At 39.5% G+C, this 144,179-nt stretch overlaps 3 protein-coding genes across 7 annotated transcripts; 2 read left to right on the top strand and 1 right to left on the bottom strand.

Moving 5' to 3' along the window:
- The first annotated feature begins 31,422 nt into the window (after window positions 1-31,422).
- VWC2 (von Willebrand factor C domain containing 2) lies at window positions 31,423-89,208 on the top strand. 5 transcript variants are annotated; one of them, XM_030505708.1, is made up of 4 exons: window positions 31,423-31,776; window positions 32,830-33,611; window positions 40,247-40,376; window positions 85,984-89,208. In XM_030505708.1, exons 2-4 carry the CDS (start codon window positions 32,898-32,900, stop codon window positions 86,133-86,135), a joined length of 996 nt encoding a protein of 331 aa, XP_030361568.1. In that variant the 5' UTR covers window positions 31,423-31,776; window positions 32,830-32,897; the 3' UTR covers window positions 86,136-89,208. The 5 variants fall into 5 exon arrangements, with proteins under 5 accessions (XP_030361568.1, XP_030361606.1, XP_030361587.1 ...); XM_030505746.1 differs by lacking the exon at window positions 31,423-31,776 and adding an exon at window positions 31,909-31,927; XM_030505727.1 differs by lacking the exon at window positions 31,423-31,776 and adding an exon at window positions 31,995-32,053.
- Window positions 89,209-93,903: 4,695 nt separating this feature from the next.
- On the bottom strand, window positions 93,904-120,550 carry ZPBP (zona pellucida binding protein). Its single transcript, XM_030489704.1, has 8 exons — window positions 120,270-120,550; window positions 114,061-114,141; window positions 110,807-110,932; window positions 104,187-104,330; window positions 102,162-102,380; window positions 101,788-101,861; window positions 99,955-100,135; window positions 93,904-94,064 (listed from the first exon to the last, which is right to left on the bottom strand). The coding sequence occupies exons 1-8, from the start codon at window positions 120,370-120,372 to the stop codon at window positions 93,973-93,975; spliced, it is 1,020 nt and encodes a 339-aa protein (XP_030345564.1). The 5' UTR covers window positions 120,373-120,550; the 3' UTR covers window positions 93,904-93,972.
- An 818-nt stretch (window positions 120,551-121,368) lies between these two features.
- Window positions 121,369-142,471, top strand: SPATA48 (spermatogenesis associated 48). The gene is given in 15 exon segments (XM_030477955.1): window positions 121,369-121,476; window positions 122,978-123,080; window positions 123,083-123,190; window positions 126,746-126,845; window positions 127,492-127,518; window positions 127,520-127,548; window positions 127,551-127,580; window positions 127,583-127,617; window positions 128,074-128,133; window positions 128,344-128,351; window positions 129,242-129,283; window positions 129,830-129,937; window positions 138,997-139,104; window positions 142,376-142,419; window positions 142,422-142,471. Coding segments are annotated over 15 exon segments (960 nt in total).
- The last annotated feature ends 1,708 nt before the right edge of the window (window positions 142,472-144,179 follow it).

The raw sequence follows: 144,179 nt of genomic DNA, 5'->3' as shown, positions 1-144,179 counted from the left end.
TTGTTAACAAGAGATTAATTGTATTCTAATTCCTTGAATAAGCCAGATGAAAAAAGATTTCAGCAAGTTTCCCTGTGTGTGTACATTGGTCTGCAAAGCCAGCACTGGCGCAAGAGAATGAGAAGACTCAGAGAGACCTGAGTCTGCTGCAGATCAGGCGCAGGCATTTACAGGCAGGTAGGCAACACAGGATTCTGGCTGCAGATTCAGCCATCACCTGAGAAGGAGGATGGGCTGGGTGGGATGACCAACTCTGGGGGGTCCTGTGGCAGCAGGCTGAAATTGCTCCGGACAGTCAGGTTTGGGGCAACTCCTGAGCAGCTGAGTCTGCTGCCTCTCTGGTCAACATGAGAATAGGAGACAGGTTGTGATTGCTGCTGGGTAGCACTGGAGGGAGGATGCTGTCTTATTTCCCAGCTCTGCTTCTGCCCCTTATCTGAGCAAAGCAGCGGTGGCTCTGGCTTTATAGGGTGCATGAGCAATGGGGAGAACAAGGTCTTAGACATTCAGCTGCTCCTGAGAGCTTGCTGCCAGTTCTGATTTTGGCTGGAAACAGCCCTGGTTGCAGGCAAGAAAAAGTAGATCAGTCTTTTGTAAATAAAGCAGTTTGATACAGCCAAGTCAGAGACTAAACATGGAACCAGAGCTTTGAGTTTCCATAGGTGCTCTTTAGAGTAGTGTGCTGCTTCTTTTGAGGCCCCACAAGGTATGTGGAAGAGCATAACAAATGTGCTTTGCACTGTGTAATCAAATATGTTGAATAGCAGAGAAATGGTTAAAGGCCATCGCAGAAGGATGCATAGTCCTATGTCGCTGCAGGTCTTCTGGCTGCTCACAAGTTACCCACTAAGTGTAGCACAAGGGAGCAAGCTATTAATAGTCCTGCTCATCATGGTTGCACAGTGAAACATCATAATCCTAGCACAAAGGAATATGTGAGCCATGAACTGTAAAGTTGTCCTGGGTTCAGCAATAGCAGTCATTTTTCTCCTTCTTAGTAGCTGACGCAGTGCTGTGTTTTTGACTTTCAGCCTGGGAACAATGCTCATAACACCAATGTTTTTAGTTCTTGCTAAGTAATGTTTACGCCGATCAAGGACTCTCTCAGTCTCATGCTCTGACAGGGAGGATAGGAAGCTGGGAGGAAGCAGAGACAGGACACCTGACCCAAACTAGCCAAAGGGGTATTCCATACCACAGCATGTCATACCCAGTATATAAAGTGAAGGGAGTGACCCAGAAGGCCCCAGTCGCTGCTCGGATCGAGCTGGGTGTTCGTCGGTGGGTGGTGAGCAATTTTGTTCTCTCCCCTTGTTATTTCCCTTATCACTATTATTATTGGTGGTGGTAGTAGTAGTGGTTTTGTATTATACCTTAGTTACTGGACTGTTATCTCAACCTGTGGGAGTTATATTCTTTAGATTCTCCTCCCTGTCCCTCCAGCAGCTGGGGGAAGAAGAAGAGGGGAAGTGAGCGAGCGGCTGCGTGGTTCTGAGTTACCAGCTGAGCTTAAACGACAACAAAAGCAAAAACTTTAGGGAAAGAAGACAGCCTCAAAACTATGTAATAATTAACAAAGGAGAGAAATAATATGTTTAATAGAGGCTACTCAGGAAGCTACAGAAAAAAAACCTCTGCATTAAAGCCTTGCACCTGAGCCAGGTTTCAGAGTGCCCCAGCTCACTCTCATAAACTCTATAAATATTTTTGTGAAGAGATCAGTTAAAGTGTTTGGCATACAGGTGCCTAATAAATACTATCAGTGCTGGAACATGTTAATCTCAATTTGTTACACATCCATGTGTTAGTTCATGTGTACTTCTACAGCTATGAACTACTTCTAAAGTCATGGTCTTAGAAATCGTTGGCAAAAGTGTACAGCCCTGAATTTCTATCAATCAATCAAAAGCATTGACAGAAAATGCATATACATTCAGTTTGACAGTGTACTCAGACAGTAATTTCCAATGAAGTCTGTGATAAAATAGTATGGTTTGGTTATTTGTACATGCCACTTACATAAATACGCATCTAATTTTAATGCATAAAGTGTATTCACAGTTTCTTGAAATTACCAATGCTATGATCTTGACTGTCAAACAACAAGAAGAAAATCCTACCAGCACATTCCCACAGAAAAAAAGTACATTTTGGAATAACAGTAGCTACTGAAGGCCTTGAAGATAATGTATGTAGGACATAATATTTGAGTAAATATCATAATACTTGGGAGTATTATGCAGTATATTTGTGAAGAAACCTTCTCTGTTAAATGCTTGTACCTTGATTAAATCCTGTAAAAAAATGCTAAGTGTATTTCCAGGCATATTTCTATTACCACTTTACAACATTTGGATCACTTGTATTCAGAAGGTATGCACAGGGTAGACAAAAGGTAGCTGGGTCATATTTTAGCTGGTATTTCTAACAAATATAATGCCATGGGAAATTCCTCTTGTCAGAACACATATACTTTATTATCTAGATGATTATGGCTGTATTTTTTCTTCACATATTCTGCCTTGTTGATATGCTGAATTCTCAGATTTTCAACAAATGCTTACATTACAATTACTTTAAATATAATATAGTATTTTATTCCCAGGTTTCACAGACCTTTAAAATTATTAAGTTTCTATCAAAACTGCCAAAGAGAACAAACTGGTTACGGCCCTTCTGCCTAAGTGGAACTAGAATCGATATTGGGCCAAAATATTGTCAAAAATGCTAAAAACGTGTACAATCAAGTATGCAAATGCTCACACACAGAGTTTACAAAAGACAGAGCTGTGACTACTTATTTCAGTATTTCCATTGCATTAAGAATAGCAATTCCAATTTATAGAAAATGTTACTATTAAAGAATTTGCTTTAGTTCAAGGGGTAAACAAAAAAAAAAAAAAAGATATTTTTACTTTAAAAATGGCAACTGAATGTGAGCTCTCACCCTGTCAGATGTCTTATTACTTGAGCCCTAGTGCCATTTCTATTACTACTTTAACATGAACAGTCACTGGGAAAACAAAATAAGAAGGTATTTGAAATCATGTCCCCCACAGCCTAGCTGACTGGCTTTTCAGCTGCTATGCTAATAACTCATTTCTAACGGCTCTCATTTGTTTCACATTCTCTCAGCTTTCTATTAAGGCTTTATCAGAATTGTTCCTTTTATTTTTTATTTTTTTTTAATTCACTCTCTCTCCAAATGCATAAACATTAGAGTTTGAAAAATAGCCTGGCTAGGAAAGAAATATATCTGTAGTGTAGAATGCAAACTGTCTTGTGTAAAGTCAGTAAATGTCAATATGGGAGATGCCCTACTTGGGCACCAAACAACCTCTACTTTAACAAAGCCCTTGACCTTAAAGCCAGATTGGGGTGGGTTTGGTCTATCTGGCAAATGTAGTACAGGCATATAATTAAACGTCGTCATTTTATGCCTATTATTTTATCAATTTGCTACAGGTAGTATGAAAATACTGGAAAAAGCAAAGCCTGCAATGATATTACAGCCAAATAAAAGTTTCAGAAATGGATCCTGAGTGTCTGGATCTCTATTTCCGTCTAACCATGATTGCAAAGCATAAAGGCTACACCAGTGATACTACAAGAAGTCTACATTTCTAGGCATTCCAGTCTCTGGTCTCTGCTAGCCATATAACATTTCCATGGGCAAGAAGTATTCTTTTGAATGTGCCATGGGGTTTTTCCATGTTAATAATACTGCAGGCCTTTAACTTCTTAAACACCTAGAGCCATGTGATTGAGAAGGAGCTCAGTGGAGGACAAATGAGGATGAGACTGTTTAGGGCAGCAGTTCTGCAGGTGGGAGATGATGCTTGTGTCTGCCAGCACCTGGCTTTGTGTGGCTGCCACCCTCCCTGAGTGCCATGGCACTGCCTCATGGGCATGGCTCGCCAAGGACCAACAGCAGGAGAGATGCTGGCACTGTTTGGAAGGGAGCAGGGCATCTGCCAAATCCATCCCATTTTCTTTCAATGCCATAGCATGTTTTCCAAAAGAAAGCATTCTCCAGAGGAGCACACAAGCATCAAATATTCACCTGTTAGCAAAAAAAAAAAAAGGTTTTCATTAATCCTTTCAGTAGTATTAATGTAGTAATATAGTAATGTATTAACGTATAGATGTATTACTCCCTATAGCTTAGACTGATATTAGTCCTTCCTACATAATATATACTATCTTATCTTATTAAAAAAAGAAGTATTGAAATAAAGAAAAAAAGTGATGTGCTATTGAGCTTGAGCCAATCCCTCTGAGCAGGGCTTTTTGCTATGTGATGTTAGTCAACAAGGGAAGAACAACCACAGAGCTGTTTTAATTACTTGAACTATTCACCTAAAACTCCAGATAAACTGACTCTCCAAAAAGAAAGAAATCGCTGTTTTATCTGCTACTGGAAAGGGAAATGATGAGTTAAAAAAAAATAACAAAAAAGCCTCATTTGCCTGAGGTTTCTACCCAGAATTCCTCCCACGATAGCTGGATAGAGAAAGTGAATATACAAGATACACAAAACCAGGATCCCATTTTTGGCAGGAAAGGTACTGCCAAAAGCACCTCCTGCGCTCCAGCCTTGGTCTTCTATCGCTAAGAGTGTAATGACATGAAGCTGGCACCTCTGTGTGAAAGCATGCAATAACACTGTCTTTTTGTCTCAGCATGCAGGGACACTTCCCTACTCAGATGATAAAGAAAGTTGAAATCATGAGGGCTGCAGTAGCCTTTTTCCAAGGGGCTGGAGACAGTTCTGACTACTGCGGTCTTGGAAAACTGATAGAGGCCAGTGGGATGCACTGCTTAGTTGCTTAGAGGTAAGAAGTCAGTCCAAATGTCTCTGCTCTGCCTCTTACCAGTAACCCCCTACAGACCTCTCTTTCTGTGCTTGAGTTCATACCTTTCCTACTCGCAGACACTGCCCACTTTTGCAACTCCTTTATACTAATGCAGTGAACTTTGTAGAACAAGTCTCCTATGAGCAGCTGAGCAGCAGTTATCTGTTGATGGAGACATGTCAGTGGACATCATCAGACAAGGCAAGAGAGAAATGATATGGCAAATGATACTTACCAAAATCCAAACTGCAAAGGAGAAAGGAGTTAATTGTTGCTAAAGTTGCTTCTCATACATCGTGCATTTTGTTTTTATTATATCTAGTTATTGTGTTTCTGCAGGTTGAGGCTACACCTTCAATAATACTTTCTTCCTGGGTACTTTGGAAACTAATCAAGAATTAATTTCAAGGAAATAACAAAATGTGGAAAGCTGAAGTCTGTTGTCATTGTGAAATCCTGTTTTTCAGCAACATTAATCAATATTGCTTAGCTTTTCAGTATAAGTATTTCAATTTGCTTTTTCCATCAGAAGATGCTAGAAAACACGCATCCCATTTTGGAAATATTTAAAGTATAACACACAAGAAAGACAAAGTCAAAATCAAATTGCAGTGAGTTCTGAAACTGGGGTTTAGTAGCTATGCAAAACAAACTACTGAAGCCTATGCAAGACCTTTTGGCCCAAAGAGGTTGCCAGATAGTCTCTTAGGCCATCAAATAAAGCTGGAGAGAAAGTTGTGTTGTTGACTTTTCAAGTTGATTGCTGTGAGAGTGGAGGTAATTTTCTTGCACTTAACAAAACACAAAAAGGAGAAAGAGGCAGCGTAGCAAAACCTAGGGAAGCATGTTGTTGTGTTCATGTTCTCAGGGTACGTGGCAGCTGGTCGGTCACAGATGGATGCTCTGGGCTGGCAGGTCAGCCATGACAGCTGTTGCTTTAAACCTTGGCTTGCTTCCCTGGTCCACAGCATCAGCAGGATGGGTTGAATAAATCTCTTTCCTTCCCTCATTCCTTGCAAGCTAGGCCCAAGTGAAGGGGCCGCTCTGTGCTATGGCACTGGTGTAGCTAACTTCCTGTTCAGAAGGAATGACAAGAGACAGGACAGGATAAAGTGGAAGTCTGTGAAGAAGGACATACAGTCACGGAATGATGGAGCAAGAGCTCACGTAGCTCAGAGCATTGCAGCTGGCTATCCCAAGACCTGAGGTTTGTGCATGAAGCTCAGAGTTGTTCAGCCCTGCTAGCCTTTTGCCAATGCATCCTGCAGCAACTCATCACCTCTTTGTTTTGGTCCATAGCATTGTGTTTCTTTGGGTGCGTACATATAAAGCTTCTCAGACTCTAAACTGATTACTGATATAAATAAAGTATAATATATTGGAGTCAGCAAATAAACCTAATTTTTCTCCTTCACTTAAAAGTCTTGATAATACACACCCCTTGAAAATTAATAGTTTATTGTGTTTGCATTATCCTATATTTGTCTCCTCTTTGTGTTCCTTCTGTCATTAGTCATGAGAGACTATCTAATGACTACTGACTGCTGCCATACGCAATGACATATAACATACGATGAATTTTCACCAGTTTCCTCCAGGTGAGCTAGCAGATTGCTGGCCTCAATTAATACCAGTATCTTTTTCTGTGACACGATTGCTACTCAGAATCAACCAAAATAAAATAAAAAAATAATGTTCATCGTCTCATGTTAGTTTGGAATTAGAACATATTTATGCATTCGTATTATTTAAAAATTTTGGTTTTTACACAAAAGGACTTATTAGAGAAAGAACATTCTGTATAGCTGAAGAAATAAAAGGATCTTAATAATTAATCTTAAAATTGGGATATATATGTATCTAAAGCATGTATGCATAATATTTATATGAGTAAATGTATATCACTATTATGTGGAGATTTTTAACATGGAAATTCAGGAATGACACAGTGTTTTCAGTTCAAATAGCATGAGGAAATTACATTTGAAAGCACAAACAAGAGCAATTATATCTTTTCATCTTCCAAAACTGAGAGAATATTCCAGTTAAGGGGAAATGGGGGCCAAAGCATTTCAGCACTTGGAGAATACAAATTATCATGTAGCTAATTTACCCTGGGCAAATCAGCTATATTTCTGAGAGGGCAGTGTTTCTCGCAGCACTCTTTGTTTACTGAATATAGGGATTTTCCTACGTGTAGAAAAGGATGTCTTCCGATTGCATTTTGCATGCTCTTTGCTGTGCTGGGAGTCAGGACCTAAGCAGTGGTTTTCTCCTCTGATAGAAGTGCGCCTCTATTCCCAGACCCCAAGAGACACAAAGAAATTCTTGGCACCCTTCAGCTCCCCGAGGGCCACAGCAGAGAGACTGGCCAGCCTGCTTGGTTCTGTAGCCTACCACAGAATAAAAATGTAATGACAACCTGGGATTCTTGGAAGAGCAGATTGGATAACCTGTCCATGGTGGCTGCAGAGGAGAGATTTGTGCCTCTGCCATACACTGCAGCCAGGCTGCCCTGCAAGCTCAGGAAGAGGGAGATGTACTCTGTACGAAAACCTGTGTGAACTACACCATGGAGCAGTCCCAATGAGGGAAGTACAGCTTCCTCTCTGCCCTCTGACCAGGAGAGCAAAAAGAGGAAAACCCAACTTCTCCTTCAGTGACTTCAGAGGCCTGCTGTCAGGGAAAGTAAGTTATAAGTACTTCAATTTAACAAACCTTTGGCTAGACAACAGGAGAATGATGTTTTTGATAAAGCAAGGCCTCCTTTGCACTCTTTCTGCAATCCTTGTATGGCAAATTTGGGGGTGGGGGTGGTTGTGAAAGTAAATCTAAATGAACTTTTCTGTAGAGAATGAGATTATATAGGGTTAATTTCTATTTCAGAGAGGAAGGTGGACTGAAAAATGCTGAAAGTGAATACATGTTCAAGAATTTCTTCAGGGTATATATTCCTCTGCAGCAGATTGTGCAGCCAGGCTGTGTGTAAGACTTTGCTTGCTGAGGCTGTGCTTTTTCTTTTTAGTTTTATTTTAAGTAGCATCCACAGAAATTTTGCCAAACAAGACTCTGGTGCCAATTTATATGCTGCATATGTCCTGAAGTGCTGGGCTGTTTGGGGTTTTATTTGGGCACAGGGAGGAGAACAACATTGTTTTGGTTCACACACACGATCCTTGAGTCCTCCCATTCCACTGAGTTTTCAGGAAATGAACATATGGCTTCAGAAGATCCAGCTCTTCGTCTTGGGCTGTGTCAGTTTTAATGAGAAGAGCAGAACAAAACAGAGGCAAGTCACTCACACATATGTGTCTAGCACAGGAAGAATACCTTCAAAGAAAGCTGAAGAAGTTCAGGCTATTCTATCCTGAACGGCTATTTCGTTCAGGAAGACGGCACTCAGATTTGGGTACTAAACACTGTCATCATCTCTTTGGAAGACACAGCTTTCAAAATGTGCTGCAGAAGGGGCTGCATTGATCTGTTGTACATCATTACTGAGCAATTCTCACAATCTCTTAATTCTCAAGTCAAAAGAATGGTCTCCAGAACAAAAACAAATGTTCACGTTTATGAAGGTTAGGATTCCAGCCACAATTTGTCCGTGACACTGCTCAAGAAAAGGCCACAATTTGGTTTTTTTACCATAAAGAAATACTTTCTTTTCTACCTCTCACCCACCAGTGGCTGAAATTGTGGTATTTTCAGACTTGAGAATGCAACAAGTATAGATAAACAATTGAAACTCCAGAGATTTTAAACTTGATAGCTGGAGATTTTAGCAAGTTAAGTAAAGAGTATTATTTAGTGTTTGTACACAGCAAAAGTAAAGGGAAGCTCTGCTGTCTGCTGCAACAGGTCCTGATCAAGCCATCCACTAAGTATCACTAGCCCTGCTCTTGCATGTTGTATTAAGAGAGTACAAGTTTGCAAACAATAAGAGAGAATAAAATTCTTGTCTACTTAAGTTAACTTCAGTAATTATTTTATTTCTGCTTTTCCTCTGCACTCCCTCACTGGGGACTCATATCAAAAATGGCAAGAAAAGAAGCGTTTCCCCAGGAATTTCTAAGACTATCAAAAATGGGAAGCGTTGTATTATGAAATTCATTGTCATTAAACTAAAGCTCAGTAACCGATAAATCCCACTATTATGCAAATTTCTGGCCCCAGTATAAGAGGAAAATCGTTAGTACTTTGCTAGTCTGCTTCGAGCCTTGTTGATTAAATGAACAGTTATAACTTCCTGTTACATGCATGGTATCTTCACAGTTTCTACCCAGTGAACTTTAAGGGTGGACACTTGAAATGAAAATGTAAATGAATGAAGCCAAGTTCTCAGTACCAGGTAGGCAGTAAAAGACAGCTGCAGTTCCAAGGACTACAAACCAAAATCAATGACATTTCAAAGTCCCCTGAAATTGTTTACTGCCATTAAAGCAGAAATGCCTTTGACTGGATGCGAAACTAGTGTTAGATGTCTGCTCTTGTTCCAATGTCTCTTAAATGAACAAGCTTTAAATACATTGTTTTTTATATGATGCATTTTTATTTCCTTTTATGTAGTGGATTATTCAGAGCACTTTCTTCGGGATAGAGTTCACCAGTCAGATGGAAGTTATTTGATTTCACAAACACATTCACATAGCAAGAAGTGTGCCTTTTATAATACTGAACATTAATGCAAATACACGCACTCTACCTTATTCAAGGAGACGCCATTCTGTTAGAGCTCCCATGCTAATCTGCAGCTTTGCTCTGGCCCCTTTACACAAAATCAAAGTGAAGAAAAGGTATGAAGATGTTCAAAAGTCCCTGGCAATACCAACAGGGGAACTCCTCTGACCACGCACAGCAGAAAGCAGCCATGAAATTGCCCTTTGAGTACTTCATGCAAATTTAAAAATGGAAATGAGAAGTGTAGGAACTGACAGATGGGTATCAAAAATTATACAGAGTTTTAAGGTGAGTCTGTATTACATGGGACAACCCAAGGGAGATGAGTGGAGTTCAGACATTCCCAGAGCTGTCTAAATTACATGGTCTCATGGGTAGACTGAAACACACAAGTATTTATTCCCTATTTTAATGACCTGATCTCACTTTCAGAGCCCTGTTGTTCTGCCTACCTGTGGACAGCAAGATGAAGCTCACTATAATTTCCATTTTTTTGTTTCTTTTTTCCCCATAGGAATTTTCTGGCAAGGAAGAGGAAAAAAATCAAAGCTGCTGGAGTGTGTTATGCAACTTCGTATTTTTTTTCTTCAGATGAAAAAGTGTTGATCCTATCCTTTTTTGCAGGCTGGTTTCCCAGCTGCTGGCTTCCTCACTTTTATTATAAAGCTCTACCACTTTAATCTGATCCCTTCTCTGTGCTACATCATTCTCTCACTTTAGCTTGTGAAATCTGTTCCAAGTGGGCTTCATTCATTTTCAACTAATCGACCGCTTTCAACTTTAACCAGACTGCAGTTGTGATTGTGTGTTGTTTACCCGTAGTATGAAGGGGGAGAACTCTTTTTGCTTGGGAGAGATCAGAGGAGATCATTTAGCGCGAACTGCCTCCATTCCCAGGACTGAGACTTCCTTAGGTAAGCTGGCTGACATGTGGAACATCACTTTCTTTACTCATCTGTGTTTTTTCCTCCTTCATTTTAATACTACTCCCCACCCCTAACTATCTATCAAGGTTATACATTATACACCACTATCCTGAGATATGGTTAATTTGCTGCTGCAAACAGTTAAAGATCTGCTCTTTTTTTTTTTTTTTTTAATTCATTGCAGGCACGAGGTGGTATATTTTCAGTTTCATGGGTTTTTAGCTGAGAGATTTCCATCAACACAGCTGCTTTCTGTGTAGCTAGATTTGAAAACTTAAGACTTATGCACAGCAGCCAGAGCCACTTGTAAGAGGTGCTTCATGGCCCATTAACAAAACTGTCATATGCGGCTTGCCTTTAATTAAATATTGATAGGGATTTAGTCTTGGTGCAACATTTCAGACTAATAAGGAAAAATCCTTTTAATCTGCATAACAGATCAACATGCTGCTACACTGCTCACTCCTGTACTTCTGGCTGGATGAAGCTGAAGCAGGCACATAGAATGAGAAGGTTGTTCAGCTCTTGGTGCCAGTTGAGTCCCTACTGTCTTTACTAGCACTATAATTAAGGATGCCAGTTTATATCAGTGATAGTTTATGTGAATGGTGTCTTATACACTATGGGATTTAAATTCCCATGAGGAGAATCACCAACCTGTTTCACAACAATTTATCAATAAGTTTTTTTCCTGGCTTTGAATCGACTCTTGACAAATTAAGAGCAAAAGCTTCCCAGTTCAGTATCAGCCTCATGCAATTCAATACATAGTTTCCCAATCAAATGTTTCTCATCCTGAAAAGAATTTCATTATATGCTTCCCAGTTCCTTGCACATGGCAGGTACCCCTGATGATCACACGTCTCTCTGGAACACTTGCCTGTAAGTTAATTATCTTTGTGTGCAATTGCCACAGCTGCTGAAGGCTCTCACGTGACTTAGATGGTCAATGCTGTCGTGCACAAGAAAGAAAGGTAACTCCTTTTGCTTTTAAGCTGTAGCCTGTGTATTTGGAGATTCTTTCACTTTTAGGCCTGCCTTTTTTCATTAGCCGTTTAATAAGTACTTGGAATTAGTGAGCTCTAATTTTTTTTTTTTACTGTCTGTAAAAAAAAAAACCCAAAAAAAGATCATGTGCTGTCAATCTGAGTGCAGCATTGAAGACTTCTTTTCATTTTTTTTAAGAACAAATTTCAGACTCTGGAGACATTCCACAGAATCAGCAAATTCTGACAAGTATGACTGATTCACTTATGCTGTATTTTTCTACTGTGTGGTGCTCATTTCTTCTGATGCTCAGTTTTACTGGCAAAATTGTCTTTGAAGAGTACAAATGAGATACCACCTGGATGTACAACATGCTTGTATTGCAGCTTTGCACAAATGGATCAGTCTACTTCTAACATTGGGTTCTTTTAAATTTGGTTTACTTCACTGTGTTCAATCTCACTCAAATATTTTCTTCTCTGAATGGATACAGAATTTAATGAAAGTTAATGTAAAACATTAACATGCTTTCTTCTGTCACTTACTGCATTTTATTCTCTTCATAACTTGTCCATAGGCATGGCATTGTTTTCTCACCCATGAGCTTATAAACATCAGCCATAGGATGTTGCACAACATAAGCATAAGGAAAATGCAGCTGTAGAAAATTTAACTTTAAGAACAAACAATTTCAAGTAAGTAAGTTACTTATTGGACTCTGGCCTGTAAAATCTGGTCCTGGCATTTTGCTCAGGAACCATTTCATGCCAGTGGTGCTTGATAGAGGTCTTGTTTGCTGATGTATTTCCAAGTGCTGTTATTACTAGATCGTGTAGCTCTATACCTGCCTTCCTCCAGTGAGGAAACTAGTCTTTTTTAAAGGAGCTATCTTTAATGCCATGGTCAATGGATTCTATTTCTTTGTGCACTTACCATGCGGTTTTGAGTTGTGCCAAAGGAATGAATCCTATAACACTGGGTCTTCTTTCAGGTCTTAAGCACTGGCTGGAGGCAAATCCAGATGTTTTCTTTTGGCAGGGCTCACATTGGCAGAAAGACCACTTTGATTATTGGGAATGCTTCTTCCAGCACTCAGTTCTTAGTTGTTAGTTTGTGGAAACCTGTCCTGAGATATAAAAGGTCCTTACTTTATTGCCAAATGCCTAAGAAATTGATAGTCTTTATAATAGTTTCAAAAACTCTTCACATTTGCATTCTTTTAGCCTGCTCTGCATTTGGATGCATCTGCATCATGTTACATAAAGGAAGAAAAATAATACACGCCAAAACTGAAATTAAACCAAAAAAGACCCAAAACAACAAAACAAACAAAAAAGCTTCAAAAACCCCAATATGCTCGAAGAGGTAAAGAAAATGAAGCAAACGAATAAATGCTAGTTAAGCATTACTTTGTATTGGGGAGTCACAGGAATGTTAGGCAAACAGGTACAACATGGGTATACCTAATAATTCGGCAAGGCATGATGATAATGTTGATCTATTTAACACCTATTACAGAGCAAGGAAGCTGGCAGAAACTCATAGAAAGCAAAATAAGTGGTAGCAACTTCTTTTCAAGAGCATTTAAGAATCCGTTTGTTCTGTAAACACAAATTTTATTGAGTATTGTCAAATAACACCTGTAAAGTAGAAGACTTTTCAGCAAGAGAGGATGAATATATGAATATTACAGCTTCAAGAATGTATTGATTACTGCAGTAATGAGGTTTGCCAGTGGAACTGTAATATGTTCATTCTTCTGAATCCAAATAATGGGATAGTGTGTTGTGCCTCTGTTAGAAGTATTTGAGCACATATGACATTCACTAATAGGTCTTAATCATCCTCAAACATATATGGGATAGATAAACAGTTTCCCTATTCTGTACACATAGAATTGAAGGGTAGGCTAGATTAAGAGACTTGCCCAAGGGCATAGGGGAAGACTGAATCCAACCATTGCTCTTGTCAACTGGTGCACCATTTATCAGGTTGCCGATTAAGTGCAGCGCCCTACATTCTATTATCAGTGATGCTGGTCTGACAAGGAGGATGCATTAATCCTCATAAGGTGGCATACAAATGAACCATGTTAATTTAAGTACCATTAGAAACACAAGACAGAAGGAAGAAAATCAATGTTTTGTTTTATAGTAAAGAAAAAATCAATAAGGAAAGAAATGGTATTTCCTAGGATCTCAGAAAATACGTTGGGCAATGGGGAATAGTTAGAGGGAATTAAAACTATTTAATATAGGATGCTGGTGTCCTTTTAAAGAACAATGGTCTAGAGCTATCATCTGTAATAAAAACCTGAGTAAAAGCCAAAAGTACAAAATCGCAAGAAGGAAATAATACCAAGCAGAGGCTGGTTGTCAGTTTTTATTTCAAATTAAACTGGCAGCTAGTTGCAGTGAATCTGTGAAAATTGCAGAAAAGATGTTAACAAATAAAATTAAAAAACAAACATGTACAGCAAATGAGAGACTACATGTAATCCCAAAAAACACAAGGCAGGTTTACATAAGAAAGCTGCCAGAGGTCCATTTCAACTCTTGTTTTTCTGTCTTTTACAGTACCCCATAGCAGATGGCTAGGGAAAAAATGTAAAAACAGGCCAAAAATGGAATAAAGTTTTCATGGTGTTGACTCTTGCTCTTGGCGGTCTGCAATTTAGAGATATCCTGAAACAGGTTGCATCTGGACCATCTTATTTAATAGTCTTTATCTTTTTTATGCTCTTTAAACTGCTCTTTAAAGACTATGCTCTGTAAAAACAAATCCCACCATTTATCTATTATATAAAAATCAGTGGTTTGGGTTTGCTTTCAATTTGTTTACTTATCCTTGGGTACTCCTGCTTCCTATAGCATGACAAAATGCTGAAAAATTGTTCCCTAAACTCTGTCCTCATATAGTTTCATAGTTATCCAACAGATTTCCATTTCCCCTTGCTTCCTGTGCCCAAAAGTAATTTCTTTGTTAAACTGCTATGATCTTTGATATTTATTTTCACTGAAATATAAATCATTCAATACCTCTAAATATAACTTTGCTTTTCTGTTTATCTTCATGGGTACCTTTGGGACCATACATAATGCTTGGATATGAATTTGTGCAGTGTCATAATGATGGTCTCCTATTTTCCTTTTCTTTCTAATAGTTGCTAAATTTTTTTCTTTTTGACTGCTAGTGAATTTTATACAGTAGATTTCATATACCTACTAACAGTGCCTCAGGAGTCTTTCCTAAGTGATACTATATCTGATATTGAGTCCATCAGCTTTGTTTCAATGTTTAGTGTCACATTATATGAAACTTTGCCACTCCTTTTTTCGCCCCGTCTCCACATCTCTCTTATTATGGTGAAAAAGGAATAAAAATAGCTGGCCACAGGGAATGCTGCCACTCCTGTCTGTCTGTGTTGCTTCCCGCCTTTTAGCTAGTTTTAGGTACACAAGCAGATCTTTGTACACAAGCAGATCTTTCTCCTGTGTCACACTACTTTAGTATTTTAGTACCTTTTGGTGAAGGACCTTGTGCAAAGTTTTACGGAAAACTGCAGTTTAGTCCACTTCACTAGTTGGATCATTCTTTTCCATATTTCTATGGGCTTTATTTCAGAGAATTTTAAGAATTTTGCAAGGCATGTTTTATATTTCATTATAACACATTTGCCATCTGTTTATACATTTCTGTATGTATTATGGCCTCACATATTTTGCATGTCAGACAAATCAGAATTGCTGATACATAAGCAGTTTTGGATGCCTTTTAAGAAATATGCAACTGGCATCATAAAAATATCTTCTATTTCTCTGACAGCAAGGCCAATATAAGTGGTATACTGCACAAAATAATTAACTGTGGACAATTTCATATTTAAATTTCTTTGGAATTCCTGGAATTCCATTAGAAATCTTAGAACTCTGTTCTGATGGTTTATTAGAATTTCATCTATTTCTCGTAAAGGGTCATTTTCTGAGTTTTGGCCATAGGTTCATACACTAGCATCCTGTAAATAAGGACTCTGGCACAGAAATCTACTTAAGGTTGTCTGTTTCATGGCAATAAAATAAGATTACTTTGATGTTTTCCCCCATAGTCTTATGGCCCCTGACTACTCCTATTGTATCTCATTTTCTATTTGGCATTTTACTAGTTTTCTCATTTCTAATGTTTTGGGAAAAGTTCTTAACAGATTTGAATTGTTTTACTAAGCGTTCCTTAAAAATTCTTTTTTTTTGGTCTATCATGTCCTGGGTTTACATTTAACTTGCTGGTTTTTCAGTGCAGTAAAGGACACAAAATCAGCTGTTGTCTGCTAGATTGAATCTCCAAGTTGGGTGTCTTCCCTCCAAAAGTAGACAGCAGTAAATGACAAGGGGACAGTAGAGCTAGCACACTGTATATTTCTATATCTGTATCTAAGTGAGTTTGTTTTCTGAACCCATTTCCATCCATAAGATCTTTTGGCAATCAGTTTTGCAGTTCAGTATGGAAAGTGTGGTCAAAATATGTCTTCATTTGCTTTCTTGAATTCTGATATTATGAAAAAGGGTGAATCATCATTCTCTATTCAACTTCTTCATGTCAGTCCTGACTATCATTTTTCATAACGTTATTTCTTTTATAGGTTGAGGAGTCTTGGTATATACAGTCTTTCCTTGCTGGCTGAGTTCTTTGTTCATGCTTGTCATATTTTTCTGTTCCTTTCCTCAGCCAACTGTATTCATTAGGAGATGATGGGAATCAAAAACTGCATGTATGGCAGTTCTCCATACTTTTCAAAATAATGCCTGACATCTTAATCCCTTTTTGATCAGCATCAAGCTGATATTTTCTTAGAGCTATCTATTATAACTGCAAAATCCTTTTCCTTAGTGGTAGTAGCTACTTAACAGTTTGTTATGGACTAGCTGGAATTATTTTTTCTTTTCTTTTTTTCCCCTTATACTTTGCTTTTCTGATGCAGAATTTCATCTGCCATTTTATTGCTGATTTTTTTTGGTATAAGACATCCTCCGCAATGGCTTCTGTCAGCTTCTTACCCCTCAGACTACTTACTTTCTTCCTATCCAATCACTTTTCTAGATCATTTATGAATACAGGAGATTGAATAGGCCCCAGAAGAGATGCCTATTTTCTTCCATTGTGAAATTTAATGCTCTATTCCTGCCCTTTCTTCCTATGCTTTTGTCCATTATTAGTTCGTGAGAATGCCTTCCCTTTTACAGATCTTAGTTAAAGTCTTTTGAGAAAGACTTTTAAAATCTTTCTTCCCTCCAGATTAATGTTATCAGCTGGATCACATTCATCTACACCCTTCTCTGTTTCCTCAAAGAATGCCAACAGGTATGCGAAACAAATATCCTGCTCGACTCTCCTATAGTATTTTGCTTTTATGCCTACTATTTTTATTCTTCAGTATAGTTTTAGCCAGAACATAAGTTAGATTTTCTTCTAAAGGTTTTCACATTGTGCCAGGCTTTTCTGGCAAGTACTACGTCTGGAACCCCACAAAACCCTTAAAGAAGTTCACATTACTTTCTTCTGATACGAAGGGTGATGTGAGAAGTTGCACATTGCTGTTATAGTTCAGTATTAGGCTAGAATTCTTGGCTGAATCCTCAGAAATGGTTGATGTACTTTATATCAACTTTGTTCTGGTATCTTCCCTTTGAGATATACTCTTTGATGCACCACTGTAAATAAAGAATCTCCCACAGTGAACAGATAAGAAAAATTAATTTAGCTTCTCTGTTATAGCATTGTTTCCTCCAAGAGCTCCCAATGTAGTTTGTTCAAAAAAGATGTCTAGGTTTGCAAAACTAAAATATTTTATTCTCCAGTGAGAGGAATCAAGAATAGAATATGCTGGCTCATCCTGTTATGATCAGTACCAAGAACATACATGCACTGACATACACATGCACTCTTGGGTTATACCTACATTTCGGATACTGTGGGGAAGCATGTATGGTACAAAGGCAAAAGGTGGGAAGATTCATTCTCTTCTTACTTTACATGCAAACAGGAGTAAATCTGTTGAAGCAGCTGAATAAAACCAATATTGCAACTAAGCACTGACAGAGGAGGAGAAAAGGTCTAGTCGGTGTATCTTGAGCTACAAGTGAAAGCAAGAAACAGAAATGATTCTTCTCTCCTGTAAATGAAAGTGGGAGAGAGCACAATAGAGTTTTGCGCTCTGCTGGAAGGAGGCTTTTTAATGAGGTATCATCTGTCGAACAGTCCTGATTGAATGTCAGACTGAATGCAGCCATGGAAGCGTAGCTGCTTCACTGGGATTTTCATCAGGAGGTATTTGGGTGGTAGTAGAATAACTGTTACTCAGGGGTTGGGGCAATTGCATAGGATGCAGGAAATCTTGATGTTTATGCTTTAAAAGGCCCTTGCAAATTGCGAGTCAGTTGGTCCCAGTTGGTGATCTTCGTTGCATATATATCTTTCTCCACAATTATGTAAATAATCCCTGATTTAGAGAGAGATGTTGAGGTCAATAAATCATAGGCGTAGGGCTGGACAATCTGAAGGTGCAGCACTGAGACTGTTAGTAACTGTGCCTTTTGAGAACGAAAAATAGATATTCTGGGGTGACATTCAGCCTTCACCACCCAATACAATTTAATATGAATTATTTCATTTGATCAAAATCAAACTTTCTACTTCATAAAAAAAATGGGAAATCGCATAATATATGCCAGTGATCTAGAAACACTGCAGAAGTCTCTCTCAGATGTATTCTCCTTCCTGAACACATCCTTTCATTTTCTACCTTTCATGGTGTGATGATTTCAGACAAAACTGTAAATAGAGACAGTAAACCAGAAGATTGGACTAGTTCAGTAAACTTTCTAACCATACTTTTTTATGAATTTACATACCCGTCAAAAATCAAAGGCTTTTGAAAACACACTGTGATGATGCTGAATTCCAGTCCAATCCTCCCTGTGAAACCTTATTACTGGCCCTGAGATATCTTTTTTTTTAGTTCCAGTGAAGTTTTATTGGGGAAGAGGGAAAAAACTGGAGGAAGGAAAAGGATTTTTTATTGCGGGGGAGGGATTATGGGCTTTGTGAGTCTTTTTGTTTGTTATAATGTTTAAAGTATGCAATTCTGGGATGACATTTTCAGGTCTATTTTCCAAATTCTTCTTAGATGACTAGAACTAAAATAATTCATTATTTCTTTATGCGAGTTCTATTCTGAGTATGAAAAATCCAAGCTATGATGCCCCAGCAAGTTGGACAAAGCACTCCAGTTTTGCCTGCATTACTACTTCTTTCTCTCCCTGATGCAGCATCAATACAGCTGACAAAATATTGCATGCATCTGTGCTGAGAGATTTGACCCGAGGCTTGTCATCAAGCTCCTACAGCCTTGATGTAATTGACTGTTTGGCTTTGACAGCCCTTTTCAGCAATTGTATCAATTAACCCTGGGGACTGAGGTCTGCTCACACCAGCACAACACTAAATTTCTCTCTTGTAGACAAGAACTTAATTGATCATCTAAAGCAGGTTTCTTCCTGAATCACCTACTGAAACGTCTCTTTAAGATGAAGAAGAATTGTGGGACTCATTTGCTGTAACTCAACAATCAAATAATAAAACATTTTTAATAACTGAAGAGCCCTTGATTGTCCAGCTGCCAACTGGCAAGCAAAAAGAGTAACATATCTATCCATGCAGCTTCTTTTATCCTGTGGTACGTCTGGCAGTCTTGAGTTGCCAAGAATAAGGGCAAAATGTTATTCTTTAATTTGAACGCAACTTCCTGGCAAATTAATGTCTGTCAGGTACACATCAAAACAGAGCAGCCTTTTCTTGTGTAATCTGAGCACTGCAGCACAAAAGAGCAGAGAAATTAAATTACAGCTGTGATCTGTGCAATGCAGACTCTAAACAGCAACGTGTAACACCAAACCTGGAAACCAAACATATGAACTAAGGCAGCAAAGGAAGCTGTGAACATATTCTCATTAAACCTTGCTTCTATCAAAAGCCTGAGTCAACCTATCAAAGAAATCCCATTAGTACCAAAGCAAGAGCCTAGATACAGACCTGGTGAACTACTACTGGATTTTTGCCTCTGCTTCAGGGATTTTTCTTCCATCTACAATTCACCATGGATTCGTTTAACAGCATGAACTGTTTGTTTAAAACCTCAGGTGTGCCTGATATTTTCTTTTTCCAAAAGCAGTTATAACCTCTATTTTTCTAAGTAAAAATTAATCACACTGAGAAAAAAGCATTGGAGAAAGTAGGGTTGTTTGGTTATGGGGTTTTTTTTCCTTTATCTCATTTCAATTCTGTTTAATTGAAAAAGTAGGAAAGTTCTGGGAACTTTTCCTACATATTTACTCCTTATTTAAGGCTTCACAATAGAAAAAAAAAAAAAAAAAGAAAAGAAAAAGTGTTTTAAAATAAACTCCAGGCAAAAACTTTTGACAAGGAGAGTTGGAAGTCTATGCCATAATCAACCATCTCACTTCTGTGAGCACAAAAGTGTTTTTCACTAGGCTTCTAGCCAATGAGAGCTAGCTCATATTAATAACATATTCGTACTCTGGGAGAAATCCAGCCTGGGGGGCTGAGCTACAGAGGCACCGGTCACCTGCAGCTCTGATCGACTTCAATGGGAAGTAGCTGTCTCTGTAGATCAGAATTTACTGGAACAGAAATTCAGCCTCAGGATAAAAGGAGACTTTTAAAAGAAATTTAATTTACAGAGAGAAATGTGACTCCTTAGGGTGGTTGCAAGCTGCTACGTAAGGATCTTTCCAAAGGCCCCAGACAGTGTTTGATTGAGTACTGGCAAGGGCATCTGCTATTGTGGCTACAACTCATACCAATTGTTAGTCTCCTTAATCAAATACAAAAACAAACCCACGATTGGAAGTGATTGATTTCCAACAGATACAGGAGGAAAATGAAACTCCAACAGAATATCAGGCATAGAAGAGTGAAGAGTATGATAGCTTTAGCACTAGGGAATAACTTAGGTTCTCAGTTCTTTGAATGATCCTTGTGAAGAAATTACTGGTGTAAAACAAAAATTAATTTCTTAAATAAAAGTTCTAGAATTCATCCCAATATTCTATGAAAATTGTAAATGTGCAAATACGAACCTGTTCTCAAATTTGTCAGGAAAAAGAAATTTAAGTGGAGCCTTGTCGTAAAGGGAGGGCAAAAGATGACATGAAGAAAAATAATCGTAATTGCCTAAGTTTCAAAAATCAAGCAGCTAGTGAAACAAAGCTCATTTCAATGTCAACACATAGATTGCTTTCTCAGCTGTTAGCTATTTTGCAGAAAATAGTGATGGGCACTGAACTGTGGTTGGGAACCAAGTAAAAGAACTGGGCAGTGGTTTAAGGGCATGCTAAGGGCTAAATTTTCAGGAGTCCTGGACATTCATCTGTTTCCACTATATTAATAGCCACATTTTTGAGAGCAGTTCAGTGCCCGGTAGGCTGAGGTAATTTGACAAACTGGTTCTTTGTTATTGCAGTTACTTGCTTGGCTAGCTAGGACTGTGGAAATGCTACCTGAGTCTGGAAGGTACCATATGCATCCATCTTCTTCTCTGCTGCTGCTGCTGTTCTTAGGCAGAAGCTGAGGTGTAGCTCTCTACGAAACTACCACACTGGTTCAGCAACCTGAATCTGCTTCCAGAGTCAGTAATCATGTTAAAGCACATTAATTTTAATTATGGGGGAAAGAGGGATGCATTTTGAAAACCTTTGAAGGCAAGAGTTTAACAGTGTGGTGATTACGCAGTTAGGGATGGTTGGTTCAGGGAAACCAATTTATGGCTGATTTGGTTTAATAGCCCTGTATGTCTTCAACAGCTGTTTTACCCCTAGAACAGGATGCAACTTTTTATTCTTGTTAGCCAGAGGTTTTGGCAGGTCTTGGCCTATGACCTCTGTTCTAGAAACAAGTTCAACAGGCTTTGCAGGAAGACTGACACCTTAGAGCATAGGACCCCGTCCACATGAAAATTTATTTGGGTCGAGTTTATGGAATGTTTTCTGGTTAGAGTCAGATTTCACAGAACTACTAGAAGAAAACACGTCTCAAATCCAATCTGTTTCTAAGCTCTGAGACGAGCTGTAGACCATTGTCAGATGAGATCTGCTACATTTTCCTGCTGGAGTTGTTCTGCCCTGACAGAGGTGATGACTGAGTCCTGGTTTCTTCTCACAACATGTTTGATATGTATAAAGCAAAACAGTATTAAGCGAGAATTCAATCAGCAGTTGCCTGGTGGTTAGGGAAGGTAGGACTATGGGGTGAAATGTCCTCAGGCAGAGGAGGGAGGAAACCTATAGCTCTGCATGGTGTTTGGTCCCTGACTGGTCACTTCTGTCACAGGGGAGTTTTTGTGAGCACCTAAACTGTCACTTTCTTTATTGATCTTGCAAGCACCTAATCTGAAAAGCCAATTCTTTACCAGGCTCTGCCTGTAATAATTCTCAAGCTATACTGTGGGTAGCCATGGGCATTGTTCCCTGTTACCTTCTTCCAACAAATAGTAAACTCAACCAGCATGACCAACTTGCATCCACTATCACAATTACAGAACAATTCTATTTCTTTCATGTTAGACCTTGTACCATGATGCTTGAGCACCCTTCTTGCTCCAGTGGTCCTAAGGACATCAGTACATCAAAGCCTGGTGGTAACAAGCAACAAGGCACCAAGTTTTTCGCATGAATGAGCACCTAAATTTTTATACACATGTAAGGGACATAGTATACCAGCTATTCAATGATGCACTCAGTATCTTACTAGGGAATAAAGTCAACATGGACTAGTAAATGGTGCACTGAAAAGGGAAGATGAGGGAGAACGAGGAACTTTACATTAACCTCCCAGCTCAGCTACTGATCTGCTGTATGACTTCAAGCCACTCATTTCTGCTTTCCTTTTCCTTCTTTCCTGGTAACTAGAGAATGTACAATTCTAGGGATACCGGTCAATTCATTAAACGTTTGTGCACTGCCTATGTATGGGGGACCCAGCTGCATTTGGGGTTTTCAGGTCCTGTGTGCAAACACAGAAAAATAATTGTTTATCTCTTTCCCAACTCAAGTTCTAGCCCAAAGATTGTTTACTCTGACTTTTTTGGCTTTTTTTTTTTTGCTCCGCTCTGACAGCTCGTAGCCTAAATCATGATTTCTGAGCCATGTAGCTTTCATTAGAGAGAAAACTGCATCACCAGCCACTGTGATTGCAGAAGGTCCTGAATGTAATAATCTCCAGTAATTAGATCTAAAGACAGAACACTTGGGAATCTGCAATTCATGAAACTTTCAATATGTTATAAATCATAATCTGCCCAGTTTTAAAAACGATGACATTATCAAATGTATATGAATTCATTTAAAAGCCTCACTGGGTTTTTAATTTAAAAAGAGCAACAAAATAATCCATTGCTTACCTGGTACTGTATCAGAGGCACTTGCTAAGGGACACAGGGACTTCTACAGCAATGTAGAAAGGGTAAGGCTTCCTGTAGACAGGAAAGCAATAAGATTTCAACACCAGAATTAGCAGAATTTTCTTATCGACTGGTGTATTTAAATCCGTTAACTCCAGCATTCAAGGTGTAACTTCTATGTGTCTGTGTAGTCTGGGCATTTATATGGGTACTGTCACATATGGGGTTGCTGGTTTATAACAAAGCATAAGGTCACAGCGCATCTTCAGCTACAAGCAGTATCAGGCTGCTCTTCTCCACCAATCCTCCTCTTTTTGTGAAGCTTTAAGAATTCAATCACTTCGTCAAGTTTATTTGAACTTAGTAGGTTTAAAAAGTAAGGAAAATAGCAGGGTAAGATGTGCATGCATTATGCACTGAGTGTCATTGCAAAAGCTTCAATTTTTACAAATTGGATAGTAACAATGAGAGAAAAGGAGGGTAAAGAACACGAAAAGTTCAAAGATGTATTCTGGAAAGTGTATCACTGAAGACCTCGTATCTAGAGATTTATGCTCTGCAAGTTTTGGAGAATATCTCCTAAGACACGTGATGGTTCTCGGAATCTGCAGTTATATTACAGGTGGTTAATTCTATAAACCATGGGAAGAACACAGACTTTTGCACACATACTGTGAATTCCTTAACTTTCAAAATCTTGACTTGGAAAACTTAATTTCAACATATATTTCATCAGCTTCTCCAACAAAAATGAAAAAAAAAATTAAAATGGTTCAGTTGTGATATATAGCACTTTACACATTTGATAATGCAGAAACTTTGGAAGGCATTTGAAAAAATATTTTTAATGGCTTGTCTTTGTGGAAGACAAGTTTGTAACTACCAACCATACAGTAAATGTTATGACTCTACGCTAATAATATTAGCAGGGTATTTGAATATGAACAATGTCTTTTAAACCAGTTTTCTTTCATATACATATACATCATCCAGAAAACAACCTATGTTGTTTTTCAAATAATTTAAAGAAAAAACAAATTCTCAACAGTACAATTCTTGTTATGGAAGTTTTAAAGCAAGTTAGAGAATGGAAGTAAATATTGGCATGAGTTACAGTGCTAAGTCATGACAATAATAGCTTTTATTTTTCCCTATCTTCCTGTAAGGTACATAAGACGTTTTTTTCTTCAATTCTATTTACTCATGAAGTTTAGTTCAGTGTTTAATACGATAAAAGTAAAGAAATCCTGTAAGAATTGAAGAGAGAGCAAAGCTGGGGTTTTGTTTTTGGGGGGGTGGGTTTTCCTCCAGTAATATTAAAGAGCAGTGAAAGGATGAGATCTATTAACTTAAAATGTGGAAAAGTACAGGAATAGATTTTTTTTTTCCTGTGAACCTTGTGATAGTTGATGTTGCCTTTATTGAAGAAATTTACTGGAAACACAAATGTACCTAAAGAAACTTAAATATTACAAATAAATAAAACAAGAATGAAATTATAAATAATAAAGGGAGAAATAATGCTGATACATACTTTCAACCAAATTTCAGATTCTATGTGAAGAGAGCTAAACACAAGCTTAAGAAATACTTTGTTCAGTTTTCCAACACAATGACAATGTAAAAAAGGAAAATGTTCCTAGTGGATCCTTTGGCTTTGCAAAAGGAAAAACCAAGGTATAGTATTAGGACTTGTTTACATGAAAGATGGTGTATTAAATGTTTTGTGTTATTCTCTGCATGTCCATGTGTATGTACATGCAAAAATGTTTTGTTACCTCTTTTCAAGCAAAAAGGCACAAATATCAAATAACATTGTGAGCTATGATTAACATCCAATTTCTCCAGGCTACTGAAATTGTGGTGAAAATAGGTGCATCAAAATCCATTTATAATCACTCTCGTGTCCTGTAATTACAAGCACAAAATACTGTGCTTTGAATAGACAATTATTTTTTCCTCAGAATGAGCCCACACACACAGGTCCTAAATTGAATCCTCCTCACTCTCCAAAGGTTTCACTATGCAGTATTTAATATTAGTCAATTATCGTGGTTAAGATCATAATAAGACTTTTCTGAAATTTATAATGGCAAAAACTCCATTAGAGATGCAACAGGCATGTAATAATAGAAAAGTGACTTAAAGCGGCAGAACTTGTAGACATCTTGTACACAAAAAGGCAGCATGCATTTCCCTGTCTCTTTCATGGACGTAGAAGAGAACCATGGACTGAGGTTGAATACCTGCATTAGAGTCTTCTCAGAGCTTACAGGGCAGAGAAATTGATCATGTCACAGAAAGAGAGCTTTTCTGAGTTCTTTTAAACAAAGCCAGTCTTCTTTCTCACATTTTGGAACAAGCCTCTTTATGAATACTTTTAATCAAGATATTTTAAATTAAAAAAAAAATTTATTATTTTATTTCTATTTGCTGTGATTTAACCCCTGCCAGCAACTAAGCACCACACAGCTGCTTGCTCACCACCCCTGGTGGGGTTGGGAAGAGTATCAGGAAAGACACTTTGAGATGTATCTGCTCTAGCACGGGCTTATCCAAAGCCACAGACACTTCAGGGTGTCCTGCTCCTGCGTGGACCCATCCACAGGTCACAGTCCCTTAGACTCAAGTTCACACTGGAGTTCCAGCCTGTCTAGTACAGCAGCACAGAACCAGCAGCGATGCCCTGGCCACTTGCCAGCCCAGGCGCATCGCCATTGCCGTTATCAAAATGTTCCCAGGCACAACACAGTAAGATGATCAGCAGTACAGCACTACAGCAGTACAGCAAGCAGCGAAAGCAAAAAGCAGCTGCTAATGAGCACTAGACTCTAACATACAGTAAGGCAAGCAAGCCCCACAGCAATCACAGGAACCTGTCAATTAGTAACTAAAAAGCAGTAACAGCTATAAATTCAATCTATCACATTCCAATCAAATCTGTTGTTCTCTCAAACCCTTCGAGCCCCATGTTGGGAGCCAAGAAGGACTGTCATGGTTTAACCCCACCCAGAAAATGAATACCACACAGCTGCTTGCTCACCCCTCCTGGTGGGGTGGGGAAGAGAATCAGAGAAGTGAGAGAACTCGTGGGTTGAAATAAAAGCAGTTTAATAGGTAAAGCAAGAGACACACACACAAGCAAAGCAAAACGAGAAATTCATTCACTTCTTCTCATGGGCAGGCAGGTGTTCAGCCATCTCCAGGAAAGCAGGGCTCCATCATGTATAATGGTTACTTGGGAAAACAAATACCATCACTCTGAATGTCTCCCCTTTCCTTCTTCTTCCCCCAGCTTTATATGCTAAGCACAACACGATATGTAATGGGATATGTTTTTTCTAAATAATTTAAAAACAATTAATGAAGACACAACTGTAACTACAGCTTGTGTAATATTTCAATAACTACTTATCAGTCAACTAAAGAGACATCAGACTTGTGAAAAAAGAACTGGAGCAGTACGTGTTCAGTATCCTTTGCTAAGTGGCATAAAGAAAATAGAAGAAATAAAAATGAAAAGATGAAAGCTAACCTAGTTTAAAAATAGTTATGGAAGCTTGTTTGTTTGTTTGGGGTTTTTTAAGAGTTGTTTAAACTGCTTATTTATAATCGAATTTTTCAAATACACATGATTTGTTAGAGTAATATGTACCTTGGCTTTGTCTCTCTCTTTCTGCCTTCAGACTGACTGCTATTTGAAGGCCTTATTTTATATGGCTGGACTAATATTGTTGCGCAAATTGCTACCTTTCGAAGGCTGCGATGTGAACCTGCCTGAACAACTGCCACTTTAGCACCACAATAAAAAATACCTTTCATATAACAACTCTCTTCCTTTCAAGGAGAAATAATGAAATGAAGCAAAATGAAAAGGCATGACTATCCATTTTCCCAGAGGAGTCCTGCCTTGGGAACGCCTTCTCCCCTCTCAGCTTCCAGAGTTTGTTTCAAAGCTTCTGAGCTGAGATGGGCACACACAGAGTACACCTCCTGCTGCACTCTTCCCCCCGAGCACACCCTATCCTCCCCAAGGGCTCAGCCAGCACCCTGTCACCAAAGCCAATCTCACTGTGTGGGGTTTTCTAAGCAAACACCACCCCTCTCACTCCCCACAACTGCACTGGGGCTCCTCATCTGCTGCCCTGCCCTGCCCAGCTCCACAGGCTCTTATGGAGTTCCCTCCTCTTTTCTCTCCCTGTCTTCTAGGTGAAGACAGGGGACAATTGTTAAATAGGAAAAATGGAGCACACTCCCTGCATGAGACCGTGTGAAGGGATGGATGTGCTGAGTGACCACCTGGTGTGTGTGGGTTGTGTGCCTACACTTCGGTGCGTATGCCCATATGCTGGGCCTTGCTTTACCCATGTATTAGGTTAAAATTAGGTCTTACTGTTCTTAGATGTCTAGATGAAATGTCTGCATAGCTATGAGGTTTTAGTTTTATATTGTTATTAACCAGGCAGACAACCATTTTTAATTTGGTATAAGATATATCCTACATTTGGGTTCCTGTCATTCATACTAAGGCCATTCTCAAAAAACACTTTTCAAAATTTCAATCCCCCTAATCTCATGGAGCAGTTGTTGACGTCATCTACCTGGACTTGTGCAAAGTGTTCGACTCTGTCCCGCATGACATCCTTGTCTCTAAATGGGAGAGACATCAATTTGACAGATGGACCACTCGGTGGATAAAGAACTGGCTCGATGGCTGCACACAAAGAGTTGTGGTAAATGGCTCGATGTCCAGTTGGAAACCTGTAACGAGTGGTGTCCCTCAGGGATCGGCGTTGGGACCGGTCCTGTTCAACATCTTTGTCGGCGACATGGACAGTGGGATTGAGTGCGCCCTCAGCAAGTTTGCCGACGACACCAAGCTGTGTGGTTTGGTTGATACGCTGGAGGGAAGGGATGCCATCCAGAGGCACCTTGACACACTTGAGAGGTGGGCCGATGCCAGCCTTATGAAGGTTAGCCAAGCCAAGTGTAAGGTCCTACACCTGGGTCAGGGCAATCCCAGGCACTACTACAGGTTGAGAGGCGAAGAGATTCAGAGCAGCCCTGCAGAGAAGGACTTGGGGGCGTTGGTTGATGAGAAGCTTAACATGAGCCGGCTTCAGTGTGCAGCCGCAACCCAGAAACCAACCATATCCTGGGCTGCATCAAAAGAAGCGTGACCAGCAGGTCGAAGGAGGTGATCCTGCCCCTCTGCTCTGCTCTTGTGAGACCTCACTTGGAGTACTGTGTACAGTTCTGGTGTCCTCAACATAAAAAAGACATGTTGGAGCAAGTCCACAGGAGGGCCACGAGGATGATAAGGGGGCTGCAGCACCTCCTGTATGAAGACAGGCTGAGAAAGTTGGGGCTGTTCAGCCTGGAGAAGAGAAGGCTGCGTGGAGACCTCATAGCAGCCTTCCAGTATCTGAAAGAGGGCCTATAAGGATGCTGGGGAGGGACTCTTCCTTAGGGACTGTAGTGGTAGGACAAGGGGTAATGGCTTCAAACTGAAACAGGGGAAGTTTAGATTAGATATAAAAAAGTTCTTTACAGTAAGGGTGGTGAAGCACTGGAATGGGTTGCCCAGGGAGGTTGTGGATGCTCCATCCCTGGCGGTGTTCAAGGCCAGGCTGGACAGAGCCTTGGGCGACATGGTTTAGTGCGAGGTGCCCCTGCCCATGGCAGGAGGGTTGGAACTAGATGATCTTAAGGTCCTTTCCAACCCTAACTATTCTATGATTCTATGATTCTATGTTTCATTAAGTTTTTCTAACTAAGAGCCAGCCTGTGTTCAGCTTGAATGTCCACACTCACTGTCTTGAGCCTGGTATAACGGAGATGGTCATCACACCAGTTTAACTTCAGCCATTCTTTGCCAAGCACCAGTTTTGTTTCAGCTATCGAGTTCCTTTCTGTTTTCTATTCATCTGCTTCCTAGTAAAAATAAACTAATTCCTAGTAAAATTAAGCTAAAACCATCATAGACAATTTTGTGCCCATGACAGTTCTAATGTGGCTAATGCAAAGTTCTCATCATACAGACAAGATCCAGCAGAAGGGAAAGCGTCTTGAACATGATTCAGAATTTGATTCTCATCCAGAGAACAGTTGTCTTTGTTACTGTTGCCTAGGGGGAGAGCAGAGTGGGGGAACTTGAACCTGTGTTTTCATGCCATGTCTATCCTGTACATAAACAGAAGTCCCAGAGCCTTGTATGTTATACCAGAAGTATAAAACTCACATTAAAGACATTGTTAAAAGTGGCCTTCAAACAACAGATTTTCATGTTTCTCTCTTCTTCTGGTTCAGAATTCACACTTAGATATCTGCTGTTTCACCATTTGGACTACAACATGTTGCTATAGTATATTGCAATTTGATACTGCAACACTAACAAAGCAGTTCTGCAACGGTCCTAGTGTCAGGTACAATCCGTTATTTAATGTATCTATGAATCTGGATAAACAGAGGCTGAAGTCCAATAAGAAATCTTTTAGGAAAAGAAACGAGGGTATTTACCTCTTTCTTTGCCAAGAAGGCTAGGATGTGCTGCAGTTGTCACTATGAAAGTTCTCTAAGGTTTTGCCCTTCTCTTTACATAGCAGCATCTTGAACCTCCAGCCCCAGCTGATCTGTCTGCCACGTAACTAGGTCTGGGAGAGGCAGAGCTCTTAGAGAGTCCTGGATGCTGGAGATCCCAGATTTTGCACCAAAGATTCACCTGGGAACGTGTGAAAATGTCAGAACCATAAATTGGCTTCTCTCTCCTTTGTATTACAGATGTAATATTGCCTTCCCAAGTCCCCCATTTCCTTCTGTCCTGCTTTAGCCACAACTAGCTGCTGCTTGACAGCAGAGCTTACAGGCTTGTGAACGCAAGGTAAAGATGGTTGTTCCAGTTGCTCTCCTAGAATTAGCAGCATAGGGTACTGATTGCTCACCCCACGGCAGGGTTTAAACTATATAAGGCATAAAATCACTGTTTTTAGAAAAGGCAAGGATTTAATTCTTTATTCAGAGGTAATGAGATGATAATTTGAAGGCAAATACTTCTTAGTGATTATCAGTCAGGTAATGAGAAAGGTCTAGCTTAACTCTGTAAGACTTTGTCTAGAAACCCCATAGGAATCTGTAATTCCCTTTTACTAGTGCAGCCTACAGAAACATCTGCCTTCTTTGTATCCTCCAAAACTTTAGTCTTGTTTTTTAAAGTTTCAGAAGACTAAACCACTATTTAGCTGGCGAATATCTGACTGGGAGACATGAGATGGTGTCAATAGAACTAATTTTGTAAACTAGGCAGGACTCGTAGATGTTTATAGTGAGAACCTAGCAGCCACAAGAGTTTAGCACCTGCATCCTCCCGTGGAGGAGTTTAAGTGTCTGGGTTTTCACAAATAACAGGCGCTCATGAAGTACTTAACAGTGAAACATTAGTATCCAGCAGATTTTCATTGTTCTCCTGAGTACTGATACTGCAGTGCTACCATCTTAATGAAAAATAATCTGAAAATTTTACCTAGCCTAAAAATTTCAGTTACAGTGCCAAGCACTTTGGGAAATCCAGCCCCAGCCACGAGCAGGGCACAGAAGGCTGCTAAAGAACTACAGGGGGAAGAGGGTTAGCACAGCTGGGACTGCTCTGGAACATCTGTAAAGCAAAGCTCATTAGAAGAAGATTACACTAGTATGTCATCTAATGCGGCTTAAAAATAAACAAATACATAAATAAATAACCTTTTGGGTTCCAAGCCCTTGCTCAGATCCGGAACAAAAGCATCTCTAGCATTTCATCTGCGTTCCTGTCCCAACAGTCTGTGTTTCAGCGATCACCCTTATAACAGACGGCTCTGTCCCTTTCACTGTATTAAGAAGGATAAAGGAGAAAAATGCAATTACATTTAAGTACATTTAAGTGTCCATCGACCATCCACGAGCATGGGTGAATATTTCAACTAGTAAATCGCGTACCGCTCCATCGCTAGCGAAGGCTAGCAGGAGAGAGCTAAAGCCGGCGGATCTGATGCTGCAACACAGTCACCAGCGGCGGGCACCGCCGACGCTACCCCGGCTAAACGCTGCCCGCGCCCCGAACCCAGCTGTACCGCGGGTTTGCTTCTGCAGTAGCCACCGCGCCGGCAGCCGGTACGCGCCCTACACTGCGGGGAGCGCGCCCAGCCCCGCCGCGCCGCAGGCTCCGCGAAGCTTCCGTCCCGAGTTGACACCTTTACACCGGCAAAAGTTTCACCCGTCGGTGTGCAGGGCCGACCCTGGACGAGCCCGCGCTGCCCCGCGTCCCTCTCCCCTGGGCACCTGCTTGATCTCCCACTGTGGGAGACCCCCCTGACCCCTTCGTCGCCCCAGCGGGGCTCGGACCACGGGGGCCTGCGGTACAACCGGGTCAGCCGCTCCGTGCCCCCCCCCACCTCCCCCACGGCCGGCGGGGCGGGGCGGGCAGGGGCGCTGTTCGGACGCACCAGGCGCTGCCGCCCCCCCGGCGAGCAGCGAGTCCCCGCCCTGCGCCCGGCCCGGCGGCGGAGGGAGGGCGGAAGGACGGACGGGCTGGCGGGCAGCGGGCAGCGTCCCGTCCTGCCCCGTTGCTGCCGCCCCCGGGGACGGGGGCGCACGGCCGCGATGTGAGAGGAACGGGTGCGCGGCGGAGCCCGCCCCTGGGGCGGCGGGGCCGGATCGGCTGTCCGCCGTGCCGTGCCGCGCTGCAGGCGCTGCAGGTCCGCGGCGGCGGGCGGGCTGCAACAAGCCGACGCCGGCCGCCCGCCGGCGGCCCCGCCATGGGAGCCGGGCGCGGGGTGAGGCTTGTAGCCCCGAGCCGCCGGCGGGGCTGAGCCGGGCTCCAGCGCAGGTAGGAAGGCGCCGGGCCGGGCACCGGGGGACGCTGCCGGGCTGGGGAAGGGGCTGGCCCCAGCTCCCCACCACCCCGCCGGGAGGGGGTCGGGATGTGCTGCCCGGCCCGACGGAAAGTTTGGGCAGCGGGCGGAGCGCGCTGCCCCGCGGTGAGGGTCGGGGGAGGCGGGCGGGCAGAGCGGGAGGCTTTACATGGCTTTGGGGAGCTGTACCTGGGAGGTGGGGCCGTGCCGGGAGGCTGGAGCGCGTTCGCTCATCGCGGCCGGAGGAGTAGTGTACGTATTTTGGGTTGGTTTTCTCGATTTCGTGTGCCGCGGTTTAAAGACGGGAGCCAGGAGCCGTGCCGAGCTCCTGGAGGTTGTGGGTTAAATGAGCCTATGCTGCGGAAACTCTCAAAGGCTCCGCTTTGCCTTTAAGACGCGAGAAGAAAGGGGTGGTGTGTGCTTGTTTGGGTAGTTCGGAGGAGAAATAGTCTGGATCTACGCGCTTTAATGTACTTCGTTTTGGTTGTCTTTAACAGAAATGTGATCATTGGTAGGTAAATAAAAAAAAAAAGAAAGAAGCTACCCCCAACCGACAGCAGACTTGAGACTGAGTAAGAGGTTAATGAAAACCGCCGTGCGTGCAGTCAGCGAATAGGACTCAGTTGGGTGATTTCTGTTCCGGACTCTGCTGTGTTTTGGGGGAGCTGTTTAATTCAGCGTGCGTCCTCTTCACGTGTTGTCATTTAGGAGGAAAAATAACCCTCAAATGTTCTGGGTTTTGCATGCACCTGGCTTTGCGAATCCGAACTCCCCAGAGTTCTGCGTGGTGCTCTCACGGAGCTGAAGGCACCCGGTCGGTATCAGAGCTCTGCTATTTATAAGACTTGGCAGAGTGGGGGGGGAGGAGGAGGAGGAGGAGGGATGCAGCACCAGGCTGTTGTTTGCCTTTTGCATAAACTACCGAGACAGGTTGCATATTGTTTGAGATGTTGAATCAGTGGCGGCGGGGGGGGGGGGGGAGAGAAGAAGTGCAGAAGCTGAAGTATTCCTAATCCTTCTCTTCCTAGGGACTGTGGATCTGTGAAGTGCTTCCCTCCGATGTGAATGCAGTGTCCCCTGTGGGATGCAGTAGGTGATGCCCAGCTCTACTGCAATGGCAATTGGAGCTCTCTCTAGTTCTCTTCTCGTAACCTGCTGCCTCATGGTTGCCCTCTGTAGCTCCACCATACCTGTACAAAAACTGGCCAAGGCTCAAGACAAACAGGAGATAAAGGCGAGCCAGGAAAAGAGGGATCATACGTCTACAAGGGACAGCCAGACAGGCCCAGGGAAAATGAATGAGATCAGCAGGAGCGGGAGGGAGGAGGGGAGCAGGGACTGGAAGAGCAAAGGAAACAGGAACTACTCGAACAAGGAGTCTTGGACTAAGCAAAAGCAGGCTTGGAACAGCCAGGGGACGGGCAGTAAATCCGGTAGTGTTGCAATGCAAGAGCAAAGGGACGCTGCTCCCGAGGAACCTCAGGTGGCTGAAGATTCGTCTCTCCCAGAAGCTGTTGCGAGTGTCACTCCTGAGCCCCCAGAGGAGTACGCCTACCCGGACTACCGTGGGAAAGGCTGTGTGGACGAGAGCGGCTTTGTCTATGCCATCGGGGAGAAGTTTGCGCCTGGCCCCTCTGCCTGCCCCTGCCTGTGCACTGAAGAGGGCCCGCTGTGCATACAGCCCGAGTGCCCCCGGCTGCACCCGCGCTGCATCCAGGTGGACACCACGCAGTGCTGCCCGCAGTGCAAGGAGAGGAAGAACTACTGCGAGTTCAGAGGGAAAACCTACCAGACGCTGGAGGAGTTCATGGTAAGGGCTGAAGCCAAAAGTAATTTTGTGGGTCCTTCTGTCGTTTAAAGTGGTGTTACGTTCCTCAGGTGCTTTCTTGGGGGTGTTCTGGCTCTCTCCCCCTCCCCTTTTCATTTCTGTGTTAATACTGCTTCTGCAGTGCTGCAAAATATTCCCCTTAAACATGACCTTTCTTGCTCTGTGGTAGTGTAACATTTTTAAATAAGGGGTTTGATCTTCGTTAATTCCTTTGGTATTTACAGTAAAAAGTACTATTTGAAAGGATGCTACTCAGTGGTGATGTGGATTTGATGAAAATTTTCAGCAAGACATTCGTTTCCTTATTTAACTGTTAATTGTGAAACTTCCGCCTTGCAGGGGTAGAACAGGGTTTTGTGAGCTGGCTTCTGTTCTGAGTAGTCAGGCTGTGATGGTACCTTTTTGGAAACAGACATTTCTCTTTTTCTTCTTAACCATTTAAACTGCTCTGCCAAGGTTGCATAATGTTTGCTTTCTGAGAATGACTGTGGGCCATCTTTCTTATACGAGCAATGGTTCGCAGTCTGGATTACAGAGATACCTAAGCAAAGGACTTGAAAAGCTTTATGTTTAAGGAAATCCTTTTAGACTAGGGCCTTTTTAGCATTGTTGTGCAAGGTCATTATCATTGAAAATGCAGGTTATTAAAGTGTGCTGAAAAGTTTTACGGGTTGCTCACCTTGCCCTTTTCCCTTTAGTATTTTATTGTGGCTGAGATCTGCGAGCAGGCTCTAAGAATTTGCTTGTAAATGACTGTTAGACACAGGGCTGGTCCAAATCCCATTTCTGAACACACCAGAGATTTTTGAGCTGAATATGTTGAGGAGAGTACAAAATCTAGTTCAGGGCTCTGGAAGCTTGAGCCCCTCTTGGGATAGAGAAAATGTGTTTGTGAAGGCTGTAAATAAGTTGCCACCTCTGCTCCCTGTGGTATTTGCCTGTTTTTGGAAACATAACTTTGATTCATAATGTCTTTTTATGTTCTTCAGCTTACTGAAAAATAAATAATTGAAGGACCAGAATTACCCTCTCTGGAAGAAAACGAGGTGTTTCCCTTGCTCTCTTTAGGCAGTAATGTATAGAGCACTGGTGGATTTGTAAGCATGGCAGAAGCCATCATACCATCCTCCCTTCTCCCATGTAACCCTCAAGGATTGCATTCACCTTCAGGGTGGCAGTTTTCTACTTTAGAAGGGAGAACGTACTTTTAACAGTGGCTAGTTGCTGTGACCTTTTCAGAGATGGAATGTGAGATCCTTCGTTTTCCAGCAAAGTTAATTCTGAGGGGTGGCCAAAACAGTGATGCTGCTGCACGCGTTCTCTTGTAGGTGAAAGTTTTAAAGGCTTCTCCCCACACTGCATTCACACTCTTCTAATGAGTTGCATTTCTTTGTCTTTTTCTATAGTGGTGACATATTAATGGCTGTAAAGCAAGCTTAAAATACTATGTTCTGTTAAGTGTCTAGTGAGAGAATAAAACCTTAGAGCTCCCTGTTACATTTGAACGTGGCTGGCAGCCTTGGTAGAGAGGGAGTGCTGAACACTGACATTTACAGAGATGTTCTGAAAAGACTTTGGCTTTCAGCTTTCTTTTTAACCTCATTCAGCCTTCAGCCCTTGTGTTGATACCTTCCTGTAATGAAACATCAATTCCCTTACCACTTTGTGTTAGGCAGCTTTGAAAACACAAGTGAGAAGGGATGCCTGCTTGGCATGCGCAAGGAAAGTTACCAATGCAGTTAGGCAGTGGAACTGCAGCCTGTTTATTTTGATGTGTGAGGACTTTGCATTTTACTTGAGTTTCAACACTGGTCCCAGTATTGTGAGCACAAAACTGTAAAGGTAGCTGTTTGCCCGTGCCACTGCAAGCAGTGGAGATGTCTGGTGAAGTAAGGTACAGATGTATAATCAGATTGCTGCTGCTAAGTGGAAGCCATTGTAAATGCAAGTAATTGCAGATGGTTTCAAAGGTCATTTTACGAGTTTAAAGTTGATGGTCTTGGAGAGGTTACTGATATTCTATCTCTTGATTAAGGTCAAGGAAGGAGCTATAAATGGACAGTGATCTGATTTTTCTCTGTCTGCACCTACTGTTTGTGGCAAAGAGTACCAGACATCAAAGAAAAAGGTGATCTCCTAACTTCTAAGTGATGCTATTTGCACAAACATTTATGTATAGATGTGTAAACATGCACGCAAGTTTGGGAGTTTGCTTATATAAAATTCCTACATGGCTTGGCATGGCGAAAGACTGCCCTGACCTGAGCCGGTGCTAACTCAGAAGCTAAGTGTGCCAGGAAATGGGGGGTTTCATGCGTTTCTTCTTTGATTCACACTTCATGCACACTTTGCTTGTGTGTGTATGTATGAACACATTTTTCTCTTTCCGAAAAGGACATGGATGTCGACACAAAAGACAACAGAGACATGGGGGAAGGAAGAGATCTCATAAAGCCGTTTCCATCAGCACCACTCTAGTCCCCTGTGGATATCATGAGGCACCATGGCAGAGGGACCACAGCATCCATATGAGTAGAACTGGGAGCGAAAGATTTAGCTGGTGAAATGCAATGAGGATAAAATTCTGCACTGGAGCTGGAGATTGCTGAACTCGTGTTCCACTAGACTCTTTTCAGTCTTACAGTGAGATTAGAAAATGTAGGCTGACTTACAAAGTCGTGGCCTTCAAGGACCATAAATTATCTTCAGAAGTGTAATGTTTGGGAAAGACCAATGTTTCTGAAAGTTGTTGCTTTGTGTGTCTTTTTTAGAATTTCTCCGCTACCCCAAATGGTGAATAAGTCTGGAAGTCCGCAAACCCAAATGGCTTTTGAAGTACCTGTGGTAATTTGAAGGTACAGAGAAGTAAAACCAAGGCTGGTGTGTTTATTCTTGTCAGCCTAACCCCATTCATGTTCTCCTAAGTTGTGTAACAAGGAAATATTAATAAGAATTCCAGCACAATAGCAAATAAGTTTGGGATTATGATTTATTTTAATTTTTACTTTTTTTTAAACTTAGGTGCTTTCAAAGCTCAAGGAACCAAATGTAGATTATATTAATTCATATGTTTTGTTAGCTTTGTTTTGGATTCTTTGTTTTTAATTAAAGTTTGGCATGTGGAGAGGGAGAGGAGAAAGCTCAAATTGCTTCAGACCAGAACTTCGATGAGTGCAAATGATTTGTCATTTCTTAATTACCACAATTTACACCAAGTTGCTGGATAAACGTACTACCCTTACTAAGCTCCAGTTTTCTTCATGCCCCACTAGTGGGAAATTTACCTGTTTACACAATGGTGTGTTTGCTTTTTTGCAACATCTGCAACCCCATTTATACATCTGCTCATAAACTTCCCTCTAAACAGTTCTAAGGAAGTGGGGGTTTTTTTGCCATCTGTACTCTATTTTCTACAGGGTTTACGGCTGCCTAGTGAATACGTAAAACTTCTGTGCCTCTTATTATCTTCCCATAGTTTTTGCGTAGGCAGAACTATTGATGCTATAGAGTTAATAGCTTAATCTGTAGACCACAGAGTTGTGGTATCATTAGTCCTCAGAGAGAAGTTGCTAGGTGGTATTATTTCCAGTCCAGCCTGGTTATGTCAGATGTGTTAAGCATGAATGCTGCTGGGCTGGTTGTTTCCCAGATGAACAAGTGGGATGCTCGTTGCATTGGCTGCCACTAGAAACTGTGCTGCAGGGAATGTGCTTATGTTATAAGAGTAGAAGAGAGGAAATGAAGAACCAAATGTGTCTTTTCATTCTGATTTATTCAGCTGTTGTTGCATATATATGCAGTCATTGTCTCTCTCTAGTGATGATTGTGTCTCCAAGTATCAATCTGCCATTAAGATGCAGAAAGTAGTGGGAGTTTTCTGCAGTTCCTGCTACATCCTGATGATATATAAAAAGCAATGTGCTACTGTTTAGTCCAAAGATGGACAGATAAAGGTTGACACTAATACCATTTTAGCAGCCACTGTGGTTCACCTCTGGTACATGCATGAAAAGAGCTTTGTGGAAATAGACACATGGAGATCTTCCTTAACTTTGCTACCATTACTTATATTGGTGGGTTGTATGGATGACAGTACTTACTAAAGGTGTGTATTGCCCTGAAATCCCATGATCTAGTACACAGGAAGGGTATTCATGACTGCAGTATCACATTAACAGTGCACCGCCTTCACAAAAGATGTAGTCTTCAAGTGTATGTGCTGTATGGGATGGAAGTGAGTTATTCTGAATCATCGTTATTAAAGATTAGATCAGTTTTGTTTCTTGTTCGGTAGTATTTTCAGTGCTTCGTGAAATGGCTTCTTGTTCTAAGAATTTTAGGCTTCTGTCAAATTTGGAATTCTAGTAAACAAGCTACTTAATTAAAATATGTTTAAATTTTACAGATGAGAGATTTTAGGAATAACATCTGTGCTGTCTTGTTTCCTGATTATCACCAGATACTCTGGTTTTCACGTCACTTCTAATATTGAATGGCACAGCTACTAAGTGGTGTCCTGGGAGAGGGAATATCTGTTGTTGTAGTTACTTGTCTTGTTGAACTCTGATTGGCAAATTTGCATCTTTTTCAAGTCATGGCAAAAAAAAATGTTAAAACTGATTGAAAGCTATAGGTTTGCCTTGTTGAGCCTGATCCTTGGAATTGAATTCTGCTAGCTCTGATCAAGTAGGATGACTTAAAAATAATAGTAATTATAAAATCAGTCCTCCTTAAGGCATGTTTTCGTAATTTAGGAAGTATTGTCTGGACATAACTCCAGAGGGAAAGTAGCCTTACTACTGGCTTGCTGATAGTTAGAAGCTCAGGTTTGACAACACTCAAATTGTCACGTGCAGTTCAGGTGACTACCTGGGATACCTGAGCTTCTTTACTCTGAACACTGCATCAGAAACCCCCTCATGCACTGACATTCCAGCTCTGCAAGCAAATGTGGCACTTTATAAACAATTACAGGACAAAGTTCTTGTCCCAAAGCCTACAATAAAAATCTGCAGTACTAGGCTGTCAGCCTCCTTGTAGCATTATATATGGTGTATGGTGTGCATGTGTATGTTTTGTATGATGTGGTGTTAACCTAGGTAGAGAAAAGAGAAAACTGGAAGTGAGTAGCTAGCAAAGGAAGCCTGAAATAAATAGTAATAAAAGCACAACACAGCAAAAGACCCTATTTAGGCTTTCTAAGCATAGGGGATGGCGTGAAAGATACGTGAGTGCGTAAGTAAAGAACAGTTCTGGCAGGTGGGAAGAGGATGGGCATTTAGTCCGAGATGATGCTGTGCAAGCATGTTTGAACTTTGGAAGTGAGAAGGATGGGAAAGAGACAAGCAAGCACGGGAGTGGATTTGACAAAAAAAAATGTGATGGGCTGCTACAGAAATAGGGAGAAACCCACATGATCTGCAAGTTGGACATCTAGATGATTTTTCACAGATAAATGTTTTTTTAGATCTGAGGTTACCCTGCTTTCGTTGGAGAACTGTGACAGGTGGTGGCTTGCATCAGCTGGAATCCGGATTGAAAAAGGGTCCATAAAAAACCAACCTCATCCTTAAGTAAACCAAGAATTTGCCCAGATTATAGAGGATCACTAATAACATTCAGCTGTGTTTTCATCCTGCACTCTGAGCATGGATGATGTGGGTTTTTTGGAGTACAGCAATGAGATTTAAACTATTCCATTTATTGTGCTTCAGCACCCTTGCTTCCCTCTACCACCAGTTCCTTGTGTGGTATGAGGACCTCAGTGTATACAGTGTACAGCACCTGGTCAGGAACACTGAAGAGGACAGCTAGAATTGTACATGTGGCAAGTGCAGACATTTGAAAGTCTGCTTTTTACTAAATAGGGCCTTGATGCTGTTTTGTTTGGAATTAATTTCATTGAAGTAGGTCATTCAAGTAATTATCTCACGGTACTCCTATTCTGTAGGGTTATTCAAAACCATAACATTTCAGTAGGTAAAAAGGATGACCTGTATGTTGCTTTACCCCTTTCTTAGAATTGCAGTTTCGCTTCAGAAAGCTGCAAGTATTACGAGAATGGTCCAAATACAATTAACCTAATGGAAATACCTGAATTCAGAGGGTGTTTTTTTCCTGATTTCTTTGGTAATTTTCAATAAAATGCAACTTCCTGCTACCAAAAAGCTTTAAAACCTGGAAAAATTGCAATAAGGATTTCCATCAAAAGAAGTTTCATATTTCATTTAGCAAAGTTTTTCTTGTTTAAATACAGTATTTTTTGCTAAATTACTTTTTGAACCTGTAATAGAATTAAACAAGAATTCATCTAAGTTATGGATTTAATTTCCTGGAGTTAGATTTTTTTTTTTTTTTTTTTTCCAATTATTTTGCTGGATTAGAAATTTGGTAGGGAAATTTTTGCTGTATTTGTGTTAAAAGTCTAAAGTTCTTGTTCCCAAGATCCCTTTGACTTTCCCATTTGGTGTGCAGGTTCAGAGCAGAACCTGTGTTTTCTTCTGCTGTGGTTCTGTAATTTTGCAGGAGCCCAAGAGCACACCTGGGAAGGTAGGCATTGCACACTGCAGAAGTACATTAAGTGAAAGAGGTAAAAGGTGTCTGGATTTGTGTTTCAGGTTTCTCCATGTGAGAAGTGTCGCTGTGAAGCCAATGGTGAAGTGCTGTGCACTGTCTCAGCTTGCCCCCAGACTGAGTGCGTGGATCCTGTGTATGAGCCCGATCAGTGCTGTCCTATCTGTAAAAATGGTAAGTGATGGCTGTACAATGACAAGGGGGCTTCTGTCAAAGCTATCCATATTGCGCTGTTCTGGTTTTGAAAATAATTCCAGTATTTTTATTTTTCCCCAAACGGAGATGGAGAAGAGTTGTGTGTGGATGGTATCTTCCTGGTATGAGGAGTCAGATCTTCCCTTGACTGGGATGGACTTGATTATGACCTACAGGGATTTTTGGATTTTTGTTACCCAGGGGACAATTAGGATATTAATAGCAGTCATTCATGTGGCTTCTGGGTATAAATTTTGCATGAACTCATTGTGACCATGTTTGAAATAGTCACACAAAGCAGAAATCAGGGCTCTTCGTGTTACCCACTTTTCAATGTGATCAGGAAAAGTTACTTTTGTTCTCCCTTCTTATTTGTTCCCCTTTCAGAGATTCTTCTCTTTTTTTTTTTTTTAAATTTTTTTTCCTGAGGCAAATAAAATGTACCTTACTGAGCTCATTTAATTTTCATAACTAAATGAATTAAACTCCCAAGTTTAATTGAATATTTTTTGTAACTAAATTAGACAGAAAGTCTCTCTACTCCCAGCAAGGGCTTGCATTAGATCAAAGTCTTGGTCTATTTAGAGGAAAAAATTACATGACACACTAGCTCATCGCTTATAAAGAAGAAATGATAATTTATTAATAGAAATGAAAGCTGCAAAATCTCAAACGAAATTATATTTAAAATGAAAAAAAGACGTTCAAAAATATTCAGATAATTTGCAGACATATTATTTCTCCAGAATAGGTAGGTTCTATTACATTAGCTAAACCAAACTGATGAAAATTGTGGAAAAGCTAGGGTAGGAGAGAGTGTACAGCATATGCTTTCCACAAATTCAACAGTAGATGATAAGGGATAGCTAATTGCATTGGAGGAGTTTCATTTGTATGGGCATAAAAGTAATTGCTTCACATCCCTTAATTGGTTGTTACAGCCCTGAAGGAATTTGTTCTTGGCTGTACAGCTTAAGGGCACTCTGCTTTTGGAGATGAGGACAGGCATTTTTTTGAGACATTCAGGGGCAGTTTCTGAGACAGGCTGAATTTAGGAGCTTGATGGTGTGATAGCTAGCCACTGCAGAGGATCAGAGCATCCTTTAGCACTTGTTTGATGGCAAGAGCTTTCCTGACGTGCTCACAGGCTTTTTGTGTGCGCCACGCTCTGCTGCAGTTTCCCAGGTCAGAGTGGCACTTGGCAGGCAAAAGGTCTGTTTTCAGTATTGGGGATGGAGTTGCAAACATAACGCGTTAAATCTGTGTAGTCTTTCCCACTTTTCCAGCAGTGTTAACACTGGAGCTTGGTTGACTTTCCATGGGTGTACGTTCTCCCACAAGCATCAACATAATGCGTTGTGGTGGCCATCTCCCAGCGGTGGCTTGCCTTTGGATTAAGGTTGTATGGCAGTGCGGGGCTTGGCTTGGCTGTTTGCATGGGTCCCCTGACATGTTTCCCAGAAATGGAACCCTTGTTAAAAAACTGTACGTAAAACATGCCTTAATTGTGAGGAGGCTATCTTCTCTGAGTGCTAATGCTGAATTATCCTAGTTCTGCCTGCAAGAAAAGACTGGTCTTGTCCTCAGTGTCTGAATTCCAAGCATTACTTGCATATTCCTTGGCTATAACCACAAGCTGGCATCCCTGACCCAGTTTCAGACCAAGGTGACCAGAGCTGTCTGTTTCCAGTGAGCTGTACTGTCACTTCTGTGCATGTCAGAGAACCAAGAGTGGCTTTCCTTGCTAGCTTTTAGACAAGGAAAAAAGCCATTAATAATAACAACAAAACCAATATAGCTCAGAAGCAGCTCAACTTTTCTGGTTCAGCAGCTTCAGTATGGTATCACAAAAAAATTTCTGAGGAATCCTCTCCATCTGGGGAGTGCATTAAAAAAAACAAACCAGGCTGTTTGCTTTCAGAGCTTGTTTTTAAGTATGACACACGTGCAGTTTGCAAGGAACTTCAGTGAATTGCTGAATGTTTTAATTAGGTTGGTGCAAAAACCTACTGAGCAGGAAAACCTAGCCAGCCTCATCCCCTCATTTTCAAGCCTGCTGGAACAAATGTGCTGTGAACGTGAGTTGGGGAAACAATCATCACATTGTGCTTCAGGGTTGATTGTCACAGCAATGACATCAACAACGTCGTGTTAGTGACCCAAAAGAGTTTGGGTGATGTATAGGGAGCTCAGCCGCATAACGTACACAGTGGGAAAGGTGGAGCCGTGAAGAGTGTGCAAGTGAGGTGGCTGCTATCGTGATTTGCATCCTGCCCTTGGTACAGCAGGAAGGGGTGGGAGGTGAAGTTTGGGTTCTTTACGTTTACTAACATTTGTGTGTTAAAAATGCACACAGTCCAACTCTGTTTTCCCTCCCTTTCCTGACACATTATAATATGTAACAGTTTCCCAACTTGCATGGCCTGTGGATTGGTGGCAGTGAACCAACAGAGTGAGAGCTAAGCAACTGCATCTGTCACTGATAATACCGCGTACAAATGCCTGATTAAGAATTACGGAAATCTAGTGAAAGCCTGTCGTTATTAGAAATTAAGGAATTCAGCCTCTTGGCAGGTGTGAGACACTGTGCCTTATCCCTTGTGGAAGGAGGGGGGTTAGTTGACTCTCCCAAATTGATTCCACAAACATACTGGCAACCTTTCAGATGAGGGACAGATAGGTAACTGCACATCGGGCCTATACAGCTGTGCGCTAGTGTAGGTACAGACTTACTTTGAATGTAAGAAGTAGTGAATGGAAAACGTGCAGAGCGAAGAACAGCCTTACATGTAGGATTTAATAATATTCTATATCACATCCCAACTTCTGAGGAGGAGCCCAGATACTTCTGTAGCTGCAGATGTTATTTTCTTCTTTGTGGGTGGGCACAGGGGGTACTTTGAGGAAGTATCTGTCTGAAAAGTAGCATATAGAAGGGTTAAAAGGTGACCTATCACTGAGAAAATCTTGTGGTGAGGTGAATTTTCCTGCTTTTTATGTCTTAAGTTACTACAGCTAAGAGAGCTGGTTTGTGTTTATCTTCTATACACGCCCACAGGGAAGCAGGCTGGAGACGGAGGGATTTCTTCTTGTGTGGGTTAACATGTTGAGCTTCATGTCCTGTTACCTTCATGGTAACCAACAGCAGCAGCAACAAGAAAAAACATCCACAAAGTTAAATCTGACTTTAGAGAGTTGCATTAAGTAACAGGTGCCCAATTCAGATCTCCATCCTACTTTATAGTATTAGCGGTGTAGTACTTCTGTGGAAGCTGTCCCTCTTAACAGCAGTATCAGTAAGCCTAGAATCGGTACAGACATTTCTACAGTTTGTATGGAGTGAAGGGTAAAGATAATAGTCATACAATTCCCTTTCCATTACACGGGGCTAAGGCTGGGCATTGCCACTGATTCATTTGGGGCTGTGGAAAGGGGATGGGGTTAATACTGGAAGTGAATTACCTTGCTAGATTAAATTCCCTTGGTTGTCTGTTCCACTTCTATTTCCAGTATTAGAGCCCTAATACGTGTACACAGCTGAATGCTGCTGTGCCTGAAGCATGGAGCCATAGAGCAGTCATCGGAGTCAGGGGTGGCCCTGCTTGTGATGGTGTCATTGCAGGAGGATGAGATTAAACCTGCAGCCCACATGGAGCCTGGAGGGGGGGGCATAGTTCTAGACCAAAAAACATTTTGTTCTAAGGTCTCTGAGAGATTTTAATTTCATTATATGGCTGAAAGATTGCCCTGGATAAGATGAAGCTGATCCTGGTGCCTTCTTAGCATTTATCTATCTGTGCATCAGGGTTGCTGTGTCTGCAGCAGGTAGAGCTGAGCTTCTCCTGTCAGCGAAGGCTCATAGCTGTGTATAGAAGTCCTGATGCCCAGGGAGTCATGTATTTTCTCCGGGCTGTAATGTTCACAGATGCCTTGTCTGTTCTCACTGGCCATGCACTAGGGAGACTTTACTCTGGATGCAGTCATCTCAAGTGCCTTAGGTGGGATGAGTCAGGACATCATTTCATATGTAGGTTCATAGTTACAGTTGAAATACATGTGTCGTGGTTGAAATGGTTGCTGCTAGTGAGGTGCAGGTCCAACATGATGTGGCCTGAGTGGGTAAATGGTCGTGGTTTTCTATACCTGTACTGAGGGGTTGACTCATTGAAACTTGCTTTAGTACCTTTATGTACGATTACAGTGTTTAGGAATGAGGTGACTTGAGAGTGCCTCTGAATTGGCAAGTGGGGACCTACATCTGTACGAAGGTGATCTCAAGGGGGCCAAAGACTGGCAGACTGCTGGCTCCTTTTGCAGCTGTTTGTACAGTGGGACTTTGCCTCATTGCAGGACTCCACTCTATTAAAAAACGGTGCTGGTCGAGGCAGTACCATACCCCCTGTGAACTGTTGTCCCTCTAAAATCCAGGTGGAGAGAGGGTGTGTTGGGCCAAGGGACCTGTATGGCAGAAACAAGGCTGAAGGATGTTTATTCTCGGCAGAGAAAGGGAAGCTGCACCTTGGCAGCTCTCATGTGAGCTGGCTGTTTGCTCTTCCCTGCAGCCCCAGCTTTGCTCAAGCACCTTGGAGAATCTGACCTGTAAAATTTAATGTCCTTCTGCAGTGTTTTTAAATAAAATATGATATGCCCTCGACCGTATATGCCTCAATCTCAGCAATGAAGAAAGTACCATAATGCTGTCCAGGTTGGTAGAGGTCAAGGCAGGACTATTGCAAACATCAGGAATTTAGTTGCTGCAAAACCTAAATAAACAGTGCCTTTGATTGTCCTCTATTCCTCCTTTTATTTTCATTTTAAATACCTTTTCCAGTCATGTTTTGGCAGCTATATATGGCAAAGATGACCCAGAAGTTTTAAAGCCTGAGAGTGGTTCTTCGGTCTCCATTAAGGAAGGGATCAAATCAGGTGGTTATGGTGTTGTCTTTTAGATATAACATACAGGAATCATGAAACAATTGTAAAATCTAGTTTATAAGATCGAAACAGAATTTATAAGAAAAAAGGAATTTACATTAAAAAATAATAATCTAATGAACAAGAAATCCTTTCAGACTAATCCCAGTTCCACGCATACTGTGTGTGCCAATGTGATTTGTTCCCTTCTGATGTGTTTAGATCCGGCATTTGAATGTGTTTGCAGTGTAGTATTTGTTCCACGTTTCTGTGTGCATGAGTCACTTAGAAAAAAATCTGCATAAAACTCCCACTTAATAGGCTTTATTTCACAACATGATTAATAATATTGGACTGTTAACCAGGAAATATTAATGTGTCAGGGGGATTGAATGTTTCAGGGGGAAAAACACCATCAAAGTTGCATGAAAAGTTGTATATGATTAGAATTGCCTACTGAATATGCAGGTAGGTGAAAAACCGTAGCAGGTATTTTGGCAGCTCTTCACTGAAAACAAAGAAATATCAGACTTGCTTCTTTTTGGCTGCATTGGGTATTTAAAGTGTCTTCCAAATCTGGCAGATGAAATCAGTAAACAACTTGCAGTAGTTTTTGTTGTTGGTTTCTGATGTTGATGAAGTTGAGAGGCAGTTCAGTCTATGTCACCTTAACTCAAGGAATTTCTTTAATCCTGTTTCATCTCTCTGCTCACCTCTCTCATTTTCTCTCTCTGCTCTGGGAGAGCTGGTGGCTACACAAGCTGTGTGTGCTTCCTATGCAGAAATCAGAATTTTCTTCTTATGACGTTTTTTCCACTTAGATCAGAACCTGTTTAAATGTGCATGGATTACAACTGCAAACTGGACTGAGCAAAAACTTGTGCCAAAACCGTATAGGCCTTGTTTCCAACTCACATACATGTGCATACATGCACACAGCTGTGGGATCCAGTGTTGACTTGGTATTTTCATGTCGAGCTGGCTAAGTAGCAGTAGGTGTTATTTCCTCAGAGTGTATTTATTTAGTTTACAAGTTACGTTGACTTCCAGGGTCAGGTTTTTTTTTCTGTTGATAGGAAGCTGTCAGAGGATGAGAAGGATCTGTCTGAAGACATGGTAGAAGTATCCAGTTATACTGAGCCTAAACTGGTTACCAGGACAAATCTATTTATATAGTATATATGTATTTATTGCATATACATATATACTTTTTTTTCTCCCCCCACCATGATGCCAAAATGCTTTCACTTGGGAGTTCTGCAGTCAAAAGGCAGCAGTAAGCCGTAAGTGTCCTCCCTGAGTGCATAGCATCCTTTCATTTTGCTCAAACTTATGAGGGCAATCAGGAGTTATACTGGTGTTCAGTATTTAAAGTAGTACTTTATATTTAAATAGGAGGATGTAGAGAGCCTATTAAAAATATAAAAAGAGTGTATCCTATAAGCTTTCCAGAACTCACTTTGCAATATTTTTTCATTACAGACTGCTACAGTGAGCCTGAGAAGCGTTTTTTCGGCAGGCAGTTTTTCTCCTCTTACCTGATAATGCAGGCTTAATTCATATATCACAGCTGAATTCTGCTGTATCAGTCACTTTTATGGCAACTGCTTGCAGGGGGTGTCACTTTAGTGTGGGTTGAAGCACAAGTCAATGACGATGTGCCCCAAACAGTTGTTTAGCAGTGATGGTCCCAGGTGACTGTGGGAAACAAGCTGCCAGCTCCTTGTGGTGTAGTCACAACTTCAGTGTGTCACGGCTCCCTGGTTTCTTAAAAGATATTTTGCTTCAGCTCCAGGAGCAAAAAGATGAAAATGCTCTCTGCACTCACAGAAAAAAAAAGTGTTCAAGGCCAGGTTGGACAGAGCCTTGGGCGACATGGTTAAGTGTGAGGTGCCCCTGCCCATGGCAGGGGGGCTGGAACTAGATGATCTTAAGGTCCTTTCCAACCCTAACTATTCCATGAAACTGTGAAATCAGTGGATAGGGGGAGAAGAATAACTTTTCTGGCAACTTTCATGTATTTTTTTAAAGAAAACAAGAAAAAAAACCAAAACACACACACAAAATAAAAAAAGAAAGGTGTCATGTAACTTATGCTGTTCGCCAAGGCAATTTCACGTATTCTGCCATCCTGTGTAGTCCTGGATGGTGGTTCTCGTTCAGACAGCAAAGTGCGTTCATGCTAATATCCACCAGAGTACTTGAGTAAACAGTGTGCTATTGCTTGATTTGTCTTTTCTGGCAGCTTCTCTTTTACACAGAGATGCATTTGGGCATTTGTTTATTTTCTAGTGAAACAGCTAACCAGGTCTCCTCAAAATGAAGTAATCAGTTGCTTTGGGTGTTTGTTTTGTTTTTTAAGTTCTTCATACAAGATTTTTTTTTAGTTTGTATTGCAGTTTTAGTTACACATGGATATGGAGATAGGTGAGATGTGAAAAAAGAGGTGAAAATAATCGTGGAGCTCACATTGTCCCCCTTCCTCCTCCACACACTGCCCCCAGTGTTCATTCTTTGCAGTTCAAAGAAAGTTCAGAAAAATAACATGAAGGCAGTTGAAGTTTTTCCTTTGTCTAGTCTTGTTCTTTATGCTGTGTTCATTAGAGAAAGTATTCCCAGTGTTAATTTTGTTCCCCCATTCTGCTGTTTGATGTTTATTTTAATTTTGTACTGTCACTAATTGAAATTATGGCAAAGATTTGGGGGGCATTTAAGATTCCAAGATCTGAAATACTTGTCAAGTGCATCTCACTGTATGCTATATCCTTGGAATAATATTCCTTATCAGTAGAACACTAGCTATTTGGTTAACTTATGAGCTCTTGAATTCTGAAGCCCTGTGATGCTCCAGAGTTATCATAGGTTAATGCATTACCCAGTGTTAGCTGAGTCACTGTCCACATAAGTTCTCAGCTGTATTCTTTGCAGATAATCCTGTTTGCAAATAGAAACTATTTACTAGCTACGTGCTAAAGCAGTAGAGTGATAGGACTATGTGGCTGATTAGTATTTTGTAGTGTGATCAAAAGGAATAATGAAGATAGATAAATACCTTGTGTGGTTTGCTTTACATTCTTTTGGGTTTTTTTTTCATTGCTATTCCATTGCGTTAAATGAGGCATCCAAGAGTTTGCTTGGCTTTGAGGGAAGGTGGAGGTTTATACTAAAGTGTTGTGGTATGTTAGTATATCCCTCTGATAATACTAATAGTATCCCTCTGATGATAAACGATATATTCAAAATCTCTTTTAAATTCTAAGTGCAGTGTAATTTTTCTCTGCTTATTTTTCACAGGAAGCTCAGGTTGAGGCATTAAGGAAGATGTGAATTGATCCAGGTGACTTACTGATTGATGGGAGCAGGGAATTGGCTGATTTCATTAAACTTCATTTCTTAAATCTGTGCTCTTCTATGATTTGTGCTTTGCAACCACAATGGCCTTTCCACGCAGTGCAGGATTGCTAATGCAAGGTCTGCCTTAACTCATTGTTATTCTTCATTCTCTGGGTTATGTCTTAGGTCTCACATTAGCATGACATTAATTGCAGAAGTTTTCCTCCAGTCCTATTTGAACTGTATTTGTAAATGAAGTACAGATCTGATGAAAAGGAAAACCTGTTTCCTTTCCTGACATCAGTTTGACTAAGGGCTGACTTGTACTCCTCTGGCAGTTCTGGAGGGTTCTAGAGGAACGGGAGTGACAGGTTCTTAGGAGAGAGGCTAAAAGCCTCTAGTATTTTCTATTAATATTTGTAAAACGGCAGTGCTTGTTTTTCTTGTTGCTTTAAGTGGTATCTTACTGTTTCAAACTACTGCACGGGGGAACTCCCCTATTCTGTCTGCTGTGAGAGTCCTGAATTAAGTCCCTGACCATTACCTTTGCCCAGCAGGTAAAACATCTTTATCAGCTGGAGATTCAAGTACTTTCCTAATTTAAAACCTTGATCTTTAAATTGGAAGCAACTTTTATTTCGTGAACCTTTGGATTGCTTCCATGGGGGTAATTATCCATGCAGTTTTGCTTCATTGAGCATGTTCAGCTGTACAGCAGTGATTAAAAAAGAAGAAAAAACCCCAAACCAACCAAACAAAAAACCCAGCAGTTTTTAAGTAATTCCTTACCTTCACAGTTACCGGAATGATTAGCATTCCAAAGCTGATAGGCAACCAAAAACTTCTCTGTTTTTATTTAGGAAAACTCTATAATTTCAGTTGGGTTTTGTTTGGTTTTTAGTTTGGTTTTTTTTTTTTTCTTTTGGTTGGTTGGTTGGGTTTTGTTTGTTTGTGGGTTTTTTGGTTGGGGTTTTGTTTGTTTGTTTGTTTGTTTGCTTTTTGTTTTTTTTTAACTGCCTGCACTGGTGATAGTTAAATTTTCCTTAGAGGAATGACTTCCTACTGGAAAACATCACTTTCTACTAAATGCCCTGTTCTTTTGCTGAGTCTTCAGCTCTGTTTGCTTGTTTCTGTGCCAGTAGCCCTTGGATGGGGAAGCCTATTAAAAAGTTGCACACGTAAATCCAACTGACCTCGCAGTCTTGCAGATCATGACCGTTTTTCTCTTGCATAATTTCTTGTCTTGTTGCAACCATTGCCGTTGCACCCTGGTTACTGACAACTTTTCTTTGCAAGCAGCAAGGTACACACTGTTTATCACCCATGGAAAAGACAATTGTAACTTCACTGCATGCTTACCCAGTGAGTAATTTAAATTTTTTTTCTTTTCCAATGGAATTGATCAGATGGAACAGTTGCAAGAAGAAAAGAACAAATAATGCATTGTATCAGGACTCAAAATACTATCTGGTGAATAGCACTGAATAAAGAAGGTCTATATCTAGGCAATTGCTTTTTAGCCTCTTGTGTTTGAAATGCTTGCAATGTTATCTCCTTTCACAGAGGTAGTTTCACAGGAGTGTGTGTTAATTGCTTTTCCCAGAAAAAGTAAAGGTATTACTTCTTAGGCCAAAATAGTTCCTATTCCTTTCTGGTAATATGATCTCAAACCCTCTTGAACATTTTGAGTTTAAGAGGGAAATCACTGGTTAAGCTGGGCAATTTTGAGGAAGATACACAGTTAGTGAGTCCTATTAAAGACAGAAGAGAAAGAAGAAGTGGCTCTTAATGAAGCTAAGTAACACGAGAGCACAATGGTAAATGAAATTCAGCAAAACCATTATGTCAGGTAGTGGAAGAAATTGCTTAGATATCTTGATGACCATTTGTTAAGATTTTTGCCACGTGATTTTAGTTAAATATCAATGTGAAATGCTGTATGTAAACATCTGTCAGGATTCATTAAGAAAGGCTTACGTTTATTAGAAGTATGCTATTATGTAAAGACTGGTTCCTCCCACCTGATTTGTGTTCCTTTTGTGTTTGCTGAGCACTCGGCAAGAAGAGGTTGCAGCAGTATGGAGAAGAGCAACAAGAAAGCTGAATGTTCCCGTGTGAGAATAGATGAGGTCTGTAGTAGTGATAGCACATGAATTAAAAATTATACGATAAAATGTGCTACTGGGGGAGAGGGATAGTGCCAGTGAAAATCTTCTTTATGCTCACAACACAAAGTCAAGGGAGAAGCAAGAAAATCAAAAGGCATTGTACATAATAAGGTCTTTAATGCATTGTGTAATTAACCCATGAACATCCTGCAGAAGATAGTTCTGATACACAGTTTCCTAGGATTAAAATAAAGATTATATCTTTGTTAGAAGGAATAAAACACCTTAAGCTAGCTACAGTAAAACTGCTTGGGGTGACATTGTTTAAAGCCTTGTCAAAACCTGCTTATAGAAGTTAATTTTCACATGAGCAGAAATGTGACATTGTTTCCTACTGTCCACATTTCAGAATTTCTTTTTTGAACTGCCTCTTTTAGAGCACTTTGCAGAAAAAGGGTTAGGTTATCTTGACTTTGGCACAGCCAAACCCATCCTAGAAGTACATATACCTTCTTGGTAAGGCAAGAAGACAGACCTAGTTAAGAGATCTTTAAAACAGCAGCAGTTCTTTTCCCACATAACCATTGTACAATCACTGTGTGAGTGCTGGGACACAACAGCATGTTACTCAGTAATGCAGATGATGGAAAAGACACCTAATGAGGATGCCTTTTGGCATGGTCTGCTTTCAGCTATTCTGTCAAGCTTTATTTAAATGACCTAAAGGTAGGTCACCCATAAATTGCTTGTGTAATAGCTATCCATACTGTCTTAGACTTCTGAGATTGGTCAGAAGACTTCTGTAGTTATAGTTCATGTGTATTTAATACAATATTCTGAAGGGCTAATTGAGGGGAAAAAAAGGCTCAGACGCAAATAAATTATAGCAGTTTATGTAGTTACTTGTTATGTCAATAAAATAGAGAATGTGCCACCCCACAATGGAAAGCTAATTATTTTCCTGCCATGGCAGCTTGCTAACCTGATAGATTGTTAATTAAAGGATTAGATGGAAGTTTGGCAGCCTCTAACATGAACAAATGATTGTTTTTAAGACCAGTTCATGCTGATGCTGAGGTCTAAGCCAGGTAATGATTATGACAACTTAGAGGCAATTTTGCATCCATTATTTAGTGTATATCTCTCTTTTTTTCCATAGACACGTAATTCTAGTTATCCATGTACATCCCTTAGCACTCATACATACATCTGGAATACATGAGGAAGTCTCACTACCTAGTTTGTAGCCTGAACATTAAACCTTCAGGCTGGGTTTTGCTTTCAGTGTGTTTATGTAAGGTATGTTTTCCTTTTCCCATGGCTGACACGTTTTGCTGTCATTAGGTAAGCTGCTAAAACATGGAAATATTGTCAGGTCCAAGCATTGAGGGAAGCGAGGTCCAGGTGTGTTGCCAAAGGCTGCCTGGCTTGCTGGCAAGCAGGCGTTCATCAGTTGTGCCATTTATATGCCTGTGGTGCTGAAAAATAACCACTTCTTTGATTTTTCTTGCTGGCAGCTCATTTGGCAGAGAAGTTTTATCCGTTGCACAGTTTTCATTACGAGCAAGTGATATATTTGTCAGTATGAGAGGACTTCTTAATTTCGCATCAGTCGAGTGTTTAATCTTCAGTCTTCTTAGTTAAGTTTGTTCTGACAGCCAATTCTTTCCAGTCAAAAAGACTGGAGAGTCAAGTCAATTATCTTGAAATACATGGGTTTACGTGTGTGTGCCTAGGTATGACTGATTAGGCTCTGGCTCTGAGGTCTGTGGTGATGCATGCTCCCATAGGGCCCTGGTGTTCTCCCCTGACTCTGCTGCTGTCTGTGCAGTCACCTGGCTACGGCTGTGCATGGGAAGATCCTGTGGTACTGGCTAATTGGAGGAGCAGTCTGGAAACCTTTCAGTCCTCGAAGCAAGTTTTATGGAGGGTAGGAGAAGTTTTCTGGGCTCTGGTTTTGAGGTCTGCTACCAGAGACCAATGTTCAGGGTGGATAGTTGACAGAAAGTGGAAATCTCCCCTGACACAAGTCATGTTAGTCTGAATGAAATACACAGATTATGATCTCTGGACAATGCAAAGGGAACTTTTTAGATTCAGATGATACAAAACCCACTTGTGTCTACCCCAAGCTGGGATCAGCTCCAAAGATGGTCCTTGCTCTTTGAGGTCCATCTGGCAGATTTAGAGCCTTCTGAATAAGCATGTTATTTATATGTGTGTGTGTATACACATATATATGTATATATACATATGCTACAGGGGTCATCAGACACCATGCTTAGTGAAAGTACTTCCCACTTTGGAAACTCCCTCTTGAAACACTTTCATGCAGTAGGCCATGGCCATCACCTTCTTATTTCACCTCCCAGACACTGGCCTGTTTCAATAGTACAAGGGATAATGTTTTTAAACTAAAAGAGGGTAGATTTAGACTAGGTAGAAGGAAGACATTTTTTACAATGAGGTTGGTGAGGCACTCAAACAGGCTGCCCAGAGAAGCTGTCGATGCGCCGTCATTGGAAATGTTCAAGGTCAGGTTGGACAGGGCTCTGAGGAACCTGGTCTAGTTGAAGATATCCATGCTCATTGCAGAGGGGGTTGGACTAGATGACCTTTAGAGGTCCCTTGCAACCTGAACTATGCTATGATTCTGTGATTCTACATGCAAAGACAGTAAGGTAGGCTGTGTACCAGACTAGCAGCTGCAGCTTCTTCACTACTTTCCTGAGACAGGGTGGTTTGCAACTTGCTGTAACATGCTTATCCTTCCATCTGGACTATGTTGTGATGGATCCATGGGCAAAATACCTGCTCCCATGAGTGCACCTGCTTTCTGAAGAGAAGGCTGCTAGAGTACTGTACCAAAAGCTTCATGGCTGTTTTTGCTACAGAGCATTACAGGAGAAAAGGTTGCCTTGGTATTACAGCCCCTGAGATGAAAGATGATGTTTTGATTGACTGCCTGAAGATGTGAGCAGTTGTCATGTTATTAGCTGTGCCTAGCTTATGCTGTCATACATTTGTTACCATTATGAGGCTCGAAATCTAGTGTTTATATTGCGGGTTTGTTGCCTTTTCCTCTTCTTAGAAAGTGAAAACAGGTTTGGATTTAATCATAAAATTTCTACTGTCTGTGGTGCATCACCCATAATTCACCATGACTGTAGCTAATGCTCACAAGTTGGTGGTCCCTCCTTGGCTGCATGATCCTTGCGGTGGGGTTAGCTATGGGTTGGAGACGCAAGAGCAACCTCCATAGTGAGTGCAGCCTGGAGATGTGTTCACAACTGGGCAGCCCCATAAAACGGCAGAGTCCCACCTATTGTCACTAGAGGTCAGTGTTAAAGTAATTTTAAGGTCAAATCTCTTCTTGCCATGTAGTGGATTGTAAATTCAGGCTGTTGGTGGTTGTGACGTAGGTGGCACTTGCATGAAATGGGTAAAACACTGAGCTTGAATAGTTTGGTTGGTTCATTTTATATATTCTTCTGATGCCTCTTGTTTTGCTGGACTGACTGCTAATTTACTTCCAGATAAACGACATGATGATTTGATTATCTTTTGATTTCCCTCCCTGCTTACTTGCCTGCTTTATAATAAAAAATATGCGTTCCTTTTAAAATTTGCAGATTAGTTCATTACCAGAGTTCCAATTGAATAGCTGTTAAAATAATTTTGAGCTGAGGGTTGGGAGGAGAAGTTAAATACACAGATACTGTTACAGTTCTGTTGTGATTCACTGGTTTTTGCACATCGACAGCTGGATATGTAGGAGGTGTGTATGAGTGCATCGTGTGGAGTCAGACACATACAACTTCCCCACCAAAATCCTGCCTCTAACGTTGGCATAGAGCCTTTCAATCACCTTTGAATATCCCAGCCAAAGAAGAACTTGTACATAAAAGGCAGATCTGGCTGCAAGTTGAATTTGAGTATTTAATTATTTTGATTTTTGGAATATGTGTGTTTTGTTAAAATAGGGACTAGCTTTTGATGCCCAATTTTGCCTTGTGCAAGTAATGTATATAGATGCAAGTCTCAAGTAGCAAGATGGATCCATTCTCGCAAGAACATCCAGTGTATGGCCAAGTGGAGCTGCATGTCTGTGTAGGGGTATATAAGATGTTTGTAGGCTGCACTCATAGAAAGCTTTTGGATAAACTAAATTTATGGCTGCCTGAGAATGCCAGGCCACAGGGGTACAGCAAAAGGTGTTGCCAGTTGCTGCGGCTCACTGAACCAGCCCTGATCTCCATGGGAGTGATGGGACTCTTGAGGAGTTGCTGTTGTCTTCTGCCTGTGAACTTTCAGAGTTGCTTGTCTTTGGGTTGCAGTGTGTGCTTTGTTTGTAGTAGATTGCGCTGAGCAATAATTGGCACTGTGTCTAATCCTTTCTGGTTTAGGGCATATTGGCGTGTGAAAGAATTACATGACATGACAATGCCTGGAAAATAGCAGAGTAGCCTCGTGTGAATGTAATTATTCATCAGTATGTGTTTGAACATCGTGATACACATCGAGGAAGGAAAAACAGACTTTATGGGGAAGGGATGGAAACCTCACTGGTTTCAGGGAGAGCGCAATGTCTCGTGGGCTTTGTAACTCTAAAATAATGAACTTATTTACAAACATAAGATTATTCGATCATATTTACTTCTATAAATCCACATAAAATAGTGTTATTTAAATGGGTGTCATGTCTTCCATTTACGGAAGGTGAAATGGCATTTGCATTTTGTGCTGTCTCAAAGCCTTGAGTTCCCCAAAATTGTTCTAGTGTGACAAACCAGCCTCAGTGACAATTAAAGAGAGAATAGCTTAGCATAAATGCATATATAAGCACTTTGATCATTTTCATGGAAAGACAGCTGAGTAGTTCCCAGCAGTGGACTCTTGATCCCTATTTTCCATAAAGAAAATTCAAAGAATACTTAAGAATACTCAAAATCCAGTGATTTCAGCCCTCACAGGATGCACCCACAGGAATACGAAGCTGCTGGATGAATCAGTATAGATGGGTTTCCATTGATTGTTTGAGGGTGTGATAACATGACACAGATTTATTCAGCTTCATTCCTGTCAACCTCCATTCCTGGGGTATTTTATTGGGAAGGTCAGTGATCTGTCTGAGCCTAATTATCCCATCTGGCGAGTGTGCTTGAGGCTCATAAGTTTCCTGCAGTTCATGTGCACAAAGAAATGATGTGGTTAGCATGCTATTTATTCAGCTTTGACTCCTCAGCTGAATGGAAAGGTATTTGCTGGGAGCTGCATTGCCCAGGGTAGCCTGAGGTGTGGCTCTGGGAAACGGCTTGAGTTTGCATCTCCAGCTTTATGGGGAGAGCTTCTTCTACTGGTCTGCTACTGGGACTCTTGTTTTCATTCTGTTGTTTTTTAACTTACTCTTTTAGTGGTTTCAGAGGACGGTTAAAAGGTGTGCATTGCTTCACAACCTTTTTTTTTTTCAATTTTTCAGAAGAGTCTTTCATTCTTCTGGTACCACTGAAATGTTAGGTGGACTTTTCAGAAAGACCTCTAGGTCTTCAAGCTGCACTGTCATACAGCCAACATTATCTATTTTAAGTCTTTGTACAGACCTCCACGAGCACAGTACGCAGTCAGCCCAGCCATCTCCAACGTAGTTCAGCCACATGGTGCCTCTGTAACCATAGAAGTAGTGTTGGAAAAGAACACTGGTGGAGCAGGTACCGTGTCCTTGAGACATGGGCAAGAAAAGGAAATGAACAAAAAGGAAATGAATATGTTAACTCTTCGGTTATATCATAGCATACAAACTGCTAAAATCCCTCTGTTTTTACCTAGGGCAGCCATTCAAAATGCTAGCCAAAAGTAATATAGATTACAGACCGTATATTTGAACTTTCTCCAAGACTGTGTGCAAAACTGAAATCTTCAGAGACATCATTATTAATGAAACCTCTCAGTCATATGCAGTAATGCAGACATATATTTTAAGACATCCATTTCCATGCTTTGTAACCCTGTTTCAGCGCTGAAAAGAATGTAATATAAATCTTGCTGGAAAATATTTTAGATAAACCTATGAATTCAGTCAAAGCTGTATGTCCTTGATCTGCTGCTAAGCTCCTTCATTAGTAGCTCTTGAAAAACAGTGCTATGTAAAAGGTGACAGGCAGACTGATAAAAATCCAATTTTCTTTGTTTAACCAGAAACAGGTGTGCAGTCTGTGTATTTTCTCTATGAGCTTTGAGACCGTTGACAGGATTGAAATAGGTCTGTAGCTATCAGGTTTGCAGCTTGAATTCTGTCACTAGCCATTTTCCCACTAGTATGAACTTGAACTATTAGTGGAGGCACAGAGCAAAGCCATGCCAAACTGTGGTAAAGATTATATGCACCAGAATGATAAAAGAAAATAAGATATTATTGTATCCTGGGAACATGCTGATACATAGAGGTTTTGGAAAAAAACCTATAATAAGGGAGGGAAAACTCATAGGAAAAGCTTGGGTTTTTTTTCTTTTCCCCAGCCCTGTCTAGAATAATTTTGTAAATGAGTAAACTAGAATTTGCTAGCTCTTATTATGTCTGTGTTCGTAAACACGCAGCCTTGTAGAGATCATAAACCCATCTCTTCTGGTGCTGCAATGAAAGTGTGGGTGCTTTTTCTAGTATAATTATTGAAAAGCGAAAAGTTTCAACAAAAAGCTTATCATTCCTTTGTTTGGAAGATAACTCAGAAAAAGTCTGGGATACCTTGGCTGTATGGAACAAAGTAACATTGTTTCTTTTCCTGATAAATTTGATTTGGTACACTGGTACAGTAAGCAATTACAATTGCTTGAAGAAATTATAATTGCAGATATTTCTCGGTCATCTAAGCTGATCTTTAATTCTGCCAACCTCTTAGTTCAAAGAGTGTTTAAGTGGTGTTACGAAAGGAGATGAAAGGTATGGGAATGAGGAAAAAATGAGAGAAAAGAATGAAGAGAAAAGGGTGGAGAAGGAGTCAAGGAAGATGGGAGAGGTAGAATTAGACTATGGCATTCTTGAAGAAAAGGGTTGGGTAACCATAGTGAAGTAGGCAAGAGGCACTCTTGCAGTTTGATGTATATTCTTCTTGTCTGTGTCTGGGGGAAAAGAATATATCCCAACCACAGGGTCAAGTCCAAATGTTTGCACGTGAAGAATTAGGGAGCATGAGGCGTGGAGAGCAGAGCTGTGGTGGCTGTTTATTCTGCACATACCCTGCATCTGCCTGGCCGGCTTTAACCCTGCAAGGCAGACAGGAGCAAACTGCATGTGTCTCTGTCTTCGCTGAGTCTGTCCTGTACTGCTGCAAGCACGAGATTTATTTCATTGTTTTAATCATCCTCAACAAAGTCATCCATCAGCATCTTAAAACTTTCCTCCTAGGACAGGAGCTAAGCAGCCGTTTTATTGACAAGCTTATTGAGATTTTATATGTGTCTGATAGTGGCTTTCGTCACAGCACGGTTCTGCTGCTTTGGCAGGAAAATTTTATCTAAAATGTGTAAAACAAAGGGGGGGCTTGGCACAGCTAAATGTTTATTAAAAATAAAAAGGGAAGTTGGTGGTAGAGATCTGTAGTCAGTTGAGGCACTGGGGTATTTAAGAAATAGAACTATTAGCTGAAAATTCATAGGGGTTTTTGTATGGTTTTTTTTTTTTTTTTTAATTAGTTGTTGCCTTTAGTCATAATAGATTTTTTCATGACCTTGGAACTAGTAGTGAGCAGCAGAGGAACTTAAGGAAAGATTGAATGATTTCACTTCTGAGTTGTTTTTCCTGGGTAAATAGACATGATGTTTTTATCATTGGCAAAAGGTTTCAGTGCTGCAGGTTGTAAAGATGCTATTTTGTCTTTTGCGAGCACAAAAAATCACAGGGAAATGGGTTTGTTTTTTTAGGAGAGAGGAGGAAAGAGGAGAAGCTGTAAGATGCAGCCTTGTGTGCAAAGTATCCTCTGAAGTTCAACATCATACACAAATTCTGTGTGATGTACTTTATGGACTCCCAGATTTTCAGTGTCTAGGCAAGTATCCTAGAGCATGAGAAACTCAAGGAATGGGGACCCAAAAGTGTCTCATACAGTATGAGTCCATGACATCCCAACACTCTGTTGTTTGAGGGAACACCATGATGTTCAGTTCTTTTTGTAAATGTCACAGATGTTGTCATCTGGAAAAAAAATACTGAATTTTTAGAATATGAATTTCTCTTTATTTCTCTTTCATTTTCTGCTCTCATGAGACCTCACATGGAGTATTGTGTACAGTTCTCGTGTCCTCAACATAAAAAGGACATGGAGCTCTTGGAGCAAGTCCAGAGGAGGGCCACGAGGATGATAAGGGGGCTGCAGCACCTCCCGTATGAAGACAGGCTGAGAAGTTGGGGTTGTTCAGCCTGGAGAAGAGAAGGCTGCATGGAGACCTCATAGCAGCCTTCCAGTATCTGAAGGGGGTTTATAAGGATGCTGGGGAGGGACTCTTCCTTAGGGACTGGAGTGGTAGGACAAGGGGTAATGGGTTCAAACTTAAACAGGGGAAGTTTAGATTAGATCTAAGGAAGAAGTTCTTTACAGTGAGGGTGGTGAAGCACTGGAATGGGTTGCCCAGGGAGGTTGTGGATGCTCCATCCCTGGCGGTGTTCAAGGCCAGGTTGGACAGAGCCTTGGGCGACATGGTCTAGTGCGAGGTGTCCCTGCCCATGGCAGGGGGATTGGAACTAGATGATCTTAAGGTCCTTTCCAACCCTAACTATTCTATGATTCTATGATTTTAAGGAGATTACATCCATTTAAAATGGGAGGTGCTGAAACAAGCATTTCTGATCTATCTCATGAAGTTTTTGGCAGTGATAATGGATCATTGCTTGCATAAAATGACTCCCAGCTGCCTTTGCTTGGGTTTATGTTTACTAGCAGAAGTAATTTAAAAAGGATTTGTAGAATAGATTTCTTGACCAGATCAAGCAACATATCATGCCATCTCAATGCCTCCTTCTGCAAACCACATGGTCAAAAAAGTCTTTTGCTTAGAGACACTTCCGGTATTGAGGCAGCTTTCACTACATTTGTGATTGGCTCGTTTGTGTTGCAATAGCACTAAAGACTCTGAATCTATGGACCAGGACTAGATTAATTAGTAAGTATTATATGAATGAAGAATAAAAAGTAAATCCCTATTTTAGCAAGTTTACAGTCTAAATGCATATTTGTTGTAAGGAGTATGTTGTTATTTTCATAAATACAATTATTAATGCTACAGTCTCCAAACTGTCAATTCCTAAACTATCAGTTGCCTATCCTGTACAGACAGTGGTTTTCTCACCATGACACATAGCCTTTTACAGCCATAAAACACCAGGGGATTTGGCTAGCGCTGAAGGGTATGTATCAAGTATGGAGTAAAAAAATTTGATCATTATCATTATTATTCATGAATGGGACCATTCAGTACAGTATATTGATAATCCTGTGCCAACATGAAGTTTGAAAGTACTGAAAAAATAGAGAATAGCTTCAGTCATTAATCTGGGTGCTTGGCCAGTGAATGAAGTAAAGAACCTTCAGGACACCTTTAAACATAATCATTATTCATTAACATGCTTATTCCAGTTTAATAAGCTTGCTTATTTGACCCTGACTTCTGTTTCTTTAATTGCTTTAATTAAGCTACAAAGGAAGTGTAATTCTTTAAGCAAATGAGGAACTTTCCACTTCTTTGTCCAATCTATTCATTAAGACTATGTGTACTTAGGTATTTATTAGTGCCATCAATACAGCCTGGTTTATTTTGGGGGGGGGGGGAAGTGTAAGAGGTATTCTTAGATAGGGGTTTACATTCAAACAAAGGTGAAGTGTCTCTTGGGGTTGTTTTCTTGGTTACTATAATTTTAATTGCCAACCTTCTGACTCACTGGCTTGGACTGTAGCCAGATTAGATCTGGGTCATTGCCTATTTATAGTGTATTCAAAATAGATGGTACAGGTGTTGAGTTGTGTGTACAGTTATAAACGTTTCTTGTGGGCTTCTGCTATGTTCAGTTGTGCAGAACAGGAGAATTCAGATTACCATTGTAATGATTTTAAAGATTTTATTTAGCACAACTACAGGAGAGGACTTGTGCTGTATATAGACTTGTAGATTCAATGATAGAGCTTTGAGTTATCAAGTCTGATTTGACTGTGTTGCATGACTTGCGGTCACACAGTCCTAACAGACTGAAATTAGGATAGACTGTTTTCTAAACTTGTCTGCGGAGAAAAAGGGAAGAAAAAAAACCCCACCACGAACAAAGCATCAAAGTAGTGTTATTTTGTGTTTGCTGAGAAACAGAAAGGCAGCTGCGAGGTAGGAAGCAGACAGGCCCTGCTCTGAACAACTCGCATCTTAAGTAAGTAATTGTGCAAGCGCAAGGAGAATGGGAGAAGGAAGAGGGTGACACTGAGTTTGCACACGTGGTCTTGGTGTGTGAAGGTGTTCTGTAACTCAGTACTTCGTGCTGAAGGCAATTAAGGTATTGAACTATTTGGAAGATCTCTTTTTCACCTCTACAACCTGTAAGTTTAACTCTCTACCAACCTGATGTCCTATGTGCCAACAGCTGACTGACCAGGGGAGATAGCAGCGTCTACAGCAGTGTCTTCCAGGCTGAGATGTGGATGGTTTGGAAGGGTTTAATTGAGGAGAGGTTCCTTCACCCTTCCCTCAAGCAAGGCTTCAGCTTCTCTGTGGTGCTGCCAGGTCTTCTCTTAAGACATTCAGGCCTCTCTGTTTCATGTCTTTGGCCTGCAGTTTTCTGCACTTTCCATGCTTCTGCATATGCACAAAGATGTGGTGGGTTTAGGGGCAGGAGCCCCTTTCCCTTCACCTCTTCACATGTGGATACTACCTCCTCTTCTGGCTTCCAGGTGTCCCGGCTAGCAAAATGGGGTGAACCTTAGTCCCAGCAGCTTATGTAGCATGAAACAACTGGCAATGGAGAAGCCAATGTCTTAGAGAAACCCGATAGGACTGCAGAGGGTGTTGGCACATATGGCTGGTGCTGAAGGCAGGAGCTCGCCAAGGAACAGCTGCGGCACCAGGAGGCTGCTGCCAGTGGTCTTTAAACCACCTTGTGATTTAAAGGATATATGTTAGTATGTGCCAGTGTGGTAGTCAGGTGTGCTGTCAAACCGGTTGGTGACAACTTTGTTCAGCTCCAGTGGGAATCAGGACAAAACCAGCAGTGGAGAGTTGGCGCATCAGGGTTGTCATTCATTTTCTCTGGCAGTCATCTTTGGGTTACTGATAATTAGAGGACATGTTGACTCATTTTCCTGTGCTTTGAAGCTAATGATCATTTGAAGGGGAAACAGTGGCCTCTGAGCAAGTTGGTGCTGACTGCTCTGAATAGGGGGCTGCCACTGCAGATATCGTTCCGCCCAGCTGTAGGTTTTAGGATTGTACATCTTTGATGCAGGTTTAATGTAATTTAAAATAAACGGGAAGGTTGAAGGGTGTGGGACAAAGAGGAGAGTGCAATGGAAAACTGGATGTCATTAAACTGTGAAAAGCCCTCTGTTAGAAAGTGCGCAGACTTTGATGTCTTGGTTGTTTAGATCACATAGCATTAAAATGGGATTAAAAAACATCTTCATTTTGTACATCATATCTCCACTATTGCAAGCACTTTCAAGTTGCAGTCAGTTAAGGAGCTTTTAATGATAATGACCTAATTATTTTTAAGACTTGGTAGTAAACATATCATGTCGATATTTTAAGGTTTTAAATTAATGATTTCAGTTTTACAACTTGGTAAAAGCTACTGTAAGAAATAAGCATGCCATCTGAAACTCCACTGGCCAGGCACCCTTTAACATACCCTATTCTTGTTACAACAGGAAGCATTAATTAAAATTTGAAGCCTGTGAGTAATTACTTCTTTCCTTGCAGTTTCTTTGAATGGCATTATTACGTTCAAATCCTGTGTGAAGGCTGTGGTTAAGGTGGTTTAAAAATCAGTGAATAGTTTTCGGTCTTTCAGAGGCGAGGAACCACAAACTGGTGTTTTCCTATACAGGATGCAATCACAGTTGCACTATTCTTTATTGTCTTTAATTTTATTATTAAGAGTTTCTGATTACATCCTTGAAAGGGCAGGAGGGAATTAAAATGAGTATTTTATAATCAGTGTAAGATGACCACAAACTCTTCTCTTAGAGATATCATTTCCTCTGTAATAATTGCCCCTAAGTATGGCCCAATAGTAATAATACTCTGAAGTAGCTTATGCTTGTCTCTAAACTGGAGAGGCATGCATTTGATGTATGGACGACTCAGTGAATAAGGAACTGTCTGGATGGTTGCACTCAATGTCCAAGTGGAGACCAGTGACAAGTGGTGTTCCTCAGGGGTCAGATTTGGAACCAGCACTGTTCAACATCTTTGTTGGTGGCATGGACAGTGGGATCGAGTGCACCCTCAGCATGTTTGCTGATGACACCACGCTATGTGGTGTGGTTCACATGCTGGAGGGAAGGGATGCCATCCAGAGGGACTTTGACAAGCGTGAGAGTCCCGCAACCTGGGTCGGGGCAATCCCAAGCACAAATACAGGCTGGGTGGAGAGTGGATTTGGAGCAGCCTTGTGGAGGAGGATTTGGGGATGATGGCTGATGAAAAGCTTAACATGAGGTGGCAGTGGCTTGAAGCCCAGAAAGCCAACTATATGCTGGTCTGCATCAAAAGATGGTGGCCTGCAGGTCGAGGGAGGTGATTCTGCCTCTCCGCTCCACTCTCGTGAGACCCCAGCTGTAGTACTGTGTGCAGTTCTGGTGCCCCAGACGCAAGAGGGACATGGTCCTGATTGAGCAAGTCCAGAAGAGGCCACAAAGATGATCAGAGGGCTGGAGCACCTCTCCTGTGGAGATAGGCTGAGAGAACTGGGCTTGTTCAGCCTGGAGAAGAGAAGGCTCCGGGGAGACCTCATAGCAGCCTTCCAGTACCTAAAGGGGGCCTACAGGAAATCTAGAGACAGACTTTTTTACACAGGCGTGTAGTGATAGGACAAGGGTGAATGACTTTAAGCTGACAGAGGGGAGGTTTAGTTTAGATATTAGGAAGAAAGTCTTCACTATGAGGGTAATGAGGCACTGGCACAGGGTGCCCAGAGAAGCTGTGGCTGCCCCATCCCTGGCAGTGTTCAAGGCCAGGTTGGACGGGGCTTGGAGCAACCTGGTCTAGTGGAAGGTGTCCCTGCCCATGGCAGGGGGTTGGAACTGGGATGATCTTTAAGATCTCTTCCAACCCAAACTAGTCTATGATTCTGTGATCCCTTTTTTGGAGTTTTGAGAAGCAAACAGCTCTATTTATTGCAGGGATCAGACTCCATTGCTGCTCCTGGCTGCCTGGCACGGCAGGCCAAGAAAGTCCTGAGCCTCAGTCAGATCTGTCTCTTGAAGCAGATGGACTTGCTGCTCCTTAAAACAGCTGCAGTTTCTCTTCTAGGCAAAGGTTCAAGAGAAGGGGCTAAAGAACTAAGAATGAGTTCATCTAAATTGTCCTCCTGTTCTCTTGTGTGCAGTTTGGTTTGCTCCGGTACAATACTGTCGGAACAGAGATACCAGACACGGTGTGAGTGAGAGAGGGCTGTGCCAGCTCTGCAAAAGAAATCTGCACTCGTGTGCTCATTTATTTTGTTTTGTAAGCGAGGCTGAGCTCTTGTTTAGAGTTTTCTGGATAGCATGCTGTTTTCTAAATAACAAAACAAACCCCTAAGTCATGATTAAGCCTATAACTCTCAATTTTAGCTTGCAGAACAAAGACTTTTTCAGTCTTTGTTCTGCTTTCCTTTACTCTGAGTTTTCAAGCCAAGTGAACCAGTGCTGTTTACTCCCAGGATCAAGTGTTCAGCTTGCACCATGGACTGCTGAACGCTGGCAGAGCTGAGCTCTCTTGCAATAACAGCTTTAAAGTGAGCCATGGTGAGCCAGTGGCCTGAATGCCCTTCCCACAGGGTTTAGTGTTCCTCTTCTCAGGCTCATCAGCAGACAGCTAGAGCACTTGTATATCCCTGAAACTTGTACACTGCTTTAGCGTTGGAAGACATTTCAGTTGTATCTAAAGAAGCCTAGTACAGCAAATCCAGATCTTGCCAAGAATGTAAAAGAAGAAAATACTGCCATTGGCAGTGTTCTGACAATGGCAATATTGCTAATATATTTCTAATATTTTAACCATATGCTAATATATTTCTAATATTTTAACCATATCGATATAATACTATCGATCTCTTTACACTTTCTGCAATGTGGACAGTATAATATATAATTATGTGTACATTATATATAATGTACTATATAATGCAACATAGTTGTGTGTATATGTGTATATATATAGATACATATATGTGTGCATATAGATATTCTTAATTTTGAAAACCCTGCTCCTGTGCTGATTTTTGGTGTAATTTCAATACCTCATTGACAAGGACAGCATATAAATTGTATATAAAATCATCTGTATATAACAAGCTAATGGCAGGATCACAGCCCACTCCCATTAGTAATGGCTCCCTGGTATGTATTCTGTAATTGCTTTAGTCTGTCTTCTAACTTTCCTGAGCAGAAAATGCCACTGAAAGGCTGCCATAATATATGGTAAATATATTTTGGCCCATGCTTCTAAAAGGGTAGGTGTCCTCCACCAAGCTGTTTTAGTCATTGAGGTGTAATCAGAAATTTCAACTTGTTACAGCCTGAGGTGACAAGTTTGGGTTGTTTTTGTGTTGTGCTGTTTGTAGGTTGTGGTTTGGCATTGATGACCACCTCTACGTGTTAGCCTAGGATGAATACATTCTTAATGATGGCACCCATCTATATCTATATATATATATGTATGCATTATAGATGTTTAAATTAAAAAAAACCCCAACTATCCATGAATGACAACTTTGAAATACTAGAAGGGAACTAAATAATTCTGTGGCTTGATTTGGCAAGAAAGGATGCAAACGCAGTTCAAAAGCTCCAGTCTACTTTGGGATCCACTGAATCTTCAGTCTTCCTTTTAGTATTGGCTATCTATCCATCCATAACTTGTTTGGTCCTGGCGGGAGACATTTGCATTGCAGGAGCTGTCTCCTTTCCTTCTCCTATATATATATATGCTGGATGAGGAGAGAGTGAATCAGGTTTTTGTTTTGGCAAAGGAAAGTTTGTGGCAGTGTTTATTGATGACTGTCATTGTGCCTTTAGGGATGTAGAGGTGGCTTATGAATTGCTGCAGTTTCTGCAAGAGAAAGCACTGTGTACATTCGCACACACAAAAAGGAGTACATTTCTCAACAAATGTTTGTCCAATTATGTAGATTTCCCAGTTTCCCATGCCTGCAAGTTCACTCACTGATTATCTCACCAAAAAGACATTTTGATCTGTCAGTGCTTGCAGATTTTGAGCCCATGTTAACAACGTGATTAATCTTTGGTTAATTTGTGTTGCATGTTCCAAATTGCTTTTATAATGGACACGCTATGTCATTGCAGAGCCTTAGCAGAATACCATGTGTCTATGCATGTAGCACCAATATTAGGACTGACTTGGGTCTGTTGTGTGTAGGATGAAGCACAAGCAAAGCTGTTTGTGGTACAGAGGTGACTTGAGAGGAGGGATTTTCTTGTAGGGGTCTTTGGTTAGCTGGAAGAACTCATCAAAGACATGAAGAAACTTGTTCTGTAGCTCTTTTCTGTTGTTAGGTAGGTTAGGCGAGCTTTCATTGACCCACAGGTTCAGGAGCCTTCAGTAAATGTTGATGAGATGATAGGGTTTTTTCCTCTATTGTTTTAACCTGCAGCTGTTTGCTCCAAAGGAATGTTTTTGCTCCATCCCAAATTTTATGTTAGAACATTTTAGGAAATATCCTTTTAACAAAAGCGTGATGTAAGTTCAGAGGATTTTTTTGTCCTTTATTATTATTGAACACATTCCAGAAACTTTATAGATGTTTTGTTTACACCATCAACTCTTTGGATTGTGTTCAATTTATCAATAATTCAGATAGATGGCCTTGGAAGGTTTTCCGTAGGGCTTGTGCTGTACTGTTCTTCTAAATAAAATTGCCTGTTTTGTTTCGGGTTTTTTTTTTTTGGTAGTCCTAGCTACTGTTAGCAGCACAGTAGAAAGGGGCCAAGGCAAGTGTGTCAGAGACTTTCTTTCGTCCAACTCTTTCTGGTTTGAGTGTTAAAAACAGGTCTGAATTAATTTCTTGAGATCTTTGCAGACCTAATTCTGCTTAGCTCTGAAATTGTGTTTTCCACTAGGACACCTGATCAGGACATCGAAGTGAAGGAAAATGGCTTTCAAAGTAATTCTTAGTGAAGTTATTGAATGCTTTTCTACTTTGTCTAGCCAGTGTATCACCAGCAACATCTGGTGGAGTTAACTGATGCTTCAAGAGACAAACAGGACCTGCTCAAGCAGCATTGGTCGGTTTTTTTACAGAGTGCTTAAGAACTGCATGAAAAAGGCTTCAATAGCTGAGTGATCTTTCCAGATAATGAGTATCTGCCCAAGTTGTATCTGTCCTTTGGTATTGTTCAGCTACAGTGTTTCCCTCATCAGTCTTTGATAAGTGTTTTGACAGCCAAAAACCTGTGATATATCTGTGTAAATTCCCAAGACAATACCACCATCCTTATTCACTACTATTTCACCTTAATTCAAGTTTTTGCCAGGAGCAGGAATTGCACTTTACATGCAGATCTGGGCAACTTACAGAAGAATAGTCCATGAAGGTATGTCCTGTGATGACAACCAGCTGAAACTTACATCTTCTGTAGTGTGCCTTGTACTGTCCTACTCAATTGGGAAAATTTGTTGCAAATGTAGCTGCAGAACAAGTATGTGATGCACTTTCAAGCAGGTCTTATTTTTTTTTTCTTTTGAATGGCACAAAAGCTTTCCAGCACCCTGTGGACTGTAGTAACTGAAGTACAAACAAATTGACACTACGATATTCAACTTTCATCAAGGTAACCATTTTGAAAAGGTACCCTTGCGGCAAGTCAGTCCTGTATAGAAAGAAAATTCTGCTGTACAACTTAAACTTTCCTGATTTAAATTTTCCAGCTCAGATTGTAAGAGTTTCTCTCTCCTCCATGAGTGAGAGATGAGGACATGGAATAAGTGTGTGGCTATCACACTGAGTTAGTGCTACTCAGTGGGAGAAAAAGTAGGTTTGTTGTCATATTGCACAAATCATTTGTGGTTGATTTCTATACTCCTGCTACTGTACTTTAAACACTGTTGCCACTGTGACTGTGGGTTGGTCATAGCTTCCAATGATTTTGGTGGAACCAAAACTTGTCTTTTATTGCTCTCTTTTTTTTTTTGAACTTGTTTTGGAATTTCTCCTAGTATTGTATTCAGAATTGCCTCATAATGAATGAACCAGTAATACTTGATTTTGCAAACGTAAGACATCCATGCAGAGTGATCTATTCTCCAGTAAATGAGAATGGGGTATCTTAACCAATGGACTCTGTTCTCACATCAGTTATCTTTTGTATGCTTTTTTACAACAATCTGTTCCTTTCTGAAGATCTCTTCAGTAAAAAGTCATTTGCCCTAGACACAGGCAGATTCTTCCTTTGGTTTCTCATCCGCCTGTGCAGTGGTAGCAGGACCGAGTACGTAGGTATTTGTAGAAGAGCATGAGGCCCAGGGGCGATGGCTTTCAGAACAAGCTTTTTCCCGCTGCAAGGTACTTCACTGTGTGTATTCGTGTTGTAATTGTAAGAGTGTGATCCAGCACAGAGTGGTGATTCGGGAAGTTCCAAGCTGGCACATTGAGAAGGAGACCCATGAGTGCCAGCTGGGTGCGAGGAGCAGGCTGATTGCCGGTTGTGTTTTCCTGAAAGTGCTTGGACAAGTTCCATGTTTTGAGCAAGACGGACAAAACTCATACAGCCAAGAGCAATCCTTGAGGCACTTTTTAAGTGTGCTTTCCAGGCATGTTTAATTATACCTTTAGCTGGGTGAAGCTTCCCTCAAGTTTTAAAAGTCCCTGGACTCATGCAGCTGAAGAGATGTGACACTGTTTCAGACTTGCTACTCTTTGTCTTCTAATCCTTCAAAGAATCTTTCTCTTTTAATCCTTCAAACAAACATATTTTCGAAAAGCATTTCTTGTTTATAGTCCACTGCTGCAATGATCTGGCATCTGTGCCTATTTGCATCACCCACAGAGAGAGCAGGCGGTGAGAAACTAGACTAAGTCTAGTCCAGAATGTCCAGAGATGAGGTACTGAGTGATTACTGCTTTTCCCCTTCACTCCTGTCTTTGTAGAAGCTAGTGCTAATTAATGTAATTTCTGCAGGCAGTGTAAAGCTCTGATGGGGAAAGGAGAGTGATTCTGGGGGGAGGTTCTTTAAAAAAAAAACAGCAAACAAACATGTTTTTGCAGGAAATCATTCTAATAATAAAACCAGGGCCTCAGAGGTTTGTCTTGAAACATATAGGTACTAGTGCAACGCACATAGACTTGGCAATGGGGTAGATTTGGAAAATCTCATTTAGATGCAATGTGCTCATACCTGGATAGCTGGAGGAAGAAAGGGTACTCTTAAGTTTGATTTATAGTCTTTTGAAATCTTTCTAATACCTTGGGCCTGGTTTTCTGAACATGCAGACATGCACATTTCAGCACGAGAACCTTGGTTGCTTGTTTGTTTAATTTCCTCATTCTTATTTTTCCACAATTTCTTTCACCATCCCCATTCATCCTCTGTTGCCGTGTGGCCAAGGTGCTCTATTCTCCTATGTGTATATGGTTGAATGCCCTCCGCAATCTTCATGCAGTCTTCTCACGGAGCTCACATTTGAAAACTGAACACAGGGCAGAGGAGCATCTTAAGGGGAAAAAAATAAATGTGGCTGGAGTGGAAGCTTTTCTTGAAATCTTTCTTTTAACAGAAAGCAAACAAATAAGAAAACAAGCCATAGGAAGTCTGTCTGTAATGGGAGTCAAATGTGGTCAAATATGGGTAGGAAGGGTAGCCCTCCCCTTTAGACGTTTTTTTCTCACTTAACAGCCTGCAAATGAAATCTAGCTTTTAACCAGAAACATGTGTTTGAAATGCTCTTTTAAAAGCAATGTTTTGTGCAGGAACAACATGTGATAGAGTAGTTATTGGGAAGAATAAGTGACTGAGTACGACTTTCAAAAGCTCCCCTTTGAAAAGAAACAAAGACTAAGAAGAGAAAGTGCCAAAGAGATAAAAACCAGTTTTTCTTGCTGCCTTCCATCATATCTGACATTTTATCCTATTTTAAGAATTTGCCCCTTTCTGACTTATCAGTATCTGTGTTCAATCATTACTTGTCAACACAGTCTTATTTAATATGCATAAATATGCCATAATTAGCTAAAATATGAGTCTCGTAATTACATTTGTACAGGTGTTTTATTTGCTAAGACTTTGTGCCCAGGAAAAATGACACAACATGCCAAGGAGGCTTCAAATCTGAAATCTGAATTTATCAGTCTGATTATTTAACTGTGATTAGGGTATTTTGACTTAGTTCCAGAATCCTTTCACAGTTCTGGTGTTTACAGCACTAGCCAAAGATGAAGGTGTGTTTTACTGTATTTTCTATTGCTGGCATTTTGAAGAGCCGTTGCTTTTGTTTGCATATGATTCCCTCAGGGGATCTTATCTTGCAACTGGATTATTTTGCCCTGCTGCTGGGATATTTTTACCTGGAGCAGTGTTCCTAATAAAGTAGAAATCAACTGACACTCATGCTTCAGGGAATTGACTCCCTGATGTATTTTATTCCTTGATGTAATTTGCCTGGAATGATACAAAATTCTATATAAAAGTTTCCATTCCAAAGTGCTTTAGTCTATTTGAAAGCATTAAAGTGGTCTTGTTCACAGCATTATGGTAAAGACTTCCTTTAAAAATTATTCTCGGATTTAGAGGGTTTTTGGGTGGGTTGTTTTTTTGGTGGGGTTTTTTTTTTTTTTTTGTGCTGAAATTTAGAAATAAAATGATCCCTTGTTAGCCTGTAAAATAATAATACTGCAAACCTTATTTCCACATGCACATTAGATAGCAAGAGTATATTTAATGGTTGTTAGAAATTGCTTGGTGTCTCTCTACTGCAGTTTTAAGAAAAATGGTCACTTTCATCTAAAGGATTTAGGTGATTTTCCCTTTTTCAAAATATAAGGAGAAAATGTATTAAAAATCATTGCTATTCTTTTGCTTAAGAAAGTGAACATATCCTCAGACTACAAATTCATAGACATCTGGCTAATCTTACAGCATGTAAGTCCCAAGATAGGGTTTGCAATCCTTGGCTGGAAGGCATCGTAAAGGAGAAAATCCTTATTATCAAGAACTTCAGCTGTTCATCCTCAGAATAACACCTCTGCTGTCTCTCACGTTAAAAGAACTAGTCTATCTCAGTGAAATTATTATGTGAAGGCTCAAACCAAGGAAAGGGATGTAGGTCCTTTTTGTACACGGCAGAGTGAGACTTGAAGTCATTGCCACAGTTTCCCCTGGCTGTCAAAGAGTTTGCATGGATTTGAAAAATGGTTAGAAAGTCCAGTAAAGCGAAATGCTAGGGGCATGAGGGTCAAGGCATTCCTGCGTTGATTCCTAGGGGAATTGGTATCTTCAGCAGGGAGCATGCAGTTGATTTCCACAGTTTGGATGGTGCAAAGCTCTTTTAGATAGTCAGATGCTATGCCAGCGGCAAACATCTCCAAAAGTAGCTCACAAAATGAGTGGGTAAAAAGATGACAGACAAGGTTCAGTGTACAGTGATGCCCATAGGGTGAATAATCCAGACGGTGCCTCTGTGCTAGTCTGGGAAGCGGCTGTTGCAGCTCAGAGTGGTTACTGAGAGGTTTCTGAAATCACCAGCTTGATATGCGATGGCAGGCAACAAAGCCAGTGAAGTATTGCCCTTAATTGGAAATACTGTCCATAATCTTGAAAGATAATGAGAATAAGGTAGATGGTTCCATTTTTTTCCCCACCGACACACCCATGTGTGAGCACTGTGTGCCGTCCTGGTCTCTGCACCTGAAAAAGGCTGTAGCAGATGTAAAGAAGGTGTGGAGATGAGCAGCTAGCGTGCTGGAGGGGATGGGGCTGGCTGATGGGAAGAGGCTGAAAAGGCTGCTACTCTTCCTTTTGGGAAGAAGATGGAGGAGGGGACACATGGGCAAGGTTTATAGAGTCATGGAGTCTGTAGAGAGGCTGAAATATTTGCCAGCTCCTACAGCGCTGTGAATGGCTTTTTAGTGTTTGGTGGATACAGATACATATGCAACTCAATCACTGCAGAACCACCTTGTTAATTTTGGGGTGTTACCATTTGTGTGTATGTTTGTTTTACTAATGTTAGAGCCCTGAAAGCTCTTCTAACTATGGCCATTCTTTGTTTCCTTCATCTCTAACACACCTGTGAGAGAATTCATTTAGGTTTGAACTTTTCCCCTCTGTTCAATAAGATTCATTACTTCATAATTTAGTAGCTATGTCAAATAACTAACAGTATTTGGATTATAGAAAGAAAAATGTTCATCATCATTACTGTAATTATTTTCAAAATTAGCATTGAGGCTCTAACTTGCAAGGTCCTATGCAAAAAACCCCCAAAACCTGCAAGAAAGAGCCTCAGCGCTGCAGAGGTCACAATGCAAAAAAGCAAGAAAAAGTACAAAGAAAAAGGGAAGGAAATCAGTGTAGATACCGTATGACTCTTCGGCTGTTTGTGGACTGGATCTTCTGTTCTCCAGTCTTCGTGCATTCTCTAGTGGAAATGAGACTGCTTAAAACTCCTCCTCTCCTTTTCACTTTGCCAGCCACTCTTGAAAACCCATCCAAAGCTTTTGTTCCACAGAGGCTCCTTACAGAACTCATTTTTTATGCACATTAATACACAGATTTCAATGGCATGCATAAATTACACACATACTTGGAATAAAGAATGAGAAAAGAAATTACTAATCCATTAGTGGTTATAGACTTCACAAGTACATATTGTGCTACTAAAGCTTCTGGTATCAGTGCAAAGGGAATATTTGCAAGTTAAGCCCCTGAGCAAGATAGAAATAAACCATACCTTGTGAAAGGGAATGAATCAAGAGGAGTTGGTTTCTTCCTCTTGGGCTGATATTCCCCCTTTGCTGTGACATTGGCTTTCTCCAGGAAACATCCCCTTTCCACGTCTCTGAATCCCACGTGTTTTGCAGCACTTTGGTCCACTCTGTAGTTAAGATCTCCTCCTTTTAATTTAGTTTTGTCTTCTAGGGGGTTTGTGTAAACTAATGACTTATAATCCACCCTAGCTTCCCAAGTCTTCCTTAAGCTTATGCTGTGTATGCAGCAGGTGTGCAGTGATCATTTTAATCACTGTAGAGTAGAAGAATACCCCAAAGACAAATGGAGTAGCTAACACTGTAATTGTAAATCGAGTGCTTAATTGTTGGTTGTAGGACATTTTGGATTAATAACTTCATTAGAAAAGTAAAATGTAATTTTTAGTTTTACTGCTTTCATTTTATTTACTACTCTTTTTCTAGTGCACTAATCCAAGTTTTACGAAAATCAGTTCAAAGTGTCTCGGGAATCATTTACAATTTCATGTGGCTCTGGTTTTGCCTAGGAGAAAACAAACATAGCTTTCAGATAAACATTAAAGCACCAGCTGTTTTTCCCCCAGAATTTTTATTTCCATAATACTTGCCTTTGGAGATGATTTTACAAGAAGAAACATATAATATGTGGAAATATTTAAGAATAGGTTTACAATGATTCTATTACTGTAAATACAAAGACTAGCTTTCATGCCTCAATAAGTGCTCCAGAGGTCTAATGTATTGGGAGAGAAAAAGAGAAGAGAGATCTAAGCAGCAGCCCAGGCTCCCAGTGCCAGCTTGGCCATCCTGGGGGCCTCTGCCTGGAAGCCAATTTGTGAAGACAGAGTTTTCTGGACTGTTAATTTAACAAAAGGCCTGATCTGATTTCTTACTTTCCCCAGAGCATCTTTGCTGGCTACTCCTGTGAACAGGAGCTTCAGTAACATTGGTAGTGCTTGCATCCTCAAGTGCTTTTGGATAAGCGGTAGGACATTTAAATAGTTCAGCTGCTGACTGGGAATATCTTGTCTCTTCCTCCTCAGAGGAGCAGACATATTTACAGTCTTCATTATATGAATTTTGGCTGCTTAGATTATGAGCTTGCATTGGCTAAAAATAGGGGGCTCTAAAAGAGCAAAGTTGCAGTGGAAATGTGAAAGGAAACATGCAGCTTACCATCATGACCTTACGTTTCTTTCACTAGACCCTGACCCTGCTGACATGCATCCATGTACATACAAATCTGGCTTTTCTGAGGAGATTGACTCCTTTGCTCTGCTCTTCCCAATTTTCACACACCTGTGTAATGGAAAGAAAATGTGTGCTAATAATTGCAGGAAAGAGCGCTGAAGTAGTAGTTTTAATTTTGCAGCACATGGGCAAATAAATGCTGGATTCAGACATCAGATATGAAGTCGAGCAATACTCTGTGGAAGATTTCATTTGGGTAGCGATATCCTTTTATGTCTGCCCCTGTGAGTGACATGCAATTTCTGTGCTGCTGCACTTCTCTCAATATGAAAGTATTTGCATAATTCACAGAGACAATCTTTGCATTTAACAAAACCACTTCCTGTATCTTTCATAATTTATGTCTCACACTTTAAATCACCTGTCTTTCCATCTTCACAAAGAGATGAGCCTTTAAAATAATTTTGCCAGTCACCCAGCCTGCTTTCCTCCCTTTTTCCCTCCTGCTTGCAATCCCACTAATTTGGTTTCTTCCAACACTAGTGGCTTCCTACTCTGCCTTTGCAGTGAATCACCCTTCTGTCTTCTGGTTTTCCACTCTTCCTACCCCAAAGGATCTCTGTTAGCCAGTTGTTGATGCATGAGTTGTGTAAGGGTGAAGCAGACAGAAATGAGAGGGAATTGACTTCTGGTAGTGATGGATTTTCATGTTGCAACTGCTGGAGCAGTTAATGAAGAACTGCATCCCTTGGGAAGGACTCACATTGGAGAAGTTGGTGGAGGACTGTCTCCCATGGGAGGAATCCCACACTGTAGCAGGGAAAGAGTGTGAGGAGTCCTCCCCTGAGGAGGAAGAAGCAGCAGAGACAATGTGTGAAGACTTGACCACAAGCTGCATTCCCCATCTCCCTGCACTGAGAGAATTTGGGAGTGACATTAAACCCGTGAGGAAGGGAGGGGTAGGGGGAAGGTGTTTTTCAGATTTGGTTTTGTTTCTCATTATCTTCCTCTGATTTGATTGATAATAAGTTAAACTAATTTCCCAAGTTGAGCCTGTTTTGCCCATGCCAGTAATTAGTGAGTGATCTCTCCCTGTCCTTATCCTGACCCACAAGGCTTTCATTATATTTTCTCCCTCCTGTCCAGTTGAGCAGGGCAGTGGTAGAGCAGCTTTGGTGGGCACCTGGTGTCCAGCCAGGGTCAACCCACCACAGTGCAAGAGCAATATGAAGTAAGGAAGTGGTACAAGCCCATGTCAGAACTTGGGCTGAACCACGAGGAGGGCATCTCCATGCTGGTGAGGGGAACAACCTGTAGACCGGGCTCATGAACCATTGTGGCAGCATCTGGCTAAAGGGGGTGCAGTGACTTACTCCTGGAGGTGATTCTTCCTTTCCCTCCATAGACAGATGGCTGGCTTGGACCAGATCCCTTGGTTTTAGGTGGCAAAGTTGGGTGCCAAGTGACTTGTTTGCAGGGCTGTGGCTCTCTGGGAGGAGTGTGCTGGTGTAGGGACCAACACCAGACTTTCCTCAGCTCATGTCGTGGTGGAGCACGGGAACAGTGCAGCTCAGGGTACCAAGGGCAGGAAGGGCGTGCGCTCACAGCAGCGTTTTTCATATACTTTCTCTTTGGCTTCCTGAACAGGCACAAAATACAGTCTTTCAAAAGCAAGCTGTCTCAGTGCTGTGCTTCATAACCACCAGAGGAAAATCATTAAAGGGCAAGAAAAGGTAGAATTATTGATTCAGCAGCATGGAGGGCAAAGCATAGCCTATCTCTTGCTCATAAAAGTACAGTGATTTTTCTCAGCTGTGGAGTATCTTAGGTGCATGTTAGAATTGATATTTTTTTCTTAGACAAAAATATCTGTTATTTACAGGTATTTTCACATAATATTAGTATCATGTTAAAACCACCAGCAGTTATAACTGCATATTTTATAAATTTTCATGCCTAAAGATAGTACTTCATTAGGACTGGTGAGTAAAAAGCTTTGGTTCATTCTGATTCCAGTGCACTACACCTGTTTTTCAGAAGTACCGCTCTTTATTTCAGTCAATGAAGCTAACAATGCATGGCAAAGGATGTTGTTAGGAGTCACTGTATTTTAAAGTGATGTATGACATGCCAACAATTATAATTCATTTTTCGGCGTAGATCGCTGTCACTTCTATCCCTTTATTGTCGTAAAGGGCACCATTTATCTATTTTTAGGAGGCAGATTTTGTGAAACATTCTAAGTAAGAAAGGTGGAAGGGGGAGAGAAGGTGGTCAGACTTCAATATATATATTAAAGAAAGACCTTTGTGGAACTGTGTTTTTTAATGTTTTAAATAACAGTTGCACTGGGATCGATCTCTGCTGGGTTCTTACCTTTTGTCATGTAACTCAAAGGAAATGGATAAAATGAACCAAATACCGCAGATATAGTCCAGAAGCTGCTACAGGAACAGTCTCTGGGTATGAAGCTGAGCAGTTCAGATGTGGTGAACCAGTTATTTCTGTTATTGTACAAACTTTATTCCCTTTTAGTCTCAACTTCTGTTCCCTTTTCGGGCAGCTGACAACATTGCTCACAGCTTGCCTGTATGAGAGGGTTACACGGGTATCTGAGACCCCAAACCATTGCTCCTTCAGTGATGATGCCTGCTTCTAGGTTAGTGTGTATCATTTCAGCAAATTTCAGATTACCTAGAGACAGAAATGTTAAGTACATCTGTACAACTTACAGCCACAGCAAACCACCTCTAGTGAATTTGGATGAGGGGCTAGAAATCTGTGTAGGCAATCCCCTAAGGTCATAGTTAAAAAAAAACCCCAACAACCAAAGCTTTGGTTATGATGACAAAACCCAAAATAACAACAAAAAAACCAAACCAACCCCTTATAAAAGACCTAATTTTTCAAGGGTGCTATTTGATTGGGAGAGTTGTCACTGTCTGCTGTGACAGTCTTTCTGGAATTGAATGATACTGCATTCAGTATTTTGATATAAATCATCCTGAGTAAGAGCAATACTGAGGATCATAAGTAAATAAATAAATCATCTCAGTAAGAAAGATAACTCCTGATTTAACAGTATTCAATGTATTTATTCTAAACTTTGGTGAGAAAATGGCTGATGCTTGGCTGATAATGTTTTGTTAGTATCATTGAATAACTCCTTGTAGCAGTAGATAGCCACTGGCCATCCTTGTGTACTGTATTCTCACTACCCAGTGCTTTATAGTGACTGGAAAAATACTCTGTTTTAGATTCCACTTCATTGCCAAAGCAGCGTTATACTATACTTTGGTACCACTTTAACTTTCAATTTAGTTGAAGTCTTTAGGGATTTTTCCATAATAATTCTCAAAATCTCTTCCTTCATTATCATCCTGCGTTTAGTGTGTGTTTCCTTACACATACAATCCTGCACATTACTGCCTGAGCTGCTATACACTTCTCAGCAACCTAACTAACCTGCCTGATAGATGCTGCAGCCCACCAGTGCTGCTGTGTTTTGGCTAATTAAAATGTGCTTTTAGGGTTTGCAGCAGATCTCTGATGCATTAAATTACCGGCCCGTAGTGTGTGCTTTTGGAAGTGCAGAGTCTATTTAAATTTGCATAATAGTTTTTAGGATAACTTGTTGAGGATCTTTCAACAAAGGCATTTCATACGGCTTCTTAGTCTGAAGAGTCAGCTGATGTTTCCCAGTGCAAAGAAGATGTCTTAGTGCTGAGTAGGGCTTCCACCAGGCTGCCAGACACGGTCACTGGGGTGAATAAACAGCTTAAGGAAAGGAAGGTTTAGCCCAGTTAACCTCAGTAGCAGAGCTTTTAAACCTCCATGCTATGAGTGCTGGGGCAGGCAGCAGCTCGCCCACTGCAACCCACACAACGTCTCACCGCCACTGGCAGTATGTCTCCACAGCACCTGGCAATGCTTCAGCAGCTTCTGTAACTGAGGGAAAACTTAGCAGTGCATCACTTTGGTTTCTTACATGTGACTGCCCTCTCTGGGCTTCAGAAATAGTTTTCCAAGCAAGTAGCTGATGTTTTTGCTGCATACCCCCACTCCACTGCGAGCATCTCTGCAGGATCTCTGCGCTGCAGGTCATATCCTGGACCAAAACCACCCCTCCTCTCTTCCAGGACAGCTTTAATACAGGCTGGTTCACGGCCTAGCCTGGCTGGTGCAGGGGGAAGCAGAATGCTGGGGGAAGCACAGGCAGGTGGCTTTCTGCAAGCATGACATTGATGAAAACTTGTTGCCGGCAGGCAGGGTCAGCAGTGAGCTGCAGGTGAGCAGTGCCAGCTCCTGAATGTTTCTGTTATCTAAGGAGGCATCTGCTGTGAGTTTTCCTACTGCATTCAAGCCCAGTGTCTCTAATTTCCTAATTGTCTGGGTGGTGCCTGAGCTGCAAGAAAGCTGAGAGCAGAACTGATGCACGGCTTGCTGGCTTCTACGTGTTTATGTAATTTTCTGTAACACACAGTGTTCAGCTCATATCTAATTGGTGCCATTTCTGGGTGGAACACAATATCTCTTTACAAGTTGCAGGCCTTCTGAAAATCATTTTAAGTAGAGCATTCAAGTCTTTCTGTATTTTCTCTGATAAAGGAAGTTGTTTGGTGTAGTTTATTTTTATGGCACTCAAGCCTCCTATTTAATTGGGCCCTTTTATGCTCTGAGGCTTTCTGTTCGGCTCATCCAGAATTGGACTGTGTAGTGGTCGATGTTCCTTTGCTTCTTTTTGTTCAATACACAAAAAACAGATATCTGAAATTCTGCTCTCTGAATACACATGAAAACCCAAGGGGGCAGCGGTAGCAGCAGGATTATGGACCACTCCCTTCCAGCGAGCAATTTCTGTCTGTGCAGAGGTAACTGTTCAGCCCTGGTTTTGGTAGCATTTCGCATTGTCATTCCAGGGATACTACTAACATCACCACAAAGTGCAAGGCAATGGAGAGTCAGAACTGGGAAGAAGCAGTGATGGAAAGGATCTGTCCAGTGGCCATGGTGGCTTCGTTTTGTTCCTGAGGACACTCCTCCAGTTTCTAGGACTGGGGATGGAACTAAATGTTGATCAATAGTGCTGCCATGCATGATAAATGAAAAAGTAAAGCAACAGAACTAATCAAAACCAGGTCTTGTGAGTCGTATAAGCAGAATATTAAAACCCAACTCTAAGTAAGATTATAGCTTGTTTTATCTTCTGGATTAAAGCAGACGCACACACACACACACAGAGGCACACTTAGACTAAAGCAAGTGCTGGAGCTTTGCTATCCACTCTGCCAAAGCAGTGCTGCTGAGGATATGACCACTGCATTTAGTTACAGGAGAACTTCACTGAGCTCTCTTCTGTCTGTCCACTCACAGCAGATGCTGCTGTACCCATCCTTCTAAATTAGGTTGGAAAATCTTATTTTTAATTGTTTGGCCCTGGACAGATCTTCTTTCAATCTGTCAGTCCCCTGTGCTTCTAACAGAGGGAGGGGTTTTCTTATTCTTAAAAGCACCAAGCCTCTAGCATAAGCAAAATACCGCTTTCATGAAAGGTAGCACATTGCACATGCTGCCTTTTTGTTACTTCCCATAGCAGGTAGGTAAAATCACAAAATGCATGAATACCTTTATTTTTCTTTTGTCATTTATATACACATTTACTGAAAGTCTAATAGACTTTCAGTACTATTCAGAACTATTGCCATGGTTCTCTGGCAGCCATTGTCTTAAGGCATTGATAAACTACAGAAATAATACATGGTTCTTCAGGGTCGCAAATTGCTCTTAAAATTGGGTCTCCCTGAATCCTTCTTCTGTAATTGAAAACTCTCTTCTGGACTCGGTTCAGTAGTATCCAAAGGTACTGAGGCAAGTAAAAGGTTGCTCTGGATTGAGAGCAGTCAGAATTGTGACAGCAGCAGGGGTGATGAACTTATTTTTGTGAGAGAATGAGAGTGTGCTGTAATCCTAGTCACAGGCGACTTATGCCAGCTGCTTTTTGTGCTTTATCTTCCAAGCTAACGTTTAGCAGGAGATACATGTATTTATATATGTCTGCATGAGAGGGAAACAAAATCGGGTCAGGGAGATACAGACCCTTAAGAAGAGATGAGGGATTAGAAGGGCACAAAGTAGGTACCGATAGCGTCTTTTGAGGAAGTGATTAGATTTGAGAGGGATGAGGGAAGTAATGCCCGCATCTCATAAATCTTGCTGCTGCAGTGCTGCACAGCAGAGCAGCCTTATTTTGTCTCCCTATGCTGCATTAGCACAATTTGAAACCCACCTCAAACATCTCAAGAGGTACATAAGGGAGGCAGATATAGCTACCCTTTATCCGTTTCCTGGTCCTTGGCTGTCCTACCTCCCCTGTGTAACTTCCAGCTGGAGTGCAGAAAAGTCCTTGGTTTTGTGCTGTGGCATCCCAGGTTATCTGCAGCAGACAGCTTGAAGTGCAGGCGAGGAGATTGTCTGTATCTCTTCTTCCAGTTTGGTGTTTCATCAGTTTCACTGTCATCTGCAATAGACTTCCTAGAGGAAGTCAGAAAGAATCATCTGAAAGGTGGGGGGAAGGCCTCACTTTCCCTGATGTGTTACTGAAATGATTGAACAACAGGAACACTCTTGTTGAACGTGGAAGATTGTCAAGTAGTGTTGCTGGAAAGCAAAGCTTTTCTGTACCACAGAAAGGCAGCAGCAGATTTGACTCGATGTAAGGAAATGTTTGTTTCTGTATGATTTCTATCTGGTATAAAATTCGCTGTCATGAAGACGCTCAAGTCTTTAATCAGTGGTCAAACAGAAAAGGCAGATGTCAGGAAGTAGGAGGGAAATGGGAAACAAAACAGGGAATACCACTGCACTACTGTGTAAAATACACTGATATTACAATGGTGAATGCCATTGAAACTCTCAGGGTAGATGGGACTGCTGTCAGGTACCTCTGAAGTGACCTGTTTGACTGCTGCAAGGAGCTGTTCAAAGGGCAGCTATTAGGGAGTTTAGTATAACGCAGAGCCCAAAGCAGTCCTACACCAAAGTGTTACATTACAGAGTTTGTCACTGTAGTTCTAATAGGCGGAAATTTGCCATGACTTATTCTCCAGGCAAACATATTAACTCGCAGTCAGACAGATTTCTTTGTCCATAATTTGGTTTAACACATGATGAAAACAGTTGATTAAAACACAATTTACCAAATTGCTGTGTCTTACGTTTTGGAACTGATGGGGACATGTGCCCATGCAAAAGCAGGGGCAGGCTGCAGAGGAAATAGGCACAACTCTGTAGTGTACAGCTGTGGTTTTGTGGAAGGAGAGGAGCAGGAGGAGGAGAAGCTTTATAGAGCCTCTTGTGAGGTTGTCAAGGTTACAGGTGCTGTTGCTTCTGCAGGTGAGTGGCTTGGGCATTCTTTGCTCACAATTGGTATCGGCTGTTTTCTTCCAAGATGACAAAATTTGCATTTTAATTAGATTGTTGCATTTGTCAACTCTGAAGCATAACATACAAGTCATTGGAAGCTTTTCACAGGACAAGCGTAAAGCCTTTGAAAAAAATCACTATAGCAGCAGTCACCCCAATTATATTTCCAAACTTTTTAAGTTATTAAGCATTTAAAAGTTGAGGATCGCATTCATAGAATCATATAATCATAGAGTGGTTTGGGTTGGGAGAGACATTAAGATCACCCATTTCCAACTCCCGTGCCAAAAGCAAGGACACCTTCCACTACGCCAGGTTGCTCAAAGCCCTCTCCAACCTGGCCTTAGACACTTCCAGGGATGGGGCATCCACAACTTCCTTGGGCAACCTGTGCCAGTGCCTCACCACTCTCGGAGTAAAGAATTTCTTCCTTATATCCAGCCTAAATCTCCCCTGTTCAAGTTTGAACCCAAATCAATAAATCCTATTATAAACTCTCAATGAATTAACCACCAACTATGCCTTCCTAGTTCCTTAGATCCCAATATAAATGTTGCTTTTGGAAGCTAGGACTCACTATTCCAAATGCAGGGAATCCAAGAGCTGCATGCCACTCTGGTGCTCGGCGTGAGAACTGAGGATTTGCACTGAACTAGGTGCTTCGAGACATCACTGAGACAGCAGCAACTGTGCCTTAGCCCTAGGGAAGAAACCTCTGCTGATACCAGCATGGTATGGCTCAAGTGGAGTCTGACAGCACCAGTGTATACTTCAGGAAAACAAATGATGTCGTGGTAGATTTCAAGCTGCACTTGGAATTGACACAATATGTCATATTGAATTTTCTGCCAGATTTAAGAGTGATATGGCAAGATCTTCATGTACTGTGAAGGCGTGCAGCACCGCTGACTTCCTTAGAGCTATGTAAGTGTATGCAATTCGGGATGGGGCCCAGGAGGTTTATACTGTAGATAAACAAGCTCAAACCAGCCACTGCTGCACTGCACGAGTACTGAGTGATGAGGCTGGGCAGGATAGTGTCACCAAGCAGGAGCTCAGAAAGCAGGCGGCCTGCTTTGTAGACCAAGGAGAAGAGATCCACTATTCCTGCAACAGCAACATGTAGTCAGAAAGACCACCACCGCTTTGGAGCTGGAACAGCCCCAGTTCACTTGTAAATGCTTTTCATGTGCTAAGTCAGGTAATTTTGAAAAGATTTAAAAAACCTAAAAAATGGTGTGCCCCTTATGATGGGAATCTGAAAGTCTTGCTAATGCAATATAAACTGCCCAGTTTCAAGTAAAGCAGTAGTTTCAGCAAATGCCACGTCTTCAAGGCAGCTTATCTACTCTGAATGTGGAGGAGACGTGCTTCTGCGTCCCCCTGCTAAGTGAGAGTGAGGAAATGACACTCAACTCTAACAACATCCTTTGTGTGCCTGCTCTGCCTACTTTGTCTGCTTAAAATAGTTGATTCCTCAGTTTCCCCACTGTGCTTTTAGGCAGGCAGGGAATTGGATCATTAGCTGCTTCATCAGCACCATCCATCCAACTGGCAGGGCCAGGAAAGGACTGCTGGAGGTTCAGGTGCAGCCAGGTGCTGTCACTGCCACCCCGTGTATTCCCCACCACTGCAGACTGGTTGCCTCTGGCCAGTCCAGCCATGGAAGTCTGGTTTCTGTGACTGCTCCTCAGGGGAAAAGGAAAGGGATGAACATTGCCTGCTTGGTGGGAAGGGAGCCACAGGACACCAAGAGTCAGGACTAGCTCACACAGCTTCAAAATTGAATAAGGTTTGAGATGAGGCTCGGTTGGTTGGTTGGTTCGTTTTTGTCCTAGAAGTCTGAGGGCTTGGAGAAACGATAAAAGGAGAGCGATGGAATTATTTTCCCTTGTTTGGACACTATATTATACTGACATTTATGTGCAGGGTGTTGAAGTAATATAGTCAGTTCAGCCTTTTCATTGATGACCTTTTCTGTAACATTAACCACAATATTGTGTGCACACAATATTGCAAAGAAAAAGATGAGGCAAGGATACCAGTTGGTTATTACCAGTCTAAGTTCTATATTGGATTTGCAGTTATAGTGATGATGGGTGCAAATGCAGAACCAGAAAATAGGCAATTTTCTGTGGGAAAGTTGCATGATTCTAAAAAAATATTTGTTGCTGTCGTTTACTTTTGTGGGGTCCCTTTCTCAAGTAGACGGTTATTGCTGTTCTGTAGCTTGACCAAAGCAGTGACTTTCCCCCATCTTAAATAGTTTAACGATTGAGGGCTAACTTGTATCTTTACATGTAATAACTTTCTGATGTAAGGAGGCCTTGTCACACATTGCATTAAGGTGCTGCTGATTGTGAATGGAGGCATTTACATTTGGAATCCTAGTGAATTATATTATGTGTGTTGCACTGTTTTTACTTCGTTCCCTGGTTGGTTTTTATAACCAAGCACAGCCTGTAACATTTACTTTCCCAGAATGAAATAAATCCTACACAGGGGATTGACATCAGTGTTGTTCCTCTTGTGCCTTTTACGTAGTGTTTATATTTCAGGTGATCTTGTAGGTTTCATACGAATTCACCATGGAAAGTAGATTCTGCTTTTAATATTTTAACTCTTTATATTATATGGCTTTGTAAAACGCGGGGCTGTTACAGGACGGCATGGAAAACATTCAGGTATCTTTACCTAACGAGCAGACAAACCCATCTTGGGATGAAAGTTTTATCAGGTGCAAGAAGAATTCTGTATTTAAACGAAACAGAATTTCATAGATTAGAGTTGAAATCTTGTAAAGTTCCACCGAGGACAGCATTGTTAACAATGCCCCTTCATCTCAGCTGAAAGCTGGGGCACCTCCCAGTGTGAGGTGGGACCCAGGAGCGTGTCTGCCACGCCAGAGTCCTCCTTCCTGGGTTGTCCAGCTCAGTGATACTTTGCACGGACAGACTGAGGGGGCTGCAAACACAAAAGTATCACAGTAATGTTAGGTTAGTAAAGCAGGTAATTTTACATGAGATAATGCTGTACTTTGCTATCCATTCTGCATCCAAAGCCTGGACTGGGCAAGCAGCCACTCAAAACTATCAAAGAAGCCACATGTTAGAGATAGTTCTCAGTCAGTCAGAATAAATACCAGCTTAAATATTCAGAGGATTAACAGCACGACTTGGTGAAGCAAATTTCTGCAGGTCTTGCAGGTCTCTCCTAGACAGTAGCTCTTCACAGAGAAAAGGCCTTCATTATTGCCAATTCGGCATCTAATTCTCAGGCTGCTGTGTCAGTACCCAAATGTGTACCATGATCTGAAGAGATAACTACTAAAGTTGATTTGTAGCTGTTTGGTTTGTGTTTTAGAATGTGCAGCGTGCCCCTACCTTTGGTTTTCAGAGAAAGCACTTGGAAAAATAGAAGCAGTCATATTGTTTGGCTTAGGTCTCAGAGTAGACCCGGCAATGGAAGACAGAGCCTCATCTGTAATTTATTTACTTGTATGGCAAACAGGTTGGCAGTTGATAAATGTTTTGCACACCCATATTCATTCAAGAGTTTCAGCGGTATCATGTCAATATATGTTGGCTGCTATGGCCCATCCTACCGCGATGAATAGTGGTACCAAAGTGCCGTTGAGTGGCCAGGCTCTTGTGCGTACTTAGTGAATGGAAGGGATGCATTCCCCCAAGGACGTGACAGTGTACAGATAGATGATTGGTAGGGTTTAGTGCTCCTTTACAAGCGCATGTGGATTTTCAGTGCAGAAGTAGACATCTTTTTAACAGGACTGTAGATAATACAATAGTCACAGCCTTCTGCAGCAGAGGGATTCGAGGGTGTCACCTTCTGAACGAACCAGATTTGTCTCATGGACATTGTGCTTGTGGGTTGTTCTCCTGCCTTGTCCTTCGAAATAAAGTTATTTCAGTGTACTGTGAAAAGGGGTGTTTGTAGACTTGCTGACTTACATAAAACGGAATATTGCATTTTATGCACAAGAACCATCTCCATTCAGAAGAGGCTGGAACTATTCCATTCGACTGGAAAATTACTGTTTTCTCATGAAATGGAAAATAAACTAATCTGATATTTTGATTACCACATGAAATACAATGCTTGTTTCCAATGAGAAAAAAGTAATAACACTTACAGTCAGCTCTCCAGTAACCTACAGTCACACTGTTGCATTACCAATAGCTGGCATTTTCTTTAGTGTACATCTGTATTCGTCTGCATTGTCAGTTTGTGCCGAGGTCACCGTCACAGGTTCCGTGTTTCGCAGAAAGGCTTTAGTGCACCTTCCCCTGTGCAGGGCAGAACAGCCTCGGGCATGATGCACATTCTTGTTTAATGTGCCCAGCATTACTCACCTTGTGTTAGGTTTTCCATGCTTGAGACTACAAGTGAACTATGCTGGATTACAGTGTGCTATGGGTGTCACATAATAAAATCTTTCCTTTTTTTTAGGTCCGAACTGCTTTGCAGAAACCATTGTCATTCCAGCAGGCCGGGAGGTGAAAACTGATGAATGCACTATATGTCACTGTACTTATGAAGAAGGCACTTGGAGAATTGAACGGCAAGCTATGTGCACTAGACATGAATGCAAACAAATATAGGAAATCTACAAATCTAAGTACTTTTCGTGGTTTTTATAAAATATCTCACAGCAGTGAGCACCCTAGATGACCCAGGGAAGTCTGAATGAGAAGATTCTGGTGAGGAGCAAAGAATAAAATATTGATATTTTCTTTTTCACAGTAACATAATACTGCAAGGCGAAGAAGTGCATATATTTAAAACGTTTGGACATAAGAATACCTGTCTTAATAAATGTGTTATTTTCACAGTGAGTACACTAAAATACACTCTATAAAATATTCTATGTATTTCTATAATATCATTATAGATCTTAAAAATAAATGTTTTATATAGACAATACAGATTAAAGTACTGTATCATTGCCTGTCCTGTTGTATACATGCGCCATGGCTAAAACATTACATTTCTGTTCTAGTTTCATCATGTGAGGGTTTTCTTGGAGGTTTTTTGGTTTGTTTTAGGTTTGGGGGTTTTTTTGCTTATTTTCAGTTTAGTGGGCCAGGAAAGAACCAGCATATGACAAAAATGTGACATTCTTGCTTTTGAAGAGAATGGAGTAGAATATGCTTTCAGAGAATATCGCTGTAGTGTAGAGCTGGGTCAGTTCCTTCTTTCAGTTCCACTGGTGCATACCTACTGGTCCATTGCCAAGATAACTTGGAGCAGTGGCTAATACAAAACTGCTCTCTCATAGCTGCTGTTATAAAAATTTAATCTGACAATATCATTCTCTAATATTCAGTTCAAACATAACATTTCAGCAAGACAAATTTCTCTATGACATAATATAGCTGGTGGAAATTATGGTAAGTAATCACATAGCATTGTTAATGTAATGCATAATGAATGTGGAGCAGTGCAGCGTGGAAGAGCTAGAGCAGCCAAACAAGCTTCCAGTGATGTGGCTCCATGTTGTTAATCCACAGGCAGGACAGCTGGTTAGTAGCTGCACTGTTCCCTAGACCTTGCTCTTGCTACCTTGCTCGTGCTGGTTCAACTTTGGGGTTTTCTCTGGCATCTGTATGAGGTGTGCGACACTGTGTTGAGGAAACAGGTTTAGAACCAAGTCTTTGAATCCCTCAAAGGGTTTCTAGCACAGAAGCTGACCCTGACTACTTGTGAGGTGAATCACATCTCCCTGCTTCAGCCACCAGCAGCCTTTGCTTAGATGCATTTTGGGTTTAGTTTAGCTTGTCACCAACTCCTGCATTACATCTGCTCAATACCGGTTAAAGCTGAAGAAAACAAACATGCTCTTACCTTTAAGCTTTTGCTAGAGAGAGGACTTAATGATTAGCTGAAAACAGGAAACTATTGCTTAAATTCCCAGCTACCCTTTGCTACTTACTTCTGTGGTGTAACCTGGTTAGCCAGTCTGCAGCCATATGTATGATTTTTCTCATACTTCTAAAGACCATGGTACTTTTGCCAGTGGCTTCAGTGGATCCCAGTTATCACCTTACGTCTGTGTTTTGAGCATGTGTCTGTCTGCAACTGGGCGTTATTTTCCCCAGTGATGGTACAGGAGAGGAAGAGGAGTGACAAAACGCAAAAATCAAGGAGCTGTCTCTTGCACAGTCCATCCTGTGGCAAAGACATGCATAGTATTTGTCTAGTTACAAAGAGAGGGAAAGACATTATTTTATTTAAATAGTTTCTAATCACACAAAAACCAAGTAACCCTGAAACAGATGTGCGTGTATGTAAACATTGTACTGAAAATGCTGTTCTCCAGTAGCTGGAATTCCTAGCATGTGTCTTTTGAGATCCTTTTTCTGTTTATCTTTTTTATGTAGTAAGGTCATAATGAGCTTTGGAACTCCTTTATGCTGAGATCACTGGCCACATGCAGTTTTCGCCAGTAGTAAAATCACAGAATCATAGACTGGTTTGGGTTGGAAGAACCTTAAAGATTACCTAGTTCAACCCCACTGCCATGGGCAGGGACACCTTCCACTAGACCAGGTTGATCAAAGCCCCGTACAACCTGGCCTTGAACACTGCCAGGGATGGGGCAGCCACAGCTTCTCTGGGCAGGTATTACCACATAAACGCTCTTTGGTTGTCCCTGAGATGGGGAAATGAGCGGAGTGACTCTTTTTGGGCAGCTCTCACCAGCCTCGCCCAGTTGTGGAACCACAGCTGGCATGCAGTGTGTTATGGGTTAACCCTGGTAGGTAGCTAAACACCACACAGCTGCTTACTTACTTCTCCACCACCCACCCCAGTGGGACAGGGAAAAAGAAGAGGAAGAAAACTCATGGATGAGGAAGAAAAGAGGAAGAAAACTCAAGAGGAAAATGATTTAATAAGCAAGGAAGTGGAAGAAAAATGAAAAAAGAATAAAAAAAAGATGCAATAGTAATTGCTCACCTCCTCCCATGTGCAGACCATGGGAGTTGACAGCCAGCTCCCAAGCAACAGACAACTGACCTTACCTAAACCTCGCTCCTCTCCGTTTTACTGCTGGGCAGGACATTATGTGGCATGGAATACCTCTTTGATTAGTTCAGGTCACCTGCCTGGTTGTGTCCCCTCCCAAGCTCTGGTGCAGCCCCGCTCTACTTGTTGGGAGTGAATGAGGAACAAGGACGACCTTGACCCTGGGCACACACATTGTTCAGCAATAGCCAAAATACTGGTGGTGTGTTATCAGCCTTGTTTTGGTCACAAATCTAAAACAGAGCACCATACCACCTACTGTGAAGAATAAATCCATCTGGGCCAGACCCAGTACAAGGTGATACCATCAGCAACCCCAGCACAGAAGGGAACACGCTAAAAGACCCCGAAAGCCAAGTTCCAAGAGGTGATGGAACCAAGCACTGCATAAGCCTTTGGCAATGAAGCTGGGGAGCCAAGATTTGCAGTCTGCTGTGTCATGTCACTTCACAGAGACAAAGGCTTAAAACAGAAACCTTCCTTTCTAAGAGTGGAAAATGAAAATGTGGAAAATAAAAGATTAAAATTTCTAAAAAGAGCCATTGTGGAATGCAGTTGGAAACTATTTGCCTTTAAGCTAATTTCTAAACAAAAAAAAAAAAAAAAAAAGAACTGCCGTGGTGGCCACAGGTACTTACCTAAATATTATGATTTGGTCATGTAATACGCCTGTTCATAGTTTACTTTAAAAAAGAAAGAGCCATCTGCATCATTTCTAGTGAACCAAATTCTAGAGAATATTGACTTCCCCACTGAAGGCTAGGCACTCAGCTGGTTCTTGCTTCAGTGCAAACAGTATTATGCATCCTGCATATGAGGAGCTCTTCAGCTTTGCAGGTGGGTTGTGTCTATAAAAGCTGTATATCCAGACACACTGATAGCTCATGAACAATTTTTTATTTGAATGTCTGTTGCTTGGATAATGAATATTCTTCTCACATGTTCTTACGTAGCTGCATTGACATGAATATGAGATTTTTTTGCTTCTTCACTTGCTTCTGCTTATTTCCTAGTTGAAATCAAGACAAATTAATTCTTGGTTTGGCCTCATCCATCTTTGTAGGATTGAACTGTACATGGATTTGGCTTTGAACCTGTGCAAGTAGGTGCCTGAAGAGATTGTATTCTAGGTGGTTTCAGGTAATTAGAAAATTGCAGTTAGTGTGCAATAAGATGCTTTATACTACTCATTTAAACCACAAAAATGGAAGTGCTGGTATTCACTTAAATACTTAATGCGAGATTTGAAAGGGTAAAGGGGAAAAAGAGGAAAGATACGAGATATGAAACAGAGGAGCTGAGGTTTACGGTAGGAATATTCAATAAAAGAAAACTGGCTACAATGTCATACAGGTATTTCTTAGGGAGATTTTTAAAGAAAATCGTAAGTAAATGAGAAATGTATTTGTGCACAAATTAAATACAGAAATTCTGTTTGGAGATGGCAAAACAAAACAAAACAAAAACCACACAGTAGAAGTGATTGAATACTAGAGGATGTTGACCAGAGATGTCTTGGAGTCTCCATCCTTGAGCATGGTGAAAACCTGACTGGACATGGCCCTGAGCAGCCTGCTGGGGCTCAACCTGCTTACAGTGAGGTATTGGACTGGATGATCTCCAGAGGTGTAAAATGGAAATCCTGATTTAAGTGACATTGAATTAAAGTCTTTAGTAAAAATAAGAAAGAAAAAGATATGATGAAAGTTTACCTCAGTTTGGAAAACAATCTCTTCTGTTCTCATATGGTGTAATATAAATGATATTGTCATGATTGTAAAGTATTCGATGTTACTTTTTTACGGTAATTTTAATATCTAAACTATGATAGCTCCATAATACATAGGAGGCTTTGAAAGGCACATATTTAAGACTCTAATGCAGTCCAGCTAAACGCTCCATTTATTCCCTTTATCAGGCAATGAATTTTCTTCACAGCCTGGGTTCCATGGGTTTTCTGTTGCAAAAATACACCTTCTGCCCTATATTCCTGCTGCATTAAAAACTGAGGAGAAAGCATTAAACTGAATACTACAGACTATTTTTCTGACTTGCTGAAAAATCACATTTTGGAATAAAAGTTAAGTACTACTTCAGCAAGTTTATAACTTGTTCAGTTGTGAGCAGCCAGCCACTCCTTCCCAGAATCCTCTTTCCTCTAAAAAAAATACTTCTGCTCAACCATGCTGACAATGTAAATTTTCAATCTTTTGAAATGTCACATTAAACAACTCCCATAGCAGAGAAAAAATAAACACAACCTAGTATGTTTTTCCAATTGCTTATATATAATACGTGCCTCATTCATTTTATACGCTTTTAAAACAAACAAAGGAAAACTCCAAAGCTGTGTGTCAGTTACCAGTCATCAGAGCAGTCAGAAATTTTACTGCTTACCCGTTGAGGCTGTGTGGAAATACTGACATGGAATATTAATTAATCAGTAATAGGAAAACACTGATATAATCAGCAGCTCAAAGCTGATGTTTAAAAACAATCAACTCTCAACTTACCAGAAATATTTGTTAACATTGTTCATGTTAGGTTCATTTGGGGCTATTAGTGAATAGTAATGCTATTTCTGTAACACTTAACTGTTTCCTGCTTTTAACAAGATCATTGCTTTTAAGAACTAGACAGCATAACTAAGCTATTATTGAAGAGGCAGACTGTAGTAACAGAATAGCAAGTTAGTCTTGCTGAATATGTATAATCTATCAGGTGGAGTGTGCTGAGTGTTTCTGTTTTTACCTTGTGGCAAAGAGGTGAATTTATGAAAAATGGTGAAAATAGGAACGCAAATATCAGTTCACACACAATGTGGAAAAATAGCAGACATGTCAAATGTAGCATGAGGAAATAGTTCAACATGTGATTATTTTGGGGAATAGATAAACGAGGAAAACTTACTTCCATGGTTCTATACACAAAGAAATTACTTTCTTCTGGCTCTCTTACCACACAAGAGAGTAAACTTACGATATTTTAGCAGTGAGAGATGTATATTTTTATATGTGCAGCATGTGTGCAAATGAGGATTCTTTTCTTGGTGAAGCCAGCATAAACCAAGAGTAATTTAGAAGCCCAGATTGGCACTGTTAACTGAGATCAAGATTTCTTCCACAGATTCTTGTAGTAGAGCATTTGTACTTGACTGCAAACAGTGCATGAGGGAGAACACTAACAAATACTCATGTAAAGTGCTTTTCTTCATAATAAGCAGAATTAAAGACAAACCTTTACAGCTGCTTTATTTCCTTTTTCTAGCAAGACTTAAACAGTGTGCAAACTTTCTGAATTAAAAATGAATTTAACCCGTCAGGAGGACTCAAAAACATCATTTCTGTATTCTGCTAAAACACAAAAATGTATTCATGGAGAAGAAAGTCAATATTCTAGTGTGTATAATACCCCAGTGAAGCCCACATCAGCTTTATTATTCTCCGTCGAAGTATAGAGACAATTCTATAAATGCCTTTAATTGATGAAATGGTCTGGCAACCAGAGCTTTCTGTTTCTGATGTGCAATGGGAAGGTGAATATATAAAAATGTCAAACTGCTGCTTAATCTATATTGCTATTGCCTTAAAAGCTGCATTCATTTCAGAAGGTTAATTCTCAAATTGATTTGCTATCCATACTGTAGGGAGTTCCCTGTGCTGGTATTACTTGGTATGGTGATTTTTTTAACAGAAACAAAGTCTGTATTTTCACAAAGACAGTACTGCATCCTATGCTCTCTGTTTAGCCATTAATAATTCAAACGAATGCTAACTACTTTAATACTGTTGTGAGTAGGAAATTATGGAAACATAACATACGGATGTGCAGTGCTTCAGCCTCATGTAGTGACCCAGTGGTCTGTTCATTTCTGTTTACCACACAAAAATAAGGATTGGGTAGCCTTTAGTCATTCTATTGATTACAGTTAAATAGAGTTTAATTTCTTAACTGCTAAACATTTAACATGGTCTTTCCCAAATACTTATTTTCAAATGGCATTTGATAAAAAAAGCTATTTTATATATTCTGCTAGTTACGGTGTTTATACTGGTGTTTAAGCAATGAACAGTGTCACTCTGTAGAATGCTAATAATGCTTGTTTTCTAGTTTTTTCAGATGCCTTAGTTGTGTATGTTTTATATAAAAGTTCATTCAAACTGGAAAGGGAAATCATACAGTCTCACTAGTTACTTTCAAATGTGCTGTTTTCATTTTTTGTGTGCTTCACATCAGAATGTAATATATTTGGAGTTTCAGGCTCTGCCACATAAACAGTGTATTAGTGGGATACTTATAGTATAGTATCTCAAGATAATACAACATATTCAAAGATTACTTCTTAGATGTAGCACAGAATTTCTTTTTATTCCTTTTTTCAGAGTATGGTTCCAGAAGACATACATATTTAAACCTGTGCTCCATATCTATGCTTGAAAAAATACTAGAGCCTGCAATCTCCCTTTTTCAGACATGACAAAGAGCTAAAAATTACCTTCCCAACTAGCTCATTTTTATACATGAACTAGATACAACGAAGAGCTAAGGGGAAAAAGGGTATAAAATCTGTAATATTTAGTAAGAACTTTGCAATTTGCATGGGCTATGACCTGCAAATACAACACAAATAGGATTTTAAACAGGATTCTGTTACTGAATACGAATTTAAATAAGGCTGTTAATGAATGACAAATACAATGAATGTATTGACCTAACTGCTTAGTAATTCTCAACAGTCTCACAAAAGTAAAAAAGATGAATGTCATAAAAAGTACCACAGTATTTTATGTTACTGTTTGTTTTCTTCAGGTAAGAGCAAAAGTGTTATGCTCAACATGGTATCTTTAAAGGTGGAATAGATGACTGACCCAAGTAGAATTTTACATTCTTTGGGAAGAAGTTACCAACTGGTCAGTAGTGATATTATAATTCATCTTGAAAGTAAGTTTTTAGGATGTTTTTGCATTTGAGGCTGCATTGCAACATTCATGACCTTTCAGTGCTGGATGTACACCATGAACTATTTACTATAATCCTCCTAACTGGCGGCTGAATGGACAGGTAGATAAAACTACAATATAGATGCCTTACACCGCTCCGTGTCAAGAGGAGCTGAGGTCTATCAGCAAAGGACTAAGTATACAAAATATTTCTACCTTTGTATTTACTTCTTGTGATTTAAATAGTTTTCTATTGGTATTAACCTAGCAGATGTTCTGAAGACCTTAAAAATGAAGTAGCCCTAAGTGATATGACCTAAAATATTTTACCAATATGCTGACGGATTATTATTTCTTTAAAAAAAAAGCGTATTCTATTGATGTAACCAAACCAAACTGTACATATTTTAAAAATATTTATTAATATTACCACATTAAAATACATAAAAGCTATTGCAAGAGTGTAAATCCATTAGCACTTTGTTGCTCCATATATCAAACTTCTGTCACACTGAAGACAGTGATTTCCATTACTAGGATTGTATGATCCTGGGCTGCATACAACTATGGACAAGAAAAACAAGGAAAAAATGTGGAGTTTAAAGATAATTACAAAATATTTACCTTTGAAATGTTTAGAATGCATCTTCATCTATTTGAAAAAAGATCAGTTTTTTTCCAGCGTTCTGCTAGTTGATGATGAAAAAATGTTATATATTTTACACAGCATCTGTTTATTACACCATGTTTTTCTTTTCATCACTTTCCACTCCATCTACTTACAGGGGATATGTCCATCAATTACATTTTAATATGGCCTATAGTCAACAGTGTTTTAAACAAACTGCTATAGCTGCTTGTATAAGTAATACAAGACAAAATAAAGCTGAAATGTAAGCTCTCATAATTATTAAGAAGTAGTGCAAAAATAAAGTATCAAACCCAAAATCAGTGTATGATGCAGAACAAGTGTTCTGGATGAAACATCTTTTCTTGTTGGATCATGCCATTTATTGACATGTGTACAGTGATCTGCAGAATGACTTCATCACAAAAGACTAACTCACCATTATGCTTTTGGCAGAAAAAAGCAGAATTTGAGCTATCTGGTTATGACTATCCTGTATCATACTTCTCTTGGCCAATAGTAGCCTTTCTTTAGGATTTATTTTTAATTAATGGCATTAGTATTCACTATGCAAAGGTAATTAAGAGCTTCCTTCCTTTTGCAGAGTCAACGCTTACCTGGTTATTGGGGTTTGTCTGGCTTAATAATGACTTCTTAGTCACTATTGCACAAACCTTCAGTAGGATTTTCAGTATTTGGGTTTGGTTTATCTTCATTTGTTGGGGCTGGCAGGATTCACTTGATCCCCAGTGGCTGTTACTAGCTTGGCCTGGCATTTTTTGCCACTGCTATTGGCTGAAAAGGGTTTTAGAGGTCTTATGAAAGTGAAAGAGAAGGAGTCTTCTGCAGATGACATCAAAACCTTGCTTTTTTTGTACATTACTATAGGCAGACCAAGGTGGCTTTATGGGAAAGAGAGAGCTTTACAAATAGATGTAACTAAAGGCATTTTCATAGAATCATAGAATCATCAACTAGGTTGGAAAATACCTTTAAGATCATCAAGTCTAACCATTACCCCAGGACTGCCAAGACCACCACTAAACCATGTCACTGGGGGCCTCATCTACACGTTTTTTTAACACTTCCAGGGATGGTGATTCCATCACTTCCCTGGGCAGCCTGTTCCAATACCTGATCACCCTCTCTGTGAAGAAATTGTTCCTAATATCCAGTCTAAACCTCCCCTGACACAACTTGAGACTGTTACCTCTTGTCCTATCGCTTGTTATTTGGGAGAAGAGACTGACCCCCACCTCACTACAACCGCCTTTCAGATGGTTTAGAGAGTGATAAGGTTCCCCCTGAGCCTTCTCTTCTCCAGACTAAACACGCCACTTCCCTCAGCCATTCCTCACGAGACTTGTGCTCCAGACCCTTCACAGTTTTGTTGCCCTTCTGTGGAGCTGCTCCAGCACCTCAGTGTCTTTCTTGTAGCGAGGGGCCCAGTCTGGAAAATCAAACATCTTGGGTACCAGAGGAATAATTCTCCTCTTTTTCTTGAAGAATATAGGCACACTTGTGGTCCTTCAGAATTTTCAGTTTATTTAAATGGAGAAAGTTAGACTTACAATGGGATAAAAAGTTTCTCACGTGTCATCTGTTTGCTACCTAGCAGAAAGCATGAAAAAGAGAAAGGAATCTAAAGTAGGGACTTGTAGCTAATTTAGCCAGCTGCTAGAAGGTTTCTTTAACTGGTAAACTTAACTTGTTTCAACCTTTTCACTAATGGAAAACTCCTATTGGTATAAATTCACTTTGAAAGTATAAACATCTTAGTGAAATATTCCAGCTTTACAGTGTATATTATATACTTGCCACTTGACACCTCACAAACTGATATGAGTGTCATCTTAATTTGTCCTTGTATCCTATAAGCTAACTAGTATTTTGCACTCTCTTCTGATTTTTAGGACTATTTCAATATTCTCTTAAAAAACATATTTCCTTTTGAGCTTTCAAGTTACTGTATTTCAGTAATATAAATAATCACCATGCTGTGAGAAACAACTGAAGAAAACCAAATTAGAACTGACTATTCAGTATCTAATCTACTAAAAATACCACGGAAGTCAAGCTCTGCAGAATAATAATACAGGACAAAGAATATGTCATAAAGCTAGTACAGGGTATGATATCAAATTCTGTCTCCACAGCAGCCCTAAGAAACATATGACAATTTGTACTGTATTAATCTCACAGCTGCATCTGATAAAAAAAACCCCAAAAAACTTAACCAGAATAATAGATTTATAAAGCAGAAAAATTGTACTTAGAAGTTTTGATGACATGAAAGTGACTCAATTGCCTACATTAAGTAAAATGTAATGGTTGATCATACCTCATGTGGCTGTTACCAAAATATTTAATTAGCTTATCCTGGAATAATGTGCTTTATTTAACATAAAATAGGGCTTTAAAAGCAGAACAACATTAGCATTATGATAAAATCATGTAAAATAATTTCTAAGATGTTTGTACTCATCAATTCTGTTTATTCAAGACTGCTTTTACAGGGGCAGAATGGAATTATTAATCAGCAATGATTATTAATCAGCAGTGACTCTTTAAGTCATTGCCTCTACAAACTCACACAGTAAAGAGTTGTGCCTGAGGCTTATGTGGTACCTAATGAACAAAATTTTCATATGTTTTACCATCAGTGTCTTCTGGCAAAAAGATTTTCTCAAGATAGATGCACAGTGACTAATCAGGTTAACATGTTTGATTGACTAATTCAGAAAGAGATTTAGACTACAAAATGGGAGTAGAAGCTGAGGCAATAGCTCAATATTTAATGCCATTTTAATATAAAAGCAGAGGGTGGAAAAACAGATGATGATATACTATGATACAAAGGAACATGAGACTGAAGCATGGAGAAGAAAATGAATGAAGCTCTGATACAGGAGATTTAGATTGGGAGGTGATGTAGTAAGTGAAAGGGTTATGTTTAGTGCACGAATTGTGTGATGGTAGTGTGAAATAAATGATGCACTGCTCACAGAGCACTGCACAACAGCATGGAGGAACCAGAACTACCAGAAGACTACATAAAACTAGTTATTCTAAAAATTATAGAGGAAAGAGAACAGGTGTAACTGAATATCTAGCTATTTTGCTGGATAAGAAGTAAAAATAGAGTAGGTTTGTTTATGAAACTTGCAGAGGATATGCGTACTATTTTATTTCTCCATGTTCTTGGGCCTAGTCTGTAACCTCTTTAATTCTGTCATAGCCTTATCAAGACCTGGAGACTAGAAACAGTAACACTGTTCATAGTTTAATGTACCTCAAAGGAGAAAGTCTGAGTAACATCTGGTACCATGTTCCAAAATAGAATTGGCCTGTGAAAGGGTAACACAGATGATAATCTGAGGTTTTCAATGTATCTGCGGTGATACCCTATGACTGGTGCTAACCTATGACTGGTGAGAAATATACTATAATTTTTGCAGAAAAGGAAAAAAGAATCCCAGAAACCATAGAACAGCTGATGATTCTTATATACTGTGTAAAGATTTCAGGAGTAAACACTGAAACACATACAAGTAAGCAGAAAGTAATACAATTTGATGTTTATCTTCATTGTAAGACAACATGTAATTAATTTTAAAGTGGCTAATATGGCAGCACATACAAATGTAATAAACTACAGAAGACTATGATTAGAAGGAAATTTAAAAAGAGTACCAAATGTTGCTTAAAAAAAGAGTTGGAGAGAAATGGCTAAAGGGATAACTCATGAGACAGTCTTAAGACACATTTTACTAAATATTTCTACTAACAAGATAATCAGAAGAAGTCCCAATGAACTATGCTGACAACAAAACTAGGAGAAGCTGTGAATAAGGACGAGATTTAAATAGGCAGGAAGAAATAAAAGGATTAGAAAGGTCTTTATATTTGTTTGATTAAAGAGGACTGTAAGCCCAGTCAATGGGAAGGAGAAGCAGGGTACTGTTACATCATGTGAGAGAGAGGTTCTTAGGACCAAAAGAAAAGCACTAATGATGTCAAAGGCACTGCTAAGAGCTCATATGAAATACCATGTTAAATTCAAAATAAGGCGTGTGACATACAGGTTTATTGAATGAAAGCTCTTACAAAAGCAAATAGAAATTACTTGGCTTGTTCTGATTATAAAATAGGAGACAAAAAAACCAAAATCTACTTAAGCTAAAGGGCATTCTCCCCATTAGGGCAAACGAGTATGAACTTTCTATGAATTAATTTAGACCAAAAGCTTGATCTTCTAACTACAAAACAAGGGTAGCTAAAGAGACCAAAACTCTCAAACAGTTCTAAAAAGGGCCTTAAAATTGTTTTAACTGGTTTACAGAACCTGTTTTCTGCAACTATGAGGGAAACTATTGCATAACGCAGGAAATTGAACTCTGCTGTACTTCAATGTAAATGTGTTTATCAAAATATTTCTATGAGTAACTGCATGTTTTGGAAAAACTGCAAACTCTCCCACTAACAGAGATACGGGGGAAAAGATTTTATTTGCTATTTAAGTAACAGATCTAGGGATTTTAGCAAATCACAACTAATTCTCTCATGTTAGCATGGTCCTCTTAGAACTACTGCGTCATGTTTGAGGCATTGAAAACAAATGTAGGGAAGTTAGAGTGGACAGTAATCAGGCTGAACCAAGGTCAGTCAAACACAACCAAAAAGACAGAACTTGAAGTGGTTTAGTTCAACAAAGACAATACCAGAAAAAAAAAAAAAAAAAACCAACGGATGGTCAGACTCTTCTAAGATATACGAAAGCTATTTCGAAGATAATTAACGGACTTGTTTCCAGATTCACTGAGAGAGAACAAGAAGACAGAACAAGGTATGAACTACATAAAGTGAAATCGCATAAATATCTTAGAAAAAAGCTTTACAATGGTGAGGATATGCAGTACTAAGTTTTATTTCCTTGGGAGTCTATGTAGTCTTCTGAGGTTTTAAAGATTATGCAGGATACATCTGTCAGAAGTAACTGAAGCTCATATCTTGCCTTGAGGTAGAATGATAAGCAGAGGACTGTTTCCGTTTTACTGCCTATGATATGGTGTTTTGGATTCTGGGAAAAGAAATTACTAATTCTACAAAGAGGTCAACTAAGGAAAAGAGTGTATGTTTGAGCATGCTAAGAGAATGCCATCCTCAACTATGAGAACTAGTAATCAGTCAAGATTCAGCACTGACTGTTTCAGATTATTGGGTACCTCAGATGTGAAAGCTTGCCCCTGTATCTGCTAAAGCGGTGTCTGTTATGATCCCAGCTTAAGAGGGATCTTGACACTAGTATAGGACTATATAGTGTTTCTGTCTAGTGCAGAAGGTGGAGGTGCACAGCAGATAACTATTATGCTAAACAGATCTGGAGTGTAGCATGTAATTAGATAAAGGCATTGCGTTATTATGCATTATGTCCCCTTTTATAAATTTAAGAACAAAAATAATTGCCTTATCTCACCATAAAAAAACACTTGAAAGATACCATGTCAGATTATAGATTTCTATGCTAATTCCAGAAAGCCCCACTGCTATCTAGAGGTCTGAAACTAATCCGATTTATTTTAATTTAAATCAATCCACAGAAACTGCAGGTCTATCTTAAAATCTAAATCAACAAAGTCTTAAGAAAGTTATACCCAAGTGCTAACCTGATCTAGTACAGGTTATCTTGACAGACTTGACAGGAACACAGCCTGTTATATTAAGTCATAACATTTTTACAAAGTTATGTAGCAAAGTACTGAGTTCCATCAGAGCAAAAACCACTGTAACAGTATTTAATACTTTGTACAATAAATTGTCACTTACCACAACACTCAGGACATTCTGGGTGCATTTGAGCATTCATTCCATACCCCGGGTAGCAGCGATCAACCCATACCATTTGCAGAGTACCTTCAATGTAGTATATTTTAGGCAGCAACAGTTCAGAACTTTTCCTGATAATTTCCACTTGTTGCTTAAAAAATCTCTCTATAAGGTGTTTTGCCTAAATTTAAACAAACAATCAGATTCTTTGATGGAAAGAGGTCAGAATACAAGAAAAGACAAAAGAATGTGAGAGTGAGTTTTAAAGGATGTACCACTATATCTTTTGATTGTAGCTAAATGGAAATAGGACAGTCTGATACTTTTGAATATGTTGGGCTTAATTTAGATAAATCTTGATCAGTTAATGCAATGTCTTTGAAAGTGTTCAGGATTATATAAATAGAATTTTAAAAGCTAATCCATGGCAATTTTGCCTGTATTAGACATCTGAGTTCAACATCAAGAGAAGTGCAGCTTTCCCATCTACATAGGTACTGTAATTTAGGTGCACTTATATATTAGACATACTTTCCATCTTTGTTAGCAATTTCTGCTCAACAAAAAGAAAATGCCAAACTTCTTCTGAAGCCAAGTTAAATAAGGGGATTATTACTATCATATCAATCAAATATAATCATGGAAAACTAATTCCTTTACTCAGAAAGCTTGGCACAAATACAGTCCTAGATAGGAAAAGCATTCCTTTCAATCAGTGCAGAACCAGCAGCACAGAATCACAGAAGCGTTAGGATACAAGGGACCTCTATTCCATCTCATCTATTCCATCTCCCTAGCCAAAGGCAATGTTTTATTTTTAAAAATCCTTTATTTTCTCTGGAATCTCAGATAATTTTTTATGAAGTGTCTTCCACTATCCACTGGAATATTAAAGATTCTAAGTCATTGTAGTTAAATTTTAAAATGTGACTTCTAACTATAAAATATAACAAAAACATAGACCCATTAGCAATCTGACAAAGTCTTAACAGTAAAAAGTATTAATGCTTCATTTCCAGACAGTGCTTCATTTGCATACAAATGAAGGGAGTAAGTGTGTGTGTGTGTATATATATATATATGTAAAGCTAAAGAAAAAAAAGAACAAACTTTAATACACTGTCAGGGTTCAGCATACACACAAATTCACAAAACCAAATTTATTCATGCTTTCTTAATTTGATCCTCTTTGTCTGTGTGAAAAAGATGGACTTTGATCATGAGCTTTCCCCACAAATTTAGGGGTTTTTACAGTGGACAGGATGGAAGCTGCTTAATGAGTTCGATGTTGTTTTAGACTCCCTCACCCCTCTGCTGGAATCCCAAAGCATAATTTGCATACCTGATATACCTTCATATTCGTCCTGTATTTCCCTTGCTTTTCTCCTCTCCCCATTTAAGAAACTCTAAATTGTCGGTTAACCTAATAAGCAAGACTCTGGCTTCTGGTTCTCTACTGTAAAAGCCAAATACCTTCAAACAGCTAAAATTCTGCCAGATTAATAATAAAATCACTTTGAAGTCATGGAAAGGCACTCCCATTGCAAAACAACATTTGATTTTTGTAAGACAGCACATATTCAAAGTTTCCCCAATTGTCTTGCCACTTTTTATACTCTTAATATACTGCCTTTAAATCTGATAGCGTAATCTGCCTTATCAACATCAGTACTAGATGTACTAGCAATTTTAACTGATAAAAATTTTACATCCACTAAAACTCTTATATTGATTTATTAATTTTCTAAACAAAAGATGATTCATTTCTTATGTTATTATACTTTATTGTGAGAATAGCTTATGGTAGTTCCTGTATTATGTAAGCTACTGTACCTTGGTTAGTCTATAAAATGCATCACAATCTCTTTGCTGACACAGTCTGTGGTTTTCTCTGTCTAAGGAAGTAACTGTAACAAAACATAATCTGTTTATAGAAGAACAAAGTCAATGAAATCAACAGCTATTTCTTTAATTAACTGATTTAAGACTCTAGTTGGTTCTGATGCAAGTATTTAGGACTTTTTAAAATATTTTAGATGTCTAATTTGCAATGTTTTAAAGAAATCACAGAGCTTGTCTTCACAGATACTACATGTCTATGTCTCAATTTCAGTATACTTAAATCTTTTATGGGAACTGCCATTTATTTGTAAATTCTAATGGCAAGGAATTGTATTATTTACTTTAAAAGCAAGGCAGATCTTTACCTGAAAATGTAAAGAAGTTTTCATTCTGTAGACCTCCTCTCTGCATTTTTACATGATGGCATTCTGACTTAATTAATGTAACCTCACAGGAAAGTTCAGCAACAAGTTTGCTTAGTATCTGAAGCAATGCTTGCTCAAAATGAGCGTTCTCAGAACTGTTGCAGGGGGCTGTGTGATACCGGGCTGTGAACTCATAGTAATTTTTAGGATCAGAATAAGCTGCAGGAAAAGAATGTGGAAGATGATAAGGAACATTTATGAAGTAAAAAGAAAAAAAGCAATTTGTGTATTTGGGGAAAAAGTTAATTTCAATACTTAATTTATAAACAAAGCCTATTTTGCACCCCCAGAAAATTTTTAATAATAAAATATTGTATGCTGGGCCAACTGGAAACACTTAAGAGATTTTTACAAGTCAACATTCTTATTGATATCGACAGGTAAGTGTCTTTATTGATTTTCTTTGTTAATTTTTAAACCAACAAGAGATTACAGTAAAAGGATCAGGACTATGAGTGGTAAGGTTAAGAAGCATACTAAATACCCTTCAGTATGTAGCACAGTATTTAATCTTACACATTATGGCCAGTTATAGTGGTATGTCAAATATTTTTTAGTCAGTTATCACAAATTATTTTAAAGGGCTTAAAAACTCAATCCTCTTCCCTAGACATCAATAGAAAATGCACTAGTACAATGAACAGGAATTCCTTCCCTGTGAGCACAAGCTATTCCACCTTTACTGCAAAGCTAAATGCACACCTGGACATCTTTTACAAATATCATAATACGCCATAAAACGCATGTTTCTAGTTATTTCATGATAACCACTCTACTTGCCCAAAGCTGAAAATCAACAGAGCACAATGTTTAATAGAAAATAAGAGTAAAAGAATGAAGAACAGGGGTCATGGCGTGGGTATAATCACAGAAATGAGGGTGGCAGGGAAGAAAGAACAAAGGAATAGAAACCAATCCAGCTAAAAGAAGCAACAAAAAATCCAAAACACGGTACCCAATTAAGACAGCTTATTAGATCCTACACCTTGCTTTTGACTCTCCCATTTCCTTTCCCTTGCTGCTGCATATTCCTTTATATATATATAGATATGCATAAAACTTGAATTTTGTATGCTAACATTCAGATTTGATCCTTATTAATAAGGATATAAGTCTGCATTACTGAAAACTGTAACCTTTTCCATTAAAACTGTTTCAATGAAACTTCTTCCTTTCCAGTTCTGTCAAGCAAGGTAGCTGCTAAAAGCCAGGGCTATTCTGTATGAAGGTTACTGTGCCAAAGTAAAATTAATTTACATCAGAGGTTAATTTAAGTTATTGTGCTCTGCCATGTTTCTAAATGAGCAGTGATTCGCATTTTAAATTCAAGATCAGACATAGTTCTTGCTGAAGGCAAGAGAAGCTCTTGCCCGCATCTCCACAAGAATAGAATATCCTTTAAAGAAGAAAAGGAGAGCTCGTAGTGAATAGGTGACATTGCCTTTACAATCTTTCACTTTATCAAAGACTTTTTATCTGCTGACAGAAGGAAATGTAATCAGAACAGGAAAGAATAAGCTACAAATATTACACTATTAAATGATATGTACTTACAAAGCACAAGCAGGTAATAATTAAGGCATTAACATGTGTGAAATAAAACCATATGGCTGTGCCAAAATTAATCTCATAAAAAATAATTCAGTTTAAAATTATACTATTTTAATGTTATTAAGGATTACTGCCTATACAATTTGTTACATTTCATTATGTTTTATGTTTCTTTTTAAAAAAGAACTGTATTCATCAGTTTCTCAGTCAGCCACTGAGCTTCATTTAAGGCTCTGTAAATGACATTAAGTGAACTGCCTGGTAGAAACTAATATTAAAAACAATTTCCCAGAGAAACAGAATGTCTGAAAATTAAATTCTAAATAAAGCTACTTATTTAAAAATAGGAACACACATTTTAAAAAATTAAATTTTTCCAAAGCAACAACACACTTACATGGATTCATAACTTACCATAAATAAGGTATTTTATTATGAGGTGTTCAACAGGTTGCATTGCTGTTAGTTTATAAACAATGGAACAAGTGTAAACTCCACTCTGATTGAAGCGTCTCAATATTAAAGTTCCTGATGGTGATATTTGCACACTGCTATTTTCTAGTAAACACAATAATGAAATAAATTTAGTTGTCATCATGAAAAAATATAGAAAGTAAGAATCAAAATGGCTATTTAATGTTAAGCTGTGCACAAAACACTAATATGGATTCAGCTGAAGGCGCAGGACTCAGGAATTGAAGCTGATTGGGTGTCACTCAGTTCAGCATTACTCAAACATGCCTTATTGCTCCTGTGTTTTTAAGCACTGGGTTGGCAAAGCCGTCCTGGAAACCTGTTTTTGTTTGATCTTAGGCATCTATTGCTCTCTCCAATAACTACTTCCAAGGGCAAAAAGCTCACAGAAAAAAAGGACAAAGTGGGCATATAATCTTTTTTTATACCTCTATATAGTCAAACTGATGACTAACCTTTCAGTCTTCAGGAACTGCCTCATGAATTAGCTGCTGGTGGTGTTAACATGCAGTAAACTTCACAGTAGGCAAGACAGGAAGTTCAAGTTAAGCAAATACTGTATGACAGACCTTCCAAAAAGAATTATATGTATATGCCAAATGAGAATCATGTATGTTGAAGATTGTAAAATAATCCTTCTGTACAGAAAGATAAGCACTATTACAGTGGCCAAAGTCTTAACGCAATGCCTTAGTTCAAGGCAGAGGTGAAGTAGGATCCTACTTCACAGGGCAAATCGTGATCATGGCTCTTTTTAACTAAGTTTTTAAAGAGAAAGAAAAGCACTGCTTAAGGTCAGATTTGGGCACTGATAATGAGCCATGTAGCCTGCATGTGAGTTAAATGATGACAGTTGATGAGTCCTTTCCTGACTTGAAAAGTCCTCAGGCAGTAGTAATACAGATAATGAGTTTCTCAAATAGTAATATGCAGCCCATCTTGCTGTCAAAGAAAACCTTGGGAACCACTAGATTAGAGTTGATTCTAATAGGCTTCAAGGTAGAATACTCACTTTGATAAAATATTGAGAATAAATTTTTGTTTCCATTTTCAGATGCCCCCCCAATCTTTTTAACATCCTAAATACTTTAGAACTTTTATGTAGACAATGGAAGCTTAGTCAATTTCTGTGGTGCAAGAGCAGTGTATTTTCAAACTGAAAAAAATCAGTGCTAAGGACATGAGATTTATACCACATACATTTTACGGCATTTACTTCAGACCAGTCCTAATCTGGTTTTACAGATTGAGCACACATTATTTCTCAAAGAAAACGTTTACAATTAGCTTCACCCAAAATGGATCCAGTTTGTGCACTCAAACAGAAGACCATGATCCAAACAAAACATGGTAAGTGGGTACAATCAAGCAATTCACTTCAAAGCCACACTTCTATTCAAACTAACATGTTACTGTAGAGGCACAGTGATTCTCCTGGTATGTAATTTTAAAAAAGATACTGGAAAAAAATAACCTGATTGAAGTGTATCTTTTAACATACTTGGCAGGAGGGTGTTGACAACTTTGGACAAACAAGGACAAACAAACTTGTTGACAACAAAGGACAACTTTGTTGCTCAATAGATGATTTAAGCTTTTAATTAATTTTTTCATATATATCACTGTTTAAAAAAAAATAAATTCAAATGCTGGTAAAAAAAAAAAAAGAGTACTATTAAAAAGACTGAAAGAGCAAATTCTTTGACAAGAATGGTTTGGGATTCTGTATCAGCCTAGGCTCTCACGTTCATGGCACAGTGTCTTCCATTTTTCGGATGATGAAGAGGTTTTTAATCTGACGATGACCTACTCAGGATGCTAAGTCTATAAACTAGGATGTCATTTGCTACTGTGTGCTGGAATACATAGATTTAAGAACTATAGTTCTCATCTTTGGCATATGCAGCTGCCCTGTGCAGGCCAAAAACACCACCACTGTTAGTTCACTGGATAGCTGGAACACCTTTAAGATAAATCACAGACAGTTTTGCTATATTTATAAAATGCATTACTGAACTGCAAAGATGACAAGAAGTCTGCAAAAGACAAAGCTTGGAAATCCAGTGAAGAGATCTGGTCACAAATAATTTCAGCAAAAATAGAAAAGTGTTCCTCTGATGGACTGAGTCAGAGATCTTTATTACAGAATTTTATCCTACCTTGAACAATGACTGCTTCATATACCAGAAAAGATCACAATTTTTACATCATAACCATTAATTACTTTTATGGTATGTCTGTGTGTAAAGAATGTCCTTTTGGATCATGTAATCAAGAGCCTGTTATGTTGCTGGTTTGGGGTTTTTTTTCCCCCTAGTCTTATAAAAGAAACCACATTTAAAATGCCTTGCTCCATGGGATCATCTGAATGAATACCACCTTCTCAGATGAGTCTGGGTCACAAAACAGACTGTTAGCCATAAAACAAAATTTTGAAAGTAATTAAGCTATTCAACCTTTTCTTAAATCTAACATTTTTTCGATGTTATTCCTTTAAAGCAGGTTCAATAAGACAGGTGACTAGGATTTCACATCACATTTTGTGATGTAAATTACATTATATGATTTAATATGCCTCTATTCCACAGGAGGCATTTTACATGTGTGATGGACAAAAAGCAATGTGATCAAGTTCAAAGGTTCTCTGGAGTCAGCGAAAACCAGAATAACTTAAAACAGAAAATAAGTTCTTTTTAATTTATGCTAAGAAAGGAAGCTAGACCATTTTCCAGGATCTTCAGGAATTAGAATGATGCAAAATAGAGCTATTCCTGTGAGAATTATGTTATGAAGACTAAATCCCGTTAGTTTCCATGCCCTTGTATAATTATATTTGAAACTAAGTGTTCCTACATTTTAGTTTCTCTGTTTACTAAACTTCAATCCAACAGATTGATACTGCTTCCAGTTCTTTCAGTGCAAAAAAATAAAGTTGCTCCCCATCTTCCACCCAATCAAACCAGTTTTACAGTAGAGCAACTTCTGTATTTTGAAATTGTATGTTAAGCACAAAAGTAAATGGCGGGAGAATCAGGCCAATGGGCTTTTCAAAAACAGATTTTTCAGGCGTTCAGAAACAGCTATCAATCCAGATCCTAAATTCTAATCTCCAGATTAAAAAAAAATGAGCATGTTCAAATTTAAATATGCAATATCTGAGAATGTCCAAATAGGTAAATTCAGCAATTAATTATAGACATACAGAAACAAAAGCTAATACCCTATATAATAAACTTGAGTTCACCTGAAAAGCTTTTCAGGAATGAAACACACTCTGTTTTGTAGACCAGACAGGATGCTACCAGTCTCTCAAGAAACACATATAAGTCAAATATCAGTTATAAGGATAGCATGAGTATACAGATATACACACCTATTAAAAGAAGCTTCATATTTCATCTGATTCTCTTTCCTTGCCTGTCCACAGAAAAACTGTTTGATATACCAATAGCAGGTTTTAGAATATCTGGGGTTAAGCTTGCAGTTGAGAGGCTGGGTGCAGGTATTTAATTTGTCAGTTGCTTTGTTCTACAGAACTATAGTGCACACTTTTTTCAGCCCTGTGAAAGGATAGTCACAATCTTCAAACACAAATATTCCTTGTACACATATAATAGGTGTCAGAGTGTATGAAAAGCAGTAACTTTCCTGTAAATCCAAATTCCTAGGTCCAAACTAGAATAGGCCAATTTCAATGTTTGCATTTGGAAATAAAGATCAAAACGCTTTCTCTTTTCTGTTCTACTTAGCAGTTCAGAACATCATCAAAATTGCTGTTTTATGCAGTAAAACTTTAAGATCCAGAACATAAGCAATTATTTTGAAGGTTTTTTCCTCCACTTAAAATATATTTTGAAAACCTCTTATTCTCAACCAGCCCAACAGCTGTTTAAAAATTTCAAAGTTCAATTTCCAGATCTTAGTAAAAGAGTCTCTCTGCTAAGTGAAGAAAAATGACTTGCTAATTTTGAAGTTATAATGATTTTAAATTACATTTTGTGCAGTATTTAATTTTTCATTACTCTTTCAACCACACGTAAGTGAACTGGAACTCTCTGAACAAAGCTGCTTGTTCGAAGAACAGAACTGGTTTTTAATGGCTACAGAAAGAAAAGTGTTTACTGCTCTTTGTGAGCTTTTACTGTAGTGCTGATGTTTGGTGTACATAGCTGTGTGTGTCAAAGGCTGATGTGCCTGAAAGAGAATCTGATTTTTCTACTATGACAGATAGTACAATGAAAGATAGATAGGCTCTCCTCCTACACTCTTTATACTTAAATATTTGCATTTATTTTGAAGCATTCCAAGAAGCAGTATTTTATTAGTCTTTCCTAAAACACAATTCACAATTCTACGTTTGCACTGAAATGCTTCTTTTCTTTCCTACAACCACACTGAAAAAGTAGTAGATAATGTATCAAGCAAGGTTTATGAAACCTAATTTCCCACTGTTGTGAAGATTTGCTACAATAGCTATTAGAAGACTAACTAGTCACACCAAAACCCAGACAGTATTTATCCATTACAGATACACCCATCCTAAATGGAGGCCAAGTGATAAAATTCTTTTATATAGCAAACATTTCAGGAGCTAAAAACTTTAAATAGCTTTTTGTCTATTTATACTTTCTTTGAGTGAAAAAAAAAAAAAGTGACAACAGCCCTAGGAGACTATAATAACTTTGTGGTATTTATCCAAAACTCTGGTGGCTGAAGCTGCAGTCCTCTCATTACCGCTTTTAAAAAATAATTTTTCTAAAACCTCTCTCATCCCTATAGAAAGTTATGTCAGACAAACACAAGTTTTCTTCTCTTACCTAAACTTTTGCCCACCTGCTGCTGATCCTAGTATACCTGAAGTTGCCACAGAGCCAAGAACCCCTGACACCATAGCGTTTTTTGCTACTTAACCAAGGTTGGCATAGCAACTTCAGGTACTACTGAAGCAATCTGCCCAAACAGATTTAAACCTGTCAGCTAGAAGTCTGAGGTCTCCACGTTTTTTTGTTCTACACTGTTGAAACTGCAGTTTGAGTAAACAGAAGCCAGAGGGGTGCAACAGGCAATTTTTGTTGATTGTGAATCAGTAGATTGTCTCCTGTCTAATCAGATTACACTCAGTACTTAAACACGACAATATACCTGAAATTGTGTCTGTCATGCATCACAGACTGGGCATCAAAATACATGTTACAATGCAGGACACTCAGCTAACCAGAATATATCCATACCAAGGGAGATTAGCAGTTGCATGTAAAACAACATAGGCTTAAGTACAAGCAAAACCACCTACAGCACTTCGAGGCAAAGAATGATAAAAATTCTGAGGATGAAGTCTGCTATCAGATTCAGAGCAAAAACCACAGGGTTGTGTTAGATATCATATAAATATGAAATGCTCTACTATGAAGGCTGGCATGTAGAGGATTAAGAATGAAGAATCACTGTGGTGTAAATGGTATTTCAGATTGTGTAACAGGAAAGTATAAGACCAAAGACAGAGTTCTGACAGACACTAGTACGGACTAAGAGGAAAGCAAATAGTTTTTGGAAACACTGTCATTGTAAAAGGATGAATGATTCATCACCTAAACTGTAAACTAGAATAAGAGATTAAACAGATGTATAAATTCATCACAATGCTTATTGTTCTTTTTAAAAATTAAATTACACTAAAGGGCAAATGAGACATACATGGAAGGAAACAAAAAAAGAACTTGGATTCCCTGCAAAGTGATTATTTTCTCCCTACTTGGAACTCATTTGACCTCTCTGGAATACTGTGCCCAGTTTTGACTCCTCAGTACAAGACAGATAGTAACAAATTGGAGCAAGTCAACAGGCAGCTTTCTGAGATGATTAAGGAGTTGATGCATAGGACAAGAGGCAAAAGAAACTGGAATTTTTATCCTAGAAAATTTTAAGGAAGGAATTACAGTCCTTCACTACCCAAGGGGAGATACAGGGAAGAATAATCCATATTTTTTAAGAAGTGCACCACAAAAGGACAAGCAGCAATGATGACAAGTTACAGCAAGGGAAATTATGATTGAAAATAAGAAAAAAAAATGAACAGGTTGCACAGAAAAGACATAAAATCTCCCAGGATACACATTCCTCAAACTCAAGTGGTCAAGGTCCTGAGCAGCTTCATATAAGACAGTAGCCTGCCACTGAGCAGGGAGTTGGGCTAGATCGCACGGCCCATCATCCTATTATTCTGTCCTAGCAAAATGCTTCCAGCTGTCTCTCAGTGCTGCAAAGAATGTCAGCCTCGGCCTCTGTTGCATCCATCATGCCCTGCTCCACCTAACGCTCTTTAGAGATGGCACCATTCTCTACAGAGACCTGGAGATGTGTTTTAGTTTAGTTATCCCACCCCTTTCTTTCTGAAAAGTGAGAGTAAATTTATATTTAAATGTATGTAAATTATACATACAAGCACTCACAATGTACCCTCAGTTACATCTTCATTTACATTCCCACCCTCATGCTTCCTTGTAGGTGCAGGGAAGAAAGGGAGAAGGTGCCAAGGGACATGTAAGAACATAAATCCTTACTTGAAGAAAGACCACCACCTGGTCCAGTCCACTGGAATATTGGATCAATCAGTTCTAAGTTTCGCAGATGATTTGTCAGACATAAAATACGTGGACTGTGGTGATTCAGCTTGACATAAACTTTGACTGAAAAAAAAATTATCATTAGCATCAAGTATTTATCAATGATATCCTAACAGTGAGCTATATAAATTTCAAGACAGTGGTTCAACAATGATCTTGAATGGGGTTCTAATTCTGGGACTTGTTCTGTTATCTCTACCATCAGGTTTGTTTTCTCCAGAAAATAAAATTAAGAGAATTCTTTTCTAGTTCTAGGCTTGTCTCGTCGTGTAAACAAGAACCACAGTGTGCTGTTAACATCCTCCTGAATGGATTATGTCACTTAGTAGGTTCTCACAAACATGGACTTCTGCAGCTTGCTTTCTCAACTGGAGTCCAACACGCACATAGAGAGAGCGAAGTTGCAGTATGTTGGTCATACTCAGACTTGAAAGGTTGCTGTTTCCATTCTATTAGCAATGCTAATAGCACTGCCTTTTGCCAGTGCATAATGTATTTAAAGGGTTTAATGTTGCAGCTCAATAAATGGTGAGCTTCCTATTGTTTAATTCAGGGATAATGAGATAGGAAACAAACTGAGTAAGGTAGGGATTTACTTTGTATTTTCCCACAGTAGAGCAGGTATGCATGTCTTACATGCAGTTTGTGGCATACAGGTGCTTCTAGATCTTGAAACTGTTTATAAAAACTACAATTGGTGTAGTCACAATCACTTCCATAATATGCAGGATTTCAGTGTGTATGATTTGTTTTATTTTCCTTCCTACTGACATTCTGCAAAGCATTTATCCTCTTCAGAAGTCTGAGGCTAGATATTTATATTTCAGTAAAGGCATACTTTAGTATACCATGCTCTGCATCAGGCTACCTTCATGCCACTGAAAAGCTACAACTAGTACAAAACATTACAGCTACTACAACATCTGTGATTGGTAAAACTGACTAACAATTTAAACTGAATCAAATAAGCAAAATACCATATTTTATCTTACCATTGATTATTTCAGATTCCCTGCAAGTGGAAAACAGTTTAAGTTATTTGTTACAGGCATGGATTAATGTTCAGAAAAAGTTGCCACTTTCCCATTACGGCAACTGGCACTAGTGCTACCACAACTTTCTCTCCTCTTCAGGTATGATTGTTTGCTTTCGTTAAAAAATAAAAAACCGCTTATATTCACATTGAAGTATGAAGTTGTTTAAACAGAATACAGACTTAGATATAACATTTAATAAATAAGAATAACTTCAGAAATTTGATAGTCTTAAGATCAGTAGGTATGTTCATCCCAGCTAATAATCATTTTTTTACAGTAGCTTATACTGAAGAAAATAGCAAAGTATGCATTTTCAATTGTACAATAGTATATCATGGAAAGTAATGTCATTTACAGGTAGTGTTTCAGTTTTTAACCCTGAAGCATGAAAATCAATACGAATTCTACATGTTAATGCAATTGTCAATATGATTAGTCTTCTTCCATTGCAAATCCTTAATACTTTTTCTCAAAATTTACTAACTAACTGGCTTTAGTAGTAGGCTATTGAGGCAAAATTGTATACATTGCATATGTCTCCCACTTCACATTTTTGGTTTTTATTTCCTCAAGGTTGCTTTGTTCTGTCTCATAGCAATATAAAAAAGAATAATTACATACCCATCATAAAAAGTAACAAAATTATGGTGTTATTATTATCATAACCTGTGAAGATGGAAAACTCTGTCCTACCACTGTAAATTTCCATGACAGTTTTGTAAGCATGTATCATAGGATACACAAGGGCATCTGATGGAAAATAATGGCTGAAAAAAATATCTACCAGGTATAACCTTATTGCTCTGCATTTCAAAATAAAGTCTGATTCTTTTAATTAAAGTTCTTTGCTATTTTTATTAGTTGTTCATATTCTCTCCATTATACAAATATTTACCTTAGATAGTGATCAGGGGGAAAAAAAAAAAAAAAGAACATTTACATCAGGTATTCTAAAACTGCAGGGGTTTAAAAATGCAGGATTAAATCTAATCAAATTTTCATGAAAAAAAAAAAAAAACTAACAAAATAGAGATGTTGCCCACCATCCCAAAAGAACACTGGAGCCAAATCCAGTATATTCACGATGGTCTATTCCAGAGAAGGTGGAAACATTCTTTATTAATACCAAATTGTTTAAAAACAGAGTTAGGATAAATCATTTTAATCTTGTCTTCTAATTTTCAAATTGCCTTGTGCCATTTAAGTAGTAGCCATGTTTACAGACAATCACAAGAGAGAAAAAGTGTACTAACAGGATGAATCTTGAGACCACTTAGAGCCATTATTTAACATTAAATAGTATTACAAGATAAACTACTAAGAGAAACGTTAAAAAAAAAAAATATTTCCCAGAATTGTTTCACCTTTGAACAAAAATTTATATGTCTAAGAATTTGTACCAAAAAAAAAGTAAAAAAATACTGACTTTTAGCTTTCCCCAGAACAACAGAAATATTACTTCTGGATATGCTACTAGTTAGTTATGCTACTGTTACTGGAAAACACACATGGAGAAATCCATGGAGAAGAGTATTACCAAAACCAAGCCAGCAATGTGCATCCAGAGAAAAAGAAACATGAGTAAATATATGGCAGTAAGAAACAGCTTAGTCTACAATTTAAGTTTCAGATTTTCCAACAATTATTTTACTTAATGAGAAAAAAAAGTCCTAATATTATATACTTAAGTTAGATTGATTTAACTTAGCAAGAAATTAATTTTTAACTCTTCTTATTTTGTTGTAGAATATAACATAAACTTCAAGCTTCAGGTTCTGTGTACATAACAAGACCAAATAGGAATACCTACAGTGGAAGAAAGCAGTATTTCAGAGCAAGAGTCCTACAGCCAGGTGGAAGAGTGCACAGAACACTGTTATTGTTATAACAATTACAGAAAAATAATTATCTTGGTTTCATAAAAATTATGAGTAAGTATAAAAATTACTACAAAAAATAAATACCAATAACAGAAATACATTCTGTGGGATGGCCTATTATGTATACATATGTCAGTACAGAATTGTAATTAATTAAACCACTTAAAAGAATTGTAAACAATTTAACAGCAAGGGGTATGATAATGAAGGGCCTTTTCTTGGTAAAACAAATATTCTCACTAAAAATTGTTAAATTATGTTTAAAGAAAAATACCTGGAAATACGACAGATCCCACTATTTTTAAGTTGTCGTGTTTTGGCCCTGCACTTCTTAAAAATCTCTTTGAGGGTTGAACTGTCAAAACATAAAACAATGACATTAATTAAACCATTTAATTCATCTGAAAAAGCAAGCAGAATACTTTAGGCTAATCTACATTCATTAATAGACTTGTTCTTCAATGGATATTAGGTTAACATCTGCCTGATGTCTTATACAATGCATGACTCTCATTAAGGCAACAAAAAAGAATGGTAAAGGCCCGATACCAGAAAAAGCATCCTTATTCTAAATGGCACTTAAATTCAGATTTAGTTTTAAATATATTCATGTTTTACAAAAGAACAGTCATATTTTAAATTAAGATTGTCCATAACGGGGAAAATGGGAACAGGCACTCTCCAAAATGAGGATTAAACTTAGCTTCATTGTTATGATACCCTCAGTCGGGATGTCAATGAATGCATACACTGATGATTTTCTTAATTTCCTCATGAAATGAAATATAAGGTCTTTTATGGCTATTTTCATTTGCATTTATTTTATTTTAAATAGAAATTACAAATATGTTTATAAAGATTGCAAAGCTTTGCAAGATGTGCAAGGCTTCTGAAAGAAAAATGAAGTAACTTTCAGGTGGGCATTCTACTACTGGTCAGCTATAACTTTCTTTTACAGGAGTTTCCAGAGGTATGGAACTGAAGCCAGCAGAAAGATGACGAGGGCAATCAGACCTCTCAGCATTTTGTGTTCTTTGTCTCCACCTCCTGCTTGGAAAGAACATGGTGACTGGGAGTTAAGGTATGCCTGTGATTCTAATTCTTTTGGGGAATCTGGGAAACAAAGTAAATAACAAAGGAATAGAAAGTCTTGAATACAAAAGACAGCAATAAAATACTGAACATATCATCAGTAGCAATTATTTTATGAAGATGAGCTAAATAATTACATGGCACCAGATTGGTGCTGGTTGCTAATTTAGGTTCAATATTAAAAAACTAAAAGCAACAGTAAATATTCTGGTAAACTTGTTATAGATGAAGGCATTTGGGGGCAATGAGAGAGATGGAGTCGAGTCCCATCTTTGTTTTGATTTATCTTGATTTAAGCAATAATGGGAAATCATCAATTCATCCCATGTATTACACAAATGGTAATTGTACTTCTCAACAGTGTTGTTACTGAAAACAGAAGCAATGCAGACTCTCCAGCTATCAGGACAAGATAATCAAGGTAAATTGAAAGAATTATCTGTACTTGTCATTTCAGAATGTAAGCAGAGTACACAGCTTAAAATACTTAGAAAGGAGGAAGAAATCAAACCTTGCTTGAGAAAAACAAAAAACAACTGAAAGAAGATAATCATAAAAGCCATTTTATATATGATGGATTTCCATAATTAACAGTTTAATTTACTTTGCAATATTGCTTCACTATGTACTACTTCCACAACTTTGTTTAAGAAGCAAAATTTTTCAAATAACTTCATTTTCCCCAAAGACCTCCTAGAAGAATTGGATGGATTTTATTGAAAAACAAAATAGATTAACAATTTCTCACTGGAACATTTATGTTAAGTCTTTTAGAATTCTACTGCACTGGCAGAAACAAAACTAATTTTTCTCTGAAATTCAGCTCCCAAAAGAATTTGATCAGATTCTCCATTGACAAAAAAAATCAGCATATGCTTTGATTTTAATAAAAGCATACTAATTCACAGCAAATTATAAATCCTACCTGAAAATCAGCCTGTTTTAAAATTCCTCCTGCAACTAGTATCTGCCTACTTCATAAATATTTTATGAACTGTCGAGTTGATTTATGTATTATAATTGGAAAGGAAAAACATAATCCATCAAAACCAAATAAATTAATGAGAGAAAAACTGAAAACAACAACCCTATACAGAAAGTATTCAAAGTTTATCAGAAGCCAACTGAACAAATGCATCTAGAAAAGCTGAGCACTGCAAACTGACAAAGTATGAGCAGATATACATAACTTATAGGATGTTTAAGCACTACTAAATCAATGCAAAAGGAAAGTAGTATTTTTTTTACAATAATAACTTAAACCCAAAGATGGAGCTCTTGAACTGTTTATTTAAAAAGAACTAGAAAAAGTGGAAGCAACATAGTTACTGAAGAAAGATATTTTAAAACTTTTGGAATTACTTTTCTGGTATCTTCAGTGGCATTGCATGCTGGATTTTGAAAAAGTCATCTTAAATGCTCTTTCATGTGCATACACAATTCACTTGCACAGCAGTCATTTCAGTCAGTAAATGTTTCTGTCCACATATGAATCCCAACTCTCATTCCCTCCCTCACTTTCTACACTGCCTTTTAAATTTTTCTTCAAGCTTTCTTCCAGGTTTCCTACTTGAATTCTTCTGCTTTCCTCCTAATCACCTGGAATTTAAATAGCATTTTCTGTAGCAGTCTCTAGCACAAATGATCTTTCTATTCTCACTCTCAATTTTAAAAGTGCATGTGATTAGGTTAGAAAAATGCTTTTCATTAAAAAAAAATATCAAGGTCATTAAGTCCCACAGAAAGAGCAACAAAGAACCAATAAAGGATAAGTGATCTGTTTAAACTACATTTTAAAGTCATTAAATATATTATTCCATCCCTTCAATCTAACCTGCACTTAATAAGCAGTGGGAAAAGCTGTTCCACTCATTTTTGAGAAAAATAAATTAGATTCCTGAATTAATTCCCCAAATTAAGTTTTTTAAACAGCTCAATGCACTAGAAATATATAGGGGTGATTCCTCATTGTACTTTTTACAGGCATAATACAAGGTGTGAGCAACAGTTCATTTTGCAGAAGAACATAGATGAAGAAAAATAGCTTTGCATCACTATCAGACACATGAACGGTTCAGGGTGATTCACCCTCAAGCCCAGAGTGATTCAAACTTCCCAGCTGCCTGAAGAGCCATTCCCATTCCCCAAGACTGGAATTCAAGGGTATGTTTGCCGTAAAAAGTATCTATGCTACTTGAAGATTCATTGGACAACTTTCACATCTGATGGAGTTAAATTCAACAGCTTTACTACTAATTTATACAACTGAAACAGGCCAAAGATCCTGCGGTGAGTTAAATTTAAGCGTAAAACACTAACACCCTGTTTGATGCATTTAAAATCTACTTGGCAGATATTCTACCCAAACGCAAAGCAATTAAGCTCATGTATTTCTAAGGGGTTCTGCCTCTAGGGCAAAGAGTCTCAATTCGAGATCAGAAGTAGCAGGTGGATTGTACCTGCACAGACAACCCCTCCTCCTACTCCCTGGTCAGGTAAAGTGCAGTCCTTCCCCAATTCCTGTGCAAAGGAGCGACCTGAGTAGGTGAGCACTGACTGCATGAGCATTCATTCCTACGTCCACTGAGGTGAAAGGAAAAGTCATTCACCCACATCTCACATCAAGTATACTCTACTATTTCATAAAGCATTTTATTCTGAATTTCTTAGTCTTAAAATAAGCATTACAGATGTAAAATTAATCGCTTCACAATAATTCACCAGAAAATTAAGTTTGGTCTAAAAATTGTAGTGGCAGGAAACAGTTTAAAATGAGCCTTAAATAATTAAACAATCCATTTATTAATAAATTAAATACTGTATTACTTGAATGTTCAATTGGCCTAGCTTCAACTCATTTGTTTAGAAACGAAAGTTCCATGAAGTGGTAGGAAAAGATTTATTTAAGTTATGGTAGTTGCTGAAAGTTTTTTCAAAGTAATTATGTTTTGAGATAATTTTTGTAAAGAGATTTCTGCACCAAGTGTATATAAATAGCAATGCAACTTAAGTTATTTTTGCTCGATTATGCTAATAGTCAAGTGTTTTTCTGTATCCAAGTATTTTAATTACAGCTGGCATTTCTAAGCTGCCTATTGATGGCAAATGCTATGCAGAAATATTACCATTTCTATTACTAGTCATATAAAAGTCATGTGGGAGAAAACAAACTGCAGTTTCTAACGTGTCCCAGTTAAGTTTAACCTGCAAGATATGAAATGCGTTTTTTTTCAAGTAGACCTTCATATTTCCTTTGTGACAATTACACCATTAACACATCTCATAAGTGTCCTGGTTTCAGCTGTAACAGTTATTTTCCTTCTGCTAGCTGGTGCAGTGCTGTGTTTCGGCTTCAGTCTGAGAACAATGCTGATAAAACACCGATGTTTTAGTTGTTGCTTAGTAATGCTTACTCCTATCAAGGACTTTTCAGCCTCATGCTCTGCCAGTGAGGAGGGGCACAGGAAGCTGGAAGGAAGCAGACAGGACACCTGACCCAAACTAGCCAAAAGGGTATTCCATACCACAGCACATCATGCCCAGTATATAAACTGGGGGGAGTTGTCCAGAAGGGACGGATTGCTGCTTGGGTCAGGCTGGGTATTGGTCGGCGGGTGGTGAGCAATTGTGTTGTGCATCACTTGGGTTTATTGTTTGGGGTTTTTTTTTTAGTTTGAGTTTCATCTCTTTCTCTGTTATTTCCCTTTTCATTAGTATTAGCACTATATTGTACTTCATTTTAATTATAAAACTGTTCTTATCTCACCCCACAGGTTTTTACCTTTTTTCCGATTCTCCTTCTCATCTCACGGGGGGTGTGGGGGGTGGGGGGTGGGCAAGTGGCTGCATGGTACTTAGTTGCCAGCTGGGGCTAAACCACAACAAGAAGTCAAAAAGGAGAAAAGGAGACCTTTTTTCCTTCTCATACAGCAAGCCAAAATTAAAAATGTACCTTTTCAGTAAGATGGAAACTTCCTCCAGATGGCTCAGAAAAGTCAAATGTAATTCAGACATTTTAAGAACCATGCTCCACATTGTCCTCAAAGTTTAATTCTTCACTTAAGGGAAGCCAAAACTGTAAGCATTAGTAAACAAATAACCAAACAAAACCCAGCCAACAAAAAACCAAAATCCTTAAAGAAATAGGTTCTTTTTCTTTACATCAGTCTGAACTCAGACTATATTAATAACACAATAGTGCAATAAAATTGAAATAATTGAATTTTTTGAATTGAGAGTATCTCTTATCCCTACTAAAACCAAAAAGACAGACATTTCAGTGAATATATACTGAAATACTGCACATGGTTTTCCTGGTTTTGTCAGAGAGTAGAAGAACTTTGAACTTCACCTCGGCACCTCTGATGTTCCTCCTGGAGAAGACCTCGATTGGTGAAACTCAATCATAACCAGATCATTGAATAAGAAAATCTAGCACACATAAGAAAATATGCACACTAATGTACAAATTACATTATTTAATACTAATCTACTAATCAGAAAGCCTAAGTGATTTCCTATGTTCAAATTTCAAAGCCCACTAGGAAGCAGAGACTGTCTTTTCAGGCTATTCTCAGTCTTAAAGTTGAGAGGCTGTCACCGGAATTTGCAAGCCAATAACAGCTGACAGCTGACAGCTTCAGTTATGCATGCAGTGGATACAAGATCAGCACTAGTACACCAGAAATGTACATCTTGGCATCCTACCACAGAAGTATTTCTAACTTAGAGCCTAACTATTAACTAACTTAGAGCCCCCAGCAGAGCGGTGCAGCTCTCTTAGCTGAGTACTGATGTTACCAGCTACTCACTGGCCATGCAACTCATCTGTGGTGTTACCCCCCCACCCAGGCATGCAGCTGCTTTGGAAGAAGAAACACCTGTTTCCCCAGAGATGATCATTTTTGAGGACAAAGAGGAATTACCTAGATAACCCTTTAGCTTTCCTGCATCCATCCCCACACCTTCACATGTGGAAAGTAAGTTTTACCCCACTGGTGCATATGGTGTGTGTGGATGGGAAGAGAACTGGTAGGGGTGAAACAGGACCCACGGGATGAATCCTGGATGTTAAAGGGCACAGCTTCTGTTACGGAACAGCAACACGAAAGTACGAGGCTGCAAAGAGGGCCACATATGCAGTGACACACACACCTGCTTTTGTAGGACAGTGCAAATAAATGCGTGAGGGCACGGACAAAAGCACAGGCAGGGAGTGAACTCGAGAAAACCTACAGAACGCACACCCGATGCTCCAGGCAGGGCCGGACGGGAGGCAGGGTCCGGAACTGCCACCACTGCGAGGCCCCGCGGCGAAGGGGCAGCCCGCGGCTCCACCTCGCCGTCCGGCCACTGCCCAAGGCGCCGGGTGTCGCCGGCGGGGGACGGTACCTGCGGGCAGCAGGACGAGCATCAGCAGCAGCAGGAGGCGGGCGGCGGTAGCGGCGGTTTCCCGGCTGCAGCCCGGCGCCCTTCCCGGCTCCGCACGCCACATCGCCAGAGCCCGTAGCGCCTCCTCAGACCGCTCGGCAGCCGTTACCCCCCGCAACGGCGCCGGGGCCGCCGCGGGCGGTGCGAGCCGTGGGAGGGGAGGTGGCGGCCCTGCTGCCTCCGGCCCGCCCTGCCGCGGGGAGGCGGCGGCGGGGCTGCCCCGCTGCAGTGCCAGGCTCCGCACCGGCGCCTCTGGCGAAAGGCAGGAGGGGGGAGGCTTTCACATCCGCAAACCCCCGGGAAACATCTGCCGCCGCGGCAGCACCGCCCTTAATGGCCCGGCCGCCGGCTTATACATAATTAACCCCAACTCATTAAGGCACCAGCACTTCCGCACTCGCTCGGCAGGGGCAGCTCCTGTTGGCACGGCCGGGCATGTGGCGGTGCGGGCTGCGCCTGGGGCCGGCCAGAGGTATGGGGAGCCGGCCTCACGGTCAGTGCGGTGTTCCCAAAACGAGGAGGGAGCAAGGAAGTTCGCATTGCAAAACCAAAGAACTAGGCTGATCTAGTAAAAAAAGTGAGCATGACAGCTGCCCTTCGCAGTCTTCATTGTGCTGCCACACAAAGGCAGTTAAGAAAGTGTTGGAATCCCAGGACATTCGCATGTTTCCGTGGCATCAGATTAATTTGCTTTGGGTAGAGAAAGGATTTCTTGAAAGAATGGGCAGGAGAGGGGATGAGTTATCTGGGAAGCAGATGAAGTCTGGCAGGAAAATTTCATTGCATGGAATATTTGGTATGTTTTTACTGTGCCAGAGAAAGGAATAGCTGTTTACATCAAAGAAACAAAAAGGCTGCTTTGAAGCAAAGGTAGACATCTAGTAAAGAGGACTAGCTTAGACACATAACCAGCTCACCCATGGACCTCTTTAAAACACTTGAAAACTGATGGTAGAAATGATTCAGCCTTACAGGGCAAATTTACTTCCCAGGATAACCTGGACAGAATCCCTGCCAACAAAATCCAAGATAAAGCTTTAATCGTATTTCACTCTGCAAAATGAATGCAAAAAAACATGAGCCATCCTTGCAATGTCTTCCATCCTGTGCCTTACCTCGGTCCCGTGTCTTCACCTTTCCTGCCATCTTTAAAGCTTTCCAGGAGAAGGTAAACAGTGGGGGAAAAGGTCAGTCTGCAACACTGGATGTTATTCTAATGTAAAGCTGATTATATTTGATATGGAGATAACTGAGTGTCAATAAGTATAGACACCAGTATGGCATTTTAAAGGCTTGTTACTTGCAGAAGTCAAATTTTGGAAGTATCTTCACTAACTTTAGTGTGTGAGTGTGATAGGGAGTAGACACAAGATGTGTCAGGCAGAGTTCTGAGTTTTCATAGTGTTGGCTTAGCCTTATAGTACTAGTACTGCATATACAATCTTCTCAGCTGTCACTTTTTACCCATTTTATTTCTTGTGACCTATATAAGAAAGCTGTCTTAATAAAGGAGGAAGTTGTTGGGGGGGTTTTCCTGCTCCATCAGCAAACTTCTCCAAAAAACCCCACACCATGATTCTGCATTATGGAGCACAGCTTTTTATTACTATAAACCTGTATTGTAATAAATGTTAGGCCCATATCTGATTTCCTGTTAATCTAGAGCAAGTTAGGAATTCAGGGAAGTTACACCTGTGTGAGAGTAACATAAAAGACAGAATGATCAGACTCTCTGCCCTAATTTTTCCTGACAAGGCCACAAAACAAAGGCCTGTGTGTGAATTGAGCTGCCCAAATAAACATAGTTTGATTTTTCTGAAGTGCCAGGCCTTTGCAGATGGCACTGAATTCATGCAGAGAGGACCTCTATAAATCAGGCTGCTTTTGTTTAGATTGCTAAATGAATACCATCGAGTTTAGGATTAGGAGATGAGTGCTGCATATTCTGAGCTGCGATAGATTTGGCAATGGGTTTGCCAACCTGATAGAACGAATGGAAAAACTCTGGAGGTAATTAAGCTGCATGGAAAACTCTGATGTCTGTGTGATTTACTTATTCCAAATAACAATTGTAAATTTTCCAGATTTGCATTTATTTGCAGTTGTATTTGTTAAATTTTGTTCCTGTTAAATCTGTGTTTCAATTTTATTCATGTTTGTGATCTAGATACCAACAGAAGAGCTTATTTTAAAATACTTAAATAAAAACACTATAATATTCTTAGTAAGACTGAAAACTTCTTAATTTTTTTTCTACTACATGAATAAGTAATTTGTAGTGCCATTTCAGGTTGCTATGTGCGTCTCCTTGAAGGATTAGATTACTGTGGTATGCAAGAACCATGTTTCACACCAGGAGATATTTCATTGTGAGGTGGTTTCCATTGTTACCAAAAAGAAAAGTAACCAAAATCTCTCTGCTCACTCAATGGCTTTATTCTTTTGTACCATACTTGATAAATCTCTTTTCAGGAGAGAATTCACTACTTAAACCACTGCCTTGCTCTTCATGGTTTCTATGCACTGATGTTCTGGAGGATGACCTCTCGTTTTACTGTGGTTTGTTGGCTAGGACTTCGGGAACCTGGACAAACAGGAGCAAGCAGACTCTTTTAAGTTTACTGCCACATAAGGACAACAGAGGAGAATGACCGTGGCTTCCCTTGGAGCTAAAGGGCAGGCATGTAAGTGCCTTTAAGAAGTCCACCTTGTCAGCTGAACCAGCTCACCAGATGGATCGTCACCAGTACCTAAGTCTGTTAGAGATGTGCATGCTGTTGTGAGAGGTCCTGAGAACAGATATGGCTTTGCCAGCTTTGAAGAGAAAACCAGTAATTCTTTACTTAAGTTCAATCCATTCACCCCTCCAATAGGGATGATGTGTCTTTAGTAGGTCCTTGCTCAGATTAAGCCAACTCCAGCAATTTTCATAGCTCATTACAGCTAGAACAAAATTTTGTGGGAACTCAGGCAACATACTTATAGATGAGGGAAGCCATTTCTTAGAAGATGGTCAAGAAATGTAAATAAGCTCCTTGTTCCATTTCACTATAGAGCTAACACTCACTTCACAGTTAGGTATACTTTGTCCTCGTTATTGTCGCCATAAAGGGTCTACATGCTATAAATTCAGGCAGTGGTTTCGGTTCCTTGTTTCTGTCTTTGAACTTTGCATTTTAAATCACTTTAAGCTTACTGCAGTCATATAACACAACCCAAAAGAGCCCAAGAAACCACAAGGGATAAAAAAATTAACTTTATAATTTTCCTTTTTTTCCCTTCTTGCTCATTCCATATTATTTTTACTCTTATTTCTCAGTTACTATGTTCTCCATGTACATATGAAATTAGACCTCAGACATCAGGCAGAACTGATCAGCTTTTTTTTTTTTCTTCAAAGCTGTGGAAAAGTGAAGAGGAAAGAAGAGCTGAGATATGCAATTCTATCTGACCATTAATTTTTCCAACGTAGAGAAAAGCAGGCAGAGATATAGATGTTCCGGCAGAGACACACCTGAAATGAACACAGACAATATTTGAAACAGAATGTCATCAAGTCAGTAGCCCGAGTTACAGTTAAGAAAGTGGTCTGAAATGGAGAGTAGTTCCACAAACCAGATAGAAACTGTTTGGTGGCTTTCTGGTGATTTTTTGTTGGGTAAAGTTTGCTATTGGAGTGAAATACTGGCTCCACTGAAGCTGTCAGGAAAAGTCAAACTTAACTCAGGGACAAACCTTGAAACATATAGTCCAGCATAAATTTCTTAAAGAAAGCAGTGCAAATGTTCTTCCAAACCTAGTATTCACTTACAAGTTTTCCTGCGATGTTGAGGTATTAACTGCAAATGTGTAAATATAGATATAAAACATAGTTGAGTTTTAAGCTACTATTTTTAATGAGACTGCATAAACAAATTCCAGATTTCAGCTATATGATTCAGAGCCCAACTACCAACCCCCAAGCATGTGATGTGATGAAAGTTGCTAATATTTCTAGACATCAGTCTCTACACATTCCACAGCTAAGTTTGGGGAAGTTGTGCTGAAAGAGAGATCAGTCTGGCATTTTGCAAGCAAATTCTACAGTCACTTTCTCCACTGTGTCAGGGAGGAATGGAAAAGATAAAAAAATAAAAAGCAGAGACAGAAGCAGCCTCTGAGATGGATGAGCAGAGGTATTAAAAACATCTGCAGTATACAGGAGGTCCTCTGTTGTGAGAAGATGTAGTGCTATGGCTTGGGCAGTCAACAGTGTTACTTTGAACTTCCCCAGCAGTCTTTTGCACCTATTGAGCAGAGCAAGTTTATTGAAGAGTGAGATTCTGTAATAACAAAAAAAAGTAGAGAAGCTGATAAAAAAGGTGGTTCTAAGACTGGAGAATCAGACCCTGCCAGAAAAGGGAGACAGCTAAAGTGCTTCTCTTCATGTATTCTTGCTCGGTGTAGTAAAGGTGCTCAGTGCTAGAAAACAAGGTCTTTAGGAAATCGACAGTGTTTGCCTGTATAGTCCCCTTTTCTCACTCATATAACAACAGAATTTTGTTACCTTTTCTCTGTCGTCTCAAGTTCCTTTGCAGTGTTTAGGAGGACCTCAGAATTTGACTGTGCAGGTATATTTGTACCTGGAAACCTGGTGACGAAGCCCTCATATCCAGTTTGTAATTGTTATTCTATTTTGTATGGCTTAACACAGAGATGGGCATGGGGATTGCAGAAGGAACCAGCGTATTTGGTAAGTCAAGTCTGATGAGGAGCAGAGGTGACTTCTTGCCCCTGCTGGAAGCTGACACATCTGTAGAGACAGTTTTCTTCAAAAATTGGGAAATGGGAAACACTATAGAGTTTACCTCTAGACTTGATAGTAACCCCTTTCTAAAAGAAATAAGCAATTAACTCATGCTGCTAGCAGAGTGGCCATATTTGGATTTGTCCCAAAGCCCAACTAGTCGAGTGTTCCATCCAATACTGTGGATGATTAACAAAGAATGTCATCATAGTTCCCCTGCATATTTTCATATCGTGTGATGATTTGTTGACCAGGGATTCATGACCAGGAGCTGGTGTGTTTATAATTAGTAGTCATTGATTCATAGATTTGCCTTCATGAACATGTGCATTTGCTTTTTGAACCCATTACTCAGCTTTCAACCCTCTATTTCCAGGTAATTTATGAATATGTTAAGTGACAAAGTCCTAAGCCCAGATGGGTCACCTCCAGGTCTCTCTACCAGTGATCTCCATCTGCCTGGAAAATTGATCATTTATCCCTTTCCCTCTTTCTCTGATCTTCAAATCAAATATTCATCCATGTGAAGGTCTTATCTTTATTCCATTGTTACTTTAAGAGGCTCTGTTGAAGAATTTTATGCAGAACTAGTTGAAATAATTGTGATTGCGTTATACTAATCACCCAATGGCCTTCATATAGGAAGAATTCCTTTCTCAGTGCTTCCTCTCCTGAAGCAAGAAGCATTTTATCCAGAGTAATCAGTACTTTGGAGAAGTAATCGTCCAGGAGTAATCCAGGATTAAGCAACACATTGAGTGTGAGGCATATCAAGGTAGGATTCCAGCCTCTTGTACCTTTAAATAGTGATAGAAGATGACTGTATGCAATGCTGGTGCAGACCCAGTTTGTAACACAGATACTTAGTGGGATAAAACCTTTTGCTTGCCTGCAGAAAAAGAAAAAAGAAAAGTTAGTCAGAGGCGACAACATGCAAAGCAAAGGGCAAAAAATGTGCAACTTGGAAAACATCAAATTAACAATTCAAGGACACTTATAACTATTATAGCATATAAACAATAACTAAGAATGAAAACCAGCCTAGAGTAGGCTTGAGAATATCTGTGCTATTAAATAATTACCCATAGCACAATTAATTGTGTAATACCACACTACCTAATAAGCTAGTAGGTCATCTGGAAATAGTGCATAACAAGGTCAGAATGGCTGAGTGCCATTGAATAAAACAACCGTGGTTTCGCTAAGGATGTGATTATTTATCATCCCTACAGTTATGTATTTCACCATGCGTTTGTTTTTTCACTTGTCCAATACCAGAGTGATGCTTTGGGTTTTTTTTCCAAAACTTTGTTCTTTCTCTTTTGCTTCTTTTGTTGTACGTGTCTTACGTGTCTTTCCAATACAAACTGATGAGGTTTATGCTTTTTTATAATTAGTTTTCAGGGGATGATTTGTAGCCCTTTCTTTCAAAGTAATAAAAGGGAAAGAGGAAGTAATGGGTTATTTTTTTTTTCCATGTATAAAGAAAAGTAAAATAATTAACCAAAGAACTAACCAAAAGAATCTGCAACAGTTATCTGTAAACCTTTCATTTGGCATTATTGTCTCTTGCTGGGCCCACTGAAATCAATACTCCTACTAATTTTAAAATATAAAAGGTCAAAAACAATGCACAGTTTTTGAATGACAGTGAGGTGCAGTGAGATTGCTGAGGAATCAGGTGACCTTTCTAAAAGATGGAGCGAAGAAAAAGCAAGGGACTATTTCTACAAGTCAAATACTAAAAGTGAGTTTCATTTAAAAACAGGTTTTGCTTGTGCTTTGCTTCATTTTTTTCATCTTTTTGCTACTATGCACCTTTAGGCAGCAGGACATACAAGACTACAAACAATTTTTGTATCACTCAGAACTTCTGGTGTTTTAACAGCATTTCGCATAGGCTTCATCTTATGAATATTAGTTACCTAAAAGCTTGCATCCAGTCTGTGCCTTTCGTCTCCACTTCCTCTATAGGCAATGAAGAGAAACTGAGGTTTCCAAAAGGGTATTCTGTACATCTGTCCTCAACGCCTGACACAGGCATAATATGACTGGTATCTGATCTCTATTTATGTCTTGTCTCACTTAACTGATTATTCAAATTTAGACAAAATAAATTCCATCATCACTGTAAGCTTATTGGCAGACAAACTACTTCTTCTAGTTAGTGAGACAGTTTTAAAGAAGATAAGCCTGTGAAACTGTACCATAACTACTTGTTCCTCAACAAGCATCATATAATTCCAGGCTTTTAATTTCCCCTTAAACTAGAAATACACACATTTTCTACTTTTTACATCCTTCTTTGTCACGTAATTCCTTATTATCTAGCTACCAATGTCAGTCAATAACGATTATATGGGAACTTTTTCATCTTCTTATTTATTGTTCATCAAGAGTTGATGAAAAAGTTCCCTGGGATAATGTTACCTTCCAAAATCCAGCCTCCAGAATCAAAGTGGAAGTGTTGGCTGATCCTGTTTCCCAGAACAGAAATACAATCCTGAACCCCAAATAACCCAAGTCAGTGAACAATTTCTTGCCAACTGGTTTTAGGTTTTACTAATGAAATTTAGCCTCAATTTTGTATAGATCATACACATAAACCCATAGCAATGTTTTCAAATAAAAACAGTCCCAAGTGAGCATTTAAGGTCATAGCACACTCCAGCAATTGCCTCAAATGATTTCATATTTTTTTCCTCTTCCTCCCCTGTAAATTGGTACCGAAGATGTGTGTACATAGTACCAAAAGAGAGGACAAGGATACTGGTGAAAAGTTGGTTGCTGGGAATGGTGCTGTACCATAACAAATCTCACATTAAGTTAGTTTACTTGTGATTATTAACTGTAATGATTATTATTTTTACCAAACTCAAATTTAGTCCTGCAATTGGTTCCGATTGCTGCATGAAAATCTATGAAGCCAAATTTATTAAGTAATGTTGACTTACAAAAAGCATCTAATTATGATTGTAGGTTGTTGGAGGCTTCTGGGACAAATTTCAAACAAGATCTTTTACCTCTCCACAGAGACCTGTTGATTTCTAAGTTTCTTTTTTTCTGGTGAATTTCAGGATCCTCTGAACACTTCCTTTATAAAGTCTGTGTAGAGTTAATTATTTCAATAAACTAAATTCAGCAGCGTTCTATAACTGGAGAAGTTAAGATATTCAATCAATAACTATTTGAAAAGTACACTCTAACATGCTTCTCCTGTGAGGGAGTTAAATGTAAAAAGCAGAACAGAGAAATTTGTGAAGTGAATGTAGAGATTCCATACATCTGATATTTTTATTAAGACATGTCATTTAGGAAAATACCATGGTAATCATACACATGTACAAACTCAAGGTTTTATCTGCTGTCTGTAGAATATAAAGCAATCACCTGTGCATTGGTGTCTTTACTTCACTCTATATTTCACTTATTCTGTCTCAGAGTGGAGCATTTTAAATGAGCCCAGTAAAGAGTGACAGGAGGTTCAGAAGGGCTCAGATAAGAGCCAATTAGAGATGAGGAAGGGAAGGTTGGTCAAAGAAAGACAGGAAAACTAGAACTTGAGCCTCCTTTCCAGGCCATGAGCTATCAAGTTTGCTCGGGCAAACTCAATGGACAGGTGTGCTCTGGGGCACAATCGGGCATACAATGGGAGAGTCAGGTATCTCTGCAGGGTGAAAGGGAGATAAAAGACTCTATCATTACGGTTTCTTGAATGTTGCTCTTTCCAAGAAATACAAATGTGGACAGTGAGAGCAGCTTACAGGGACAGACCAAGAGAGAAAGTTAGACCTGATGTTAAGTTTTCCTATATTCTCAAGAAATGAATGAAACTAGTGTTACAAGTAGAGAAGCAGGTCATTTTCAAAGACGGCTTGATTATACTAACCTAGGAAATTGACTGAAGTCCCAGTATCTGAGGATGGAGAGTAAAAGACAAGATTCTGCCTGCTGAACCGGGTCATTTAGCATATATGCCAACCTAATCATTTACCATGGTCTTTTACTCAATTCAAATGAGCATTGCATCATTCCAAGAGCAAAACTTTGACTTGTCACCACCTCTCTTTTGGGACCTCATAAATATTCTATCAGAATATTCTGTCTAGTGAAAAAAAAGGTGATTGATATATTTTGTCTTTAACAGTGTAAGCTGAAGGCCTTGAATCTGTCATATCCCTTTGTATACGTAAGTACAATGTCCTTGGGTTGTTTCTACTTTCTACATTTTGATTAAGCCCAAGCAATCCACCTTTGATTTTCTGAAGCAATAGTTGTAGCTGGACTATGTTATCTAATCTTAGGATGTTTTCTTGTGCCAAGGGAGAGTGTGTGCTGAGTCTCCTCTACCTGCAGATGACTCCAGCCTGTTACCTGTAAACTAGAAATTAGAAATTAGTATCCATTATGTCCTCTTTGCAAGAATATCATACCATGGGCATAGCCAAAATAACAAGAGATTACACATTTCTGTCTTATTTCTATCCTTCCCAAGCCTCCTCTATGCACATATGTTCTAGAGCTGTCATTTGTTACGTGCTGCAAGTTGAGCAGATGATTGTTTTCATCTTGGGACATGCCAAGCACACAGGGCAGTTCATCTCCATGTTTTTTTCTTGTGGACCGTTTTAATAAATAACTAGAACTTTGGAGCATGCAGTATATGGTTCAGCTGCCTCCACCAGCTGTCTAATGAATAATGTACATATATTTGATTTCCTTTCTGTCCAAACAGTGGCTGTGTTGGTGTGGGAAATTTTGAAGACATTGCCAATGCCAATGTAGCCTTAATACCACTTAGTCATGTGCAAACGTCAAAGCCTCCCTTTACAAGCACTGAAGAGTATCTTTCCTTATTAGCATGGTTTTGATATTGCCTCTTGAATTCTTGTTACTTGGGAAAGGGGGAAAAATAGTTACTTGGTCTTGGGCCAAAAGAACAAAAAAAATTGGAGGGAATGCTTCTTATTCTTTTTAATAACTTGAATGAATTCTGTTAACACAGGAATCACAGTGACCTTTCAGATTCAAGGTTGAACTTGAACAGTCCCTTTTAATAGCTGAATCAATAGTAAATGGCCTACAGTGGGAACTGTCTACCATGTAGGAATGTGTAAATCTAAGTGGCCATTCAACCCAGATATACAAAGGAAGCTGTCACAAAATGAGCAGAGAGATGTCTAGGTGATGAGATGATGGTATAACAGATTTTATCCATCCACTTCTGTTACAGTAAGCTTAAATGCAACCTGTTTTGACCAAGTATGAGTTTGCCATAGAACATTATAGCCTGATTCTTTATTGTGTCACATTAGTGTTATAGTTTCAGGGAAACTATGCTCCTAATTTCCCTGTGCATCACACTTTTCAACCAGAAATGTTGATTAGGGTTTCTTTTTTGTGTTCAGGAGTTGCTCTGTGGCCCAAATGTTGCTCTGCCATCCATCTAGTAGAGGATGGTCATAGTGGATTGACAATAATTGACTGTCAGTCCAAAAGCTACCCTTAGTGTGCCCACCCTGGGAGGTAAAAGCTGCCTGTGGTAAACACCAGTGCAATATACTGTCATGGTATAATGAACTCTTCACGATCAGCAGCCTCTGACCTAATCTGGGATGGATGTCAGAGCATCTTCTCCTTCTTGTTGTTAACCTTGCTAAAATATTGCACAACCAAGTTTTAAGAACTTGGCAGGCACCTTTACATTTTTCTGAATTGAGAAAGGTTGCATGTGAAGCTGGACCGAGCACATCTGCTAGATCATACCCCCAAACACCTGACTTGTGATTCCTAATAATGCTGAGACTACTTAACACAGGCATTCCTGTAAATGCCCAGTGGCGGAAAATAGATTTGTGTTACATTCAAGGCTCAGGTGGGGAAGACATGGAAGGAAAAGTTCAGAGCTTAGCATGCAACAGGAATTTCTGCTGATGCCATTCTGAAGAGAGTCCTTAATTCCAAAAAAACTATGTTTATTTTCAAACTATGCCATACTTTCATACTTTAAATGCTTCTTGATCTTTATTATTAATGAACAAGTCCGCTGAGTAGAAGTGCATATGCCGTTTTTTGATTGGTAGTGTGACTTGAATATTGCCGTATTAAAAATGTGTGATTTCTAACTTTAGTCACTAGATGGCCTTTGAGTTTGCAAAAGCTCCCTGAATACCATTAGGATCACTTTATTTTTAGATAGATCACAAATTTTGAGATTCAAAGGTTTTTGCTTTAAGCTTTTCCGAAAGTTGTCTTTAGTAGCTTGAGCTGGTAATTAAGCATTTATTTGCAAACTTCTGAGAAAATAAAATGGTAAAAGTAACGACTTAATGGTAGGAACTAAAAATTATCAAAGAAAAGAGGAAAGAGACTGTTCTTTTTACATACTTAGATTTTCTCTTTGCACAGGCCTTTCCTTTCTGTCCTTTTGGTGGTCTTGCACAGTCCACATTTGTGAGGCAGCTACAGAGAGGATACTTCACTGGGCAAAACAGAGGGAGAGGAGCTGTAAAAATATTGCCCACTCTGTTCTGAAGAAAAGGCATAATTCTGGTCCTTACTCACATAAGGCAGAGTATATGCTAAACATTCCTAGTTGCTGGGAGCTGCCTTGGAAGTAGCTGGAATTTCTAAGCTCTATCTTAGGTCTGTTTGTTTCTGTTTCTTACATCATTTTCAGGGAGAATAGCCTTTGTAACGCATCACATGCTGTCACACACGTGTGGGGAACAGCACATCATTCTTCACACAGCCTTGCTCATTACAGCAGTAGGTTCACAGGCAAAGTAAGGTGTAAAAAAAATTGTAAAATGCTCAAATTTGACCTATATTACTGCATCAAACCTGTTATTACCAAGTTTTTACATACATAATGCACCCTTCTGATGGTTTTATCTCACCTCTTGCACAAGTCATCTCATTTCTCACATCTTTCATCTAACTTTTAGCTTCTGCTTGAATTAGAACATAAAATAGTATAAACTGTTTAGTGGGAAATATGCTTTAAAAATACAGCACACATAGCATACAGTATAGTGCTGAACAGAGATTTTTGAGTTGTAGGGAAGTTAGCAGAGCTGTTAGCTCTTAGTTCTGCCACGTCATACTGCTATTGCTGTAGAGCTTTGAAGAACAGAAGCTGAGGTGTACACTGTGTTGCAAACAGACAGACATCTTGTCTGGAGCTATTTGCGGTGTATGGTATCATGGTTCATTTATAAGTTTGAGCAACAGGTTCTGTGTTACCTTCTCTACTATTCTCCATGTCGTTTTCATTTTCTTTTTTTTTTTTTAGTGAGCATGGCTATGGGTTTCCTTGATTTGTGACAACCAGGAGACCAAGATCTCTGAGACCTAAAAGATTCTGACATCTCAAAGCTGTGAAAAACTCAATTCCATCTGAAAAAATCTATCACATTTTCCATATTTATTCTGTTTGTGAGAGTCAGACATCAGGATTGCTATGATTTTAAGCAGAAGAAAGGAAGAATTCAGAAAGAACACAATAATGATCTCTAGAATTTTTGTTTTGTGTGTTTGCCAGTAGTTCTGGAAAGATGTGTAAAGGTGTTAATGCTATTAGACTCCTACTAAAATCCTTGAGAAATTAGATACATGCTTTGGATTTAGAAGCATAAATATGTTTTGTAAGTCTGTAAGATGTAAAAATCTCTTTGTAGATAGTCACTTTCACTCTTTCATGGACTAGAAGTTGCACTTCCTGCCTCTAGCACTTGTGCAACAGCATTATCACTCGGGCATAACTGGAGCGAGACACTATTCTTCCCTGGACCATGCAAGAAAGTGGTTGGCATTCAAATTATTAGCAAAGCTGAAACTAGCTAACAGTCATCTGTCATGTAATTTTGCAGAGACAAACAGGAAGAGTGGTGAACTTGGGCATGTTTTGTATGTTACCCTTGCGCCCACCCTCTCTTCCTTTTGGCAGAACAGGAAACCATCTTCTGTTTTTCTTCTTTTTTTCTTAAGGAATTAGAAAAAAGATAAAAGGCAGCACTTATGCTACAACTGAACCTAAAAGCCTCTAGTATAAGATTAGTGTTGTGAAAAGCTGTTGTGCGTATACTTGACATTGTAGATAATACTCTGAAGTCCTTGCCATGCAGTTTGGAAGTTTTACAGATGGGAATCCAGGTGCAGTGTAATTAAGTGATTTGCCAAATCGCATTGGGAATCTGTAGTACAGCTAGGAATTAAACTTCATGTATCCTGAGCCCTAGCCTGTGCCTTTTTTTTTTACCAAACTCTGAGCTTTAAGCTATTGAAATGGTGCTTTGCTAAAACTTGGGTTTAAAAAATAATAATTAGCAAAATAAATAGTTAGCACAAATGATGGCCATAGTTCTTGGCATTTAGGATGAGACGCCAGTGAAGAGCTAGGAATCTAAGTAATATTTTATTCAGTTTTTCCTCTGTGGTTCAGACATGGAATAGCTGTGGGAACCTCCACCACATGTAAAAAGCCGTGTCATAAGTGTTGTGATTCATCTAGAAGTGTTAAATTTATGAATCTGAACTTATTAATCAAAGCTATGTGGTCTGGTGGCAGTCGAGGATGATCAATAGGAATTTCCCTAAGGACGCTGTGGAGTTGTTTTTCTCAGGTCAGACTCTTCATCTTCACACTTGACCGAAGATCCTGGGTGGTAATTCAGTTACTCTGTTTCTTTTCCAGGCTTTCCTTAAAGCCTGTCTTGGGGGAAAGGGATCAATTGCATAATCTCTTGAGGTCTGTTCCAGCCCTGGAATGCGGCATTCTTAATATCCTTGGTTCGTGTATACATTCCTGACTTTGATTTAAGACGAACTTGTTCCTCTCTTTCATCCTTGGTTATGTCGCAATGTGTGCCTAAAACCTGGAATCTTCTATCATTTCTTTGCCAATGGCAACATAGAATTTTTTTTTTTTTTTTTTTTTTTGAGAGCCAGTAAAAAACTTAGGAAGTTTGTGAAAGAGAACTCTGAAAATATATCTCTAATGTGGTCCTTTTTCACCAACAGGTCTCCAAAAGTCTTTCCTAAAACTTATCATGATCTTGTCTTACATTGTTAAGCTCCTGCTAAAATCTGACCACAAACACTACAGTGAAGCTTTTAGGCACTACGCACTTTTAAAAATCTGATGCCCTGTGTGTAACTGCTGCTCCAACCCAAATGGATGTCAAGGAAGAGGAGGATGATCTGTATTCAGATGAAACTATATTTTCAGCTCCTTTGGGCAAATTACACAGAGGAGGAAACTTCACAGCACAGCTACAGTGACTTCCAGGAAGACGCAAACTGCTAAATTCTCTGGGCACTTTTGAAAGGTTCCATGTTATTAATAGGTGAAAATAGGTGATGACACAATTCATTCTTTCTTGTAATTAACAACTACTTTGAACAAATTTTTCTTATTCAGAATTGCATTTTGAACCTAATAATTTTGAAAACCGTAGAGAAACTAGTTTTACTGAACCATATGGATTCCCTATGTAGTGATCTGCTGTTCTCTTTAATATGTTTATAGGAGTGTAATTTTGTATAGCTCTCCTCCACCCCTAGTCACTAGCTTTTTCCTTTGTCGACCTCTTCCCCAATCAGCTGCCGAAACAAGGTTATGCTTTATGTGGTATTTTAGTTCTGCAGGTGTTTAAAGGGTCAATGGAAAAAAAGCTTCCCACACTGGTGATGGGGATTTCCTCTGTAGCATTCATGGGCAGGGCTCTGGTAAATGCTCAGCCTGACACGTAAATAACTCACCTCCTTGGCATTGCTAGAACTCCCTTACACTCAGCAAGTTAGCAGTACTAACTAACCGTAGTACTACTGTAATACTAGTAGTAGTACTAACTGTAGTACTACTGCTACACTGCAGTAGTAGCGTAGCACACTTAGTGCATTCCAGCATGCACAGCAACAGTTCATATCAATCAAGTGTTATATCTGACTCGTGCTCTTCTTTTTTGTGTGTTTTGTATTATAGCACAGCAACCTCCTGATTTTCACTGTGGTACTTACTGGAACCTGCCTCTTGAAATTTGACAAAAGCAGTTAGAACAGAGATTATGTTTTCTTGTTCCACATTAAAAGGATGAAAGTAGAATAAAACTGATTGAAACTGTAGAACCAAAATGCTTCAGTTCAACATGATTCAAAATATTCCTGGGATATTACTATTTTGATGGTTTTATTCTTTCAGAAGCCCCAAATCCATTTGTAAATACCCATTCCCTATCCTGCTTTGATGGCTGAGGGAGAAGAGTATGAAATGCAACCCAGAATGCCCTTTCGAAAACCCTGTCGGTTCCATTTTTTGCTCTGCATGGAGCACCTTTTTTTGACTTCACAAGTTCTCTCAGGTATATTCTTTCCCAGCACAAGAGGCTGGGTGCACTGAGTTTCCTAACATAGGATCATGTTCTAAGGCATTTTTACCACAGGTTGTTCTTCTTAGCAAATAGGATCATGGAGTAAATGAAGGGACACAAACATGACGTGACAGTTAAGTCTTCCCGGAAGGGAACTTGAGGTGGAAGACCGTTGCGAGTCTTACGTACTGTGAGACCTCAGAGGCCTATTATATAATTTCACTAAAAAAAGATCTAGTTAATGACTTAATCTGGTGATTTAGTTCTGTGAGATTTATACAACAGTGTTTCTGAGAAAAAGTAAGATGTTAGGAACTCTTTGCTTGTAAGTGCGAGGTAAGAATCTACCAGATTGCTTTCACTAGACAGAATTTTTGCACAAAGAACTTGGATACCTCAATCACTCAAGCTAAAATGCTAGATTCAAGGTTTTCAAGAATTATAAATTATTTGGGGGAATCCTGACTCTGCTCCCATAAAAAGATCTGACATGGAATTGACATGGCAAACCTGGGCATCCAGTGACCTGGAGGCACCCTAGACCATCACTTCCAGCTACTGCTTCAGGACAACGTGGATCTCCTGTGGGTCTTGTTCTGCTGGGGGTGATGTCAGATACCTTAAGGCATACCAAATACCTCTAAATGTCATCATGGGTTGCCAACTAAATTGATTCCACACTATTTTCCTCACCACTACCAGGAAATAAAAATCTTCTAAGACATCCCAGTGTGAGCATATGAAACAGAAGCACACTAAAGTAGAGGCACTCAGAATCACTACATTCCACTTGAAAAATCTCAGATCTTACACAGATTCAACTGTCAACACTGTATGTTTCTTACTGTTGGGATTAAGAGCTGCTAGTGTGATAACAAGGAAGTACATGAACAAGAGAGATGTCATGGTTACAGAAAGAAAGCTTGATGACGACAGCATAACCACAGAGGAGTTTTGCATGTTGCCCAGTGATAGCCTGGCACTTGGTTGTTTGGTTTAACAGCAGCAATCAGGTTTAGCAGATCATCAGAGAACGCACACAAGACCTAGACACCATGATCCAAAACCAAAAAAAACCAAAGGGTTATTTTTTTAACCTCAGTTTCTTCTGCTTTATCACATACATAACCACAGCTCATTTTTGCATCTTCTTTTAAGGTTTGCAGGAGAGCAACTGCTTTACTGTAGTATAAGCTTTCTTACTATCCTGGTACTTTTAGCCTCTCTCTGCCTATTTATCCTCTCTTCCAGGGCTACATCCTTCCCACATGTTATGAATATACTAATTCCTGTCAATCCTTCCTAACAAGTCTAAAACATGTCTTCATCTTGAGCCATCTCTCAGGCTTGATTTTTGGGTCACATTTGGCCATTTCTGATGCCTTTCTCTTTTCTTATACTTTTACAGGTTTTAAAGATCAGATTTTATCAACCAGATGCCTCACAGTGCATAATGTATTCTAGTATCTCCACAGTTGCATAGTTATTATGTCAGTTAACTCCAAATAGGCTTATAAAATGTTGCAAGTTAATATGGGGCTGCTTGTTGTTATCTCCTTCTCTTCTCTGTGATGCTCATACAATTTTAAGGAAGTGTCCCTCATTGTGTGCCTCAGTGTGATCTCTGCATATGCAGATTAATTTTTCTACAGAGTCACCTAATCCGCATGTAACCTAAAACTTGTCTACTTTGACATGAAAAAGCAAATTTGTCTGCAAGCCATTTTGGCCAGTTCTGAAAATATATTCTACTGCTGTAGTAGATTTTCAGGCCTACTTGTTATCCCTGCACAGCTGTTGTCAAGACAGAGAGCAGATTTGTTACTTGCTCAGCCAACTAGTTGGTGATTCCCTATAGGAAACAGCTTCCAAAATGCTGCAGAACTTTTGTACTCATTCTACAAAGCCATCTTCTCTGGAGGGTCATGTACTGGAGCATGGCCCAGGGAGTATAACAATGTAAGAATGTATGGGTTAGTTAGTGCAAGGCTACTCCAAAATAAGACAAAGAGCTAGATGGTCTTTCTGCTAACTATGGGTACGAGGACTGCAACATATATTGCCAATGCTCCTGTGGGAAGTATAGTTCACCCACAGTCCTTTGTTATAACTGTGATAAGTAGATACAGCATTTTGTCATTACCTCTGCTATTTTGGTTAAGAATTTCAGATCCAAGTTTCCTAGTACACAAGTCAATGAATTTTCTGATAGACCACATTTGCCATATATGTCCAGTTTTGCATCTTGTGCTGAACTTAGTTGCAGAGAAGTAGCTGATCAGCTGTATCAAATCGGATAGTTCTATGCACTTCATAATTAAAGAAACTGTGTATTCTTACCCAGTACAGGGGAAACAAAAAATACCTCAGAGATATTTTAAAGGAGGCACTGTTATCATTCATGTAGTCTAAAGACCTACAAAAGACTAATGGAAGTAAAGTTTACAATCCCAAGTATTTAGCTGATTCAGTGGATGAAACAGCTTGTCATGCCTTCTTTCCTCCATGCATACGGGCAGTCTGGATATATGTATTATTCAGCAGTGTCCTATTTTGAGCTGTCAATATAGAACAGTACTGATGATACTCTCTGAAAAACTTTGTGTTGAAAAAAACTGTTTTATTAGGGGTTTAGAGTTTTAATCTTTAATCTTCATGGATTATCTCTCTGAATTCTTATTTGTACCAGCTTCGTGGTTTTTCTCTTTAATTTTGTCCATCTCTGCTTCATCTTGCAGCAATTGCTATCAGAATTTTCTGTTGTACTTCCACAGAGAAGTAGAATTATTTTCTCCATTTCTTTTATTTTGTGTTTCACGTTAAAATTTAGCAATGGAATTAACAAAAGGCTTTAGTCTTCCAAGATGTGGCACATACTGTTTCAGTCCACTGGTGTACTTGAGCTAGAATATAGGTTGATGTGTCTAAGCTGTGTTAATAATATTACATATACATGTAAATACACTCTTAATGAATTCTAGGGGAGATTTAGCAAACCTCAGAATCATTTGGGAAATCATTTGTGGTTTAGACTGTGAGAAATCATACCTGTTGTCCTAAAGCCTGCTACCTAAATTCCATATTTGAAGCTGGAATCTAAATATGAGCTAAATCTTTATCTCATTTTAAAAGAGTATTTCTTTGCTTTCTGTGCTCTCTGTAAACCCTGTGACCCCTTTTTTTCTTTGAGATTAAATGTTGTTTGTAATCATGAATATCATACAGATATTCAACCTAAACTAGGGAAAATAAAAAAAGGAAAATTGCTAAAGAATTCACTTTTGCCATGTCTAAATAATGATTTTGGGTCACATCATCAGCTAGTTGTTTATCATTTGTTATCATCAGAAAGTTGTTTTGCTGATCTTAAAGAAGCTATGCCAGTTCATACATTCTAAGGACTATGGATCATATTATGAAGAGTTTTTACCCCATCCATCTTTGATAAACACTAGCTATTTTAGAACTGATCTGTAAGTCATATTTCAAGCCTATAGCCATTTAATTTAGCCTTTCTCCAATTTTCCTTTAGCACTCCAAATATCCCTGGATACACTGGCAGGGTTCATTGGTCAGCAACTCACCCAGCAAATTCTAATCTTCCATCAACAACCCCATCAATAATTGCACGAATGCATGGGTAAGTATGAGACATATTTCTCAGCTTGTTCAGAAAGATTACAGGGAAAATCCTAATTGCGTTTATTTAGTTAAAGGACAATTAAATGTTAAGCGTGACATTCCATTGGTTTAAAAAACACAGAACGGTTGGGGTTGGATCACATCACATTATTGTCATGCTAATCTGAAGTCCTTTTGAGGTTTTAGATTTTTTCTGGAACATTGTAAGGTATGTACTGGAGAGGTACCTTAACACTGAGGTAAATCATGATTTGAAAATGTGGATTATTTCTACACTGAGAAATTTTTCTTTAGCTATGGTTGCTAAGTCATGGTTTAAGTCACTTTTTTTTCCTAATTGATTGATCTGTGTGTGTTTTGAAAGAGACCTATGAATGTCAAACTTTAAAATTCCCCAAAGAAAACTGTATGGTATTGTGTTTCCAAATTGGTGCTGGCAGATGTATGAAATGTATGTTTGCTATACAAAAATAGTTGTTAAAAATGGGTGGGTTTACTTAGAGGGCAGTAAGAGTCAAAATCATGCCATGCCTCCACACTGATGCAGCCCAGGACCCTGTGACTATGAAATCATCACAGCCCCGCATCACTGTCATGGCTGCCTCATGAAGTGAATTAGTAATCTCTATTCTCTCTTGCTCTTCCATACAAGGCTTGTTAAAACTATGGGCCAGTATTATGGAGGTGTCTAACTCTTGATGGTTTCAAAAGAGCTGGACACTTCAGAACGGCTTTGCTAGCACAGAGTTCTGACATTGGCAAAGGACCAACCTTGCTTTTCTCCCAGTAGTGGCAGAATATCTTAAGAACTATTTGTTTCCCGTCCCTCCTTTATGATTATGATTTCTTTTTATCCATAATAATCTAGGATGCTGTGACCCTATTCCAAGTTTCCATGTTTTCCTGAGATATTTATCTTCCATTAAACTGTTAAATTTGCCTTAGGATTCTGTTCACAACATATCACCCTTCTTTTTCAGCACTGCCAGTGAAAAATATCCAGAAAAGGATTGAGGAGCTGTCTGGATTTTACAGAATTTACCTTGTCAAGTGTTTCATCACTGTGCAAAATGCACTGACTTCCATTTCTGCTGCCCTACATCCATTCACCTCTGCTCTTTTTCTCTTGTGGCTATACTTAAAAAATAAGCAGTCACCTGTAGTCACAGTTTGCTGTTGACAGGGATGAAAAGATGCAAGAGAGTCCTGAGTCTCTGTAGTCTAATAAAGCTGAACTTAGAGCACCCTGATGCAAGACTACTTGCTTGTAAATGTCACAGGCAAGAAAACAAATGCATCTTAGCAAAGATCATTGACAGACTCCAAACTTCAAGAGCAAAAAGTCAGGCACCATTATGGTCTGAGAAAGCAAAACACATCTATTACTTCCCTTTACTTTATACAGATGTTACTGCAGGTGTAGTTCATAGTGAGTGAATTTTCTTATTTTTTAGTAGATACCAAGAACAGGGTTCTCATTCTGTGCTGATGGATACTTTCCATAACCAAGAATTAATCCCTGATGTTTTGAAGAAGGGTGTGTAGGAAACGTGGCAAGCACATTCATAGGCAGATGTAGGGCAGGTTTTACCACCCTTTTTCTGGGCTGAGTGGTACATTTAGCCAAGGTAATACCTACGGCTACAGAATTGTAACAGTCCTATTTTACTTTCTCTGGACCTACTTGTGGTCTAAGATAAGTGTTCACTGAGCTAAGATGGAGGATCATAGCCCTCTATGAAACTGCTATGTAATACCATTAGGGATGCTGGGAATCTCCCCTCAGCATTAGATAGTGATGCCCATAAAAGATGGATGCTTAACATTTGATTCCTTCCCTTTGTGAAATAAATGATAAAAATTCCTGCTGATTTCAGTGAACACAGGTCAAGCTAGACTGTAGGGGAGAGGTGAAGACACAAGAATTTATTCCTGGAATTTGGGGTCAGACTACCCCAATTCACCTCCACATGCTTTTCATGGAGTATGTGATCTCATTCTTACTGTTTTTAAAATGGTGACCCTTTTTTTTTTTTTCTCTTTGATCATTCTCAAGCTGTGACTGTAATAATTTCTCAGAAAGCAGCAAGTGATTGCATGTGGTGAATGTTTTTATAGCTGCTTTATTTGACATGTCTACAAATATGGTCAGTCTCCTGAAGAAAATTATGGGTATCAGAGGGAATCTCTTGTCTACTGCTAACATGGTCTAATAAATGTTCCTGTCGAAAGTATTAGCAATACCAGATAGACCAGGCAGCATGCAACCACTTCTGCACGATGTTTCTATTGCATGGAGCTTCCACATTGTGTGGGACAAAATCCTTTATACCCTGTTTTAAGCATTCTGAAATCAACAGGATTGTATAGGATATAGCACAGAAGAAATATGGTTTCTTCATCTTCAAATATGAGTAGTATTTTTATATGACGAGCTTTATTGATGTATTCTTATTGTGTTTTTATTTCCAGATAATCCCAAGGTGAAGTTAGAAAATTAGGTTTCAAAGAAGTCCTTTAGTGCAATCAAATTCTTTGTTTAGCTTTTGAATAGGAAGCAATGTTTTATGTTTTGTTTTGGTTTATTTTTAAGTAAGTAAGTGAACTGCCCACTGCCACCTAGAAAACGCAAATTAATTTGCATGATGAGTTGTACAGAAATTCATTAGCCTCACCATAGTTCATGTAAGATGGCACTAAATTTAGTTTGATTTTTGAGAGAAGGGTTGCACCCTTTCAGCAAGTTGCTTTGGAGATTTCAAAAGGGATTTACGTCAAAAGACAGTATTTTATGTTTGGGGAGTGAGTGAACATAAGATTCTGTGGTCAGTTCTGTGTCAGCCCTGCTTTTCTTTAGGTGTTTCACAGCAGAGGTGTTTCATGGCAGTTCTTCAGAGATAGATATAGAGTGCAGTTTAGTTATGAAGCAACCTGGTGTGTCTGAAAGTCTGAAAATAGGCAAGAGGCAGAGAGCATACCTCTCTTACAGTTGCTGCAGGGATTTGTCTTTCAGCATGTTACATACAACCAGAAAGTAAGATTCAAAATAAGATTTAAAACTCTTAGGAAGATTTGCCATCATTGTTCTTAAAGGGGCTGATTCTAATACTGTGAAATATTGCCAATATTGTTAAATATTGCCAATTGTTAATATTCTTTGAGGTCAATGGGAATAATTGCTTATGAAGAAAGCGGTGAGAGGGAAGAAGAGGGCATGTTCAGCAATGGAAGAACACATTTTAAAAGTCTTTTTTTCTCTGTGACAGCAGATACATAGCAAAACACGGAAGCTCATCTCAATATAATCACCAGAACATTTTTCTCAAGCAGTGATTCCAGTTAGACTTCAGAATTCTTATGACTAACTGTTACAGTTTAGAAAGTGTCAGTCCTTTTTACCTGCATAACTGGGAGCTTCGGTGTCTGATAGTGAGGAGGAAGGAAATGTGCAAAGATGTGTGAATACTTTAAGCAGGGAACAAAAATAAAATAACATAGAAGTGGGGTGTTTGTGGTAGTTCTTATTACATTAGTCTCATATTTATGACTTACTAGCATTGACAGTTAAAACCATGTTAAAAACAAGAGGAATAATAAGTCAAAGGCTTGAAACTCGTTCTCTGTACTGGATTGCCTCATTAACTAAGGTTGAAAATGAAGTGGCAGCTGTTCCATCTGTTTACATAAATATTTTGTGTCTATACATACATATATATACACATACACATGTGGACACACATACGTAAATGTATTATTAACTAAGAAATCATTACAGAGCAGTAGCCCTTCTCCTCAGCTCTCATAAGCATGCCTTGCAAAGATGGTTAAATGTCGCAGAGTGATATTTTAATCTCAGAGATTTTAATCTCTGGCTCCATGTGTAGTAGTGAATAAAAGGAGCCAGGTTATGATCTCTGGCCTGGAGGCTAGTTGAGACTGTGTGGCTTGCATCCATGCTTTAATTCTTTTATGTTTAAATTGAAAACATTAAATAGGGAAGATGGAGGGCCAGGACTTAAGTCTTTGTCTTGGCGCTGTTTTATTTCTGATGTTGGTGTAGACAACAGGAGGATATCACATCCATGAGGAGGAGAAGACCAAATGCAAATTTTTAGATCAGAGAGTTCTGCTGCGCTCCAGGAGCCAACATAGTCCAAATAGTTTAATTTGGACAGCCTGGCAACTTGCTCAGAAATTTCTCTCATGGTCTGTCCTTGTCTCTGGTATTATCCAAATCATCTATATTCCTGCTCTGTTATCTCTCTTGCTTGCTTTTCTCCAGTGCAGGCTTTCTCCAGGCTTTTGAGATACATATGTGTGTAACATGTTTGTAAGAAATAGCTTTCCCATAGCCACAGGATTTTAAAATGCACCAATGGCAAAAGGCCTTTTCAAGAGCAGACTGGAGACTCATTGGAAGTACTGAAAGGCAGGGAACATAAACCACAGACCCAGAAGACAACAAATCCACAAAAAGTACTTAAATCCTTAACAAAGGGGTTAGATCCTCAGCAACAATAATGGGAACTGAGCATCCAAATCCCTGACATTGTTGTGCAAATCGCAGTCATAGAGGATAAACAAGCCCCTAGGAATATGAGGTGATAGCTAAGCAAAGCAGGCACTGAAGTTAATGTGTGCCATTTCTCCTAATAAGACTGTAACAGATTGTTTATGCTAAAGTGGAGCAGAAAGATTCCAGTTCTTGAAATGTCTGACCTAACGCAGAAACTGTATCACTTCTAGTTTTCTGTATTTTCATTGTGCACAAATCACTGATACCATATTTTTTAAAAAAGATGCTCTCATCTAATCAGTTTCCCTGTATGCATTAAATTAGAACTTGGGTGTACACGTGCAAAGTTAAAGCTCGTGTATAGGTACAGAAAGCATCAATCTGCCTTTGCCTTTTGTGCTTGTCCATTTTGGAGCTATGCATTTATACAAGTCAGTGAATATTTTAGATAAATACATAGTCTCTTTTGCAAATTTGTCTTATCATGTCATATTGAATTATGTACCACATACATAAAGACATTTGCAAATCTTTTACAAAGGCAATTTAATTGCAAT

Source organism: Strigops habroptila, chromosome 1 (assembly GCF_004027225.2).
Source record: "Strigops habroptila isolate Jane chromosome 1, bStrHab1.2.pri, whole genome shotgun sequence".
Lineage (NCBI taxonomy): Eukaryota > Metazoa > Chordata > Aves > Psittaciformes > Psittacidae > Strigops > Strigops habroptila.
This window is presented reverse-complemented; position numbering and strand designations above follow the sequence as displayed.

Bases quoted from the DNA above. Each gene is read 5' to 3' on its own strand.
- VWC2 (XM_030505708.1), top strand. From the start codon at position 32,898: ATGCCCAGCTCTACTGCAATGGCAATTGGAGCTCTCTCTAGTTCTCTT. The intron at 33,612-40,246 runs GTAAGGGCTGAA...TTTGTGTTTCAG, and splicing joins AGACGCTGGAGGAGTTCATG to GTTTCTCCATGTGAGAAGTG. The intron at 40,377-85,983 runs GTAAGTGATGGC...CCTTTTTTTTAG, and splicing joins CTGTCCTATCTGTAAAAATG to GTCCGAACTGCTTTGCAGAA.
- ZPBP (XM_030489704.1), bottom strand. From the start codon at position 120,372: ATGTGGCGTGCGGAGCCGGGAAGGGCGCCGGGCTGCAGCCGGGAAACC. The intron at 114,142-120,269 runs GTACCGTCCCCC...ATGTTTTGACAG, and splicing joins GCTCGTCCTGCTGCCCGCAG to TTCAACCCTCAAAGAGATTT. The intron at 101,862-102,161 runs GTAAAGATCTGC...GTTTTGTTACAG, and splicing joins AAACTTCTTTACATTTTCAG to TTACTTCCTTAGACAGAGAA.